A 144,179-nucleotide genomic window follows, 5' to 3' on the forward strand; every position below is an offset into this window, starting at 1 on the left:
AATCATTTGCTTTATATTTAGTGGAAAATGTGAAAAAAATGAATTTTGTTTTTTGAAAACGTTAAATCATAGTTCTTTAATTTATTACAGACAGAATATGGATCTTCATGCAAATCACCAATGCTTGAAATTTGCTTGAAGATTTGATAGCAGAAAAATAAGATTTTTTTTGCCTTCAAATCAGTGACTACACGGAGAAGTCCATACAGTTTTCCAGACAGAGGTTTATAGCCTTCTCCCCAACGCTGAGAGGGGGTGACTAGCAGGTCCCAGGGAAAATTAGAATTCAAATTCCCCTGCTCAATTTTTTTTAACCAGTAGACCACTGTAATATGCCACACTACAATAAGGCAGTGTAGCAAATGTTTTTGACAAAAATTCAACATGACATGACCATCATAGATGTTATGTGTGCATTTACAGAATGATTTATTTTCATTATTTTCCTCAAATGCTTTTCGTTGCTGTTTTAGCCACCGTGTTTTTCCTTACTGAAACGGTTGATTGGTATCAACCATTTTCAAATATTACACAATATTTAAAGTTTGAACTTTATTCTGGTGCTCATAAATTCTGTAATTCTATTGTGAATTGTACAATTTTCCCATATCAATCTGCCACTATATGTAATTTAAATATTTGTTCAAATAGACATTTAGAATAGCTACAGTTATTTATGTTAAATATTAACATTTTATCAATCCACTGGAATTTTTGAAAAGTTATGCTGAACAATTCTTGTACATAAACAAACTATTATGATTTTTTTTAAAAAAAATCAAAATCTGAAAAAATCTGAAGACTTATTATTGGAGGATTACACAGCAACGGCAATAAAAAATGACCCATATTGGGAATGATGCGAATCATGAAATGGATAGAATAGGATTTCCTCACAAGTACAGTTTCATTTGGGGATATATACAGTATAATCTCCTACTGGAGCTTCTGGAGCTTTTATTTCAAATATTTTAGGTCTATCCAATTTTACATGCATTATAAGCAATAAGAATTCAGATTGGGGTTGAAATAAAACAAGGTATCCTGTAGAACAATTTTCAGCTGTATGGACTTCAATTCCCAGAACTGTCCAGCTAGCAAGGGAACTGTTTTAGTTTGATCTACAATAGATCCATGGCCTGTTAGGAACCAGGTTACACAGTTGGAAGTGAGTGGCGAGCAAGTGAGCAAAACCAAAACCATCCTTCCCCTCCCCACAATCTGTGGAAAATTTGTCTTCCATTAAACCACTCCCTTGTGCCAAAAGGGTTGGGGACCACTGATATGATGTTTGCTCAAAGTGTTCTCCCTACTGAAAAGGAAAGCAAATTGTATTTTCCTTTTCAAGAATTGTTGTTAGTTGCAAAGTTGTGTCTGACCTATTGTGACACCATGGCCTTCCTGTTCTCTACCATCCTCTGGAGTCCATTTAAGCTCACGCCTACTGCTTCGGTGACTCCATCCAGCCACCTCATTCTCTGCCATCCCTTTCTTCTTTTGCCCTCAATCTTTCCCAGCATTAGGCTCTTCTCCAATGAATCCTTCCTTTTCATTAGGTGGCCAAAGTATTTGAGTTTCATCTTCAGGATTTGGCCTTCTAAAGAGCAGTCAGGGTTGATCTCCTCTAGGACTGTCTGGTTTGATCGCCTAGCAGTCCAAGGGACTTGCAGGAGTCTTCTCCAGCACCATAGTTCAAAGGCCTCAATTCTTTGGCGTGCAGCCTTTCTTATGGTCCAACTTTCACAGCCATACATTGCAACTGGGAAAACCATAGCCTTGACTATATGCACTTTCGTTGGCAGGGTGATGTCTCTGGTTTTTAGTACGCTGTCTAGATTTGCCATAGCTTTCCTCCCCAGGAGCAAGCGTCTTTTAATTTCTTGGCTGCAGTCCCCATCTGTGGTGATCTTGGAGCCCAGGAAAATAAAATCTGTCACTATCTCCATTTCTTCCCCATTTATTTGCTAAGATGCCATGATCTTAGTTAGAATTGCAGGGATGTTTGTATTTCATATTGATGCCCTTAAATTTTGTGACTTCATTGTGAGTTGTACAGTCTTCCCATATGAAGGCTGGCTGGGAAGTTCTGGGAGTTGACGTCCACTGCTCTTATAATTGCAAGGTTGAGAAGCACTGCTATAAACTATCAAATATATTTTAATTTTCTACTTATAAATTGAGGAATTATTTAAGTGGCTAAATTTAAGATCTCAAATACTAATTCATACAATACATTGTACAGCATATAGATGAAGTATCATGGAATAGATAAAATATTGTAAGCACTAATAACCACTACTGAACACTATGGTCTAAATCTACTTGAACTTAACCAAGGGTGACAAAGTCCAATTTAAAGCAGTAGCAAATATTATTGGCACAGCTAATTTGTAGGTATGGCTGACTTTATCTAGATAGTGATTACAAGGTGTAGCCACTGTACTTATTTTAATGGAATTTAGTTTCAAATATTCATAGGAACATGAATATAGAAACAATTGCATTCAGTAATTTTAAATATTCTAGTTAAATTTTGTTGAAATGCCCTAGAGAAATTAGGTCATAAATTGGAGTACAATGCTACATAATGTGAAAAATAACTTATCTCCCACTTGTGTCTTTTTTGTGTATTATAAACTGTTTTGTCATGCACTTGTCATTTCAAGAGCAGCATATTGATAAATGCATGTTTTTAAAATAGAAGGCTACTATTCATTTCACTATCTAATTTTCTTTTCATGTGGAATGTTTCACCTATGTCTCTATAGGTATTCTACCCACACACATCAAGGATCTCTGATCTACAATATTTAGTTTTGAACTGGGATTCTAAATTTTCTTCTGATGTATTAAAACTAATTTGCAATGGCAAATGATGGGAATCTATTTTGCCCCATTAATGGCAGTCAAACCGCGAAACTGTGTTCTACATAGAAATGTCCACAAGGTATAGTTTTTAAAAAATCAAGATGGTGGACATGACAATACAATCAAAGCTCCACTTTTTTTTATTTTTCCATATAAACAGGGGGAGTTTCCTTGCAGCTGCCAACTTGACTTTTAACCATAGTCTGTCTACACCCCAGATCTGCTTTGAGTCCAAAACATTTACCAAAATCATTTTCTTTTTGGGTATTTATAAAAAGGAGTCATCATCAAATTGTTTGGGGAAAAAAGGTGAAATGCCATTTTATATGGAGCTTAAAAACATTCTGTCCATTATATTATGTTGAGGTAAAGGTCTGACTCCTGCCTTGCAGCATCAATTGAAGTAACATGCCATGTATTCATTTCTATTTTTCTGTAAATATTATTTGTGTGGGTGAGATTATGTGAATGCATATGTGTGTTACTAATATAATTACACAATCTTGTCTAAAATTGTGAATAAAACACTTTGCTTAGTCATTATAATTTAGCAGACACTACATTAAGATTTACAACTTGAGATCTATGAATAATTACGACTGTAGGTGACCAATATTTGAAAAAGTCCCTCAGGATAGGCTGATACTACTTTCTATTAATTCTGTCCATGTATGGATAGGATCACAGAGAATCCTTAATCTCCTTCCTGTACAGTTTGAAATCTTATATTAGACCGAGATTTGTATGTTTATGAGAGGTATTCATCTTATTCTATGCTAAATAAAGAACAAGTGAACTGTGATTTAACTTTACTGACAAATTAGCAAGGCTCTCGTGGGATGGCAAGCTATAATGTGGCTTGTTTTTGGCTGGTGAGCCCACTAACAGATATTACTCTAGTCTATACTATAGTATTTCAGTTTGTTAAAAGGGACTGAAACAAGCTGGAATAAGTTTTGCAGGAAAAGTAATCATAGCTTGTTGGCTAATTCTTGGTTTGTTTCCTTTCCCTCCTTTATAACCTGCTTCTTCCTTGCATAAACATAGTTTGATAGAGGATTATAAAGGACAAAGGTATGAATAAAATGCCATGTCTAGCATCTTGTCTACTTTGATATTGCCTTCCTTCTCCCCTTCTGGACTCTGAATCCCTCAAGTTAAACAGTTTCCATGTTCTATAGTATCACATCTTTTCCTCCCTTCGCTAAACTGTGTGTGGGTGTGGCCAGTATAATAATTAATTAATAATAATTTATTAGATTTCTAGACCGCCCCCTCTCCCCGGAGGGACTCGGGGCGGTGTACAGGAATAAATTTAAAAAACCATATAAACAATCATATAGATAGCTAAAAATCAGATTAAACAACCCCTGTACGAATTTATAAAAGTTAAAAACAGACCATAAAACCAATCATAAAATTTAGAAATAAAACTGAGGTGGGAAAGATGGAATTAGGCCAAGCCGGCTAGCTGGTACAGGTGGGTTTTAAGTTTCTGACGGAAGGAGCGGAGATCCGTAGTCATTCTAATGTCGGGGGGAAGGTCATTCCAGAGAGTCGGGCCCATCACAGAGAAGGCCCTTCCCCTAGGCGTCGCCCGCTGGCACAGCCTAATGGATGGCACCTGGAGGAGTCCCTCTCTGTGTGAGCGAATCGGCTGAAGGGATGTATGGGACAGGATACGATCCCGCAAATAACTAGGTCCTGTGCCATGGAGCGCCTTAAAGATGATGGTCAACACCTTGAAACGCACCCAAAGAGCCACAGGCAGCCAGTGTAGCCCGCGCAGGAGAGGTATTACGTGGGAGTAGCTAAAGACTCCCAAGACTGCCCGCGCGGCCGCATTCTGAACCAGCTGCAGCCTTCGGGTGCATCTCAAGGGGAGCCCCATGTAGAGAGCGTTGCAGTAGTCTAGCCGGGACGTCACAAGCGCATGAGTGACTGTGCGAAGGGCGCTCCGGTCCAATAGGGGACGCAATTGGTGCACCAGGTGGACCTGGTGGAACACCCGCCTGGCCACGGCTGTCACATGGTCATCCATGGACAGCCGGGTATCCAGAAGGACACCCAAATTGCGTACCCGATCCACGGGGGCCAGACGTTGGCCCCCCAATGGCCAGTGATGGGGTAAGGTGGTTGAACCGGGGCGCCGGTAGCCACAGCCACTCAGTCTTGGACGGGTTGAGCTTGAGTCTGTTACTTCCCATCCAGATCCGTACGGCTTCCAGACACCGGGACATCACTTCGATAGCATCGTTGGGGTGGTTTGGGGTAGAGATGTACAGCTGGGTGTCATCCACGTACAGATGGCAATCTACCCCGAACCCACGAATGATCTCGGCTAGCGGCTTCATATATGCATTGAACAGGAGAGGAGAGAGGACCGACCCTTGTGGCACCCCACAGGAGAGCTGCCTCGAGGTCGACCTCTGCCCCCCTGCCAATACAAATTGCACTCAGCCAGAGAGGTAGGAGGAGAACCACCGCAAAATGGTGCCCCTCACCCCCAACCCCTCCAATCGATGCAATAGGATACCATGGTCGATGGTATCAAAAGCCGCCGAGAGGTCTAATAGGACCAGGATGGAGGAGCAACCCCCATCTCTGGCCCTCCAGAGATCATCCACCAACGCGACCAATGCCGTCTCCGTGCTGTGGCCGGGCCGAAAACCGGACTGGCGCGGGTCCAGATAGACAGTTTCCTCCAGGTGGTGCAGAAACTGTTGTGCCACCACACTCTTTACAACCTTTGCCAGAAAGCAAAGGTTGGAGACGGGACGGTAGTTGGCTAACAGAGCTGGGTCCAGGGAAGGCTTCTTGAGGAGGGGCCTCACCACCGCCTCTTTCAGGGCGGCCGGCAGGGACCCTTCACTCAAGGAAGCATTGACTAACTCCTGGAGCCAGCCTCGTGTGACCTCCCAGGATGCCAGTACAAGCCAGGAGGGACACGGGTCCAATAAACATGTGGTGGCTCTCAGTCGCCTATGCAGCCTGTCCATATCATCGGAAGTAACAGAGTCAAACTCCTCCCAGAATGGGACCTCATGACCCGCCTCCGACGTCCCTTCCAGACCACTAGTAGGGACCAACTCGCTTCGAATCTGAGCGATTTTGTCCTGCAGATACTCCCCAAATTCCTCTGCTCTGCCCTGCAGAGGAGCTTCCCGTGGCCTCTGTTGGAGGAGGGAGCGGGTCACCCCAAACAGGGCGGGCAGGGCGGTTATCTGCGGATGCAATAAGAGTGGCACTCTTAATGCCACAAGGTAAGTCCGTAAATGGGCTCTCACCTGAGTTCGGTCAGATTCAGAGCGTGATGATCTCCATCTGCTCTCTAGGCATCTCTTGTGGCGCTTCATCACCCTCAGCTCCTCAGTAAACCAAGGGGCCTGGGTGGTTCGCTGCCGCAAGAGGCCGCAAAGGCGCCACCCGGTCCAAGGCCCCAGCGGCCGCACTATTCCATGCAGCCACTAGGTCCTCCGACCGGGTGTGGGTCAGGGCTACAGGAAATGGCCCGAGCTCCATCTGGAACCTGTCAGGTTCCATCAGGCACCTGGGGCGGAACCATCTTGGGCAATCTGGTTCCGCCTCCCCACGGTGGGGAGTAGCGGCTGGAAAGTCGAGCCAGAGCAGTGAGTGATCAGACCATGACAGGGGGGTGATAGCTAAATCCCCTACTCCCAGATCACTCCTCCATTGGCCAGAGACAAAAATAAGATCCAGTGTGTGTCCTCCCTCATGTGTGGGGCCCTGAATTATTTGGGTCAGGTCCATGGCTGTCATGGAAGCCATGAACTCCCGAGCTACTTCGGATGCCTCCCCTACCAATGGCAAGTTGAAGTCACCCATGACCAACAGTCTGGGCGTTTCAACTGCCATCTCGGCGATCACCCCAAGGAGCTCGGGCAGGGCTGCTGATGCATAGCGAGGAGCCAGGTATACAATTAGCAAGCCCAACTGCTGTATGTGACACATCCGGCTCGCGGCCTGTGGGAGTGGCCAGTACGTGACGCATGACAGCCCTGTTCTATAGTGTATAGGACAGTTCAGTTCCCTGTTATTTCCTGAATCATACAGAAGTCTTCATCTGCTTTTGCTTGGAGCAGCCAAGTCAAAGGGAATTTTGCTCCATTCCCAGAAAGGAGCAGTGCTGTACATAGTCAGGTGGGAAAAATAATTTGGTTTAATGGAAGTAAAGCAAATACTTAGTCATATCCATTATTGAGAAACACAAAATAACAGAGTAACAGAGGTGGAAGGAAACTTGGAGATCATCTAGTCCAATCCTCTGCTCAAGCTGGAAACCCTATACCATTTCAGACAAATGATTGTCCAATCTTTTCTTTAAAACCTCCATTGATGGAGCACCCATAACCTCTTAAGGCAGTGGTTCTCAACCTGTGGGCCGGGACCCCTTTGGGGGTCGAACGACTCTTTCACAGGGGTCACCTAAGACCATCGGAAAACACATATTTTTGATGGTCTTAGGAACTGAGACACCAATTTTATGGTTGGGGGTCACCACAACATGAGGAACTGTATTAAAGGGTTGCGGCATTGGGAAGGTTGAGAACCACTGTCTTAAGGCAAAGTATTTCACCGACTAATTGTTCTAACTGACAGGACATTTCTCTTTAGTTCTAGCTTGGTTAGTGCAAGAATTGTTATCTACTACCTGTAAAAACAAAGAGAAATAAATACTAAGGTATAACATTGGTATTCATATATTTATTTATTTATTATTTATTATTTATTTATTTATTTATTTATTTATTTATTTTTTATTTATTTTTTATTTATTTATTTATTTATTTATTTATTTATTTATTTATTTATTTATTTATTTATTTATTTATTTATTTATTTATTTATTTATTTATTTATTATTTATTTATTTATTTATTTATTTATTTATTTATTGGACTTGTTAGCCGCTCCCTCTCCACGAAGGGACTCGGGGCGGCGTACAATAAATACATCACATGTTACACGTTAGACATTACACAGAGGAGGTATAAAGTCACAACAACAATTGTTACAATACATAAAACAACAATAATAATAAGGTTAAAAAGCATTAAAATACCCTAGAAATTTAAAATTTAACGTTTAAAATTGCCAGGAGGATTAGAAATAGAACTATAGTTGAGCCAGGCCGGCTAGTTGGAACAGGTGGGTCTTGAGTTTTTTACGGAAGGAGCGGAGGTCGGTAGTAATCCTAATGTCGGGGGGGAGGTCAATCCAGAGGGCTGGGCCCATCACAGAGAAGGCCCTGCTCCTGGGTGCCGCCCTCTGGCACTGCTTAGTGGACGGCACCCGGAGGAGTCCCTCTCTGTGAGAGCGAATTGGTCGTAGGGATGTATGGGGCAGGATGCGATCCCGCAAGTAACTAGGTCCTGTGCCATGGAGCGCTTTAAAGATGGTGATCAACACCTTGAAACGCACCCGGTAGTCCACAGGGAGCCAGTGCAGCTCGCGCAGGAGAGGTGTTATATGGGAGTATCTCGTACTCCCCGTAATTATCCGCGCGGCCGCATTCTGGACCAACTGTAGTCTTCGGGTGCAACTCAGGGGAAGCCCCATGTAGAGAGCATTGCAGTAGTCCAGACGGGACATCACCAGTGCATGAGTGACTGTGCGAAGGGCATCCCGGTCCAGTAGGGGGCGCAATTGGCGCACCAGGCGAACCTGGTGGAACGCCCCCCTCGCCACGGCTGCCACATGGTCATCCATAGACAGCCGGGCATCTAGGAGGACGCCCAAATTGCGCGCCCGCTCCATGGGGGCCAGTTGCTCGCCCCCAATGGCCAGCGATGGAACCCACTGGTTGAACCGGGGGACCGGTAGCCACAGCCACTCCGTCTTGGAGGGGTTGAGCTTAAGTCTGTTGCCACCCAAGATATGTCTTTTTTTAAAAAGAGAGACTAGCAAGGAAACGAACATATTTCTCTATACTTGTAGTTTTGTTTGATCTGCCCGTACACGGTTCTTAGTATTTTACTATTAAACACACCATATATGTGCATCTCTTTAAAAAGGTTTGCAGCAGATTTCACACATTGTGGTAAGAGAGGAGGTTTTAAAATTATGGCTTTTTGAAAAAGCCATGGAGGTCTAGCTTGCACACAACATTAATCTGTAAGCCACAATTGTACCCACACAATGGCTGGGTTTATATTGTGCTAAGCTGAAACCAGACAAATGATATGATGCCTTAGCATAATGTTAAACTTGGCAAGTGTTTACCTACCACAGCCGTACATGAATTTTTCCTCTTACTGTTTAGAAAAGCAGGAAAAAAATTGTCGCTGAAGAAGGGGGAAATCTTCCAACAATAACTACGTTGTTAAAATGTCACCACCTCTCCGGTGCATCCTAAGAACCGTAGAATGAATTTGGCTCATTTATTTCTAATTTCACAACTCCAACTTCTGTCCCCCCTGTAGCTCCTCTAAATGACTCAGAGATTTCTCCCACGCTGCTAACAACCATTCTGAGGAATGCAGGAAATACAACATCTTTTGTAAATGCAATATATAGCACACAAATAGATTAGCAATCTGACGTACACACAGGGGTTGGCTTTATCAGATGAGACATTATGACCGACACATCCTGTCCCTTCAGGATACACAATTCTCTCATCATTAATTAGCAGGGAGGAGCATTCTTCGAAGTTTATATAAACTATTGAGTGGTTATAATAACAAATACAAGGACTCAAACTTTTTCAGAAACCTCATGATGTCAGTGAGAAAATAAATGTATGCCAACAAAAAGTAAGAACCCACTTGTTCCAATGTGGTAACGCAGAATTCTCAAACAAGAAGCACCATATAAAGAAATTGCTTTCATTATATTTTACACTTCCTTTCCACCCAGTGCTCCACCCCACAGTTCATGAATAGGTAGCATGAAATACACTGTCATCATATGAACAAGCATTTTCAATGTTTATTTAAGGAAATGTCACATATCATTTTAACCTGACATGCCTTGTTCTTTTTGTACTGCCTACAAATTAGACTAAATTTAATACAACTTATATTAGGAAGGGGATGTGGTGGCTCAGTGGCTAAGACGCTGAGCTTGTCGATCAGAAGATCAGCAGTTTGGCAGTTCGAATCCTTAGAGCTGCGTAACGGAGTGAGCTCCCGTTACTTCTCCCAGCTTCTGCCAACCTAGCAGTTCGAAAACATGTAAAAATGCAAGTAGAAAAATAGGAACCACCTTTGGTGGGAAGGTAACAGCGTTCAATGTGCGTTTGGCATTTAGTCATGCCGGCCACATGACCATGAAGCCATCTTCGGACAGTGCTGGGTCTTCGGCTTTAAAATGGAGATGAGCATCGTCCCCTAGATTCGGAAACGACTAGCACATATGTGCAAGGGGAACCTTTACCTTTATATTAGGAAGGCTTGGAGAAGCACCTAGGCAAACTCCGCTGGTCCTTTAAAATTAACCAGTCTAATTCCCGTTTAAGATCAAATAATTAAAACCTACTTTTTGTTCTAGGGTCCCACTGAGTTATTTGTCCCGATTCTGCCTTTTTTCTTTTAGAATGTCACTCTAGTCACTAGTGTATTATTTTAAAAACCATCTCCGTTCTCAGTCTTGAAAAAACTGCATGGCTCTGGTAAGCATGACTGGAGTTTTGTACGCGTCTTATGCTAAAGAATTGAAAGCTGATAAAAATGTAGTAAAATGCAGTAAAAATGACCTGGCAACATACAATGATCAAGAAACTAAGGTGAATTTGGAAATATGTTGGGAATGATAAAGCTTGACTTCATAAAGCATTTTACAAAGTGATAAATAAGATTTTAAAAAATCTCAATAGAAATAAGAAGAAATGAGCCAAGAGCCCCAATAGAAATAAGCAAAAAATACCAGAAAGAAATTTATATAATAAAGACTACATAGGCATAATACTCTATGGAGATGACCATGCAGAAGCTGTTCAGAAACATTACAAAACGAAAATGTACAGACACATGCACTTAGCCCTAGAAAGTGGGAAAATATTAGAGACTTTAACTATTAGCCCAAGGAAGCAAGAAAGTATTAGAAAGAGACTCAGACTATTTCCTGGCATATAAGAAAACTAGATCTAAGACAGGGGTCTGCAACACTCAAAGAGCCATTTGGACCCATTTCCCACAGAAAACAAAACACCGGGAGCCAATAATTTAACATCTAGTGTGACTGGGTGGGCACTCGCTCCCACCCAGTCACATGACACTCCCCCCCAGCCACACCCACCCAGTCGGTCATTAGGGCAAAGAAACAGCTGTTAAATTATTTGCCACACCTAGCTGTGCCTCACCTCTCCCATCCCAGCCACCTCTTGCCACACCTGGCCTTGAGTGTTTTGTTCACCTTTTTCTTTCTGACTCTCTGTCTCTGTTTCTCTCTGTATGTGTGTCTCTAACTGTGTCTCTGTGTGTCTCTGTGTTTTTCTCTCCGAAAATGGAGATCTGGTGCCTGTTTTCACTGGCAGACTGCTTGGGCCACCACCGACGTCCCCGACACGAGTGACATCAAGCTGGCCACTCCCACCCTGGCTACATCCACCCCTGCCCCCAACGTCAAACACAACCCTGATGTGGCCCTGAATTAAATCTAGTTTGACACACCTGATTTACAAGATAGTTTTTATGCCAGATACTATAAAATTCTATTGAATAGAATTTTATAGTATAGTAAACACAGAATAATATCAATGTATGTTCTCTACAGTTTCAAAATGAAGGGACAGACATAAGAATCTCAAGTATAATAAGGGAGGCCCCTAATAGTATGAACTGTCTGAAGGGGAACAAGTTACCTCCCTGGAGCTTCCTAATAAATGAGCTTCAAAGCCTATTATTAAGAATGTCTTGAAGCAGAGATAAAATAGCCATCTACTAAGAGGTGCCTTGATTTGGATTATTTCTCTGAACCAGGGATGTCCAAAGTTGGGAACTTTTAAGACTTGTGGACTTCAGCTCCCAGAATTCTTCAGCTGGCTGGCGAATTCTGGGAGTCGAAGTCCACAAGTCTTAAAGTTCCCAAGTTTGGACACCCCTGCTCTGAACAATTCATTGGCCAAAATTGTTCCTTCAATTCTAGAGTTGTATGAATGCTTTGTACACATAACTGATGTAAGAGGATGATATCACTAGTTCTAGGAAAGGAGGAAGCAGTGATTCAGGGTTCTTTTTGTTCTCTTTTCTTTTTTGCAGTTAGGAATGTTTTTCTTCTCCTTCTAGCTCCAGACAGGATGTAATCACAGTGTAATGAGAAATCTACGTATGAGTTCATACCTTAGAGATTTTAAAACTCAAATAAAGGGACATTTCCTATTTATTAATTCATTTATTATATTTATTTCCTGCCTTACTCTGAGCTCAAAGGGGCACAAGAGGCCCTTCCTTCTTTGTCTTCTCAAGAACTGTGAAATAACTAAGGCTACTAAAACTTGGTCAGAGGAAAATTATGTAATTCAGCATAGATATAAAACAATACATAAGTCAATGAGTTACTTCTGGGAGTGTTTGAGTGAAGCAAGTCATACATGCCGGAGTAGTCACAAATCAATGAGTTAGTTATAAAAAGGCAAGTCTCCACTTATTGTTTATGACATTTAACAATGTTTTCCTGGTAACTAGGGTAGAGGTGGAGAGAAAAAAAGTTATTGGAAAAGTTACTTTATTGCAGTGATGGCGAACCTATGGCACGCGTGCCACAAGTGGCACGCGGAGCCATTTGTCAGGGCACGTGAGACGCTTCCGGTTTGCTCGGAGGGTGGTTTTAAGCGCTCCGAAGGCTTCAGGGAAGCCTCCGGACGGTCCCTGAAGCTTCCGGAGGGCCTCCGGGAGGGGGCGGGGGAGGCTCTTTTCGCCCTCCCCAGGCTCCTATAAAGCCTCTGGAGCCTGGGGAGGGCGAAAAAAGCATGTAAAAATGGGGGGGTCGCGCGTTGTGCGCACATGCGCACTGGGGGGGTCATGTGTTGCATTATGGGTGCAGCATGCCTGCACACGCCCCCCCTGCGCTCCCCCCCCTTGTGGCATGCGAGCCAAAAAAGGTTCGCCATCGCTGCTTTATTGGGTCTCCAATGATCAACAAATAAAATATAGAGTTGCTCTGGTGTATGCTGTAGTTAAGAAGGGCCTATCCTTGAGTCCCAAATTCTGTAAGAGGGGTACCAGAAATTGCATTGAAATATAAAGTCTCTATTCCCCCCCCCCAACTTTTCAGTCTAGGCAGTCTAGGATTTTTCTGGTGGTCTCCCACTCAGATACTTAAAAAAAAAATCTAGCCTGGCTTTTTTGAGTTAGATAACATTGACTAGGTTCTGTCAACAGCTGAGGGGGGAGGGGGGACATTTGTTATACAGTATATGCCCAGGACGGCGAATCTATGGTACTCATGCCGCAGGTGGAGCTGAGAACGGAGCCATGCATGCTCTGGCCAGCTGACTTTAGCCTTTTTTTGAGGCAATTTTTTTGCCCTCCCCAGGCTCCAGAGGCTTTATAGGAGCCTGGGGAGAGTGAAAACAGCCTCCCTGGCCCCCACAGGCCCTCTAGAGGCTTCAGGAGCTTCCCTGAAGCCTCCAAAGTGCAAAAACTCGGCCCTATGGGCAGTCCTCTTTGGACAGCGCTGGGTCTTCGGCTTTGAAACGGAGATGAGCACCGCCCCCTAGAGTCAGGAACGACTAGCACATACTGTATATCCATGGGGAACCTTTACCTTTACATGCTCATACATGTTTAAGTCACTCTGTCTGGATGAATAGTTACTCCTACCAATTCAAACAGTAGATTACTTCTCTTCCAAATACTCTAAATCACAACATACAACTTGCCTTAGGTGCCAGTGCCAGAGAATAAGACCACATAGCACACCCACATACCCACAAAAACCACCAAACTTTTCTCTCCCCCTTCGGAGGAGTGGGTCTTTGGCACCATTTATACATCCCACACTCTTCCTCTCTTAAAAGAGCCCTTGATGGAGCCACGGAAGAAGCGAACAGACGGAGCATCTCTGAAGGGGGAAGTCCTTTCACACCATCCTGTGGAAGTTGTGTTTTGTTCCCCCTTATCTCTTGTGCCTCTCTCTCTCTCTCTCTCTTATTTTGGCCTTCACCCGAAAACTAGCAGGAAGTGGGCAAGAGGCCAGAAAAACCTCGTTCGGTTGCACGTAGCCTCTTAAAACACCGGAACGGAAGAGTTTTATTTTGTGGCGAGGCGAGGGAGTAAAGAGGAGGGGCTTAATCTTCGGCGTGCGGGGGAGGAGGAGGGCCGGCCGGAGCAGCACGCCGGTTCCGAAGGACCCTCGGGGCGCCGCAAGTGTGAGCCAGGTGGGCGGAGCTGCTCCAGGACTTGAGCGCTTCTGCCCGGCGCCCGCCGTCTCTGTTGCAGTCGCGGCTCCTCTTTGGAACAATGGGTGATGCGAGGCGACTTCTGGGCTGCCTGCCTCTGCTGAGCCTCCTCGGCTTGAGTAAGTTGCGGCGTTCTTTCATTCGGGCCGGGAGGGAGGTGGGGGGTAGGTGGGCAGAGACCTCTGGGCGACTCCAGAATGGGAACCTCGTCCTTCTCCATCCAATCGTACCCAAACTCGAGGGTCTCTCCTCTTCCGAAGCGGCGTTTCCGAATTAATTGTAACACGCTCCCTTTCCTTTTGGAGCGGGCTGGAACAGGTGCCGTGGAGCCCGGTAGAAGTTTGGCGGTCCTGGATTCCGCCCTCGGGTGTGAAGCGTGGTTGAACGCCCGTCTACCTTTCGGAGGACAGTGCGCGTTCTAGGTGGACATCAATGGGACGGAGCTTTTTTTTTTGGGGGGGGGAACCCTTCGGCCTGACTCTCTTGATATTATTATTTCCATATTATTTGCCGCGCTTCCAAAGAAAAGGGCTCTACATTGTTGAACACAATAGTCCCACGGAGGCGGCAGGAACCGGAGTCGCAGTGAAAGAGAGCCTCACCTAGCGCTGTGTTGGATTCCAGTAAGGCACTCAAGCTGCGGAAAACGAGCATGAAACTTGTGGTGACTTTATGCTGATGGCACAGAACTTGTGAGGAGTTGATGCTGAGCTGATGCTGATCACACAGAACTTAGGTTTAGTCCACAGGGTGGTTGTGAAAATAAGTTATAAATGCTGCTTTTAGGCTTTTACTATATTATTGTACACAGCCCAGAGTCCCTCTGAGAGGGAGTTAGGAGATTATTATCAAATTATTGATAATAATTACTTATTAGCAATAGCAATAATACTTAGACTTATATACAGGTTCATCCTGCTTTACAGCCCTCTCTAAGCAGTTTACAGAGTCTGCATATTGACACCCCCCCCCCCAACAATCTGGGTCCTCATTTTATCTCCCTCGGAAGGATGAAAAACCTTGAGCCTGGTGAGATTTGAACTGCAAACTTCAGGTAGCTGGGAGTCAGCAGAAGTAGCTTGCAGTACTGCCTTTTAACCCCTGCGCCACCACGGCTCTTAAGCAGTAATAATAAGTAAATAAATAAGCGTAAGGGAAAGGCCTGCAAGTCCCCTTAAACATTTAGGAAGCATATATGTAAATAAATATCACATAGGACTAATATGGGTAGTCTTTGAGTTACGACCACAATTAAGCCCAAAATTTATGTTAGTAAGTGAGACATTTGTTAAGTCAATTTTGACCCATTTTACGACCTTTCAGTTGTTAAGTGAATCATTGCAGTTGTTAGTAACATGGTTGTTAAGTGAATCTGGCTTCCCCATTGTGTCCGAAGGTCACAAAAGCTGATCACATGCCCTCAGGGTACTGCAACCGTCATACATATGAATCAGTTGCCAAGCTTATCAATTTTGATCATGTGACCATAGGGATGCTGTAACAGCCATGTAAAAAAAGGTCATAAGTCACTTTTTTCAGTGTTGTTGTAACTTTGAACGGTCACTAAATGGACTGTTATAAGTTGAGGACTACCTGTATTTCTCTTTTCAGTTCACTTTAGCTATAAATCTTTTGGTGTATGGTTTCAAGTCAACGTTGACTTCTGGAGAGTGAACTAGGCCCTGCAGTTTTTGTGTCAAGAATTCAGAAGTGATTTGCCATTGCCATTTTCTTAGGGCTGAGAAAGAATGACTGGCCCGAGATCATCCAGCTGGCTTTGTGCCTAAGGCAGGGCCAGAACTCATTCTCCCCCAGTTTCTCACTTGGTGCCACTACCCCAAATTATATCTGTATAAAACAGACTTAGAATATTTTATTTCAGTAATTCTTATAACCCTGTTGTTAAATTAATATTATCCTCCTGATATTATTGATCTATGTGAGTTGTTTCACATATTATGCTTGGATTTAATTTCTTTAATAATGATTTATTATATGAACTAATAAATGTTTGCATACAGTGACAGCCATTCTGTATAAATGCAATGCAGAGTTCATATAACATCATAAACCACACTAGGACTGATTGGGCTGGCTGAACCCAGACACAGTGTGATTTTTGATAAGTAAGGTTGTTTGAATTCAGTGCACTAATAAATAGATAAAGGATTGTAATCTTGCTGCATTTACTAAATAGAGTACTGCAGTTTAAAACTGAGATGAGATGTTATCTAAAGATTTCAGGCTGAAGCTGAATCTGCTCTTATTTCCAGTTGATAGAAGTCATTTTCTTTAGTCTAATTTATATTTATAGTTTATATATTAAATCCATACCAGAATCTATAGAATAAAACAGGGATAGTGAACTTTTTCGGCACTCGTGCGGCAATGTTACATGCGTGCATGCACGCTCATCGGGGCCACGCTCTGGAAAAGCTGATCTTCCAGGTTCTAGCATGCATGCGGGCCCGACGGTCAGCTGGCCAGGGTGCATGTGCAGGTTGGCGTTCGGCAATGTTGTATGCGCGAAGGGATCATGCTCCAGAAAAACCGAATTTCCGGGCTCTAGCGCACCTGCATGCCCAACAATCAGCTGGCCGGCACGCTGCATGTGTGAAGGACAGCTGATTGTCGTGCACGCATGTGGACCAGAAACCCAGAAGACAAACAGGCAAGGCTGCACGTGCCAGGTGACATGGCTTTGTGTGCCACTTTGTGCATATGTGCCATAGGTTTGCCATCACGGGAATAGAACATGTTTTTTTCACCAGAGCTGGTTACATGATTTTGGAGACTTTGATGGTGCCCCATTTATTAGCAAAAGAGCCAGTAGAGACAAAATACATTCACATTCAATGAATGAGAACTGTGGATATATGAACTCTGTTCAATACTTGGATAAGTGAAAACTCCTTACAGCCATTTTTTGTCACAATATTTTCACCCTAACATTCCAGAGTGTAAAAATCAGTCTGTTGTTTCATCTGAGCTTGTTATTAAGCTGGACGGCATACAAAAACATTTACCTGTGAGAAGTTCCAACTTGTTCCTAACTAAGGGAGACACTGCAGAATGTAATAGCGCTCGAGGGACGAAACCAGATACGTAGACATTAACCTTTTGCAAGAATTGTGCCTGCAAAGTGGCCTGTATTCTGGGCTCTCTTCTGAAAGAATGAATTTTCAGAGCGTGGAACATTCTCTCTGCATTTTTATTTAATCTGTCCTTTATTCTGCTGGTGAAAGTGACTGGGGCTTAAACAAAGGCAGTGGGTTCTAAAAGGCACTTGGCTAGAGTGACGGGGTTATGCCAACGTTGTCGAAACACATAATGAATGGAATTTAGAACGTGAAACAGCTCATTGGTGGTAGCTGTAGCAAAAGAAATGCTTGTAGTCATGATTGAATGACTTAAATTACCGATTATGTTGAATTTAAACTTTTTGAATGTTGAATAGGGAAAAATGCTTAAAGAATGGCTTAGGCCTTAGCATTAAGCTATGTTTGCTTACACCATGGTTTGTGGGATATCTACAAGTGGATCAGTACTCTGAACCAAAGCTTAAGTACTTGTTATGGTTTGCTACAATTGCTGTAGTTTGGGAGATGGAGAGGTACTACAGTTTTGGTCCAGGAACATTAGTACAATCACTCTGTTGCTGAAGTTTAAAGGTGGGGTGAGGGTCTTGCAGAGTATTTGAAACATCCATTTTTGTCTCTTAAATTCCATTCAGTCAGAAAAAAAAATCTGGTATAGAAATGGTTGGATTTCTTAAAGGATGAGAATCCTACTTCATATCTCTGTAAGATTTAAGGAACGGATTTTGCTACTTAGATGCTCTGCTTCAAAAGCTAAGCACAATGGACTGAATATTTATTTGCAATTATTCTGAATGGTCTCAGAACTGCAAAAGAGAGGTTGCTGTAATTACCTTGAGGGATATGTTTTGAAGTTTTATCCATTAGTTTCAGTCCCTGCTATGAGTTTTCTCCTGTTCCAACAGCAAAAAAAAAAAGGGGGGGGTTACAGAATTTATTTTCCTCTAATAGCCCTACCTGGTATGAGTCAGCAATTATATCCAAAACGTGTGCAGGCTAACTTAGAAGAGTGGGTGGTACTGCATAAATTCTCTTCTCTCTGAAATAATGCCAAAGCATTAAACATATAAAAATGGTATGTGAAAAACAAGACTATTAAATCGTTTGAAGAGAAAACCTTTGCTAATAGTGTCAAGAAAGATGCAGTAGTTTCTGGAAAGGAGAATGCATATTCATGACTTAAATTACTGATTAAATTTCAACTTTGTAAAAGCTGAATAGGCAAAGATAGCCAAATTAGAGGCTCTAATAGCTAAATACAGAGATGTATTAACTATTTTTAAATACATGTTATGTCAAGGGGTTTCCCACTTCCTAATTCCAACTTCTTGAAGTTTGAACATATCAGGCAGAACATATTAGAACAGCGGTTCTCAACCTGTGGGTCGCGATCCCTTTTGAGGTCGAATGACCGTTTCACAGAGGTCGCTGAGACCAGCGCAACTCTAAACTTTAGACTCCATCTTGGGTTCCTTCAAATCCCCCACGGATTGGCTCTGGAGTCATCACTGGCCGTGCAGCGCGTCGCCGCAGCTCCACGCCGTAAAAAACATAGGTGCGCACGCACACCCCGGCAGGGTAAGCAAGTTTGTGAATGCAGCTGCAGCCAACTTAGTTAAGGAGGCTGTGGGAATAAAGCCACTGTGTGTCTCTGTGTATGTGTGTGTATGGTTGTATAGCAGCCGAGATTGTCCAGTCTCTAGGATGTGGTTCTTTTCAGACCCAAAATTTAGGAGCAGACAAGATGTTGGCTGCCTCTATAAAAAAGATGTGAAGACTCTAGTCTAGAAAAAGTGTAAAGAAGAGCAACCAAGAGGATTAGGGGACTGGAAGCTCAAACATATGAAGAACAGTTGCAGGAACTGGGTATGTATGGTTGAATGAAAAGAAGGACTTATGGGTGATATGATAGCAGTCTTCCAATATCTGAGGGGCTGCCCCAAAGAAGAGGGGAGTAGAAGTAAAGTAAACTCTTAACACTTAGGCAAGAAAAACCAAAGCAACACCATGCCTCAAGACTTTAACTTTAACTTTTAACTTTTATTTAATTTATAAACCGCGCCCTCTCCCAGAAGTGACTCGGGGCGGTGTACAGTCATATTAAAAACACAATAAATATACATAAATATAAATATAGATATAGATATAGATGTGGCTGGAGGAGGTAACATATAATTTACTGTACAATAATAGTTAAAGTTCAAATTTAAAAAAAATAAATTTAAATTTTTTAAAATGCATTAAAAACTACCCCTAAAAGACTATCCCAGAATAAAATGTTTGCCAGGAGGTATAAAATGGGACTATAAATGGGCCAGGCCAGCTAATTGGAACAGGTGGGTCTTGAGTTTCTGTCGGAAGGAGCGGAGGTCGGTAGTAGTTCTGATATCGGGGGGGAGGTCATTCCAGAGGGTTGGGCCCATCACAGAGAAGGCTCTACTCCTGGGCGCCGCCCGTTGGCATTGCTTAGTGGACGGCACCCGGAGGAGTCCCTCCCTGTGGGAGCGAATTGGTCGCAGGGATGTATGAGGTAGGATGCGAACCCGCAGGTAACTAGGTCCTGTGCCATGGAGTGCTTTGAAGATGGTAGTCAACACCTTGAAACGCACCCAAAAAACCACAGGCAGCCAGTGCAGCTCGCGCAGGAGAGTTGTTATATGGGAGTACCTGGTACTCCCCATGATAGACAAACTTTTATTTATTTGTAATTAGAAATAAATATTTCACAATATATAATTGCATATTGTTTTTGTGATTAATCACTATGCTTTAATTATGTTCAATTTATAACAATAAAAATACATCCTGCGTATCAGATATTTACATTACAATTCCTAACAGTAGAAAAAGTACAATTATAGAGTAGCAACGAAAATAATTTTATGGTTGAGGGTCACCACAACATGAGGAACTGTATTAAAGGGTCACGGCATTAGGAAGGTTGAGAACCACTGTATTAGAACATTTGCATGACACATAAAACTTGGTTAATTTTTTTGTGCCTCAGTTTAATTCTCAACGATATCATAGTTAATAATGAATTAAGAGTACCGTCTTTTTGTATCTTCTTATAGTATGGTAGGGTAATATAAAAATGAGGAAAAAGAAAAGAAATCCCAAAATTAAGCCAGTTGTTTAAGCAGTGAACTCAGCAGTTTAAAATCAGCTTGAAGGTGATAGATTGAATGCAGACCTTGTATTAACTATGGCTGATGTTAGATATACATTGTCTCCAAGGATAAAAGAAATGGTTGCTTCTATCAGCTTTGAAAATACGAAGACTGTTTGTCTCTTGACTATCTCCTGCCATCAATAGCATACTTGCAGAGACCTTGCATTGACCAAGAGCAGACAGGAAGGAGCATTTAAATCTCTTCATCAGAAACAAATAGCATATAGACTATATCAACAGTATTTGAGCCCAAAGACACCCAACATGCAACTCAAGTCACTCAACCAGCCACTATAGGAAAATCCGAAGTCCAACAGAATTTCTCATTCAGGGTGCTCTCAGTAAACTTTCTTGTCTTCTGTTTTCTCCTTTTGTTTGAAATTTTTCCTTCTTCTATTAATTGGGACGAAAATAAATGTGTTATCAGCTAGAGAGCTTGTATTTGTCATAAGTTTGACATCAGAATTTAAAACAAAAACAAAGTAACAGAGTATTTTATCTCCAAGACATTCGATTATAGATTTTGTTGTTAATCTGCTTTATTAGAATAACAAAACTTTGCCAGCATTGAAAGATTGCTAAACTCACATAGATCATAAGTTTCAGGCTATCTCAGAAATCATTAACAAACACAATAGGGTTTTAAGACATTATAATTGCTAATTATTGAGATACTTGTGATCTGTTTCATATTTAAGTTGCACCTGCATAACCACCCTTTCTCTCCCCCCCTCCCTATTTGTTTTCCAATCCATTAGTTTAATTACTCTATGCTACAGCTCATAAAACCTTATGCTTTTTAATAAAATGTGTTGGAAGGTGCTACTAAACTCTTCTTAAGTTTCCCAAGCCACCCTGTGGATCAGGATACTGCAAGGACTTTGGTTCCTGGTGATCTAAAGCTGGGTGTTGCTTTTTGCTTTGTCTTTTCATAGTGGCTTATCTGCCCCTTTTTGTTTGATAGGTTCTCTGCTGATTCGGCAAGGGGACCTGAAGTTGAATATATATATATTGCCTCTACTTTCAAATTCCTGAAATGATTCATGTAGAATTCCAACTTCTGCTAGATTAACAAAATGTTTAAGAACACTGAATATAATTCAGATTGGAGACACTGAAGTCAATGGATATGTTTGTGGGTCTACATCATATTTTCAGAAAGATTTGGCTAAGCCATGAATTCTGCCAAAAGACTATGGCATTTCTCATTCAGGGCAGTTATTTTCATCTACTCATTCCAGGTGGTTTTTTTTTTTTTTTTGAGGAAGCTTTGTGCAGACTTGCCACTATTTCCATGGTTACAATATTGAAAGGCATATGAGACACAAACTGCATGCCAATCAGAATTGTCTGTGAAGCTTTATACCCGAAGAGAAGTTTGAAAGTTTCAGCAGTTCTTAAACAGAGACTCTTAGTGAGTCTTTTAATAAGCTTATTTTGTTCTTTATATCGATGCCAATTAAGTTTTAGTCATGTGTTTAAATTGGGTCTTTTCCTTGTGGGGGGAATTAATAATAATAATACTATTAAAGAAATCACAGATTCTTCATCAAAGCAACATCCACTGTTGCAATAATGAATTGAATGCAAAAGCAGATATCGTATTTTTTGGAGTATAAGATGCACCTTTTTTCCTCAAAAAAGAGGCTGAAAATCTGGGTGTGCCTTATACATTGAATACAGCATTTTTTGCCTCCTGAATCCATGCCCCCTTTACCAAAATGGCCAGGCATAGCCTTATGAAGGCTTTCAGAGAACTCCTGGGGGCTGGAAAGGGGAGAAATGAGCAAAAAAGGGCCCTTTTTGCGCCCTGCCAGCCCCCAGCAGCACTCTAAGCTTCCATAAGGCTATGCATGCAATTTGTTTTACAAAAAACAGGCCATTTTTGCTCCCCCCCCCCCCCGGAGCACTCTGCAAGCCCCCCAAAGGCTATTCATGCCTTTTATTTGAAAAAAAACGGGTCTGTTTTCACGAAAAACGGGCTGTTTTAGGGAGGTTTGCAGAGTGCAAAACTTTTTTTCCCCTTTTGGAAAGCTCTTTAACTGATTGTTGAGAATTACATTGATCAAGTGCTGTGCCAGCAGAAACAAAGTCTTAGGTGTTGCAGATTGTTAGTGATCTCCTTTTCCAGCACATAGGTAAATACACCTGGAAACATCTACCTACCTAACTACTCTCTCTCTCTCTCTCCCTACCTACCTACTGTATTTCTCTCTCTCTCTCTCTCTCTCTCCTTCTATCTACCTACCCCCTCTCTCTCCCTACTGTATTTCTTTCTTTCTTTCTTTCTTTCTTTCTTTCTTTCTTTCTTTCTTTCTTTCTTTTTCTCTCTATATATCCCTCTACCTACTACCTACCTACCTACTCTCTCTCTCTCCCTACCTATCTACTGTATTTCTCTCTCTCTTTCTATTTCTCTCTCTCTATCCCTCTACCTACCTACCCACCTACACTTTCTCTCTCTCTCCCTCCCTCCCTACCTACTGTATTTCTTTCTCTCTCTCTCTCTCTCTCTCTCTCTCTCTCTCTCTCTCTCTTTCTCTCTCTCTCTCTCTCTCTCTCTCTCTCTCCTTTATCTACCTACCTACTTTTTTAAAAATTTCCCTCTTCAAAACCTGGGTGCATCTTATACTCCGAAAAATATGGTAATTACCTTATTTAGTGTTTTCCATAGGCAATTGGTCTGAAGAGACACCTGTGATTCTGCTGAGAGGGAGGGAGAGGGGGGGAGGGAGAGAGGGAGGGAGAGAGTTGTGGAATTAGGAATCGGGAGACCAGTGAACTAGTTGACTTTGGCCCAAACATTCATGACACTCGGCCAATTTGTCTATTTATTTAAACCCCACATTTAATATTTTTACGAATAGCTCAAGGTGACAAACATATCCGACACACTTTTTCCTCCTATTTTCCATACAACAAGTCTTTGAGATGAGTTGGGCTGAGAAAGAGTGACTTGCCCAAAAAGCCAGTTAGTTTTCATGGGACTTGAACTCATGGTCTCATGCTTTCTAGCTTGGTTCCTGTATGAAGAAATACAAAAAAACATTTGTCTATCAACAAACTTTGGACTTGGTAAATTACAGTGAATACGTCTTCATCCTGCAATAGATGGTTTCAGACTGATCATATGAATAAATAATGCATGTTATGGGCATGAATCCAGGGTAAAAGGAGGTTATAAGTAGTTTTAAGTTTAGTTTAAATGAACTCCCACTCTAATTATCCTGCAGAAGGGGCACAGAGAGGCAGGCAGAGAATGGAAAATAGAGAGGAAATAGTAGGGCCAACACAGAGAGGAAATTGTTCAGATCTGCACTATTGGCCATGGTCCCATCCTCTGCCATTATGCAGACCCAACAGCTGTACCCTGCGGAAATTTGACCCTTAATTGTGAGAAGGTCATCCTTCCTAGAAAGCATAAGTCGTATTGTAGCTTTGCCTTAATTCTTTGCTTACTTAAGAACAATGTTCTTGCCCATATTTCTGTTCTTGGCATTCACAAAGTTTTGTTTCTAATAATGCAGCAAGAGCCATTCCAGATTTGGCCCTTGTTTCAGCACTCTTCCTGGCTTACCAGTACAGAAGCCTCCTTTGTAAACAGAATAAATACAGATAATATGTTCAAAATACTCTTGGGTTTGGCGAGTACCATCAGAATGTGCTCATTTAGAAAACATTCATTTTTAGTGCCCACGGTTAATGAATGATTCCAGTGGTAGCGTTGAGTGGCATTTTACTTTCGTGGCCCCAGAGTGTCATCTGATCATCTGTGACATTGTGGCAAATAAATTTGTCCTTAATTATTGTGGCAGTCAGATCAATTTAGAAGAAGAAATCCAATTTGAAAGAAAAACAATACCGTGCTCTATTTGTGGAAGGAATGGAACAAGGATTCTTCATTGATCAGTTCGCTTGCTCCTCTTCACGGTTGCGGATATAAATAGGGATGCGGAGAACAGTGGAAGCAGACTTAGGAAATAGATGCTTCCTGATTTGGGTGACACCAGATAAGTCTTCAAAACACTCTTCCCTTCCCCATCCTTGCAAATTAATAATAAAGCAATCTTTAGCAAACTAGTCCATTAGATATTTTTATGGTCCTTTGGCTCTTTTATTCATTAGATTTATATCCTGCTTTCCTTCAGAGCTCACAGTTACACACACAGTACTTTTCTCTCACAAAAACATCCCTGTGATTACTCAGCTGAGAAAATGAGCTTCTATGGCTGAGGGTGGACAAGAACCTTGACCTTCTTACATGGAAAACTCCCATTTCCCCATAGTTCTTAATCTTTTTATCCTTTATTCTAAGCATAGTTTCTATTGAATGCTGTAGAGTTTACTTCTGGGGTAAACATAAATGGAATGTTGTTGTTAATAAGCAATGTTTGCTGACATACAAATAAAAAAAAACCCTCATGTTATATCAACGTTGTGCAGAAATAAAGCAGGTTTACTTGCATTTCCTATGTTATGATCATAACAAAGAACAAACTCCATAGGAATTTTTGTTTTATCTACAAAAAACACTTGGGGGGAAAAGGCTGCTTTATTTTCTTTATTTATTTTTGGAACCCGCAATAAATAGAGTGTTACCAGAATACCACTCAGGCCTGTTCTATTTAGTCTATGTTAGAGATGGAAGCTTGTGGCTCTTGAGGCATTACTGAATTGCAATTCTCAATCCCTCATCACCAGTAGTGGCAGAATGTTGAGACAAGTAGTTCAACAACTACTGGTCCTCAGCCCTGCTCTGTATTTCTATAGAGGACTCAATACTGATCATTGGATTAAAAGCAAAGAAATATACAAGGACTTTCAAAAAATCACCATTAAGTGTCAATTCTTCAAGGTAGTCCAGATCAGGAAACCAAAATTATGAATGCTAACACTACTTTCATTATAAGGTTACAGCAGTGGTGGGATTCATTTTTTTTTACTACCAGTTTTGTGGGTGTGGCTTAGTGGGCATGGCAGGGAAAGGATACTGTAAAATCGCCATTCCCACCCCACTCCAGGGGAAAGTTACTGCAAAATCCCCATTCCCTCCCCATCAGCTGGGACTTGAGAGGCAGAGAATAGATGGGGGAGGGACCAGACAGAGGTGGTATTTACCAGTTTTCAGAACTACTCAAAATTTCCGTTACCGGTCTCCAGAACTGGTCAGAACCTGCTGAATACCACCTCTGGGATACAGTAACAGAATCTTGCAAGCCCTAATTCATATCTCCCTTCCCTGTCTTTATGTTCAAGAGAGCTGTCCAGAGTTGGTTATAAAAAGGATGGCTATATAAATTTTAAATAAATAAATAAAAGCATGATTGCTTAAACACTTGCTGGTTTGTAATAAGCTGGTTTTAGAGCCATTCAAAAGGACTAGGTAATCATGTTTGATGGTAAAAATGTTTGCTCTTTTGATTGAATTATATTCCATCAGGCTGATTGTTGGCTCCTAGTGACAAGATAGATAGACGTCACTTAAGATCACCTGCCCTGAACTTGCCCCTGCTGGTCTTCCAGTGATGCATCCAATGCTAACATTATTGAGTCCATCCACTTTGCTACTGATCACATTTTTTCTCTTTCTTTCCACCTTTCCCAGCATAGATTTCTCAAGAGAGATAGGTATTCATCTTGTTCATATGGAAGGTGGAAAATGAAGCATTTCCTATCTTGTCTTACCTAGTATTTCTACAGATGCTTTTTCTCCTCAACCTGATCCCAAATAGTCAGAAGTTCTACTTCTACTGCATATCTGCCTCTCTATTAGTATTTCCCAGAAAAATCCATAGAATTGGAGATTTTTGTCAAAATGATTAAAATAGCATTATGGCATCACAATACAGACTCTGCCCTTTTTTCAATGTGTATACAACCTATCAACACAAATGCAAAAAAGGCAAAAATTGTATCACAATTTTATTCTGTTTTCATTGTTTGCCAGCTTTGAGCATATGATGAATGCCATTTGTTCTTATTTGTCAGTTTCCTTTATAAAAAAAATCTTTAGGGCTTCTATATTTCATGGATAGTACTCATTTTAAAAACATGCAGTCACAACTCAAAACATGGACATATCTTTGAGTATTTAGACTTGATTCCTGTCTGATGACAAGCATTTGTTTGGTCTTCAAAGGGACTTTAATCACAGGAGATCAAAAATATAACCTTCAATTTAAAAGACATGAATTGAAGACTCTGACTTCCACCTGAATAAAGAGTTGTTTGTGTGAGATTTCAATGTTATAATCATGTAACAGCTATGGTATCAATATAAATCACAGTTGGGCTTTTAAGTTCTAGAATGAGTTATATTTTATAGTGTAAGTCTCAACGTTTATGCTGTTCCAAAAACTTAAAATAAAAAAACTTTTTCTCTCAATGAATCATGTTTTATAGCAATTTTTTCACAAATTTAGTTGTTCCACTTCTGCTGTTACTTTTCATTTGTATCTATTGTTTATTTTATTAATGTTTACTTATTTTTACTCTACTGTTTTATCCAAATGAGATATAGAGAATAGGAGAATAGAAAAACAACATGCAGCGCAAAGAAATAAACTCAAAGGTCATTTTTATTATTTTTATTGGAACAGATTTATATTGTCAATGGGAAAACTATTGTTATCTTCTCTCTGGAGACTTGATCTTTCCAGAGAATAAAGCATCCTGCCAAAAATGTTAATTTTCCCTGTGTAAGCTCAAGTTCTTTATTACAGTTCTGAAGAAACTGAGAGAGACTTTGGCTTTTTATAGTTATTTACATTAGAATACTTGACACTTCCACTACAGTATTACAACTGTCAAGTTTACATTTTTTGCAAAATAAGCCATTGAGTTTTCATAAGAAATTCATTTCTACACCAGGGTGCACTAGACATTGTACCATCTGGATAAAGTTTCCTCACAGAACTCCGTCATCTCATTACTTACCCAAAATGACACTCACAAATATATAGAAATTGTGATGAGACACATTATGCCTCGATTTTTTGAGTGATTGTTTCCCTAGAAGTCTTGCTGGGCTTTAAATAAACTTTAAAGGATTTGGGGAACTTTGGAGTTCTCTGGAGAACCCCTTGTTAAATAAGTCTATGGAATTTTTTCACACACTAGTCTTTATACCTTTTCCCTAAAAAAAATGGAAGAATTTCATATGAAGCAATTTGGGCAACCAATTTAAAAAACTTCATTTTATATACTGTCATGCTTCTAAACTTGTGAAATGATGAACTATTTGACTGTTTTAAGTTACAGGCCAGGCAAATAAAAAAATACAACTGGAATATGCCTGAAAATGTTGCTCTGTGAAATATTTCCTTTATTCAACATTACAGCCAGCTATTCATTCTTTCCTTTCCTTTCCTTTCTGCCCTGCCCTGCCCTGCTCTCCCCTGTCTATACTTCTTCCTTATGCCTGAATGGGTGCATTTGACTATGTGTCAAATACAGCTGTAATTTATGAGAAGTGTAAGTCTTGGCTACAGTGATTCACAAGAAATATAATTTTACAGCAAAACATTGTAATTATAGTTTTAATTTATTTTATGTTTATATGTGAATTTTCTTGAAATAACAATGCTATGTAAATGTACAGTTGACAAAGAGAAGCCCTTATAGATTCACAGGTTAAAGGACCTTGACAAAACATTTTAGGTCACTCCTAGGGCCTAAATAGTGGCAAGGGGGGCTCCAGAAATGACATGTATGAACATGTAATTTCTGTTTAGGGAAAAGGTTTTTATTGATTCACAAATCAATAGTTTTGAATAGTTATCCAGCCAAAACATCTTCATAGAGTAGTGAAGCCCTCTTCAAAGTTTTACCCAGCCCTGAATCCTAGCCTCTTCATAAATGATAAAAGAAATGTTGTACATATTTTAATTGCCATTGTACATATTTTAATTGCCATTTCCATTAAGCACGTTTGAGAATTTACAAGGCACTTGTAGAAAATAGACATTTTGGGGATAGAAATTATGCCAAAATGAGTGAGAAAGAGGGCAGCCCTCAAACTTCAATTGATTTAAAAGGATAACTTTAGATATTGTAGTTTAGATGACTTTCACATGTTCCTTATTTGGCAAATGTGTTGTCTCATATCCTAAAGGCATCATTTTAAATAACTTCAAGAAGTATAGAAAGGATCTTCGTTCATGCATTTATTTTCATAATATAATGATGCTGATTTCTAATTTATGCATTAACAGTAGCAGCAGTCTTAGACTGAAACTGGAGTTCAAAACTTTTTGCATGGCACATTGGATTACTTGGGGCCCGTTTCCATTTAGCTCAATTTATCCCACAAAGTGCTATCCCAATGATATTGTTCAAAAGGAAACTGGACTTTCTTGGGGTTTTTCCCTTGTAACCATTTCACTTCTCATCCAAGAAGTTTCTTCAGTTCTAGCTGAATAGTAGGGAATGAAAAGATTTATATTCTTTGCAATCATATGGTTGTTAGCACTCTGAAGGTCAGTGGTTAGCTCTCTGAGAGTAGTTGAGGCCATTTAGAAGTTTATATGTATCCTCAGAGTCACCTGAATCAGAGTGCAAATGGGTGTGGAAACTTCTTGGTACTTCTGAAAGGACTGTGTTGTAGTTAGGCGATGATAGGTGGTATCCTTTCCCTCCCCCTCTGATGGAGAGGGTTGTTCAATTTTAATATCGATAGCCTGTTTGAACCCTCTTTCAAAGTAGCAGCCCTATCTGTTGAGTGTGGAGTTTGCTGTCTTCAAGAGTGACCTTTGTGTTTCAGATGCAGATAGACTACTGAATCTTGTCCTGATGGGTTTGTTCTGCTATGTTGTTCCATGTATTTGTGAAGGGATTGTTTTGTTTCCCTAGCATAGAGATCTACACATGTCTCACTGCATTACACCGCAAATATCAAATTGTTCTGTTTAGGCCTGGGTGTTTTATACTTGGGATGGACAAGCTTCTGCCTTAATGTATTCTTGGGTTTAAAGCATGGGTCCTCAAACTACAGCCCACGGGCCACATGCGGCCTGCCAAAGCCATTAATCCGGCCCACGCAGGATGAGGCTGCCCCACCGACATCGCCCCGCCTACCCTTTCGCTGAGTGCAGGACTTACCTTTGCGAGCCCCAGGGACTGGAACTGAAAGATAAGGCCAACAATTTTGGCCTGCAGAGATGTTCTGGAGGTGGAGGAGGTGAAAAATGGGGCATACAGATGCCCCAGGAGGCGAAAAACATCCGTTTTGCATTTCTCCTGTCTCCAGAAGATAGACACAGAGAGAGACAGAGGGAGAGAGAGAGAGACAGAGGGAGAGACAGAAAGAGAGAGAGAGACAGAAAGAGAGAGAGAGAGAAAGAAGAGAGAGAGAGAGATTTCTCAAGCTCCTTGGGGCTGAGAAGAATTGCTGCAAAACTGAGTTTCCTGAAGTGGACCATTAGCCTCCTAAACAACTGAAAAAATGATCTAGTAAAAAGAAAAGTCAACCAAAAGAGCAATATGCAAACAAAAGCAAATAAAACACCCCCAAGGGCAAAACAAATTAAAATTTAATTTGTGTGCATTGTTTAATGGACTGTTAAATTGGCCACGGCCACCTAGTTGCATGACCTAGCCATTCTTACCTAGGCACACGATCACATAGCCACACCCACCCACCCACCTGATCCAGCCCCCAACAGTCTGAGAGACCATGAATTGGGCCCCTGTTTAAAAAGATTGAGGAACCCTGGTTTAAAGTGTATACGTTGGTTGTATTGGTTGAAAATCCTCCTGAGCTTTTCAGATCGTCCTGCAACGTCCACACAACGTTGTCCATGAATGACAACATTGCTTCATTTGTTGTTCTCTTCTTTGTCTGTTGTGGAGGAGTTCCTGCTGAAACGTTTTCTGGATTTGATGAAGGTTCAGTTGGGATAGCCACAGGTTCTGAGGGATTTTTTGATATATTTTAGTTCTTTTTCTTTTCCCTCTTTGCTGGGAAGGTGCAGGATTCTGATCACTCCCATTTTATGCTCCAGTGGGTGGTTAGAGTCAAAATGTAAATCTTTGTGGGGGGGGTGGAGGGGTGTTTCTGAATACTTCAATGTTGAAGTTTAATGCTTAATCTGTACTGCACAGTCCAGGAACATCAGACTGTTTTCTTTACAATCTTCCCGTGTGAACCTAATCTATCTATCGACAGAGTTGATGGGTTTGGTGAAGACCTTCACTTCCTGTGTTTTAATCTTGACCCAAATATCATCCACATATCTACACCACTGAGTGAGTGGACTTCCTGCGAAGGAGTTTAGGGCTTTGATTTCTACTTCTTCCATGTAGAGCAGTGGGTTTCAACCTTCCTAATGCCGTGACCATTTAATATTATTCCTCATGTTGTGGTGACCCGCAACCATAAAATTATTTTATGTTTTCCGTATTTTTTCAAAAGTATGTGTTTTCCGATGGTCTTAGTTGATCCCTGTGAAAGGGTCGTTCTACCCCCAAAGGGGTCCCGACCCACAGGTTGAGAACAGCTGATGTAGAGATTGAACACAGTGGAGTAAACCCCGTGGCAGAGACGTGTTTTTGTCTGTAGAAACTTTTATTGTATTTAAAATACATTGACTTGTGGTCAGGCAGAGGTCCAGCATGGAACATATGTGGTCTGAAATGATGTTACTTCTTACAACTTCAGTTGTAGAAATATAGGTGAATAATAAAGTGACATTGTCAGCGAAGAAATGACTGCTACAGGACAACACAGTTACAGCTGAAACAGAAATTGTAGTCCTTTATTAAAGTAATACTAATACCCTTTAGGGCAAGGGTGTCAAACACGCGTCATCACAGTGGCGTCACATGACGTATCTCAACTCCCCCCCTTTGCTAAATGGTGTGGGAGTGGCCAGGGCGTGATGTTTGACAGCCCTCCTCTCATATTACTTTATGGTGAAAACTAATACATACGCTATAAGAAACATCAATATTATTTCAACTATGTACTATCAAGAATTGACCTGTAATTTGCAAATGAATGGTAAGCTGTGTCTCTTAAATGTTGCATGTACAATAGTAGCAATGCAAAACTTTCACTGTGTAGTAAAATAATACCATTCTGCGACTACTCTCATTTGTAGTAGCAAACAAGCATTTGGACTTTAGGCGATATCCATCTTTACCAGTCACAGAGAACTTGCATTTTCTGTTTAGACTACCATACAGATGCCATAACCTTGACATGCCTGGGAATGTGACACACAATTGTGTAGTTCCAGTAACTGTTATCTATAAACAGTCTGGGGGCTATGAAAAGGTTTCTGTTTTCTATAATAGATGGTGGCCTTTCATACTCAGAAATGCTCGCTCATGCATTAGGTTTCCTGATTTTAATGAGGTCATTCTTGGTTGTTGGACATTTGTTTGTTTTTTAAATATAAACTAGTTTTGTAATGTGCATGCCTTGCATGGTAATTACAGGGACACAACTTTAAAAATCTTAAATGGCTGTTTTTGAACAGCTGTCCTTATGATGCTGCATGTAAGAAAGAGGTTTCTGCCAATGTAGAGATCTGAAAGGTTAACAAAATATTGGTAAGCAGTTATGATTGTCACAAGGAGGGCTACTGGGAAAAGGGATAAATTGTTGTGTCTACTTGAATTTACTCCCACATATTTTCATCCCAGCAGTAAAGGATGTAACGTTTTTCTTCACTGTTTATCTTTGACCAGAATTCTCCATCATTTTTCATTCATTAAATATCTACAAGAGAAGATTTTAGTATATTTAATTTTATCCCTATGAGCTCTAGAGTGATAGCAAATTATATAAACAATTATATATTGTTGGGTTTATCGCTAATGTGTAGTTGTTTTTGAACTTAAAAACCAAACAAAAACAGTAGGAAATAATCAGTCTACTTAAAAGATACGGGAAAATCCAGGACTGTAGATAGACTGGGAAATTAGGGGAAAAAAACATACTAGAAGAAGGCGGCAGTATCAAAAACATGGCTATCATTTCCAAGAAAATTGCATGGCTATGACCATGTAGGTTGCCATAGTTCAGTTCAACTCAAAGGTGACTTTATTTCATTAAATTTTTTTTTTACTGCAGAGACAGTTCTTATTCTAAGATTCCCTTCTTCAAATTTACATTTGAATGGTCTGAACTTGTAAATGTTTCCGCTCCCTTGGGCAGGATTTAATTCTGTTGGTACCTATGCAATAGAAGCTGAGATCTTGACTAGGCTCACAAAACATACTAAAGGTACAGAGTGGCTTGTTTGGGTATTAGTGTCAGACATAAAGGTAATCAGCTGCTACATAAATTAACCATGTATAAGCAAACCTTGGCCTTATGTATAGATGGGGAATTCTTTCTACAAAGCCTGGTCCACATTATGTGGACATCATTATGTGCCCAATGAAATATACACGTATTTTTTGGACTATAAGACACCCCCCCCCCCAAAGAGAGTGAAAATCTGGGTGCGTCTTATACCCTGAATACAACATTTTTGGCCTCCTGAAACCCCACCCCCCTTCACAAAAATGGATGTGCAGAGTGTTTGGGAGGCCTGCAAAGTGCTCCTGGTGGCTGGGGAGGGCAAAAAGGAGGGGGAAATGGGCCATTTTTGCTCCTCCCTCCCCGACTCCAGGAGCACTCTACAAGCTTCCCAAAGCCTATGCATGCCCTGTTTTTTGAAAAAAATGGGCCCGTTTTCATGAAAAATGGGTCATTTTTGCGATGTGGGGGTCTTAGTTAACTTTATAGGCTGTCTGTGTCCCAGGCTTGGTTGAATCTTGCTGGGTGATGCAATGAAAGGCAATTCCTATTGTGGCTGAATGGCTTTGCCTTGAAGGATAATCCCATCATCCTGGACCTGGAGGTCTTTTGTTCTGTAGATAGGCTGGCCCAGTCTTTTGTAGATAAACTGGCACCAAAATATCTGCTGGGACAGGGATCTGGGGTTGAGTTTCTGTCTCCAAGAGCATGTTTCTAACTGTCTTCAATAGCGTGATAAAAGTATCATGAATGAGTGTAACTAATATTAAGACAAGAAGTGCATCATTGCCTTGATTTTTTAATGATAATATTTCTGTTCTTCTTAATAGACTTACTTGAAAATTGCTGTGAAGCATATAATATTGGCCTTGAAGGAGCTAAAGTGTTTTCTGGTTCCCGAAATGAACAATTTGGATATTTAGTTCAACAGATTGCAAACCAAGAAGGCAAATGGTAAGCATGACTGTATTTTCTGCACCATAAAGGGGAAAATGAAAGGATCAACTTTGTTATTTATTTTATTTCTTAAGAAAATGATAATTTGGTTTCTTTTTTTATTTTTCTCCTTGTTTTTCAAAAAGCTGTAGATAAAATTAGTATAAATACATTTACATCTTACTATTCCTTTTTGGAGTAACCAATCTTATGCAAAATACTGAAAAGAAGTAAGTAATCCAAAGAAATTAAGGCAGTAGGTTAAAAATAAGGAAATAAGCCCTACCTCTAGTTTACAAGGCTACTCCGCAACATCTTCCTAGTTTTATACCTTTACAAGACATTCTTGCTTTTATCACATCCATTTAAAGATACATATATTCTTTTTTCTTTAAAATTCTCACGTTCCTATATCTGAGGATCCACCTATGGCTTTTTTCAGTCTTTCTCTTCTTGACCGTTTACTTTTCCTTCTGTCTTTGATTTGTGATTCAGTTCTCATTCATTCTTTCTCTCCAAATCCTCTCCAAATGAATTTTCCATACTGGTCATTCTCCTTTGTATTGAACCCACACAGGTAATCCTCAATTTATAACCACAATTGAGACCAGATTTTCTGTTGCTAAGCAAGACAATTGTGAGTTTTGCCCCATGTTATGACCTTTCTTGCCACAGTTGTTAAGTGAATCACTGTGGTTGCTAAGTTAGTAACATGGTTGTTAAGTGAATCCGGTTTCCCCATTGAATTTGCTTGTCAGAAGGTCACAAAAGATGATCACATGATCTTGGGACATTGAAACCATCATAAATACATGCCAATTCTTAAGTGTCCAATTTTTGATCACGTGACCATGGGGATGCTCCGATGGTCATAAGTGTGAAAAATGGTCATAAGTCACTTTTTTCAATTCCATTGTAACTTTGAATGAATGGATGTAAGTTGACCACTACTTGTATTTGCTGGGAGACAATAGAAAAATGGTAAAGTTGCAGCTGTATATAGCATAAGTCTCTAAATGTTGAAGTGTGGAATGTGGTTCCTTGATGGAGTTGCTTAGTTTGTTAAGTATGCCTAAGATACTTAAGAAAAGATACTTAACAAAAGGTGACTTTAAGTGAAGTTTGGGAAGGGCAATGTGGCTTTATGCCAGGCATATGTGCCAATCAGATTTGTCCTTTTCAACAGGTCATATGTAAGAAATAAAGATTAGTGTATCTGTTGATTTGCAGGAAACATGACTGATAGGTATGAATTATAGAATTTGTGTGCTAATGTAGAGTTGAAAAAGGATTGCTGAACAGTATATGGGGAAAATAAAAATATGCATGAGAATAAATAGAATATTTAGTGAATAATTGAACATTGAGCAGGGAATAAGATAATTATATGTGATGTACCTGTCGTGGTACATCAAGGTTATGTTGACAGTACCCTTGATGGTTTAATATATTCATCCACAAAAGTATTAGGAAAACATGGTAAAAAACTACAACAAGCAGATCAGTTTTGTTTATCTTGGTAGGTTGTTCACTAAAGATAGGAAAATGGATGGAGAAACTGATAAGAAGGTTGTGGACAGTCTTCAGTCTTTAGCAAGAAGTAAAAATGTTAGGAAAAATGGGACAATGGAAAAAATCTTATGTTTCTGTCCAATATCATATGTGGAAATAAGAGCTGAGTATGATAGAAGAAACAATAAAAACCTGAATGTAGTAGAAAGAAGAAAAATGTGGATTGAATTAAAATGTGACCGGTTAAATATAAAAGATGTATGTTCACATGGTTTGGACATATTGAGAGAACACTAAAGAATTGACTGGCTTCAAAACAATCTGTTCCACTGTGAGGAGGGTGGGTAGGCTGGGAAGAGAAAAGATTGCTATGCATAAATACATTGGAAATTCAACCCAAGTGGGGACAAATCTGGGAAAAGAGCTTCAAAGTACTTAAGTAGGAATTAAGTCATTAGCAATGAGATAAGACATTTCCATGGCAGTTTCCAAGGTTCTGTATTTATGCCAGCAAAACATGAAATATACCTTGTTTCCCCGAAAATAAGGCAGGGTCTTATTTTCTTTTGATCCCTGAAATAAGCGCGTAGTCGGTTGGGAGACCGGGGTTTTTGGTCATTCCCGGTCGTTTGTACCAACCCCTGCATACTAGGTGGTCAGGATCTACAGACCCAAGGCCTGAGACTGCTGTTATGCAATGCGAGGTCCGTTGTCAATAAGGCCCCCCTCATCCACGATCTAATTTTGGAGGGGGAGCCGGACCTCGCAGGAATAACCGAGACCTGGTTGGGCCACGAGGGAGGTTTACCCCTCGTGGAAATGTGCCCGCCAGGTTATCGAGCATTTCACCAGCCTCGGGCCCAGGGAAGGGGCGGTGGGGTAGCAGTGATTATCCGGGAAGACTTGGAGCCGAGAGAGTTCACTGTGCCACAGACATCCGGGTGTGAGTCCCTCGTCGTGAGATGGGGCCCAGGGAGGCAGTTGGGCCTGCTGATAGTATACCTGGCTCCTCGCTATACACCAGCGGCCCTGCCTGAACTCCTCGAGCTGATCTCATCGGTGGCGGTTGAGACCCCCAAACTTTTAGTGATGGGGGATTTTAATCTGCCATCGATGGGAGAAGCGTCTGAGGGGGTTCGGGAGTTCATGGCTTCCATGACAGCCATGGACCTGACCCAGTTAATTCAGGGCCCTACTCACGAGGGAGGCCACACGTTGGACCTTGTCTTTGTCTCTGGCCAGTGGACGAGTGATCTGGGAATAGGGGATCCAATTATTACTCCCCTGTCATGGTCAGATCACTCACTTCTCCGGCTTGACTTCCCCGGTGCTACACCCCGCTGCGGGGAGGCGGAACCGGAAGGTATTAGATGGTTCCGCCCCAAGCGCCTGATGGAACCAGATAGGTTCCAGACGGAGCTTGGGCCACCTCCTGTGGACCTGACCCGCCCCCGAGTGGAGGACCTGGTAGACGCATGGAATAGTGCGACTACCGGGGCCCTAGACCGGGTGGCGCCTTTGCGGCCTCTCCTGCGGCGACGAACCACCCTGGCCCCTTGGTTCACCGAGGAGCTAAGGGTGATGAAACGCCACAAGAGACGCCTAGAGAGTCTTTGGAGATCCTCCCGCTCCGAATTTGACCGAGCACAGGCACGAGCCTATTTGAGGACGTACCTTGTGGCATTAAGAGCGGCCAAACATCAATATTGTGCCGCTCTTATTGCGTCCGCAGATAACCGCCCTGCCGCCCTGTTTCGGGTGACTCGCTCTCTCTTGTTTGAGAGACCGCGGGAAGCCCCTTTACAGGGCAGAGCAGAGGAGTTTGGGAAATATCTACAGGACAAATCCGGAAGGGATGGGCCCCTTTCAGTAGTCCAGCTGAGACGCCCGCGGCAAGTCTTGAGGGACCGCTTTGGGAGGAGTTTGACTCGGTTGCCATCGAGGATTTAGACAGGTTGCGTGGACGTCTGCGACCTACCACATGTTTATTGGACCCGTGTCCCTCCTGGCTTGTACTGGCATCCTGGGAGGTTACACGCGACTGGCTCCTGGGCCTAGTGAACGCTTCATTGGGCGAGGGGCTTCTACCGACCGCCTTGAAAGAGGCGGTGGTGAGGCCCCTGCTCAAGAAGCCTTCCCTGGACCCAATGGACCTAGTCAATTATCGTCCAGTCTCCAACCTTCCTTTTTTAGCGAAGGTTGTAGAGAGTGTGGTAGCACAACAGTTCCCACGTCACCTGGAGGAGAATGATTATCTAGACCCGCGCCAGTCCGGCTTCCGACCCGGGCACAGCACGGAGACGGCCTTGGTCGCATTGGTTGATGATCTCTGGAGGGCCAGAGATAGGGGCTGTTCCTCTATCCTGGTCCTATTAGATCTCTCGGCGGCGTTCGATACCATCGACCATGGTATCCTGTTGCACCGGCTAGAGGGGCTGGGAGTCAGGGGCACCGTTCTACGGTGGTTTGGCTCCTACCTCTCTGACCGGATGCAACGTGTGTTGGCAGGGGAGCAGAGATCGACCTGGAGGCCACTCACATGTGGGGTGCCTCAGGGGTCGGTGCTCTCGCCTCTCCTGTTCAACACTTACATGAAACCGCTGGGCGAGATCATCCGTGGTTTTGGGGTGGGATATCATCTGTATGCTGATGATACTCAGCTATACATTTCCACCCCGAACCACCCCAATGAGACCGTCGAAATGATGTCCCGGTGTTTGGAGGCCGTACGGGTCTGGATGGATGACAACCAACTAAAACTCAACCCTTCCAAGACGGAGTGGCTGTGGCTTCCGGCCTCCCGGTTCAACCAGTTGCTTCCATCTCTGGCCATTGGGGGCGTGCAACTGGCCCCCATGGAACAGGTGCGCAATTTGGGCATCCTCCTAGATGCCCGGCTGTCCATGGATGACCATGTAACAGCCGTGGCAAGGGGGGCGTTCCATCAGGTTCGCCTGATGCGCCAATTGCGCCCCTTATTGGACCGGGATGCCCTACGCACAGTCACCCATGCGCTAGTGACGTCTCGCCTGGACTACTGCAATGCTCTCTACATGGAGCTTCCCTTGAGATGCACTCGGAGACTGCAGTTGGTCCAGAACGCGGCCGCGCGGGTGATTATGGGGAGGACTAGATACTCCCCTGTAACACCTCTCCTGCGCGAGCTGCACTGGCTTCCTGTAGTCTTCCGAGTGCGTTTCAAGGTTTTGATTATGATCTTTAAAGCGCTTCATGGCACAGGACCTAGTTACATGCAGGATCGCATCCTGCCCCATACATCCCTACGACCAATCCGCTCACACAGAGAGGGACTTCTTCGGGTGCCGTCCGCCAAACAGTGTCGGGGGGCGACACCCAGGAGCAGAGCCTTCTCTGTGATGGGCCCAGCCCTATGGAATGACCTCCCCCGTGACATCAGGACTACTTCCGATCTCCGCTCCTTCCGTGTACAGTTGAAGACCCACCTCTTTCAATTATCTGGCCTGGCTCAACCGTAAATTTTTCTTACTCCTCCTGACAGTTCTTTTAAATTTTTAAATTTTAAATTGTGTTTTTACAATTGGGGTATTTTAATGGTGACTTTTAATTGTCCAATGTGATGTAATTTGTTACCTCCTCCGTGCATGTATGTCCTGTATATATGTATGTTTATGTGTTTGTATACATGTTTTATGTTTTATATACTCCATTGTACGCCGCCCCGAGTCCTGTCTGGAAAGGGAGCGGCTAATAAATTTAAATTTATTATTATTATTATTATTATTATAAGCGCTTGGCCTTATTTTCGGGGAGGTCTTATTATTTTTGAAGTGCAGGAGGTTGTCCCTTCATGGCTGCTGCTGTCACTCGTCAGCTGAATGCTTTTCAATCAAAGCACCGCTCAGCTGCAAAAGTAAACGGTGGTAGGTAAGAAGTGGGGTGTGAGGTGTGTCGCTGGGCCTGCCGCTCTTTTTGCGGTGGCCATTAGTATGACAAAAGGAGCCTGGTGGTTAGGGTTGTAGGAGCAGCCCTTAGGCAAGGGCATGTGGGGCATGTTCTCTCCTTCCTTTCCAACCCCCCTTTCAGCCTCGCCTCCTCACCTCGTGTTGTTTGCACAGCAAGCAAGCAGAGGAAATGGCGAGGACCAGCTGTGCATGCATTTAAACGTTTTCAGGGAGGGCTTATTTTAAGCATGCACTCAAAAGCCTGATTGGCCTTATTATCCAGGGAGGTCTTATTTTCAGGAAAACAGAGTACTTTTCTAAAATCCATGTATCTTTGGTTATGTAGGACTCGATAGGCACTGCTAGGCATTTACTTAGTGCTGCACCCATGTTGTATTCTTGAAGAAGAGGTCATAGGCTGACTTACACAACTCATTTTGTATTTAGATTTGTTTCCTCCCACAGTCTGTGTTATGTTTAAACAGCTCTTGATATCACAGAATTTCAACCCATGGCAAGAATATTCATGAGGAGGACATTCAGAAGGCTGACTAATTGTTCCCCACAATAGTTTAGTCATAGTATTGCGTAAAGGAGAGAAACAATTCACAAACCTGCAAAAATGTTGATGTATAAAGTAAGAATGTCTGAAGGCTAAATCATACGATGACTGGCTAAGAAAAACTAGACACTAGAACACTAAACTAGACACTAGAACACTAAAGTAGACACTAGAACACTAAACTATGTTTAACCTAATGAACAGATAGCTCAGGGGAGACGTGATAATCATCTTCCAATGCTTGAAAGGCTGTCACAGAAGAGAGGGGGTCAATTTATTCTCCACCTGATGGCAGGACAAGAAACATTGGGGGGAAGTTCATCAGAGGGAGATCCAACCTGGGAACAAGGAATACTTTTGACAGTGAAAATGATTAATCAATGAAATGGTTTGCCTACCCAAGTTGTGGGTGCTCCATTGCTGGACATTTTCAAGAAAAATTTGGAGAACCATTGGTCTGGGATGGTATAAGAACTCCTGCTTGGACAGATTAGAAGACAACCCCCCCCCCCCAATGTCCCTTTCAGCACTATGATTCTATGTATGTGCATGTCTTTGTCTATATCTCAAATGTTAATAAAAGAGGGCGGGGAAAAGATGAGTAATACACATTTAACAAGGATTAAAAAGCCAAAAAAAAGGGATGGGGAAGAGATATTGGGTTTCTAACTTCCCCCCAGAAAGTCTGGGCAGTGAGCAGATATAAAGACATCAAGCAAACTATAGAAATCCATTAAAAAGAAATAGGGCTAAGTCCTTAAAAAATCACAATATCAACACATCAAAAAACCTAATCCCCCGTAGCAGAATTTCATGATCATCCAAGTCCCAATACTTTGGGAAAGAGACATATCTTCACGGCCTTCTGGAAAATCAGTAGTGATGGTTGTCCTTATGTTGGATAGAAGCTGTTCCACAAGAGAGAAACCATGATGGCGAAGTTACGCTTTCTAGGAACAAGTTACAAATGGGGAGTAGCTCATCCTACCAGTAAATACATTTCTTTGGCAAATGCATGTGACAACCTCTCCCAGTACCTCCTCTGTAATATTGGAAATGCCTCAGAATTTGCTCTTAAAATGCATCAATGATAAATGTTTTTTTTAAAAGAGAAGTTTGATAGAATTTGATATCTACTTCTAGCACATTACATACTAATTGTAATTTACTCCAAAATAGACTTTATAGAAATGTTCTTCTTGCAGGAGTGTCCACAGGGAGAATATCTCTGTATGTATTGGAGACAAATAAAAAATAGCTGGAGCTTCTATTGCATCATTGAACTTCTCAAGTTATTTGAACATCAGTTACCCCTGCCCTACATACTGCCTTTCCGACTCTTCTAATATACTGTATTTTTTGCACTATAAGACACACCTGACCATAAGATGCACCTAGGTTTAGAGGAGGAAAACAAGAAAAAATAATATTCAGAGTACTGTGAATATGGAACACTGTCTCACTGTGAATATGGAGCGCTGAATATGGAGCAGCAATGTGGTGAGGGCAGGAGGCGGAGCCTGAGAGGACCACAGATAGGTGTCCTCTCATGTGCCGGCTCTGCTTATTGACTCCTACACTGCGGAAAAGAGACAGAAGAGGCGGGCAGTGGCAAAGACAGAAGAGGTGGTGTTCAGTACTGTAAAAGGACCCCGCCGCCGCAGACTGGCTGCTATTCACCAAAGGAGTGGCACCTATATTTGCTCCAAAAGACACACAGACATTTATACCCACTTTGGGGGTGGGGGAGTGATATTATGGAGCAAAAAATATGGTACTTGTCATCAGTACTCAAAGTGGCTATTAGTGACAAATGATAGAGATGAAAGCTACCTGTTTGAAGAGTACAGTGTAAGGAAAGGCTTCTGGTAGACCCAGACATGTCATTTTAAAAGGTTAGTATCACATTAACAAAAGAGTTCTTTCCAGTTTTTCGTTTAAATTGAATCTTCTGTCAAATATGTCAGAACATTTAATAAGAGTTTGTCAATTTTTCAGGTTGCTTGTTTCTTCACCCTGGAGTGAAAATAGAATGGGAGATATCTATAAATGTGCTGTTCGTGACCAAGGATCCAAATGTTCCAAGATGAACCTACAGAGTAAGTTGTGTTATTAATTTGTTGTGATTGGCATTCGTTGGTGGCCACTTTGTAAAATAACAACCATTTACTTCCAGTGTCCAAGTCTTGCTTTCTAATGAGTGACCCATAATCTGAGAAGCCCATTGTACTGCACCAAACAACAGTCAGCAACAGACAAGTTCTGATAAATTTGAGAATAAAACCATTGTGCATTGGATTGGGAAAAAACTGCATTTCCTTCCTCCCCACAATCCATGCACAACCTTAGAGAGATCAAAAGCTGGAGGTATTTTGTTTGGCTTCTCCTTTAGCAAAGGAGACTGTATCCAGAGACTGACTAAATAACAGTAAGCTGTGGTGTACCAAATATATTTAAGATGCCATAACCGGCAAGGGAATTCTGGGAGTTGAAGTCCACACACCTTGAAGTTGCCAAGATTGAGAAATACTACACTACTTTTGCTCCACAGTTTTAACTCATAGACCAGGGGTCTGAAACTCAAGGCCCCCGGGCCGGGTCCAGCTCAGGGGGTGCTTAAAACTGGCCCACGGGCCAGCCTGGAAATAGCAAAAGAGCAAACCACGATGCCTCTTGAAGCCAAATTGGGGAACAAGGGGGTACCGCCCCACGCCCTGTTTTGTGCCTGACTGCCTCCTGCAGCACTCTGCCGGCCAAAATGTCCATCCCATCTCTCTCCCTCTCCCCACCCAGCCCGCGGAAGAGAACTACAGTGCTGATCCGGCCCTCAAAGAAATCCAGTTTGAAACCCTTGTTCATAGACCAAGTTTCATGTTATGCTTTTTAATGTATTGCTCAGATTTTCTTTCATTTATTCTTTTTAGCTGTTACAAGCATACCAAATGTTAATGAGATAAAGAAGGACATGAATCTAGGGTTAACTCTAGTAAGAAATCCAAGAACTGGAGGCTTTTTGGTAAGTATAAAGATGTGAGCGCTAACAAATATAGGTTCTCTCCATCAGTGACAAATTGCAGTAGTTTTTGTTTCTCTCTGTGCAGATATTGAGCAGATAACATTCCTGAGCAGTAAATCTATTTTCTAAATGGGATACATGACTGCAAATATCAATCTGTTTGATATTATGCAGGTAGTCCTCAATGTACAACCACAATTGAGCCCCAAATTTATGTTGTTAAGTGAAAAATTTGTTAAGTAAGTTTTGCCCCATTTTAGAACTTTTCTTGCCATGCTTCTTAAGTGAATCACTGCAGTTGTTAAATTAGTAACACGATTGTTAAGAGAATCTGGTTTCCACATTGCCTTTGCTTGTCAGAAGGTCATAAAAGGGGATGAACAGTCACTAAATGAACTGTTGTAAGTGGAGGATTACCTGTATTTAAAGTTGCTTTATGTGTATCATGTATAGTAGAGAATCTTTCTTTGGGTCTTCTTTGGAATTGACAATTTCACCTGTAATCCTAGATTTCACCCACAAAGCCTAGAAACTACCTCCAGCCAAACATATCTTTTTTTGTTTTTTTGAAATTTTTAAAATTGTTTTAATTAAACAAAAACACACAAAAAAAGAATCATTCTTCATTACATCTTGTAGAAAGCATGTCGATTGATTACAAATAGATTTCGTGCGTTACTACCACAATCATTATTTATACTTCCTTCATATTGAATTGTACATTTTAAATCAAAAATCTTTATGTATTTTACCATCAATGTACCATCATCCTCATTTGACTAAAATTATTTAAATGTGCTTTTATCTGGAATCATTTGTATTTAAAGACACAACCACCTACTGGCATTCATTAGCTATTTCAAGAAACCTCCAATAATTACCCTTTTATAACATATTCCTTTTTCCCCCCCAACTCACTATTTAAGGCTTATATCTGATTGCTTTTACCAATGCCAACACATGTAGAAATCGTTAAACATTATCCATTAACATTTCCTTGTTGTTATTGTAGTTATCTAAAACTTTTTTACTATTTATATCACATCTCCTCTCATCCGACCCAAGAAAGATTACATCTTTATAATAAAATATAAACAAAAATTTGTTAGTAGAGTTTATAAGTACCCAAGGAAGATTACATCTTTATAGCAAAGCCTAAACAAAAATGTATTAATAAAATTGATAAATCTTTTTCCCAGGTCCCGATTTGTAGTTTATATCCAAATTGCTTTTACTAGTTGAAATTATTATTTCATTATTATTATCATAATGAATTATTTGTTAACGAATAAACATTTAAAGAAACATTCTAAAAGCATCTACAAAATCCTACTTGTTAATCACCAAAAATTAACTAAGTTTTTAATTATCAACATTCATTATCAGCCTGTATCTTTCCAGTAACAAAACAATCTTATCTCTTTTGCCAGTTGTTGTGTCAATTCTCTTATTAACTTCTTTATAAGGTTTTTAAAAACTTCTCTCCGCACTTTTTTGCTTAAAAGATCTCTCATATAGATCTCGTTGCCCTTGAGCTGGTGTTGAAATTAACATGTCTTTGATTATCAGACGTATTTCTAAAGCTGTTTCTCTTCTTAATTCCATCATCAAATCCATATCTTGACAAGAGGGATAGAGCTCCAGATAATCAAGTTCACTTTTCCATATTCCCTTCTTTCCACTTTCACTCATGAATGCTCCATTAGTAAGTTCATCTGTTATCTTATCTTTATCTTCTATATCTTCATTCTCTCCTTTAATTTTTGGGGCTCCAACCCCTTCATCTTTTGCTGTGCAAGACAATAGTCTATCCAGCTTCTTATCAAATCTCTCAAATCCTTCCAATATATTTTGAATTCCATCCAAAAAATCTTGAAAACTTAGGCTTCCCTCATCTGCATATTGATACATATTTCCAAGAAGAGAAGAAAAAGTCTAAAATCCACTGCCATTCTCACCTTCAATGTCTCTTTTATGTATAAAAGTACTTTTATTTTGAATTTACTTAAGCACAAGTTTCTTTTATTTTTTTTTCAAAAAGGAAGGGTTCTATCTTTTTCTTTTCTTTTCCTTCCCTTGCCCAAAATATTTCACAAAGACACCTGCAAAGGAACAGTCCGTGCCCTTGAGTCTTTATCAATCTCCACAAGTAAGCTGCAAACCCTCCAGTTACAACATCAGTAGAATCAAAGGAAATAGAACAAAGGATACATTGTTTCAAAAAAGGGGAAAAAAACCAAGTTCTGGCTTCCGAATGGCAGATTCAACTTTCTCTTATTCGTTTCAGGCTTAAGGAAAACAAAAGTCTCTAAATGTCTTTCATAAAATTTAATAAGCAGTAGAAGGAAGGATTATTAAAATAAAAAAAGATTTTATTTCAGCCAAAAATAAGGTAGCAAAGAATAGGAGGAAAAAATAATCAATTCATTCACTTAAGAGGAGAAAACGGAAGCATTACCGCCAGCTTGGAGGGCTTCCCTTGGGTCAGTCAGGGACTTTGCGATGTCCCTGAGACCAGCAAGGATTTGTCTCCCTCTTCACCATCTCTATGGGACAGTTTAGGTCCATATGGACTGTGCAGCGGGAAAAGTATCAACGGCGGTCACGGACAATCGAGACCGCATATTGTCTTGTCGCGGCGTTGGCTCCTCCTCTCCCAGCCAAACATATCTTGATATTTCACTTAAATGATCAATTTTTATTTCGGTCATCAACCAGCATATTTCTAGGGTATGTTACCAATGTGATTCTTTTCTGGGCTGTGGACAAAATAACAAACACAGTTTATCAGTGCATTTTAAAAGAATGGGCTGAATGTTAAGGCAGTAGCCATCCAGAGTTGGATAGGAAAACAATGAACAAACTAAATGCAAGGTTTGCATTTCATTTAACTTGCACATCACATTATTTTTGGGGTGGTCTTATTATTTTTGAGGTGCAGGAGGCGGCGAGCGTGGTCACCTCATGTCTGCTGCTGTATTGCAATATTTTTGGGGAGCGCTTATTTTCAGAGGAGGGCTTATTTTAGTGCATGCGCTCAAAAACCTGATTGGGCTTATTATCCAGGGAGGTCTTATTTTTAGGGAAACGATATGTATGTATGTATGTATTGATGGATAGACAGACAGAGAACATGCGTTCAAAGATATATAGATAGATATAGATATATAGATATATGCCTTTGAAGTTCCTGTATTGTAAAATTAGATATATTATTAAATATTATATCATTCAGAATTGCTCTAAGAAATCTGAAACTGAGCAAGATGGCTTTTTAACAGGAATTTTCACATTAGAAAGCTTCTGTACTGCTATATTTAAAGGCAAGTGCATTAGATAAGGAGACAATATAACAAATGCCTTTTACAAAATCTTGTCCTATTGTAATTCTCATTTTGCTGTCACAATACCAGTTGAAAAAAATATCATTTTGGATAGGACTCAATAGTCCAAAATCTGATACAGGTGTTGAGGTTTTTTCCTCTAAACTTTTAATTTCTTATTATCTAATGAATTTCGTGAGTGGAAGGAAATTTGAACATGCAAATTCTTGATCCCCATCCAAGATCTTAACCACTACACTATACTCTCTCTGATAACAAATACTGTATTTTCGGACTATAAGACACACCCGAGTATAAGACGCACCATGATTTTAAAGAGGTAAATTAAAAAAAATGTTTTTGCACTCTGCAGGCTTCCCAAACTGTCTGCATGCCTCGTTTTTTGCTTTGGGAGGCTTGTAGAGTGCTCCTGGGGTCTTGAGGGTGGGACATAAATGAACAAAAAATGGGCCATTTTTGCCAAAAAATCCCCAGGCATGCAGAGCTTTGGGAGGCTTGTAGAGTGCTGCTGGGGGCTGGGGAGGCCCATAAACGAGCAAAAAATGGGGTTTTTTGCTTGTTTTTTGCCCTCCCTCCCCAGCCCCCAGGAGCACTTTGCAATCTTCCAAACCCTCTGCACGTCCATTTTTCCAAAGGGGCCGTGGTTTTGGTAGGCAAAAACTGCTGTATTCAGTATATAAGACACACCCAGATTTTCACCCTCTTTTTTGACGGGAAAAAGGTGCATCTTATACTCCGAAAAATACAGTAAGTAATTTATGCATTACACATTTTTAATGGAATTTACTGATAATTGTCAACTCATGATCAACCATTCCAAATTATGATGGCGCCTGCCCCCAATGGTATCTCTAACCAGCTTCTAAGGCCCAACTTTCCCCTGTCCACATGTTGGGTGGTCAACAACCAGCCATTTGCAGCAACTCAGTCACATGACTGCATTTTATTATTATTTTTTGGCTGAAAACTGGCATTTACTTCTGGTATTTGTGGCAAAAATAGCCATTAGCAAAAAACGAGTTCACTTTATGACTGCCTGTTTGCTTAATGACCAGCACAAAAGTGATGCAAAAGCAAATGTGGTCACATGGAGACCCATTTTACATTTGTCATGACTACTGGCCATAGTAGCAGGCTCCATTATAATCATAAGCCAGGGACTGTACTGTAGTTGGAGTTATTTCTTTAAAATATTTTTAAATCTAATCCGAGAATTAATGTGCATATGTGTTTAATGCCAGTGCATGAGTTCTGATGAAGCAAACTTAAGTAGAGGTCACTTTTGCAGTCCCAGCAACATTTTTTGTGCTTACTGATAATGAGATTTGGACTTATCGTTTGGAGAAACCTTTTAGAGTACATTATTTACATAGTCTTGAAAAATGCAATTCAGTAGGTTTAGTTTATATATTGCAGACACACAAAATTAAGTCCCTTATGACTTCCTTGCATTGTGGATAATGTTTCCTATACTATAGAGCAGTGTTTCTCAACCTTGGCAACTTTAAGTCATGTAGACTTCGACTTCCAGAATCCCCCAACCATAGCTGGCTGGGGAATTCTTGGAGTTGAAATCCACAGGACTTAAACTCACCAAGGTTGAGAAACACTGCTATAGAGACTATTCCAACATAGTGCAGCATTTATGGGAACTACTAAAAGCAGATGCATTGGAAAAGTATGCACACGGCAATATAGATATTTCCAGGAGTTCAACAACTTCATTGGAGTTCAGCCAGATGTTTGCTATCCTTAGCCTCTGATGTAATTCAGTTTTTAGTCCTGTTAAAAGTGCTCAGGGTTCCCCAATCACCCAGACCTTCCTGATCCAATTCATCTGTACACATCATGATGGCGAACCTATGGCACTCTCTGCAGGCACGCAAGCCGTTGCTCCAGCTCAGCTCCACCATGCATGCACATATGCCTCCTGCCGGCCAGCTGATTTTCGTGTCTCTGCCATGGATGTATGGGGATGGGGCGCATGTGAAAGACGTGCATGCATACACAGGGGTGGGGGTCATGCGGGCATATGCGGGCGGGTGGGGGGATCGCGCAAATGCATGGGGGTAGCACTGGGGTGTCACACGTGCATGTGTTGGGGTGGAGCATGTGGGGGTGTTGCAGATGCATTGCATTATGGGGACAGGTGCGCACACATGCTTTTGGCACACAACAACAAAAAAGTTAGCCATCACTGATATAGGTGATTAATGTGTGTTGTCCTTAATAAATAAATAATTTTAATAATAATTTAAAAACTGCCTTGAGTTCAGCTTTTTTCTGTGAATTGGTCACTGTCTTTCTTTTTTTGTTTGTTTTTGAAGAGAAGGAAAACTGAACGTTGCAGGTTTAAACTAAGAAGGCTGCACAAACAGTTCAAAGCCACAAGCAGGCCAAGCAAAGAGCTGGTATATTCCCCATTGTATGCCTGATCACTTTCTTGTAATCCTTTCCACTTCAATTTCTCTGCTCTGCCAAGTAGAGGAGGGGGAGAAAAAGAAAGAGTCAGGCACAGGAGAATGCAAGGGGGAGAAAAAAGAAAAAAAATATTTAGACAATCTCTCCAGTTCACCACCCATTTCCCGTTCACCTTGCAGAGTGGAGAAATTGAGAGAAAGGGATTACAAGAGAATAAGCAAACATACAATGGGGAATACCTATCAAAGGAAATGGGCTACTGCCAGCAGTCCTGAGGGTGCTAGGCAAATAGATGGTGTTTTTAAGGACATTCATGTGGGCAATACAAGCTCATAATGAGAGAAAGACAGTCCAGTGCACTGTCAGGCAAAAGACCTGGCTCATGTGTACCGTATTTTTCGGAGTATAAAACACACCTTTTTCCCTCAAAAAAGAGGCTGAAAATCTGGGTGCATTTTATACACTGAATACAGCATTTTTTGTGTCTTGAAACCTGCCCCCTCACCAAAATGGCCGTGCCTAGCTTGTAGGAAGCTTTCAGAGAGCTCCTTGGGGCTGGGGAAGGCAGAAATGAGCAGAAAATGGGCTGTTTTTTGCTCAATTTTGGCCCTCCAGCCCCCAGGAGCACTCTATAAGCTTCTTAATGCCCCTTTTTTGTCAAAAAAACGAGCCCGTTTTCGCAAAAAAAGGGCCGTTTGGGGAGGTTTGCAGAGTGCAAGAACTTTTTTTTTAATTTATCTATTCAAAACCTTGGTGCATCTTATACTCCGATGTGTCTTATACTCTGAAAAATATGGTAATTTGCTTGGTTTGGTCTAGTTTGAACCTCACTTGTTAAGGCTTTATGCTCGTCCCTTTGCATTGTTCCAACAAAGCAGATTTTCTGCTCTATTGTCAGATGCTATATTTTTGGTTTTGCTTTAGAATATTATTTCTTTTTTTCTTTTTTTGTTTTTAAGGCATGTGGTCCTTTGTGGGCTCAACAGTGTGGAAGCCAATACTATGCAACGGGAATCTGTTCTGAATTCGGTCCCAGTTTTCAGTTCCTGAGAAGTTTTTCACCTGCAGTGCAAAGTAAGGCAATAAGTATCAACACATTTATTATTATAAGAGATGTTTAAAAAAGGAGACACAATAAATGCATAGAACATAGGATTGCCAGATTTGGACTGCAAAAATCCAGGTCAGGAGCAAAATGCTACCGTTATTGGCTGGTTTGCTAGAATCGGTAGCAAAAAATGCTAAGGTTTGCCGGAATCAGTAGTAAAAAAAAAAAGCTTTGAAAAGTAAAAAAAAAAGGTTCCGTGACACTCAGCTGATCTGCGCGATCGTCAGAACCTTCCCCCCCCCCCCCTTTTAAAGCATTTCTTTTAGTACTGGTTCCGGCAAATAGATAGTGAAAAAAATGCTTGAAAAGATGGGAGGAAAGGTTCTGATGATCACACGACACAGCTGATTGTCATGGAACCTTTTTTCTCCACTTTTAAAGCATTTTTTTTACTACCTATTCGCTGGAACCGGTAGTGAAAAAATGCTTTAAAAAATGAAAGAAATTGGTTTTGACGATCACGCACATCGGCTGTGAGACGTGCAATCGTCAGACCCCTTTTATTTCACTTTTTAAAACATTTTTCCCTACCTATTGGCCCGAAACAGCAGGAAAAAAATGCTTTAAAAAGTGGGGAAAAGATGGCCACGCCCACCTGGTCACATGACCCCACCACCACCAAGCCACGCCCACAGTGGCAAAAAAAATATTTATTTATTTATTTATTTTATTTATTATTCATATTTATAGACCGCCCCCTCTCCCGAAAGGGAAAAATTTAGATTTCACCACTGATCCAGGTGACTACTAGGTGGCAGAAGCATTTAGAGCTATTTGAATCTCATTGTTGCCATTTAACGATCACCAAGATTTCTGCAACCCATATTTGGCAGCTTAATATAGGGTAGGTGGTGCAGCCTTTAAGTATGATGAATATTTCATGTACCCTTTGGACTAGAAATGTTAGTCTTCTAGATCTGCATGAGAGAGCTATTTAGTAATTATTTTTGCTAGAATTTTTTATATGTTTAGACCATTGTGATTGGTGGCTAATTGCTGTGAATATAGAAATGTTTAATAGTACATTTGGCCCTTTGCCCATATTATTTGGGGAATTTAAAAAGCTTTTATATTTTAAATTTAGGTGAGCAATTATACTGGACCACTTTAAGTGGTAACTAACAAAATAATATGGAAGAAAGCAAGGTTTCAGATTACATTTTAGTATTTAGTATTTACATATTGAATGATTGTAGAAAACATCCATATAAATGTAATTATCTTTCTCTTCCTAATCTTTTTTTTGACATCTTCTCTCTCTAGCTTGTTGAGAGGTCAAATAGCTTCCGGAGGGGAGTGATGACAGGAATAGGACTGAAGAAGTGTTAGGATATAGTGATAAGATAAGATATAGTTAAGATATAGTAGCCAAATAATAGTACGTATATAAAGTACAATATATGTAAAGTGATATTCTGATATAAACAATCAAGTACAAATAAGTATGGAATAGTATACACAAATGATTAAAGAACAAAGGGACCACGAATATAAGCTGCAAATGTATAGGGGGGAAATACTAATTGTAATTATATAGCACGGAAAGAGTTAAATCTCTGTGCTTTCCACTTCACAATACCCTGTAATCCTGAAAAGAATACAGATAGTCTTCATTTAGAGGCTGCCTTATTTAGTGACCATTTGCAGTTAGGATGGTGATTCTGGCAAGTCCTCGCATTTCTTACCTCTGCAGGTTTATAAAACAAAGGAAAGCTGAAGGAAGATCACTAGCATAGTCGCAGTTTCACATAGAACCTACTTTGCCCAATGACCAAGTTGCTGCTCCCAATTGTGGTCACTAAACAAGAACCACTTGTATCTTTTTCTCTCTCTTAAAAATGGGGATAGTGGTTTCTTCTTACTTGAATAAGGCAGCTTTCCTTTCAATATATTAAAGATATTCTTCCTGTGCTATTGACACTACTTCGTTGTTAGGAGGAATGGAATTTAAATGCAATTTTCAGGAGGCAGCTACACTTTCTTAATTTTTTTAAGAAGACATTTTGCTTCCCATCCAAAGAAGCTTCTTCAGCTCTGACTGGATGGTGGGAAATGGAAGGATTTATATTATATTTATATTCTTTGCAGACAGCTGATCATTTGCATCCTTTTAGAGAGTCATTGAGGCCACTTGGAGTTTTATCTGTGTCCTGGGGGCGGGGGTCACCTAAGTAGTGCAAATGTGTATGGAGCCTTCTTGGCTGCAGGAAGTTTTTTGCCCTGTGTCCCTTCACTGTTGAAACAGGAGCAGGGTGTTGGGGATGCGTCTGTGCTGTCTGCATCTCAAACTGAAGTGCAAATGGCTCCTGTAGTCTGCAATTTTTCTGGAAATTCGTTCATATTCCTGCATCATTCAAAAGGTGTTCATCCCAAAGTGCATAGCTAAATATCTATGGAGATTCTCAGTCATCCAGGTCATGGTTGTCCCAAAGGTGCTTTTTCTGGAATATCTTATTTTTCTTTGAAGACGTTTTGCTTCTCTTTTGCACTACGCCGATAACCCTGAGGACACAGATAAAACCTCCAAATGGCCTCAGTGGCTCTCTAAAAGAATACAAAGGACCAGCTGTCTGTAAGGAATATAAATCCTTCTATTCCCCACCATACAGTCAGAGCTAAAGAAGCTTCTTGGATAAGAAGCAAAAAGACTTCAAAGAAAAACAAAAAAAAAATGCCTCCTGAAAAAGCACCTTTGGGATAACCATGACTTGGATGGCTGGAGAATCTCCATAGACAAATTTTAATGCAAGTAGCAAAAATCACTTCCATGCAGTTTTAATTGAACTCTGGAAAGGTTTAACATCAAGTGACACAGGTTTCCAAGGAGAGAATTTTTAGAATGATTTCTGCCCTTTTCTTTCCAGACTGTTCTTCAGCTGTTGATGTGGTGGTCATATGTGATGAGTCAAACAGTATTTATCCATGGGATGCTGTGAAAGAATTTTTGAAAAAATTTGTACAAGGTTTAGATATAGGGCCAACAAAAACACAGGTAAGCAAATGAAAACAATATACGGTAAATGCAGGTGTAGATTTTGGCTCCTTGGCCAATACTTATTTTCCTTAGCTCTGAAGACTTTTTTTTCATGCAGTTTTAGCATGAGAAGCAGCCCAAAAACAAAATAGCAAAATGTAAGAATTAAAGCTGAAGTGGTTAGAAAGCAGTATTGCAGACAAACTCTGTCCACCACCAGGAGTTCGATCCTGAAGGGGCTCAAGGTTGATTCAGCTTTCCATCCTTCTGAGGTCAGTAAAATGAAGACCCAGATTATTGGGGGCAATATGCTTACATTTGTAACTGCTCAGTGAACGCTATAAAGCACCATGGGGTGATATATAAATCTAAGTGCTATTGCTATCATCAAATTACTACTAGGTCTTCAACTTCTCCCAAGATAAATAGAGGGGACCTCATAATATTAGTACTATTTTTTCCTTTTTATATTTTTATGTATTTTTGTCCCAGCTGAGACAAATGCATATTTGTTGTTTTTGATGCCATCTTAGAAAATTAGAGACAAGTGAATTAACACATCTTTATTACTGCTGTGATGCATTATTTCATTGGTAATGGTATCAGATTGACCTGCAAATCATTGACAGTGCTTGATAAAATAACTCTGAAGAGAAGAAATAGGCCAATATTATTATTGCTATAAAGAGCCAAAGAATTGAGGCCTTTGAACTATGGTGCTGGAGAAGACTCCTGAGAGTCCCTTGGACTGCAAGGCGATCAAACTGGTCAGTCCTAGAGGAGACCCTCTGGTTCATAGCACCCACTAAGTTATACTATGGTTGATCTTGTTTGGCTTAAGAAATTGTATGAACCCAACCAATTATGGCTATTCAGGGTAGTATGATTAAATGGTAAGTTAGCATGATTTATGTTGATAAAAAACATTTGCAAGAAATATCTAAGTTTGTGGCCGTGGTGTTACCACGTTTTCTTGGAATCAATATTCAAAAAACTTTTAAACCCAGTTTTGTATAGAACTTATCTTCTTGGTTGTAAAAGCAAATATTCCCTTCTCAGTCATTGGTTTGTGTATATTGGCAGCCTCTGTACTAATAAAACACACTTGCTGCATGAAATGTAACACTGAACTTTGGATGGTGCAATCCATCTACAATGTCCTTTGATATCATATTCCAGATGTTGCCAGATCAGAGCAGAAAATGGATTGTATGGAAAATCTTCTAAAACTGTTTCTACCGAAATACTTTTTATTCTAAAAGTTCCAATTACCTGGTTTATTCCTGAATTCCACAGTCAGAAACTGTTCTTGGAAGCAGGAGTTGGCCTGCAGTGTATGGAAAAGATTAAATATGAACGTTTTATATCCATAGATTACAGCAATGTAAGAAGGTTTCAGTTTATGCACAAATTGAAAAATACACCGACATTTTGTACAATGCAGAGAACCCAATTAATGAAGCTAGTTTATTATGCTCTTCTTTTTATTTCTTTTAACAATTATTTCAGGTAGGCTTAATTCAGTATGGCAATTACCCACGAGTTGTTTTCAACCTGAGTACCTACACTGACAAAAAAGCTGTTGAACAAGCAATGTCAGAAACCTTTCAAGGTGGAGGATACGAAACTAATACATTTGGAGCCATTGAATATGCAAGGTAAACCTTAAAGTACTGGCCAGCTGTGGTAAATGGGTATTCTTTTTAATACTAAAGAAATCGGAGGGCTGTTAATGCCAATAGATCAGGGGTGAAATGCTACCGGTTCAGACCAGTGGGCCGAAATATAAATAAATGCTACCGGTTCGCCTGAACTGGTAGTTAAAAATGCTACCGGTTCAGGCAAACCAGTATTTCCAACGATCAGCTGTGATATGTGATTTATATTAGCTAGAATCGTCGGATTTCCTGCTTTCTAGTTAATCTAAATCACGTGGCATAATCGATTGACCCCCCCTTGCTGTTCTACTTACCTTTGTAGAGTTAGGCGGCTTCAAATGTTCCTTTTTTAGTGCTGCGTGGGCGCGCTTCAGGTGCACATGTGTACACAAAGCACACGCTCAGTAGCAGACTCACTGAACCGGTAGCAGACTTCAGAGGATTTCACCACTGCAACATATCTATATATGGGAGCATGTTTAAAATATGGGGACTAATCATTTGGTATGAAAAAGCCTCTTTTAAAATCAACAATGATGGGCGGCTTTGGATAGGACTTTTGGGGGTTTTTATTTGCTTGGATGGACTGGGATCTGTGCATTTTTAGGCATATTAAGCCAGTCCAACAGCTTAGGCATCTCCTGACTTTGATTTTCTTCTGATAGTAATGAGAATAAACATGCTTGAGAATAAACAAGCATCTTTGTAATTGGATTGTTTGCTGTTGAATTTCAACAGCCTGATCCAAGGGACTTGAGAAGATCCAAAATGAATTCCTGTGGCCCCACGTGGTCCATTGATCGCTTATCCCAGATTAAAATGACATTGGAATAATTATTTTTGTACCAAAACAGTTACTGTCCCCCCAACTTTATTTTGTTGCTAGGGAAAACTGGTAATGAGATCGTGTATAAAAAGCAAGATTCGTGTCATGTGAATTTCACCTGTGGTTTATTGCAGGCAACATGCTTTCACAAAAGAAGCAGGTGGGCGACCAACAGCCTCAAAAGTCATGGTGGTTGTCACAGATGGTGAATCGCATGACGGCTCAAAGTTGTCAGAAATAATAGGAAAATGCAATGCGGATAATATCACAAGATTTGGCATAGCTGTAAGTAAAATTTTCATTCTTGCCACTCTAGTTTCTCTTAGCCTTGCATAATTTTTTTAAAAAAAATGTTTTAAAATGTTTCTTGCACATTCAAATCAAAAGACTCTAGTTGTGTTTTGACACGTATGAAGCAACAATAATAATAAATCAAATTATAAATCAATCTTCCCCCAAGACATTTGCTAATAAACCTTTCTAAGAATCAAGACCCAGAAAAATAAAAATGTCTTTAATTATCTTCTGTCTTCTAAGACCTTGACTAAAGATCTACTCACCTCTTGATAAAACCAGAGCCATGTCCTCAAACAAGTCAGTTCTTCTTTTGGTAAATATGGCCACCCCACCCAGAACCAGACCTGCATCTTAGTCATGCATTTGAGAGTTTTGTTGCATCATTTCTCCTTTGCATAAATAGCAATAGCTAATATCACTTAGACTTATACACCGCTTCATAGCCCTCTGTAAGCAGTTTGCAGAGTTAGCATCTTGCCCCCAACAATCTGGGTCCTCATTTTACCCACTTCAGAAGGATAGAAGGGTGAGTCAATCTTGATCCTGATGAGATTTGATCTGCCAAATTGCTGACAGCGAATGATCAGCAGAAGTAGAATTTTGAAATCAAAGGCAAAAAAGGGGCTTCAGAAAGCACAAAGCTACTTACAGAAATAGCTACCTCTTTTCTCAGGATTGCATGGTTGCCTCCAAAAGTGTAGCATGATTTGGTTGAAGGAATTGTACCTCTCATTTAAAAATTTTCTTCATCCATTTTTTATTCTCGTTACTGTGTGCTTAGTGAAGGGAAAAAATAACTTTATTTATTTGTTTGTTTGTTTATTACTAAATTTAGATTGCCACCTATTCGCCCATGGTGACTCAAGGCGGCTTTTATTTAAAAGAAAACAAAGAACTATTTCATTGATCTCTCATTGCCAACAATTTTAAAACACCGAATTGGTTAAAGGAATAAAAGAAATCACATAACAAATGCACAATATTTCAGATTCCTTGTGTAGTGCCTTTTTGCATTTCTTATTGCATGTTTTTTTTTTCATTCTTATATATTCCTAGGTATTAGGATATTTAATTAGAAATGACAAGGATACTAAAAAACTTATCGAAGAAATCAAAGGAATTGCCAGCCAGCCTACATCAAATTTTTTTTTTAACGTGTCCTCTGAGCAAGCACTTTTAGAAAAAGCAGGAACACTGGGGGAACGGATTTTCAGCTTAGAAGGTAACAAATATACCATTTTTAAACTACATTTGAAATTGCAAAATGTGTGATGACCAGATTCTGTGTATTTGTACGATGAGTTGTTAAGTTATTAAAGGCAAATGCTATGTATAGGAAAAAGGATAGACAATTTATAGTAAACAGGAAGAGCAAAAATAGGATTAAGGATTTTTTTAAAAAATCAGCAAGCATTTAAATGTTCCTAAAAATATTTATCAATATCAGAAAAATGTCCCAACTCTTATAGACCTGTGGTCTATCGGGTGCGTTTCAAGGTTTTGATAACAATCTTTAAAGCGCTCCATGGCTCAGGACCTAGTTACTTGCGGGATCGTATTCTGCCCCATACATCCCTGCGACCAATCCGCTCGCACAGAGAGGGCCTCCTCCAGGTGCCGTCCACCAGACAGTGTCGAGGGGCGGCGCCTAGGAGTAGAGCCTTCTCTGTGGCGGGCCCAGCCCTGTGGAATGACCTCCCCCCGGATATTAGGAATACCTCTGACCTCTGCTCCTTTCGTGTAAAGCTCAAGACCCACCTTTTTCAAGTTGCTGGCCTGGCTCAACTTTGATCCAACTATATCGCTCCTGACGGGTTTTTTATTTGGGGTATTTTAATTGCATTCAATTTATTTAGGGGTTTTTAAACATTGTGTTTTTACTTGTTTTTATCTATCAGTTCACCTCCTCCTTGTATATGTCGTATATATGTCTTGGTATATGTTTTGTTATATGTATGTCGATATATTTATTTCCTATGTTTTGTTGTACGCCGCCCCGAGTCCTTCGGGAGAGGGTGCGGCTAAGAAATAAATATTTATTATTATTATTATTATTATTTTTCAAAGTAATATCACAGCTTTTCTGTTGCATTGCATATTGTCATATTTACCTGAAATAACAAGGTCTGCTAATTCCTCCTCATCAGAGGTGGGTTCCTACCGGTTCAGCCGAGTAGGTAGTAACTTGTTTTTTGCTTCTGCGCATGCGCAGAAGCATTTTTTAGTACTGTGCATGCGCCCATAGCCTGCATCAAGCACACATGCAGCACGTCCCTGAGCAAACAGGCAGTAGCACCATCCCTGCTCCCCACCCCAGTCAAACTGCTTATAAGCCCCCTGAAACTCCTACACATTGCCCAATCAATTAGGATTTGCAGCTCTCTCTTAAAATTATTTTGGGGGTAGTTCTCTGCCTACAGATGTAATACATTTGTATATCTGGGTGCATACGAGCAGGCCCAAAATTGTATTTTAACAAAGAATATCAATGGCAAAAATAGTGAATTAAACCAACTGGTTAAAATGAATTACCTTTCAAATAAAATATCTCAGTCCTAAATGCAGTTGATCCCTAACTCATTTTCATATTCAGGCTACACCCTTTCTCTTTTGCACATACATAAATACACACATGCAAACCCTGTGAGGCTAAAACTGAAGCAAAGAACAGATGGAATAGATACTCAAGCCAGAAACAAATAGCAAACAATCCATTAAGATCAGAAATGTTGGGGGATAAAGAAGCCTAGATTGCTAGATTTGGCAGTAGATGGACAAGTGTATATCTGGGATGCTTTAATCTTGATTCCTGCTTTGAGCAGAATGTGGGGCTCATTAGCATAAATGCCGCCCTTCCAACTCTTTTACTATGACTGGATACTTAGATATTTAAAATATTGACAGTATGGATGAAAAAATTCATCTAAGTCTGCAGTCTTTATCGTATCTCAATTAAAACTCTATTTTTATGACCCTGTAGTCCCTATTTGAGGTAGAGTCAGAGTGATTGGGTAGAACTGAGCGTTTACTGGCCAGATGCCCTTCCTGATGCCTATGGAGAATTTGAACCAGATTTTTTTTCTTTGCGTCCTAGGAGAAAAACATCTCCTAGGCTGCTACCTAAGAATGACCTCTCAACCTTCCGAGTGGAAGGCAAGCAACTTCACTACTAAACCATTGTGTCATTTTTTTATTGGATCTCAATTGTTTCTTGAAAACTGTGGCTTATTTCTATGTAATATCCTTGTTTGTTGTTTAGAACAGTGGTGTTAAGTATATGAATTATATATATATTTCCTTCTCACTAGGTACTGATCAAGGTGATTTAATCCAGATGGAAATGTCACAAGTGGGTTTCAGTGCTGCTTATTCACATCAAAAGGTAACAGCGATACCATAACAAAATGTATTGGAATGCGACCAAAACTGAACACCAAAATTGTCTTGGGAATGCCAATTTAAATTGGAACATTTTCACCCCCTCCAAAACTTGGATTAGGACAGGATCAGCTTGTTTGTTTGTTTGACTCAGTTTTATATTCCATTCCAGAAAAGACTCTGAATGGCTTTTAATCTGCTTATAATAATAAGATTAAAACAAAACAAAAAAATAAATAAAGAACAGCAAACCTCCAAGACCTTTTTCTCTTTGTTCAGGAAATTTAATGTTGTGGCACTACCACCACTCCAGAATCTTATTCAAAACAGTTATGAGACTGGCTACTAATTATCTAGAACCATGATGGTGAACCTATGGCAGCATGCCAGAGGTGGCAGGAGAGCCCTCTCTGTGGGCACGCAGGCCGTTGTCCCAGCTCAGCCAGCTTGCCATTGGTTTTCCGAGGCGTGCAGGCACACTGGCCAGCTGGTTGTCAGGTTTCTAGTGCTTTGGTGCGCACGCACATCTTACGGTTTGCCATCACTGATCTAGAAGATTAGAAGCTACTAATGACTTGGTATTATCACTGCTTTCCTTAGACAGACCAAAGATATGATTAAGACATAATAGTCTTCCCCTTATGACATCAATAACAGATTAATGTGGAATGGGTTCCCAGAGATGGTAATATGTACATGGTATTTACAGGGCATGTACAAATAATACGATTTAGTAATATACCTGTAAAAATAGTCAGGTAAGCCATGTAATTCAGTCTTCCCATGTTGTATTCTCGGAGCGTCCACCAGCAGGTGGCGCTAGAGGAGGCCTGTCCACGCGCGCCCAGGATTGGTCGTTTTAAACAGGTTCCAGGGCGGCACGAGCATCAAGCCCCTATTGGCTACCGGCTTGACAGCTGGAGAATATAAATAGCTGTCAACCGGCTTTCAGTTCAGTTCAGTTACTAAGTTGAATAAATCAGTTACTGTTACTGGTTGTCTGTCAGTTATTACTGATACCTAATACTGGCGACGAGGACGGGCGGATCCAACCCAGCAAAACAAGTTACAATGACAACTTCATCGATGTTCGCCCCATTTCGTGTGGAGGCAGAAACCTGGGAGGCGTTTGTGGAAAGGTTTGAATGTTTCCTCCTGGCACACGACTTAACAAGCCTTTCCCTGGAGAGGAAAAGAGGCATATTTTTAAACTACTGTGGACCAGAGATGTTCGCAACTGCAAGAGCTCTCTCAGCTCCCACCCCTGTACACACGGTGCCTTGGGAAACATTAATGGCAAAATTAAAAACACATTATGAACCGGCACCTTCACGTTTTGCAAGACGACAAGATTTTCGCCACTGCATTCAAGGAGAGGGGCAATCCATAAGCCACTACGTGGCTGCGCTCCGTGCGGCTGCTATTCCTTGTGAATTTGCTGATTTGGACGAAGCCCTGTTGGAACAATTTATTTATGGTCTGAAAGACGTGAAATTACATCGCCGAATTCTATCCCGGTCAGACCTCACTTTGAAAATTGCCGTTGATGAGGCTCGCGCAGCGGAGATGGCCGAACAGTCAACCCCTGACCGTAGACGGTTGCCACAGCCGTTGCCAACGGGACAACAGTTTCCATCGCCTGAAGTAAATCATCAACAACTAGCCTCCTCTATACAATCAGAAATTGACTTAGCAATAGATCGTCTGCAATCATTAAATTTTAGAGACAGTCGCGCCTGCATGAGCTGCGGCGGCAAGCACGCACGCTCAACCTGCCGATTTAGGGCAGCTATTTGCCGGAAATGCGGAAAAAAGGGACACTTAGCAGCAATATGCCGCTCATCCGCTCCTGACAACCGGCCACAAAATCAAAATGCTGCCTACCGTTTTTCTGCACCTGCCCCACCAAATCGCCGCCTAAATTCTCTATCTCTGGGAGACATCCAAGAATACAACCCTGAATGGGTTGTCGACTCAGCATCCGCATCTGCAGGAGGTCGCGGTAAGATGCACCTGACTATCTTCCTCGAAGGCCGGCCTTGCTCCATGGAGCTAGATACAGGCTCAGCTCGCTCAATTATTTCTTGGCAAACATTATCATCTATTCTACCCCACTACAAAGTAAAGCAACTCAGCCCTGCAAACTGCCGTCTGAAAGACTACCAGGGAAACTCCATCAAGCTCCTAGGCTGCGCTAAGCTACTAGTTACTTATGGCTCCTTCACAGGCCACCTACCATTATTAGTGGTACAGGATCCCCTGGCCTCTTTATTGGGGCTCGATTGGTTCAGTGCTCTGGGGTTGTCAATAACTGGCATCCATGCAACGCAATACTCTTCCTTACCTACTAACAATTTCACCACACTAATTGCGGAATTCAAAGATGTTTTTTCACCATCATTAGGCTGCTACAAGGGCTCCCCAATATCTTTAAACCTCGACCCTTCAATAGCTCCCATCAGGCTTAAGGCCAGACGTCTACCATTCGCCTTAAAGGCGAAAGTAGATGCGGAAATTGACAAACTCCTGGAACAAGGAGTTCTACAACCAGTTGATTTTTCCCCTTGGGAAACTCCAATTGTTGTTCCCCTAAAATCTGACGGTTCTGTAAGAATATGCGCAGATTTTAAAACAACAATTAATAAAGCCCTCCAAGCACATCCCCACCCAGTACCGGTAGTCCAGCACGTACTACACACATTAGGACGAGGTAAGATATTCGCAAAATTGGATCTAGCCCAGGCCTATCAACAGCTACCTGTTGATGAAGCCACAGCACTGGCACAGACAATAGTCACCCACCGCGGGGCTTTTAAATGTCGTAGGCTGCAATTCGGCGTCAGTGTGGCCCCAGGAATATTCCAGGGATTGATGGAGCGGTTGCTCCATGGCATTCCTGGGGTCACACCCTATTTCGATGATGTGCTCATCGCAGCCAAAGACGCCCCCACGTTAATAAAATCCCTACGTGCGGTCCTCCAAAAATTCCGGGCTGCAGGCCTCCATCTTAAGGCATCAAAGTGTAAATTGGGAGTCCCTGCCGTAGAATTCCTGGGATTCCTAATAAATAAAGATGGAATCCACCCATCACCAAAAAAGGTGGAGGCAATCCTTTCCGCACCAACCCCAACCAATAAGGTTGAGTTGCAGGCTTTCTTAGGCCTCCTCAATTTTTATTCGTCGTTCATTCCACACAAAGCGTCGTTAGCAGAGCCCCTCCACCGACTTTTAGACACTTCAGCACCATGGCTCTGGACCAGCCGCGAGGCGCAGGCGCTCGCGGCTGTCAAAAAGGCTTTGACAGCTCCACCAGTGCTAGCGCAATACGACGAGAAGTGGCCCCTGCAGCTAGCTTGCGACGCCTCTCCATTTGGAGTGGGCGCAGTGCTGAGCCATGTATATCCTGACGGCTCAGAGGCCCCCATAGCGTTCTACTCCCGCACCTTGTCCAAGCCTGAGCGTAATTATAGCCAGCTGGACAAGGAGGCGCTGGCCGCCGTTGCGGGAGTAAAACGTTTCCACCATTACCTGTATGGGCGGCCATTTACCCTCCTAACGGACCACAAACCACTTCTAGGCATTTTAGCTGGCGACCGCCCCACTCCAGAAATTTTATCTCCCCGCATGTCCCGTTGGGCGGAATTCTTATCAGCCTATAACTACACGCTGATCCATAAGCCAGGCATAACAATGGGCAATGCAGATGCTTTGAGCCGTTGCCCTTTACCTATTCCGGTATTGGACCCAGCTCCTACAGAAACAATCTGCCTTTTAGATGAATTGCAACTTCCACTGTCTGCATCAGACATAGCAATACATTCCAAAGCAGACCCCATCATCTCAAAAATAATTCATTTCGTCCGCAGTGGATGGCCTAATTCTGATATAGACCAGCCACTACTGCCATTCTATCGCCGCCGAACGGAACTGTCATCTCTCCAAGGCTGCCTCCTCTGGGGACACAGAATAGTAATCCCAAGCAAATTGCGCCAGGCACTGCTATCTCGTCTCCATGAGGGCCACCCTGGCATTGTCCGTATGAAATGCCTGGGGCGCAGTTACATATGGTGGCCCTCCATGGATGCGGACATTGCAGCGTGGGTACAGGAATGCCCCCAATGCCAGCAGGTCCGCCCCGCACCACCAGCAGCCCCATCCAGAGAATGGGAACAACCCAGATCGCCGTGGAGCAGACTCCACGTGGATTTTTTAGGACCAATAGAGGGAACCACCTTCTTCTTGGTAATTGACGCGTGGTCAAAATGGGTAGAACTGTTCCCTATGCATTCCACTACGTCTGCAGCCACTATAAAAATCTTAGACAACTTATTCACAACACATGGGTTACCTGACATCATAGTGTCGGATAACGGGCCCCAATTTACTTCACAAGAATTTCAGACATTTCTCCAACGCCAAGGCATTCGCCACGCTCCCGTGGCTCCCTTCCACCCGGCGGCTAATGGAATGGCAGAACGCGCGGTGCGCACGGCCAAGGAATCACTGGCACGCATGGCTCATTTGCCAATGCAGCAACGAGTAGCCACATTCTTAAGATGCCAGCATACCACCCCTTGCCCAATAACTGGCAAAGCCCCTTCCGAGTTGTTAATGGGAAGGAAACTACGTACGACGTTAGACAGATTACATCCCTTTTACGCTACCCCTTCCTACCCATCCTCTCCCCCCCCTAGGGTTTTCATGGTAGGGGAAAGAGTGTTCGCTAAAAACTTTGCAGGGGATCCTAAATGGGTGCCTGGTGTTGTATCGGAGCTAACGGGGCCCTGTTCCTATAGGGTCCTCCTTGGAGATGGAAGAGTGTGGAGGAGGCACATAGATCAACTGAGGCGAAGAGACACCGGTGCAGCGTCAAACAACTCAAATGTTCCAAATGTTATTCCAAGCTCACAAAGACCTGTTGACGCCGCCCATCAGCCCAGATCTGAGCGAACAACTAGCTCCGGCGGCCAAATCAATGATCCGATACCGGCAAGCTATCTACCTGGTGAGCTGGGAGGAGTTCCACGGTTTGGCCCTTCATGGACACTTCATCGAAGCGATCCTTCCTCTACGGCGGCAGTCACTCCACAGCTAAGAAGATCGCAGCGCGTGCGCAGTAGGCCAACAAGGTTCCAGGATTACGCATGCGCGGACAAGGGGGAAGGAGTGTTGTATTCTCGGAGCGTCCACCAGCAGGTGGCGCTAGAGGAGGCCTGTCCACGCGCGCCCAGGATTGGTCGTTTTAAACAGGTTCCAGGGCGGCACGAGCATCAAGCCCCTATTGGCTACCGGCTTGACAGCTGGAGAATATAAATAGCTGTCAACCGGCTTTCAGTTCAGTTCAGTTACTAAGTTGAATAAATCAGTTACTGTTACTGGTTGTCTGTCAGTTATTACTGATACCTAATATCCCATATGATTTATCCTTTTCAATGTTGAATAGGATTAAATGTCCAAGGTGGTATGCGAAAAATGTGTTTAGTGTCTGACACCTACGCACACACCACCCCCATTTCAAGAACATCAGTTATGACAGTGGAAAGTATTGCTACTTAGAATAAATAATGGAGTAAACTACACCGGATACATTAGAAGACTCTGACTTAAAGAGGAGTGAAGCACGACTCACAATATTTTAACTGCATCACTAGAAGCTCTTAAATGAAGCACATTTAATTATTTGCCTTGATTTGGTTTTCTCGTTAAGGAAGTGCTGATGTTGGGTGCTGTTGGGGCCTATGAATGGACTGGAACAGTGGTCCAGGAGAGAGGAGAAAAAGACATTATATATCCCAATACAACATTTCAAAATGTATTGCAAAAAAGTCGGAACTCCTACTTAGGTGAGAGCACTAATTCAAAAAGCCTCAGTAGAATATTTGTCTAATGTAGCTGATCATTTACAAGTCCTATGTGGTTCTTTTAAAAGAAAACAAATTAATGACTGAATTCAGTTAAAAATCACTGTCTTAGACAAGATTTCCCCATCCCTATTTCCCAGGGAATTCTCGGAGTTATAATCCAGAAATATCTGGGCATTGGCACCAGTTTTAGAAGGTAGGCCTAAAACAGGGGTGTTAAACTCGATTTCATTGAGGGCCGCATCAGGGTTGTGTTTGACCTTGAGGGGCCAGGGTGGGCGTGGCCAGCTTGATGTCACTCCTGTCGGGTGCCTTTGGTGGCCTGAGTGCTCTGCCAGGGAAAATGGGCTCCCAAGCTCTGTTTTTAGCTGCATCGGACTCCTGCAACCCTCTGCCAGTGAAAATAGAGCTTGAGAGGGCCGCATGCAATCCTCCCGAGCTCCGTTTTCACCAGCAGAGGGTTGCAGGAGGCTGTGGTAGCTGAAAACAGAGCTCGGGAGCCCGTTTCCGCTAGCAGAAACACTGCAGGTTGGACCTTCACTGTTTCCAGGGTGGCCCCGTGGGCCAGATCTAAGTACCCCGCAGGCCATATCTGGCCCCCGGACCTTGAGTTTGACCCCCTTGTCTAGAAAGATTAGGCTGGGGAAACTTCCCTAAGGGTTCAGTACTGAAACTTCTAAGGAGCATTTAAGCATTAGGTAATTAAATAAAGTGTTTAAATAAATTTACAAATTTAAACTAATCAGTGCAGATTTAACCTCTTGATTTATCCCATTTGCAAATATTTCTAAGCCCTTATAACTATAATTTGGACTTTCAGGTTATTCTCTCGCTGTTCTTTCCATGGAAAACTCAGTTTATTATGTTGCTGGTGCTCCCCGTTCCAATTATACTGGCAGAGTTGTGGTTTATCAGGTTGATAACTATGGCAAGATAATCATCATTGACTCTCAAAAAGGAGAGCAGGCAAGTGCTGCATTTTAATGCTAAGTTTGTGCAATGGTGTGTTTATTCCCTTTGTACTGTAAAAAAAAATCTGCTTTTAAAGTAGACTTTATAACAAATAAACTCTTGTTTGTTTTTTTGTAATGATAGTTTTACACGTTTTCGATATTGTGTGTTGTTCACACACATTTCTTACAAAGTATGGCTTCCATGTCCCGTTTGATAGCAATGACTGTGTCATTTCAGATTGGCTCTTATTTTGGCAGTGTGGTGTGCTCTGTTGATATCAATGGAGACTCCATAACGGATGTCCTGTTGGTTGGTGCACCCATGTTTATGAATAATTTTAAAAAAGAAGAAGGAAGAGTCTACATGTTCAGGGTCACAAAGGTAAAATGTATAAGATATCATTATAACAATTGCAATATTTGAAACTTTGAATTGAAACTGAAAATTTGAAGCTATATTGTTCTTTTGAAAGGTTACAATTAAAATCCTGACTTTTTAAAACCCCTCTTCTCTCCGTCCCATCAGTGGCGTAGCGTGGGGGGTGCAGGGGGGGCCAGCCGCACCGGGCGCAACATCTGGGGGGGCGCCCTGACTCGCCCTGCGCCGCCCTTTGCCGGACTGTGGCGGTCTCTTTCCTCCCGAGGAGGAGCTCGAAGGGCAGCGGGAAAAGGCTCGACTGAAGGGAAGCAGGTGCCGCGGGGGTGGGAGGTGCACCGGGGGCTTCGGGAAGGTGCCGGCTTCCCGGGGCGCTCCAGGCGGAGCCGAAGGAGAGCGGCGCTGCGCTGCACTCCGTCTGCCCGCCGCTGCAACGCCACCGCGTCCTCCCGCTCCGCCTGGAGCGCCCCGGGAAGCCGGCGCCTTCCCGAAGCCCCCGGTGCGCCTCCCACCCCCGCGGCACCTGCTTCCCTTCAGTCGAGCCTTTTCCCGCTGCCCTTCGAGCTCCTCCTCGGGAGGAAGGCAGGAGGCCAGCATGGAGAGCCTCACTTGACTGATGCCGACCCAGGGGCAGCTGCAGTCGGGCCGCCCTCGCTTTAGGGGGCGCAAATTACTTGCCTTGCCCCGGGTGCTGACAACCCACGCTACGCCACTGCGTCCCATCATCCTTGCCAAGGCCTCGTATATCTGAACAAGGAAAAGGCAGGCACATGTTACAGCCAGCCAAGCAAGGGAAGGAATGAAGGGATGGCAGCAGCAAACAAACTGGCCTAGCCTAACAGTGGCAAAGTGTTATTGAGAATTGACCCGTCATGCTTAAATTTCCCTCACCTTTCAGCACAGACTAGTATTCTGCAGTAATATATTTACCTAATCAACATTTATGTTTTGTTCTGGGTGTTTTTTATGATGCAGTTTTTTTGTATTTTTAAAAAGCAATTTTATGCATTTTTTAAATTTGAGATTGTGTCTATTTGCATTATAATTATCTTTGTGTTTTGTTTGTTTTTCTGTTACTATTTTAAAAGCAGAATCATTTAAAAACACACAAAGGATTCTATAAAACGGCTAACTTCCATACCACTAGATTTTCCCCCAGTTTTTTTTTCCAAATGGTCCCTATATTTATTTATTTTTAAATTCTGTATCAGTTATCAGAATCTTGTTAATAAATTGATAGAATACTAACATAAATTTCTTTGCGTTTCACTTCCATTCCTTTTGATCTTTTATCAAAGGGAATTTTGGAAAAACAAGGAGTCCTAGAAGGTCCTGAAGGATTGGAAAATGCTCAGTACGGATCTGCTATTGCTGCTGTTTCTGATATAGATTTGGATGGTTTTAATGATGTGATAGTTGGAGCACCATTAGAAAATGAGAATACTGGTGCTATATACGTTTACAATGGTAAACAAAAGACATTGCACACTAAGTATTCCCAGGTAAGAAGTATGATGTTCTATTGTGCAGAAAATTTTTGATTTAGGATATATAATTTTTGTTCTTTACCTAAACATTTTTTTCTAGATTTGCAGAAATTTTATTTTGTTAATCTATTTATGTTGGCAGGTAAGTAGTTACTATTTCAGCTGGTTTCATTTTTATCATTGCATTGTGTTCACTGACGAATTGCCAATCATGAAATTTCTCATATGGATGGTCTTATAGTGTAAGATCAATTGAAAGGCAATGATTTAATTTATATTCTGCTTAAAAACCTGACTGGTGTTTTTTTTTAATTTATGTACTTTTGTATACCTATATAATCACACCTGATATTGTTGCTTTGATTGTGACGTTGCTAATTATCTGTTCGGTGTGTCAACATTCCTGTTTTGCTTTTAACCTTTCAGAAAATTTCTGGATCGAACCCTGCATTTGCTCAGCAACTCCAGTATTTTGGAAGATCAATAGATGGCCATATTGATTTAAATGATGATGGAATTACTGATGTATCTGTGGGTACCAATGGAAATGTAATTCAACTCTGGTGAGTAGAAGATTTTTAAGGAAATAGCATCGTAAAGGAAGAACCTCCCCTCTTGAGTTAGCTTTCCTCCAGATTGTGTACTCTGATTGGCATACTGCATATAAAATGAATTTATCCATAGATACAGCTAGACTCTGACTTAGCTTTGGTCATCATGATTGTCACATATGACAACTTATGTTGTGCCAGTATAATCTACAATCATGGTTTGTGTACATAGTGGTTAGAATGCAGTACTGCAGGCTAATTCTGCTGACTGCCAGCTGCCAGCAGTTTGGCAGTTAGATTCTCACTGTCTCAAGATTGACTCAGCCTTCCATCCTTCCGAGGTCGGTAAAATGAGGACCCAAATTGTTGGGGGCAAAATGCTGACTCTGTAAAATGCTTAGAGAGGGCTGTAAAAGCACTGTGAAGCAGACTATAAGTCTAAGTGCTATTGCCATTGCAGAGATCGTCCCTGAGGCCACTCACTTGTGGGGTGCCACAGGGGTCGGTCCTCTCGCCTCTCCTGTTCAACGCATATGTGAAGCCGCTGGGTGAGATCATCCGTGGTTTTGGGGTTGAGTACCATCTTTACGCTGATGATACTCAGCTGTATATTTCAACCCCAAACCACCCCAACGAGGCTGTCGAAGTGATGTCCCGGTGTTTGGAAGCCGTCGGGGTCTGGATGGGGGACAACAGACTTAAACTCAACCCCTCCAAGACCGAGTGGCTGTGGTTACCGGCGCCTCGGTTCAGCCAGCTGACTCCATCGCTGGCCATAGGGGGCGAACAATTGTCCCCTGTGGAGCGGGCGCGCAATTTGGGCGTCCTCCTTGATGCCCGGCTGTCAATGGAGGACCATGTGGCAGCCGTGGCAAGGGGGGCGTTCCACCAGGTTCGCCTGGTGCGCCAATTGCGCCCCCTACTGGACCGGAGTGCCCTGCGCACGGTCACTCATGCGCTGGTGACGTCTCGCCTGGACTACTGCAATGCTCTCTACATGGGGCTTCCCTTGGGACGCGTCCGGAGACTGCAGCTAGTTCAGAACGCAGCCGCGCGGGTTATTATGGGAAGTACACGTTACTCCCACGTAACACCTCTCCTGCGCGAGCTGCACTGGCTACCTGTGGCCTTTCGGGTGCGTTTCAAGGTATTGATCACCATCTTTAAAGCGCTCCATGGCAGTGGACCTAGTTACCTGCAGGATCGCATCCTACCACACACGTCCCTGCGACCTATCCGCTCACACAGAGAGGGGCTCCTCCTGGTGCCGTCTGCTAGTCAATGCCAGCGGGCGACACCTAGGAGTAGATCCTTCTCTGTGATGGGCCCAACCCTCTGGAATGACCTCCCCCCTGACATTCGAACTACCACCGACCTCCGTTCCTTCCGGCAAAAGTTAAAGACTCACCTATTTCAATCAGCTGGCCTGGCACTTTCTTAGTTCTACCTCCCGGGGATTTATTCATTTTAATTGGGTTTGGGGTTTTAAAAAGTTTTTAATACACTATATACTATATTTAATATTTATTATTCTATGTACAGTCTTGCAACCTCCTCCACCTACGTATTTAATTATTTAACTGTTTTGTATGTATTTTATAACGTATTTTGGTGACTGTACACCGCCCCGAGTCCCTTTCGGGAGAGGGGGCGGTCTATAAATATGAATAATAAAATAAATAAAAAAATAAATAGTGGTGTAGGGTTCCCTCTGGAGGATATTGATTTATATCTATGATTTTAAAAAAATTACCTCAGAAGATTTTGTCCACCACGATGGTCAGTTGTTATCTTTCAAATATGTATTTCATTCCGGTTCAATTGGCATTTAGAAAAAGATCCAGAAAAGATTTATTAGCATAGTTAAAAGGTAATCAATAGCATTTTGAACATTCAACCATAAATCTCTTATTTCCTGCTTTTACTTCTCATAACAAGATTCAGTCATCAGTCCTTAATGTTACAGATCTGAATTTTTTATCCAACAGCTGGACTGGCCACTTTGAATGGGACAATACAGCATCTGGGCTTGAGCAAATGTAAAGCAAGGAAATATGTCTTCAAGTCAGTGATAGCAATTTAATCATATGTTGTTCTTAAAACCAGGCTTAAACCATTAAAAGAAAAACATTGGTGTTTTGAATAATGTACCGTATTTTTCGGAGTATTAGATGCACCTTTTTCTGTCAAAAAAGAGGCTGAAAATCTGGGTGTGTCTTATACACTGAATACATCATTTTTTACCTCCCAAAACCTCTTCACCAAAATGGCCGTGCATAGCCTTTAGGAGGCTTTTGGAGTGCTCCTGGGGGCAGGGGAGGACAGAAATGAGTGAAAAATGGGCCATTTTTTGCTCAATTTTGCCCCCCACCAGCCCCCAGGAACACTCTATAAGCCTCCTAAAGGTTATGCATGCCGTTTTTTTTTGACAAAAAAATGGGCCTGTTGTTGCAAAAAATGGGCCCGCTTTTTGCTCATTTTAGGGGGCTCGCCCCCCCGGGAGCACTCTACAAGCCTTCTAAAGACTATGCATGCCCTTTTTTGAAAAGAAACGGGCCCATTTTCACAAAAAAACGGGCCGTTTTTGGGAGATCTGTGGAGTGTATCTTATACTCCGGTGCGTCTTATACTCCGAAAAATACGGTAGTATAAGGAGCAAAAAGGAGTTAAGGCAATGTCTAATTTACTCAAGACTAATTTGATAGATTTAACACAGCCAGTTTGGCATCGTGGTTAAAGCATCAAGATAGAAACCAGGAAACTATACATTTAAATCCAGCCTTGGACATGAAACGACCTGAGTGGCCTTGGGTCAATCACTTTTTCTCAGACCTAGGAAGGAGGCAATGGCAAACCACTTCTGCAGGGACTTGTCTGTGCAGTCTCTGAGAATTTGACATGATTGAATGGAAGAAAATAACATTAACATACCTTCTCAAGAAAATTTAGAAATAATTGCGGTTGTGTTTCAGTTTCAGAGGCAAAAAAAAATCAGAGGAGATAGGAATATACTCATAAACCTTTCTATATGCCACATCTTTATAAACTAAACACATATTCTCCTGGGATCATGTGGCAACTGTAGAGGACCAACATCAGTGGCGAGTTTCAAATTGAGGCGTACCACCTGCAACCCACCACTGACCAACATGCTACACCAGGAGCAAATATGATTGTCAGGGCCCCAAGGCATCTTTTGGCTTCTCAGTTTGAAGTGCTGCATGTCCCTGATACATATGGACAGGAAGTAGATATTTACAGTTGGCGAAATATTTAGTTTTTGTTGTTCTCCAATATGCATTAGCGCATGTATGAAAGCCTTTTAATTTTTGCCATTCTTTTAAAATGTTTCCATCTATTCAAGATACTTTTAAAATAATTGGTTTGTTTGTAATGTACATAATTAATCAGGAATTTTGCAAGCCAATACTCAGGGAAGTTTATCCCTTAATAATAGGATTGCAGATTTTTTTGTTTAAAATAAATTCTGTAAATTCTAGATATAAAGCCAAAACACTTTTGGCTTTATATCTACCTGTTTATAACTGAGATTACAGAAAAAGCTGTCTGCCTCTCTTTTAGGTCACAGAGTATAGCCAATGTGACTGTACACGTTTTATCTACTCCTACGAAGATCAGTCTGCTGAACAAGAACACAGAAATAGATTTAAAAATATGTTTTAGTGCAACTTTTAGACCTATCCATACAAGTGATAAAGTGGGTGAGTATTTCCCTTACTTAATTTCCTTTAATTAGAGACATTTGCAATTGTCAGCTAAGTAATATTCTATCTCTGTCATACACACAAACTAATCGGGATACAATGCAAAATTCTTAATAAATGTATAACTTTTATTTTAATATAAATGGCTTTATTGCTGCAAAGTCTACCAAAAATATAATAATCATACTGTTTAACTGCTGCTATAATAATTATATTATTTTAATTGCTATTATTTCTGAATATACTGTGTATTGAGAAGTAATGGCAATTAAAATAATAGCTTTTGGATATAAGACCTACAAATAGAAATAGAACGACTATGGCAAAGGCAAGCAAGGGTAGTACCATAATAATAGGTGCCTTGGGTGCAGTCCCAAAACAACTGGAGCACCACTTGAACACCATAGGCATTGACAAGTTTGCCATCAGTCAATTGCTGAAGGCAGCTTTACTTGGAACTGCTTCCATCCTGCGACAATATCTGTAACACCATCAAACATCCAGATTTGCCTATCCCAGGGCCTTGGTAAGGACTGGATAGGTAGACAACAACAATAATAATAGTAACAATAACAATAATAATAATCAACTGTTCAGCAGTGACATCAAAATGACCTTTGGGCTTGAAAAATGTGCTATATTATCCATGCGGCGAGGAAAAATGGAAAAAACAGAAGGAATAGAACTGGGAAATGGAAATATAGTGAAAGCATTAGCAAAGAATGTTGGTTACAAGTACCTAGGCATACTGGAAGCAGATAACATCTTGAATGGAAAAGTCAAAGAGTCAATGCAAAAGGAATACATCAGGAGGGTTCGCAAAATATTAAAATCAAAGCTGAATGCTGGAAACCTATTTAAAGCTATTAATACATGGGCTGTTCCACTGATACGCTACTCAGCTGGAATAATCAACTGGATTCTGGCTGGACTGGAAAACTTGGACCAGAAAACACACAAACTTTTGAATATGTACCACACTTTACATCCACGAAGTGACATCAACAGGTTGTACCTGCCAAGAAAAATAGGGGGCAGGGGGCTATTGCAAATCCATCAAACTGTAGAAGAAGAAAAACAAAGTTTGAATGATTAGGTGAACCAAAGTACAGAAAAATTGCTGCGGGTTGTGAAAACGGAGAACAGTATAAAAACAACAGAAACAAAGGCAGAATATAAGGAAAAACAGCTGGATGACAGATTAAATAGATGGAAAACCAAAGCTTTGCACGGACAGCACTTGAAAAACATTGAAGGAGAATGTGATGACAACTTGACATGGACATGGCTTAAGATGGGAACTATCAAGAAAGAAATGGAAGGTTTAATACTGGCTGCTCTAGAACAAGCACTACAAACGGATGCCATGAAAGCGAAGATACAAAAATCCACTGACAACCCAAACTGTCGACTTTGCAATAACAAAGTGGAAACTGTTTCACATTTAATATGTGAATGCAGCAAAATCACACAAACTGATTACAGAGCTAGACATGACCGAGTTGCTAAATTAATCCACTGGTCATTATGTAAAAAATATGATTTACCGGTATCCAGAAAGTCATGGGAACATAAAGTGGAAAAAGTTATTGAAAATGAGAACATGAAGATCTTGTGGGACTTTCGAATACAAACGGGTCATCATTTGGAGCACAACACGCCAGATATCACGGTTGTAGAGGGTGAAGTGTACTGTTTATTGATATCGTTGTTCCTGGAGATGCCAGAGTCGAAGAAAAAGAACTAGAAAAAATAATGAAATATTGCGACCTGGCCATCGAAACTACCTGGCTATGGAGGAAGCATGTAACAGTGATACCCATTGTCATCGGGGCACTATGTCCAAGAATTTTACAAGATACATCAACAAATTACAGCTTCCTGCAATAAAACCAGTGGAGCTGCAAAAAACTGCGCTACTCGGAACATCTTATATTTTAAGAAGGTACTAGGACACTGGCAGCAAACTGTATCAACCATTAGCACCAGTCAATGGTATTTGTAATGCATTTTTGAATGTTCAGTTGGCTGAGTTTCTTGTTTAATGAATAAAGTAAATGATGATGATAATAATAATGTCATTATGGAATGATAAATATTTCCTCATTATTTTATCTTCTTGTTTTCAAACTAGACTGCACTTGAAAATAAATTTGAAACATTTCAAGTGTTTCACAGTATTTCTCCTATAACAGTTTCATTATTTTGTCACTATGTTAGTTTGTGGCAATATTCCCAAAGCAATGCCATCCTACTATGCACTGGTTCTATGGCATATAGGATTTGCACTGTATTAGATACATTTAGTGCAACCTGAATAGTCTAGGTTAAAGAGTTTTTTAAAAAATAAAATACCATGTTCATTCTTGTTGCTTTCATGACTGAGAATCCCTCTTTTTTTAAGTTCATGGGGTGTTTTATTGATTCATTGTTTGCCTAGAAATATATCTGAAAGTGTGTAGAGGGTTTAAAAATAAGTTGCTTTGCACCTTGAGCCTGTACCTTGACACTTATATCATTGTTTTCCCCTTTAGATATTAGGTACAATATAACATTGGATGCAGATCTCTTATCTTCACGCATTACCTCTAGAGGATTATTTAAAGAAAACAACGAGAGGTCTCTGCTGAGTAGCATCGTAGTCCACTCTCTGAAGATGTGTGTGAATCACATTTTTAACGTGCAGGTAAAAATTACCCCAGAATTATCCAAGCAAAGTATCAGAACTAGACAGCTGCTTTGGGATTCTTGTCCTTAGTATTAATAATAAAATCAGAGATAAACGGAACAAGAATACATTAACATCAAGAATAAACTCAGCTATCCATGAAATGCTCATCAGAGTAAATGTGCTTTCTTTCACCTGGTGCTTAAAATTTAAGGTGTTGAGAAGCATTTGTTTATTTATTTAGTTTGTCACTCATGGACAAGATAACAGGAATAAGAATAAACATGAATGAGAACACAGGACCTGGGTAAAAATAAATGGAGACAAGGGTGAAATTCAGCAGGTTCGGACAGCCCAGGTTCATATGAGAGCAAATATTGCTTTGAGCCTCCCTCCCTTGCACTGAGCTAACCTCCTAGGGGAGCAATTTCATCTGACTGGCTAGCTTGGCAGTTTTCCTTCCCAAAGTATTGGATATCAATTGAATAAATGCAAGCCAAGAAAGAGTTGCATCTTTAAAAAGAACTTTATTTGCAAACCTGTCCTATTGAAATGTCCAGGAGTGCCTTGTCAAGCAATATTTGAATGTTATCAGCCATTAGTTACATACATTTAAATTAAGAAAGATCAAGCAAGCAAATCAAAGGTTTGTGTGGATATTTATGCTTTGTGTGCGTATTTATATTTATAGGCCCCTTCCGATGCTATCGACTCCCTTAACTTACGCATTGATATTGGGCTCAAGAACCCCAACTCAAGTCCTGTTCTTGATAAAGCATCTCCTACACGTCTTGTTTACAGCGTAAGTAAATTAATATGCTTTCTTTTTAGGTGTTTTTAATAAAGTTGCTACATGGACAGGATGAATATTTCCATGGTTTCAGAAAACGAAGTGTGGCTGTAATATTACAGTGTTACTGGTTTGACGATATTGTCTGCCTGAGTATCAGCTCCATAATTAGAGCAAACAAAAATCAAATGTGTTGATAGTGGGAGTACTAATATTGTTGATTATTCAGATGATTTATATTCCACCTTTTATCCAGACGTTATCCATGCATCTTCCTCTAAGCCAGTGTTTCTCAAACTTGGCGACTTTAAGTCCTGTGGACTTCAACTCCCAGAATCCCCCAGCCAGCATAGCTGGCTGGGGAATTCTGGGAGTTGAAGTCCACAGGACTTAAAGTCGCCAAGTTTGAGAAACACTGCTCTAAGCCTTGTAGCAAATATTTGCCTCCAAAAAGGGGTGAAAACTACAAACTTGAGATTCTTCCAGACCCACATAAAAATGCTGAGCCAAAAAGTATACATAGCTACCAATTCCAAGTTGCTATGGTTTTCCCAGTTGCAATGTATGACTGTGAAAGTTGGACTCTAAGAAAGGCTGAGTGCCAAAGAATTGAGGCCTTTGAACTATGATGCTGGAGAAGATTCCTGTGAGTCCCTTGGACTGCAAGGCGATCAAACTGGTCAGTCCTAGAGATCAACCCTGACTGCTCTTTAGAAGGCCAGATCCTGAAGATGAAACTCAAATACTTTGCCCACCTAATGAGAAGGAAGGACTCACTGGAGAAGAGCCTAATGCTGGGAAAGACTGAGGGCAAAAGAAGAAGGGGACAACAGAGAATGAGGTGGATGGATGGAATCACTGAAGCAGCTTAAATGGACTCCAGGGGATGGTAGAGGACAGGAAGGCCTAGAGGGCCATGGGGTCACGATGGGTGGGACACAACTTTGCAACTAACAGTAACATCAAATATCCCTATAACTAGCCTCTAAATTTAGTAAGGGGCATAGAGAAACTAGTTACTGAAGACACTATTTGCATTTATCAATAATTTAATTTAATTTAATTTCCAGACCAAACTAAAGCCCCATGTTATACAACATCTTTTCCCAAGTGGGGCATAATAATACTACACGCAGTCCTCAGCTTATGATCCCAATTGGGACCAGAACCTAAGCAGTTGTTAAATGAGTCTCACCTGATTTATGATCTTGTTTCTTACAGTCAATAAGTGATCTTAGAAGTGTTAAACAAAAATGGAAAAAAAAAAACTTTTCCTTTAATTAATTGATGTCAGAACATTTTGAAGAGGCAAAATGTGGTATTTAATGAAGGAAATAGTGTGAGACTTTAAAACGCAACACATAAAATAAAAAAATGCGGGAAGAATATTTGTAACATAATATTAATCCAAAGAATACTTGAATGAAGAGAGAAGGTTTTAAGAGGCTCCTGAAACATGAGTGGTGCATGTTCTGTAGAGTGGATAAAGAATTTTAAAAGCATCCTCTTGCATTACTGTGTCTGCAAGTTAGTCAACAAAATCTATTTATCTAGGTCTGAATCTGTTTTCTCTGTTGTGCATCATGTCATACAATATAATACAATAGCAGAGTTGGAAGGGACCTTGGAGGTCTTCTAGTCCAACCCCCTCCCTAGGCAGGAAACCCTATACCGTTTCAGACAAATGGCTGTCCAACATCTTCTTAAAGACTTCCAGTATTGGGGCATTCACAACTTCTGGAGGCAAGCTGTCCCACTGATTAATTGTTCTAACTGTTAGGAAATTTCTCCACAGGTCTAAGATGCTTCTCTCCTTGATTAGTTTCCAGCCATTTCTTCTTGTTCTACTCTCAGGTGACTTGGAGAATATTTGACTCCCTCTTCTTTGTGGCAACCCCTGAGATATTGGAACACTGCTATCATGTCTCCTCTAGTCCTTCTTTTCATTAAACTAGACATATCCAGTTCCTGCAGCCGTTCTTCATGTTTTAGTCTCCAGTCCCCTAATCATCTTTGTTGCTCTTCTCTATACTCTTTCTAGAGTCTCCACATCTTTTCTACATCGTGGCGACAAAAACTTAATGCAGTATTCCAAGTGTGGCCTTATCAAGACATTATAAAGTGGTATTAACACTTCACGTGATCTTGATTCTATCCCTCTGTTTATGTAGCCTAGAACTGTGTTGGCTTTTTTGGCAGCTGCTGCACACTGCTGGCTCATATTTAAATGGTTGTCCGCTAGGACTCCAAGATCCCTCTCACAGTTACTACTATTGAGCAAGGTACCATCTATACTGTACCTGTGCATTTCGTTTTTCTTGCCTAAATGTAGAACCTTACTCTTTTCATCATTGCATTTGTTGCTCCAGTTTCATATCTTCATCATTGTTCTTTTTTCTGTACCTAGATATTCTGTAAATAGAAGTAAGCAGATTCCTTTCCCATATTTATATATCTCACAGAATTTTACTATTCTTTGTGCAGAAGTTAAATTTTGGAGATGGATTAGTTATTTGCCTAATGCAGATTTTTATCCAGAAATATACCATACTTGTTCCAGTCATAAAAACCCAAATCAACAGTTTAAATCTGTAATAAGAGAGATGTAGATACTGTATCTTCTTTACTTTGAACAAAGAAGATGAAAAGCTTTTGTTTGCTTTTATATTTTTCTAGATACCATTTGCCAAAGATTGCGGTGAAGATGAAGTTTGCAAGACAGATCTCATTCTGGAAGTTGAACAGAAAAATATTGGGTAAGAAATGCTTTATTGCTATCGATTAATTCTGTTCCATAATAGAAAATGACCTGTCTGGTGTGAAAATAAATGAAGTAGATGTTTAGAAAGGATTAAGTTTTAAAAGAAGTCTGTAAAAGTAAAGGTTCCCCTCGCACATATGTGCTAGTCATTCCTGAATCTAGGGGGCGGTGCTCATCTCCGTTTCAAAGCCGAAAAGCCAGCGCTGTCCAAAAACCTCACCATGGTCATGTGGCCAGAATGACTAAACGCCGAAGGCACACAGAACGCTGTTACCTTCCCACCAAGGTGGCCCCTATTTTTCTACTTGCATTTTTTACATGCTTTCGAACTGCTAGGTTGACAGAAGCTGGGACAAGGTAATGGGAGCTCACTAGGGATTCAAATTGCTGAACTGCCGATCTTTCTGATCCACAAGCTCAGCATCTTAGCCTCTGAGGCACCGCATCCCCTGAAGTCTGAGATAACTATAATTCGTAGTGTTTTCTAGATGAGAATAAGTCTCCATTTCTGGAGGCATCAATGAACATCTTTGTCATCTGTGGATGTTAAAACAAATGGATACATGGAACAAACCCACTTTACAACATGGTAGCTTTTTAAAATTAAGCTGAAATTTAAAATACACTTTAACAAGTAAAATAGGATGAAGGAAATAATGAGCAGCAGGGAAGGTGTCTGCAGAAATGGAACATCTGGGGAACCCAAGACTCCTTTTCATTTTTTTTCCCTTCTCCAGGAACAACAAACCATATTTTCTTGTCACCAGTAAAAATAAAAGACTGACATTTGGTGTGAAGTTGAAAAACTTGAATGAAAATGCATACAACACCAGAATTCAAGTGGCTTTTTCTGAAAACTTGTTTTTTGCTTCATCTTTTTCAGCGGTATGTATAATCTCTAATCTTACTGCTGTGCTTGGTGTGAAAAACACCAATTATTTTGTTAAAGAATAGTATCTTCTTTTAGACTTGTGCTGGCGTACTGTGTATAAATAGGGAACAAATTCCACATTCAGTAGCAGTGATGATGTTGCCTAGTTGAGAAATGAAATGTTTACAAGCAAATAACCAATCTCAGGGAGCACCAAGGATTTCATAATTGTATTTTTCTTCTTATAAGTTAGTGAATTAGAAAAATGTTCATTTGAGCTATTCCTGGATGTTAGTCTGGATTTAAAATATGTTTATCCTTTTTTTGCGTTGGCAACAAAGTTTGCATGCCCCAATCAAGATCATCATTCATACTCTACACTTTCTAAAAGAGGAAGACTGCTTAGTATGTCTATAGAGGAAAAAAATGCAATCCTATCAAATTTAAGCCTTGGTATGTTTATTCTGAAATAAGCACTATTGAATTAGCTATTTTTGTCCATAGAATTGAGAGCTGTGATTCAGTACTAAGATGAAGTCAAAAGTAAATCTGCTAACCCTACATTCAGGAAATAGGAAAGTAAACTGACTCATGTAGTTTCGGAAGATGGGCATGCTTGATATATGACTATGTTAACTTCCTACTTTGAATTTGGAATGTTGTTATTGAATCCCTCAAAATATCAGATGAAAGTTTCATTGCACAGTGATCATGAATTTCATTCTAATAAAATATCTGCTTTTTATTGTTAGGTGGATGAAACTGAAGTTTCATGTCAGATGGCAGTTGTCCGTCATCTTGTTGTCTGCCAAATCAGCTATCCTGTTTTTAAAGCAAGGCAAGAGGTATCTAAGTTAGACATGCTACAGGTTCAACATCAGATCAAAATGTTTTAAATATGCAAAATAAAAACAAAAAGCAAAAGCATTATGTTCAGCAATGCAAAATATGTAGGATAAAATTTTTTGTCATCCATATTCTTACCATGTTATAGTTTTAATTGGTCCATTAAAGTAGCATTTGGAGATGTGGATTGGATGCATTGGTCTGCTGGAAGACGAGCATTCATTTGCAAAGACATGGCCTTTCAGAAGATTGATATTTTCCGGTAGACTGGAGGGAGGGGCGACTCATGGGATATTCTCACAGCCTGATTGGTCCAAAGACTGAGGGAAATCCTTTTAACATCCTCCTTTCCCTGTTGGCTCCCAGTTCCTCTCAGTCTTTTGGTCCAAGCACTGTGTTTTTTGGTTCCCAAAGTGAGTGAATAAAATATTTAAATTCTAAATTCCAACCTTTCTGAGCTGCTTCTTACAGGGACAGAGGTCCTCCGTCCCGCAGCAAGTCGGGGGAAGGCTAATTGGCTTCTCGTCTTTTTCCCCGAGTAAGTTAGGAGCTTGAACCGATTCCTGGCACAGCGGGGGTGTCGGGCTCCGTTTCTGCAACTCCACGGGAAGGGCTGTCAGCGGGAGACGACAATCGGGCAGCGGACGATTCAATTAACTTCAGAAGCAGCGCCTGGGCGAACCAGCCGCAGCAAGCCATTTCAAGCCGTGGCTAAAGAAAAAAAGGTCTGTTGAGCGCACGGAAACCTCCGGTGGCCATTTTGGAAGCATGTGAGTGGAGATGGCCATTTTAAAAGCGTGCACGTGGAGGCAGCCATTTTTCTGGCTCTCTTTCCTGGACTTGCATTGCGGCCAGATTCGGGCAGCAAGTTCTGACCCGGGCAGCCCGCTAGTATTCCTGCAAGGCCCTTACACCAGCTGGTGAACCTGGGCGATAACTCCTGAGACACGTGAGTGGCACCGAAGGTGGAAAGCAGGTAAACCACTTCACAGGCCCTGGGGAGGGCTCAGCTGGTGGCCGAATAAGGAGAGATAGTTGGGCCCAGAATGAGGGCAGCACCTACAAGGCCCTCAGTAGCCCAACACCCTTCCAGGACAACCCAGAAAGATGAAAGCCGGCGTCAGAGGGTCCTGGAGAAGAGGATCGCTAGCCCAGCAAGCCCAGACTAATAGGGTCTCTTCTCCGGGCAGATCCAGATCGCCCCTAAGGCATGAATCTAATCAATCGGCCTCTACCCCCAGGGGTTTTAGCCCTTTCTCCCCCTCTATTTCCCCCGCAGGGGTACGCAGACAAAACAGCCTAGAGATTTCTCCTTCCCCTCCTATCTTGCCTCAACAGCCCGGGGAGATGGTCAGGGATCCTTTGGAGGGTTCATCCCGGGAATTCCTTCCCCACTATGCTTTAGCTCCGCAGGGTTCTGCTCCAGCCCAATCGGAGGATGAATTTGAGGATCTCGAATTGCTCCCTGAGAGCATTAAGAGACTGATCTCAGCCATTTATAAAGGTGTGGTTTCTGCGGTTTCCTTGAGGGAGCGTCAGTCACCTGGAACATCTAGCTCTCAGGTTTCCCACAAGGCCAGGGGTCCCTCAGCCCATGGATTCCATTGTAGGCCTACCTCTCCCTCTGTTGTAGTGAGGGTTCTGTGTTAGGGGACGACCCCCAGCAGGACATGAGTTTTTCAGAGGACGAAGAGACTGTCCTCCCGGACCCTCCGGCCTTCCCCAATCTCTTTGCTCCCCCAATGTTTAAACCATTGTTACATAAGGCCAGGAAGACCATTAAGGTCGGGACAGGAGATCCTGCCATTCCTCCACCTAGAGACCCTAACTTGGTTATGTTTTCCAATACAGCGACCAATAAGGAGGAGGTCCCGGCTCCTCCCCTCTTTTTGGAGGTGGTCAAAGATCAGTGGGCTCGACCTTCCACCTTTCCCAACCCGGGCAGTAATGACCTCCGCTTTTACAACATGGAGCAGGCCTTCTCTCAGGCCCTTCAACTGCCCATTGTAGACACTCCAAAAGCCACCTTTGCCAACGCTTCTTCAGTTGTATCAGGGGACGCGGCTGATAAGTTGAAACCGGAGGACAAGTGGGCGGAGCTTACGCTGCATAAGAACTTCAATGCCTCTGCGTGGGCAGTTAAGTCTGCTGCAGCTGCTTCTTATTTCAATTGATCAGCAGTCATGTGGCTCCGTCAGTTGCAGGATTGCATCCCTGGTCATGACGAGCGCCTCCATCAGGACATCAATAAAATTATTGCTGCCACCCAGTTTTCGGCAGATGCAACCCTGGATGCAGTCAAGTACTCGTCCTGGGCTCTGGCTACCTCGGTGACTTCCAGGTGGTTGCTCTGGTTACGTAACTGGCAAATGGACAATAAGTCCAAGTGGAGCCTGGCGGCTGCCCCTTTTACTGCCCCCAACCTATTCTCGTAGAGAATAAGAAAAAGGTTCTACCCACCAACTCCAAGAAGACGGACAACCTTCTGCCCTCTTACTGTAGACAGTCCTTCAGAGCACCGGAGCAGGAGTATAATCAGCAGAGATACACCCCCTATAATCTGATAGGCAGTTCCAGAGGCCCTACTATCAGGACAGGGGCAAGTATCAAAGCCAGTCCAGGCGGCCCTTTCATTTGGGGGGGGGCGCTCCTTCCACAAAGGGAAATGACTCCAATCCAGAGTTTCCAATAGGACGCCACCTGGAACTCTTTGCGGATCAGTGGGATCACGTCACCTCAGATGCCTGGGTGAGGGCCACAGTCAGGAACAGACTCCGGCTGGAGTTCCTCTCCAGACCCCTGACCTTCTTCAGAACCTTTCCACCATCCGGGATCCGGAGCGCCATCGGCTGATGTCTCTAGCCATACAGCATCTGTTAGATATCAGGGCAGTAGAACTGATCCCGGAGATGGAACATGGGTTGGGTCACTACTCCAACCTGTTTATCGTTCCAAAGAACTCGGGGAGGCTGGAGAGCCATACTGGACCTCAAACGCCTCAATCGGTACCTGGTATACAGATGTTTCAAAATGTCATCCCTCAAGTCCATTCTGCAGGGCATCCGGTGGGGGGACTACCTAGTGTCAGTGGATCTGACAGAAGGCTACCTCCACATCCCCATCCTTCTCGCCCATCGCAGTTTCCTCCATTTTTCCCACAACGGGCTCCACTTTCAGTACAGGGCTCTTCCCTTCGATTAGCTTTGGCCCACATTCATGAAGGTCCTGGCGGCACTGGCGGCTCACCTCCGATCAGTTCCAGTGAGACGTCAATGCTACCTAGACAATGTGCTTGTGCAAGCACAATCCCAGTCCCAAGCTGTTCACGACCTTGAACTCACTATTCGGACTCTACAAACCCTGGGGTTTTCGGTCAACTTCTACAAGAGCCATCTCTTGCCCTCCACAAGGATTCTCCACCTGGGGACGATGATAGACTCCTTAGAGGGCAGGGTCCAACTATCCTCAGAGCGGCTAGTCAGTCTGCAGGCCCTGGCAAGGCAGGTGTGCGCAAGACTGTCCTTTTCCGTCCTGACCTTGTCCCGTCTACTGGGCAAGATGGTGTCATGCATAGGAATCGTCCCTTGGGCACGGCTTCATTCCCGAACACTGTAGTGGGCCCTCATCCCCTTTCAGCGACAGCGCATGAGCAACTCTCCGCAACTCATCCATCTGCCGGCAGACGTGCATCTTTCACTGCAATGGTGGCTGTCCCCAGCTCTGCAACGCGGCTCGGAGATTTGGGAGCCAGAGCGGGTGACCATCACTACTGACGCGAGCCTCTTCGATTGGGGAGTGCTCATAGACTCCAGGATAGCTCAGGGTTGCTGGACCCGGTCGGACCTTCGCCACGCTATAAACTGGCTGGAGCTGAAGGCCACCTGACTGGCATTGTAGCTGTTCAAGGGTTCGATACAGGGCCGGCACGTCCTGCTGATGACGGATAATGTGGCTGCAATGTGGCTCACATAAACCATCAAGGGGGAACTCATTCCAGAGCCCTGTGGCTGGAGGCGCTGAAGCTCGGTTCCTGGGTGGAAAGGCACCTGGCATCAGTGGTGTTGGAGCACCTCTTGGGCGTGGTCAATCACCAGGCCAATTGGTTGAGCCTCTCAACTGTGGACCATGGGGAGTGGCAGATTCTACCCAAACTCTTCCAGAAGATCTGCCTGAGGTTCGGTGACCCGTTGGTGGACCTGTTCGCAACCCCAACTAACACTCAGCTCCCAAGGTTGTTCTCTCGGTTCCCATCCCGGGCCGCAGAAGAGACAGATGCCCTCTGGAGCAGATGGCCTCCCGGTCTCTTGTACACCTTTTCCCCATTCCCTCTGATTCTGGGGACCCTGAGGAAATTTGTAGTAGAAAGAGCAGGCATCATCCTGATAGCGCCCCATTGGCCCAGAAGGCCTTGGTTTGCGGACCTCTCCAGCTCTCCATCTGCCCCCCATGGAGGATTCCCCAGGAGGAGCTCTCCCTGCGCCAGGGGTTCTTAGTCCATCCGGAGCCCCAGTGGCTCCACCTGACCGCCTGGCACTTGAGCAGAGCCTCCTGAGGAGCACTAACCTGTCTTCCAGAGTCATAGCAAACATTGAGGCTTCCAGACGCCCCTCCACCACACGGATTTATAATTCCACGTGGGCAGCATTTGTCAAATGGTGCAGCCCACTTTGAATCTCTCCCACCAAGGCTTCGGTGGCCCATGTTCTGGAATTCCTCCACAGGAGTTTGGACAGGGATCTCTCCCATAACAGCCTGCGGCATCAGGTAGCTGCCCTAGCTTTGGTTCTTCCATGGGAGGGCCATTCGTCCCTCACTCACCATCCCTTGATCAAGAGGTTTTTGAGGGGAGCTGCTAATTTACGGCCCCCTCCAGTCCATAGGTTTCCAACATGGGACCTTCCCCTAGTTCTTAGGGCCTTGATGGAGCTCGCTTTGAACCTTTGTGCTCTGTCCACCTTAGGTTCTTGTCCCTCAAAGTGGTGTTCCTGGTTGCCATATCTTCGGCCAGGCGCATTTCTGAGCTGGGTGCTCTGTCCTCTAAGGACGACCTCTTGTCAGTTCCACCAGGATAGGGTGGTTCTACAATTAGACCCCACATTTCTCCTGAAGGTCAATTCGCCCTTCCACCAGGCGCAGGAGGTTATCCTTCCCAATTTGTGTCTGGATCCATCCCATGAGAGGGAGCGCCTATGGCACTGACTGGACGTGCGTCGTGCCTTACGCATCTAAGGCGCACGTCTAAGGTTCGTAGATCTGAGTCCCTGTTCATTTCCTTTCAACCGGGCTCTGTAGGGGCCAGGCTTTCCTCTGCCACCATTGGCAGGTGGTTTCGACAGGCCATTTCATTGGCCTACGAAGCCTTGGGTCGTCACAACCCACTCCACTAGGAGTGCGGCTACTGCAGCGGTGTGGGCCTCGAGGGCCCCATTTGAAGACATTTGTCAGGCAGCCGCTTGGCCTTCCCTGACACCGTTTATCCGCCACTACTGGCTGGATGCCTTCGCATCGGCCGAGGCCTCCTTTGGGCGTAGGGTTCTACAGCAGGTAGCAACCGCCCCTCCCCCCAGATCCTAGTGGGTTTCCATCCCAGGGACTGGAGCTTGGGTACGTCCCATGAGTCACCCCTCCCTCGAGTCTACCGGAAAAAGAACGTTAGTTCTGAATGTTTCTTTTCGGTAGACGAGAGGGAGGGGCGACATCCTGCCCCATTATAGGTTAAAGTTAGTCAATCGGGGTGAGGTGCGGGGGGGTGGATTTGCCCTTGCTTCGTCTGTTTCTGTTTTGGCAGTGTTTATGGCCATGCAACTTCGAGGAACTGGGAGCCAACAGGGAAATGAGGATGTTAATAGGATTTACCTCAGTCTTTGGACCAATCAGGCTGTGAGAATATCCCACGAGTCGCCCCTCCCTCTCATCTACCGAAAAGAAACATTCAGGTAAGGACCAACATTCTTTCCCATGTGAAAAGCATCAACAACAGGAAGGCCTAGGCAGGTGTCCAGCCTCTCACAGCTCAAGTAAAACTGGTCATAGTTGGCCGTGTCCCGCAATAGGACTGTGAGGGAAAGGATCTTACTCTTGACTACATCATCATCAGCTTTATCATTCATTGGTCATATAGCTAGATTTCTGCGAAGGCAAGGAAGGCATCACTTCAGCAGCAAAATGATTTTAGGCTGCCTTTTCAGTGGGTTAAGGAGAGGGCCAACATAATAGGGATATATGTATCTCTTTGAAATGGTTTTCAGGGGTACTTTTATGCTGCTGTAAGCAGAACATGAGGATGAATCCTTAGCAATCAGAGGTTCATCTAGGCATAATGTTAATATAGAATAGAGGTGTATTATATTTGCAGTTCAGTTCTGAATTGGTGCTTTGGAGTATCCAGAGTAGCTGTGTAATCCTGGGAAAACATGCAGTTGCTTTAATTAGTTCCAAACATGTCATATTCATGTCCCTAGCAGTTAAGAGCCTGAGCTTGTTGACCAGTAAGTCAGCAGTTCAAGGCCAAGTACCACAAGATGAGTTGAGCTCCCATTCTTGCCCCAGTTCATGCCAAACTAGCAGTTTGCAAGCGAGCTGGAAATGCGAGTAGATAAACAGGTGCTACTTCAATGGGAAGGTACAGTAACAGCATTCCTTGTTTCTTGGGGTACAGTAATGCTGGGCATATGACTACGGAAGTGTCTTTGGACAATAATGGCTCCCTTGGCTAGGAAATGAAGATTAGGTTGTCCAGTTTAGAGTTGGACATGACTGGCGAGGAAAGCTTTGCCTTTTTTATGCTTATCAAATATTTGTTTAAAATAAAATTGGAAGTTCTATGCAGTAACACCCTTTTATGGAATATCTGATCTTATTCTTTAAAGAAAATTGGATTACTAGTCATAATGGCTTTCCCAATTTTAATGCTATTTTTCAACTTTGTTTTCTTCATAGGTATCCTTTGATATTAATTTTGACTTCAGTTTGAAAAGTCTTCAGAATGTGGCAGTATTACATTTTCAAGCCTTGAGGTACACTGTAAATTTCCTGCTACACTTCAAAACAACACTTGCAGCCAAATTCATACTTCCTTAGTCTGAAGTGCTGTGTTCTTCAAGATATCCGTTTTCACAAACAAGTCATTAATCAAATAATAACAACTTCATAATAATGTTAATATAATCCTGAAGTTTTCAAAAAGGTAATTAGTTGCTAGGCCATCTTTAAAAGCTCATGAAAGTGTTCAGGCCAGAAGTTTTGCTTATTCCAAAAAGAATGTTCTTTATGATAACTTGCTATCTGAAGATACACAGTAGAACATATCCACCAGAGCTGGAGGAAAACAAAGCTGCTTATTGTCAATTCCTTAGATTGGAAGACTAGTATAAAAACTATGCAGATACATTGTACCCACTCTATCTCACATGTACAGATAAAATTTTAATTTGTGATTTCCTTCCTGGTGACTGAACTGTTCTTAGTCAAATTTCCTTTGAGCTTCCTGACAGAATTAGAGATCAGAACTTTGTAAATGTTTTCAAATACATTTTATTTTTTTTACTGAACAGTGCAAGTCATGAAGAAGATTATACAAACAATCAGGTGAACCTAACACTTCCACTTCGTTATGATGCAGAACTTCACTTAATGAGGTAATTCTAAATTGGCCTTGTGCTAATTCTGTTGGCATTAATAGGTAAAGGTTCCCCTCGCACACATGTGCTAGTTGTTCCCGACTCTAGGGGGCGGTCCTCATCTCCGTTTCAAACCCGAAGAGCCAGCGCTGTCTTAAGATGTCTCCGTGGTCATGTGGCCGGCATGACTAAATGTCGAATGCGCACAGAACGCTGTTACCTTCCCACCAAAGGTGGTTCCTATTTTTCTACTTGCATTTTTACATGCTTTCAAACTGTTAGGTTGGCAGAAGCTGGGACAAGTAAGCGGAGCTCACTTGGTTACGCGGCACTAGGGATTCGAACTGCCGACCTTTCTGATCGACAAGCTAAGCATCTTAGTTACTGAGACATGGCATCCTTGGTGTTAATAGACCCTAGCTAATCTGTGAGATATTATGTTCTGTGCTGACTGGAGAATGCTGGGACGTGAAGTCCAGACAGCTTAAAGTTGCCATGGTTGAGATACATTGTAACGAGAGATTTTAGTGTAGTGGTTAAGGCATCAGGATAGAAACCAGATCACAAGTTCTAATCCCACCTTAGGTTAAAAGCCAGCTAGGTTACCTTGGGGCAGTCGCTTTCTTTCATCCCTAAGAAGAAGGCAATAGCCAACCACTTCCAAAAATCCTGCCAAGAAAACTGGAAGGATTTGTCCAGGTAGTCCCCAAGATCAGGAACAATTGAAAGGGGGGGAAAATAGATTCTAACCCTACGTGAATTTAGGAGGCACAACATTGTGACTCATTGTCCATTGCAAAAAATACCCTGTATGTGTAAAGATACATATGTTTTTCTAGGATTCAAAAGATCCAGGAAAAACAGGAATAGGGATGCAGAGAAGTGGGAGAAAAATTTCAGATAAGCTGCCAGAGCAGACAGAATCTGTCAGTTGTTGACATTCTCACAGAGACACAGATCGTTGCAAACCTTCTTTGTAAATGTTGAGACATTCACAATAACAGATGCATAGCTATTGCTATAACACTACTTTTTAAAATCAAACAAAAATACATCTGGATTAAAACAATACTCTTCCAGATGTATTTCCTAAATTAGAGTTCCTTAATATTTTAAGGAAAACTGCATCCTAAATATCTGCTCTGATTTATTTCTCTCCAGGTTTACCAGTATGGACTTCTACGAAGTGTATTCTAATCATAGTGTTTACACCGTAGTGAATAAGTTTGATGAGATTGGACCTGTATTTAATTTTTCAGTTAAGGTCAGTGAACATTTTCAAGTATCTTTTAAATATGTAAAGACAATCATCTGTTCACAAGTGATGGTAAACTAAAACACGCCCTGCTTTGAGTCTAGCGTGGTGATGAAACTTACCTCTGGTGGTTTAGAGATAAAAATCATATGAAATTAGCTACCACAGGAAGCTTTGGTTCTCCAAAACCTGTTTGCTTCTAGATAGGGTGCCCCACAATCTAAACAACTCAAAGAGTGCTCTATTTCATGATTGTAAATGTGCCAGCCTGTCTTCCTTTCTGGCATTAATTAAGAGAAAATGATACTTACAATGTAGGCTATTTACTATTGGAATTAAGCCCAGTATTAATCCCTCTCTTGCTTTCCAGATCACAAGAGGAAGTAATCCAATCAATACGGCAACTTTAAAAATTCATATCCCTAATCAAACTAAGGAGAATAACCCTTTGATGTATGTGACGGCAATGCACACCAGTCAGGTGAAACAATGGTCTATTTTAAATATAAGACAATAACGAAGATGATACAAAGCTAAATGTCTATGGAGGTCATAATTGTCCCAAAGGTGCTTTTTCAAGAGGCAACTGGACTTTCTTGTTTTCTTTGAAGATGTTTCGCTTCTTACAATACAATACAATACAATAGTAGAATTGGAAGGGACCTTGGAGGTCTTCTAGTCCAACCCCCTGCCTAGGCAGGAAACCCTATACCGTTTCAGACAGATGGCTATCCAACATCTTCTTAAAGACTTCCAGTGTTGGAGCATTCACAACTTCTGGAGGCAAGCTGTTCCACTGATTAATTGTTCTAATTGTCAGGAAATTTCTCCTCAGTTCTAAGTTGCTTCTCTCCTTGATTAGTTTCCACCCATTGCTTCTTGTTCTACCCTCAGGTGCCTTGGAAAATAGTTTTTGACTCCCTCTTCTTTGTGGCAACCCCTGAGATATTGGAACACTTCTATCATGTCTCCCCTAGTCCTTCTTTTCATTAAACTAGACATACCCAGTTCCTGCAACCGTTCTTCATATGTTTTAGTCTCCAGTCCCCTAATCATCTTTGTTGCTCTTCTCTGCACTCTTTCTAGAGTCTCCACATCTTTTTTACTTTGTGCAAAACATGAGTTAAATAGTTCTGCTTTCTCCCTGTTGCTTGTCACCTTCTTGCCACTTTCTCCTAGCAATGGACCAATTGTTTCCTTAACTTTTTTCTTGTTTTTAACATGTTGGAAGAAGCTTTTTTGTTAATTTTTACTTTTGTGGCAAGCCTTTCTTCATTGTGAGCCTTAGCTTTCCTCACTTCATCTTTACAGGCTCGGATTATTTGCTGATATTCTGCCTTAGTTATGTCCCCCTCCTTCCACTTTTTATACTTACCTTTTTTGTCTTTCAGTTTGTCAGATAGTTCTTTATGCAGTTCTTATCCAAGAACCTTCTTTAGCTCTGACTGGATGGTGAGGAATGGAAGGATTTATATCCCTCACAGACAGCTGGTCATTTGTATTCTTTTAGACAGTGGTTGAAGCCAGCTGTCTTCAAGGAATATAAATCCTTCCATTGCCCACCATTCAGTCAGAGCTGAAGAAACTTCTTGGATGAGAAACAAAATGTCTTCAAAGAAAAACAAGAAAATCCAGTTGCCTCCTGAAAGGGCACTTGGGATACAAAGCTATCCTGTTTCCCTGAAAATAAGACCTCCCTGGATAATAAGCCCAATCAGGCTTTTGAGCGCATGCGCTAAAATAAACCCTCCCCAAAAATATTGCAACACAGCAGCAGCCATGAAGTGACCACGCTCGCCGCCCCCTGCACCTCAAAAATAATAAGACCTCCCGAAAATAAGGCCAAGGACTTATTTTGGGGAGGGGGGGGTCAAAAGAAAATAAGACCCTATCTTATTTTTGTGGAAACAAGGTAACTAATACAGAAACTTCACTGATAATGATGAGCCTGTGATTTAAGCCTGTGAAGAGCGGATGTATAGACCTGATTAATATTGCAATTTTATATATATTCAGTACGACATAAAATGCATAAGATTGCATTGCGTGATAGGTCTTGTAATGAATTGTTCCTTCTCTCCTGCTTTTGTGAGCATCTACAGATGTTCTTGGATCAATATTAGTATAGATGACAAAAGTAGTTGTAGGATCCAATCTGGGTCAGTCAATGGGAAAAGAGATTTAGCTTTTGGATGTAATTATTCTGGTCCGAAAGCTCAGAGGACTAAACCTCTGGTCCTAGTGACCAGCCCACGTTAAATCCTGCAGCATTATCCTGGATACATATATTCACCATCATTCATGACAAAAGTAGTTTTTGAATCCTATGGTGGGCAATTCAATTCTTCTTCAAATAAATTTCAGAATAAATTTACTAATCTTTTATCTTCAGATCCTGGATTCTAATTTGGTGCTTAACTAGACAATGTTGACTTTATATCTAAAATTGCATTGATTTGCAGTTGTGCACTTGCTGTAATCTGAAGCCAAATGTAAAAGTATAGTTGTAGAGCCAAAAACATTTAAAAACAGCAATAAGGGAATAAAGATGCAGAATAGCCCCTCATTTTAAAGAACAAATTCAGAATCTATAGGAATTTTTGGCTATAATAAACCCTAGTCCTGTTTCTTGAAATTGTAGAAATCTTCTCTGTTCTGGAGTGCTTGTTCTTCTCATCTTTTTTCAGAGTACCAAAATATAATATAGCCCCGGTGTTTGTCTAATTCATTCTATATTTGTTATATACTAAGGCTACTCTACTGAGCAATGGCAGTGGACATTAAAGTACCAACTTCGTATTTCATGTGCATTTTATATTATTACATTCTCTCTATAGGGCAGTGACATCAACTGTCATGGACTCCTCAATCCACATAAAATTGGATCACAAAGCTATGCTGCATCATTTCGGAAAGAAAGTTTCAAAGATTTGAAAGAATTGGTGAGTTAAATGCATAGCTCCAATATCAAGATCTAGGTTCTTATGAATTGCTCCGGAATAGCAATCACAATTGACAATGTAGAAGTTCCTCTCTTGTTATGATTCCCAGATAATTCTTCTGTCCCCTGTATGAGCAGCCTGTAATGGGCCTTGCTACAATTGTCCAATGTCCACCTCAATAAGAAAGTCGATTACCTGAATTTCAAGGTCTTGGGATTTAAGCCAAAAAATCTGATGGTAGCAGTGTAAATATATCTACACACATAAGAAAAAGAAGGATCTAAATCAGCGATGGCGAACCTTTTTTGGCTCGCGTGCCATAAGTGGGGGGAGTGCAGGGGGGTTGTGTGCGAGCGTGCCGCACCCATAATGCAATGCGCAACCCCCCCAGTGCGCATGCGCGCACTACAGGCGCGACCCCCATTTTTACATACTTTTTTGCCCTCCCCAGGCTCCAGAGGCTTTATAGGAGCCTGGGGAGGGCGAAAACAGCCTCCCCCGTCCCCCCCAGACGCCCTCCGGAGGTGTCAGCGAAGCCTCCGGACAGCCCCTGAAGCCTTCGGAGCGCTCAGAACGACCCTACGAGCTAACTGGAAGTCACTTCCAGTTTGCTCGTAGGATCATTTTAAGCGCTCCGAAGGCTTCAGGGACCGTCCAGAAGCTTCCCTGACGCCTTCGGAGCGCTCAAAACAACAGGGCAGCACCTCGCGTGCCCTGACAAATGGCTCCGCGTGCCACCTGTGGCACGTGTGCCATAGGTTCGCCATCACTGATCTAAATGGAAGCTGAGGTTGGGTGAAGAGAAATGTGAAGTACATTATTTTTATATTATCGTATTTTAAAATAATAAATGACAATTTTTGATGTTTTCTTATCTGAAAGAACTGCAAGAACGTTAGATGTAATACAATCACATGCATATTAAAAGATATATCCTTGAAACCTGAAAATTACGTTAATATTTCGACTAGAATCTGGAATGGGACATTTGCAACTGTAAGTAATATATGAGTTTTATTCTGTTACCAGCCTCTGGATATTTAAGAAATTGGAAAAAAAAACCACCACTCTTTCCTTTTAGTTTACAAAATATAGGAAAAGCGCATTATAAGTTATTGAAATAAAATGCAAGACATAAGGTTCAACTTTATAAGGAAAACGCAGACTGCAACTTCGCTGTATTTTTTGTTTTGTTTTCCTAAGTAATTATGAACCTTACAAAACGAAAGTACAAAAAAAAGGCAAATAATTTTTCTTCCTACTTCTTATTTACTATAATTTCTGTAGTAAATTTTTTATAAAGGGAAAAAACAATCCTATTGATACCAAATTCTTAAAAAAATGAACATGTCTATGTGGGAGTGACTTCAGAGGTGATTAGATGAGAGGATTTGAACTGCCAGGCTTATCTGTGGCAGTTGCAATCGTATTTGATTACTTGTAGATAAAAGTAGAAAAGCGTCCGTGTGTTACATTTACAGTTAGATTTATTTGGCTTGTGCAGTCCTTCCAAAGAAATACTTAAGTACTCCTGGGAGTGCCTATGGATCACTTCATTAAGAATGATTAAAGTGGCCATGCTGTTCTCTGGCACATTGGCTGCTTCAGAATCATCTCCTAGCCACCTTTGCACGGAGGTGCGTGATGTCACACCCCTTAAAAGAACTGCCTCTGCAGGTGCTCATATTCAAAAATAGCTAAGGGGCAGTTTCAGCGCAGCTGCATCTGTTTGGAAAAAGGGACAGCAGCTTTAGTTGTTCAAAAGTAATTTCCCAACAAACTCTCAAACATTCCAAAGGACACCTTTCAAAAGATTTGCACAATAGACTTTATGAGTGGTTAGAGATAAGAGGTAGAAATTAGATGACGAAAGATTATTGCTATGTATGAATTAAATATAAAGATAGTTAATAATTATAAATATGCTAATATAATTAACAGAATAAGCCAATATTATGAGAAATATAGTTAAAATTATTTTGTTACAGTAGTAGTAGTAGTAGTGGTACATAGTAGTAGTACTAGTACTACTAGTAGTATATGTGTTAATATTTCTTTTTGTTCTTTCTTTGCTTTTTTGGAAATGATATTCCCTGACAATACATTGTATTCAAAATGTTTATGAATAAAAAGGAAAAAAAAACCAAAAGATGTGAACAATCCTAATACTGAAGAAGTAAGGGACTTAGTCACACATAAAGCAGGATGGGAGTATAGCCTTGGTTTCCTGGTTTTTATTACAAACTAAAGATCACTTTATGGGAGGGAATCTACCTAACAGACACTCTACAATGTTAACAATTTAGAGATAAGGATTCTGGCCCAGTTCCTAAGTAGATATTTATTTAAATGTAATAAAATAATTGCAATCCATTTCAAGCTGGCCTAATAATGAAACGTTGTGCCTTCAAGCTCGATCTTTGTCCAGTTGCTGAATTTCTTTCTTTCATAGCTTTTAAAAGTTTTGAAACCTGCTCCATATTATATAAGGCCATCCTAAGCGCACTCTATTTCCCTTTCTACTATATATATCACAGTTAGGCAAAGAAAAAAGTTAACAGTTTTTCCTTACTGAGACACAATTTTGGGGTTGGTGGTTATGAAACAAGAAGGATGGGGATTTAAAATGCAACCGTATGCATACCTGTCCAAACATCAGACCTGTTGAAATTAATGGGGTTGCAGTTTTAAATACATGAAGAATATGATTAAGAACATAAATGGGCTTCCTATTGATTTAGTCCTGTGCATATTTATTCAGCAGGAATTTAATTGAGAGGATGCTGAAAATTTCATCTTAGCAACAATCTTTCATTAAAACTATGAAAGATATTTGTGAGCAAGAAGATATTCTAAATGACAAACTGTTTTAAATGCACTTAAAACCTGTCCATCCTTAGCAACTTGGAGAAATCTGGGAGTCAACGTCCACAAGCCTTAAAGTTGTTAAGGTTGAACACCCTTGCCTTAAATACTTTATATATTTGATGAAATGTCATTTTTTTAATGTAAGATGTGAAGTACTGTATATAAAAATGTATTTTTCTGTTGCAGGCAGCCTTTCAGAAAATAGTATTATCTGCAAGCGCCGAAATTGACACCCAGGATTCCGAGTTGTTTATAACAGGAGAAAGCACTTTATCTGTGAGTGTGGCTTTATGTTTCTAAGGTTATTCTGCTAAATTTCTTTTTGAAGTTTTAATGCTAAAAGGCTGCAGCAAAGAATCATCCGGTTAGACAACTTCATCCCAGCCTACCCTTAGGTGAAGCTAATTTGTGCTGGAACATGGAGGGTTTCATTGAATTGCTTTTCTGTGTTGTATGAATCTGTCCTTTTAACCCTAATGCTTTGCAGCCATGGTTTTGAAACTGCTCAAATTATTTTCTTTCTCTTTATAGTAATTTTATTAAAAGTTACAGTTAAAAAGATAAAACCTAATGCAAACTAAAAGAATAAAAAAGGAAACTCTTAAAAAAGTACTCAAAGAAAACAGAAAGAAAATTAGAAAATAAAAAAATAAGAATATAGTAAAGGAAACAATATTTTAAAAATAGCAATAGCATTTAGACTTATATACCGCTTCACAGTGCTTTACAGACCCTTCTAAGCCGTTTACAGAGTCAACATATTGGCCCCCAGCAATCTGGGTCCTCATTTTACCGACCTTGGAAGGATGGAAGGCTGAGTCAACTTTGAGCCTGCTGAGATTCAAACTAAAAACAATAGGCAATGATATAGAAGCATAAGCAGCAATAAGAAAATTAATTAAAAATACTCAATTGAGCATTAATGTTGAATACATATTACGTTAAAGCACCAGGAAGAATAAAATAATATTTGCTTAATCACAGAAAAATTCTAAAATAGGAGATTACTACACCTCACACTCATACCACACCTGCTTTGGGAACAGATCTGGCAAGGGAGAAATAGGGAATTATAGGGGAAAAGGGGTGGGGGAGCCATTTTCAACTTCCTGTTTATAATTTAAAAGTCATTGTATGGAAGAGCAGAAGAACAAAACTGAAAAAAATAATCTTGTTTTAAAACCAAAACTGTTTCACTGTTCCGAGTACCTTTGCTGACAAACAGAATTCACTTTATTTAATTAAATTTACTCCTGTATCTTGTTTGCTTGGAATCTGAGCCTGTATCTTTCCATAAAATACATTAACTGGTGCCCTCCTGTGGAGATTAGTGATGTTACATATGGCAGATCATATAAAGTATACAATATGGTAGGTTTTTGCTACAGTGTATTTCCTTCATATTTCTCTATTAAGATTATTATTAATTGTTGCAGATAATGGACAGGAGGTCCTCTTTCACACAACACTGGAATGGATCCAGTGAGAAATAGCTAGTTTAATTGGTACATTCATATAGATTTCCTAATGGTAGATATTCACAAGACACTCATGGGAAATATCTAGTTGGTTTTACTTTCGACTTGGCATTGTAGTTATTTTAATGGTCTGCTCCACAGTCAGACCTTTTTGGACTTTGCTTTAAGGCTTAGTCTTTCCATTAAACTATCTACAGTTTTCTTACTTGTTTTGGGGGACAGGATTCTTTTCAAGAGAATAAAACAGGATTAAAAATTCCACCAATACAAGAAAACTGTTGTTCCAAGGATTCCTATCACCAATAGGATTTGTACTCAGACCCAGTTTCTCTGGGGACAGTAATTTAAAGCAGGGATTTCTGGGAGTTGAAGTCCATAAGTCTTAAAATCCCTGATTTAAAGCAGTCTTTAAATTAAGAGCAGAAATTATTCTGATTTGTTTAATGCGGATGCATTTGGTGCCTCCTTTCAAAGCTCTTCTTGAAGTTTCCTCAAGGAGGGAAAAAAATACTTCTTGTATATAGTGGCCTCACTCACTTCAATGTTAAAATGTTATAAATTTGATGGAAGCATATTGATATATAGTAGATAGATGCACTACTGATGGAACTGTTCTCCACCTGACTAGGAAAAAAAGTGCACTGAGACAGGGGGCCTTGATTTCATCCTGGTAAGGAACTGGGCCATGGAGGTTAGCAGAGATCCCAGGATTTCTCTGAACAAAAAAAGCTGCCTCATACTTGCTAGAACCAACAAAAGACTCAAGGAAGGCTTCAGATATGGCACTCTTGATGCACCCAATTCCTGATATCAGTTGTCAACTCTGAAGCGAACCTGGCTGAAGCCATCTTGTCCTGCCTCATAGTTGCCACGAACTCTGAGAAGGGGAAAGGAGGGGGAATAGAAAGACTGGCTAAATAGTCAAAGCAAAAAAGTTTCCTTGTGGGAACCAAGGTCATCCTAACAGGTGGCAGTTGAAGGAGGAGAGGAGTGACCAAGCAACCTGCCAACTACTTTCATTGAACAATGTGACCGGTGACATCTGGGGAAGAGAAATATTTGCTCTTTTAATTAGGGGGAAACCATGGGAACTTTTAGAGTTGGTTTTCACTAGCCGTGCCAATTTGATGTATCCAATAAACATATCCTTTGAGGAATCTACCTGCCTCGGAGTTCTGCTTTTAGCGGATGCATTACTTGGAACGCTGACATCAGGACTTTCAGCCATGCTTCCTCAGCTGACAGACTGCTCATCTGGGAGCCCAATTGTACCCATCGCCAAATTTCACTCTCACTTGTTGCTGCTGCATTCAGTGATCCGTTTTCAGCTTTGTGTTCTTGTGTATCAGCAGTAGCAGCAATGCTTGAGAGGAAAAAAGAAACATAATTGCTGGCTTAAATAGCTTGGTTTATGATCCACTTTGTGACAAAGATGGCATTGGCTATGTTTATACTGGAGCTTCTTGCTTTGTCATTGATTCCTATTTTCAGCTGAAATGAATATCTGTGAACTTCTTCTAGGGCCTTTCTTCCTTTGTGGTGAATTGTTTCTTGTTCTCTACCATTTGCTGTCCTGTTGAAAGTTGTGACCTTTTGTTTATTTTATTTTTTTTAGTTTTCCTTATGCCTGTTTTCCCTGTTATTCTGGAAGTCTTTTGATGAGTTGGGGCGTTATAAATGCTTTTTGTCTTTGCCTTTTGCAGTTGGTAGCTTACTGGCAGATCTGAGTTATTTCTTCCAAACTTTCTTCTTTGACTTTACACTTGTCCGTTAGGTTGTATTTCTCTTTCTAAAATGGTCTTTTCAAAATAGACCATTATAGTTGCAGAGGACTGCAGCACCTAGTGTGATCCCATGAAAAGAGTTCTGCAAAAGCAAGTCATAGGAATACATACTACCCTAGAGGGCATTTCTGAAGCCAATGTTGTTTTTAAACATGTATTTATAATCAGCTTCATTTATAGCACTAGCACTTAGACTTACCGCTATACCGCTTCACAGTGCTTTCCAGCCCTTTCTTAGCTATTTACAGGGTCAGCATATTGCCCCCAACAATCTGGGTCCTCATTTTACCCATTGCAGAAAGATGGAAGGCTGATTCAATCTTGAGCCCGGTGAGATTTGAACTGCCAAATTGCAGGGAGCCGGCAGCCAGCAGAAGTAGTCTGCAGTACTGCATTCTAACCACTGCACCACCGTGGCTCGTTCATGGAAAATTTTAGGTTTTAGAGAAGGAAGGAAATGAAAGAGGAGGACAAAGTCTATGTTCACCATGCCATGCTTACTTGCTTAGTTCAGATATTTTGTCTTTTGGGAAAAACGACTATCTGAAAAATTGAACTGAAAGAGAGGGAATCCTGCAGAGTTCTGTTCAATCTGTCTTCTCTGTGTTTCTACAAATAAGGACAGACATGTATTGATTCACAAATGTAACTCTAAGCACTTAACAGTAGGAATGTTTACATGATCTGTATTTGCCTAAATCCCGCTCACATTTGGAGGATGTGGGTGAGCATGACTGTTAAGAGTAGAATCTAAATTATCAACATCTTTTATGGTATTTTTGCAACATTTTCCCAAGAAATTGCTAAGAAATCTTTAAAAATTAGAGTAATTATTTGATAGATGCTCCAGAATACATAGAGACTCATCCAAAGGCACCTCTTCAAACAGTTACAACAGCTGTGTCTTTTTCCAGGTTCCTACTGGTGCTGCAGAAGTTTCTCTGGCTGTGCAAGTGAAAGCATAAGCCCTTCATCTAATTAAAAACATGTATTTAGAAGTAAACGTGGTATTCATCTCAATAGCTCTTGGCTACTTACAAAAATGTAATATTAATTTCTCCAAATAGGATGTTTTTCTTTCATTTTAACTTAGGTAATGAGCTTGCAAATGTGCTATTTCTTTGTGGGTTTTTTTTAGAATGAGATTTTAACATATTTTTTAAATGGGATATTGCACGGTCAACTTATTACCACTCTGAAATTCCTAACTCTAGAATGAAAATGTAGCTGAACACTGAAACAAGAAATGAGTGTATTTGCTCATTCCTATGCAGTTTAATATGATCACAGTAATTAATGTGCAATTAGCTAATATTTAAAGAATACGTGCAATCATTTTTTTATGAAAAGGACCACTTTCATCTTTGAATAACTGTTTTGTTTTGTTTTTAGATTCCAATTACAATAATCAAATCTGATGAGAAAGCAGAAATACCCATTGGAATTATAATAGCAAGTGTCCTTATCGGTCTTCTCTTGCTAGTAATTCTTATTGCTGTTTTATGGAAAGTAAGTAAAGGTTTAGAAATGTAAAAGTTAATTAAATGAAAGATTACTTCCTATATTGTTGAAAGTATTACTTAAAGATATGGGAACCTCTGTCCTCTGATTAAATTTATATTTACTGAGAAAGAAAGTGAGACTAGTATAGATCTATTTCAAGCTATCTAGCTCTCATCAGATAGATCTATATTAGTCTCCCTTTCTTCCTTTGTCGATATATTTAAATTTAACACAAAATAGTTTGTCATGAAAGTAACTGACTGTGAAGGCTCCTGGAATGGGGCTGAAAGTCGAAAGTGGAAGCAGTATGCTCCATAATTGGGTAGACCAGGTTGCCCTGATAAAAAAAACACTGAGTCCTCTGGGGCTATCTGTAGGGGCTAACATTCTCACATCTTACAGTTATTAATGTTGGTACACAATTTGATAGCGCTTTTGAATGTAAGTGTAAGGATAAGGATAAGAAAATGAAAGAATTCCCTTTCCAAATGCTGCCTTTAAGGAAAAACATCTGATAAAGGGAGGTTCTGCAATGAGAGTGATACACACACACACACACACACACACACACACCACACAAACACTTTCTATCACAGGCCCATGTGGCCTATCACACCAAGTAATATTATTTTGTCCAACTTCACTAACAATCATGTAAAAATTTTGAATAAAGCGCCTATTGAAATAAATATTTTGAGTTTTCAAAAATAACTTTTAATAATGTCAGAGTCTGTAGAGATTCTCAGTCACCCAGGTCATGGTTGTCCCAAAGGTGCTTTTTCAGGAGGCAACTGGATTTTCTTGTTTTTGTTTGAAGACTTTTTGCTTGTCATCCAAGATGTTTTGCTTGTCAACCTGCGGCCGCGCGGTTGTCATGGGGGTACCTAGGTGCTCCCATGTTACACCCCTTTTAGGCGGCCTGCACTGGTTGCCGGTTGTTTTCCGGGTACGATTCAAGGTATTAATTATGACCTTTAAAGCACTCCATGGCTTAGGCCCAGGGTACTTGCGATACCACCTACTGCCACCAGTAGCCTCCTACCGTCCAGTGCGATCCCACAGAGTTGGCCTCCTCAGGGTGCCAAGCAGTGTCGGCTGGTGACCCCCAGGGGGAGAGCCTTCTCTGTGGGAGCGCCTTCCCTCTGGAATGAACTGCCCCCGGAGCTTCGCATAATCCCTGACCTCCGGTCCTTCCGACGCGCCCTAAAAAGTTGGCTTTTCCAGCAAACCGGCCTGGCCTGTTAATTTTTAACTTATTTTAAATGTATTGTTTTTTTTTTATTCGGTTTGTTTTTTTGGAAATGGATTTAATCTTTTTTAACTTTTGGGATGTGTGTTTTTTAATGTTGTACGCCGTCCTGTGTCCTTTTGGAGAAGGGCGGCATATAAATCCAAATAAACCAAACCAAGCTTTTTCAGCTCTGTTAGGATAGTGGGGAATGGAAGGATTTATACACCTTGTAGACAGCTGGTCATTTGTATTCTTAGCGGTTTGCTAAGGTCACCTGGAGGTTTATATGTGTCATCAGAGTCATCTGAGTGGTGAAAATTGGTGTGGAGCCTTCTTGGAACTGTTGAAAGGATTGTGTTGTCACTTGCATCCCCCATGTACTGTTAGATCTGAAGAAGCTTCTTGGATGACAAGCAAAACGTCTTAAAAGAAAAAACAAGAAAGTCCTGAAAAAGCATCTTTGGGACAGTGATGTCAGAGAATGTTTGAATTTGAGATACAAATCTCTTAAGCAATTCTGATATATATTGAGGTGCCCAATTAATGAAGGCATGTTCTTCCATTTTGTAGTTCATGCTCAGAAGTAAGTCAATTTGAATTTAAACACCCCCCCCCCCAAATGCTTTGAAGGTCTGCTGATTTTCATCTATTAAATGCACGTACTGTACTATAATATCTAATGCTCATTTCAGATATATTTAGGTTTTATGTCTTATCTGAATTTAATTTACTGCAATTGCTCCACTGGATGGACTACATCAAATTATGTTTGTATATACTGCTTATTTGATGTAGCCCATCTAGTGGAGCACTTGCAGTAAATGCAGTAAATTACATTCAGTTCTAGAACTGTGTTTTCATACTTATTTAGGGAAATAAGATAAGATCAGCAAACATGGGGTAGGTTTATCTGCTTATACATTGTGAGACCCTAGACTGTTGCTTCATGACTTTCACAATTTGAAGATGCGTGGACTTCAAGTCCCAGAATTCCGCACCCAACACTGTCAGGGGACTTCTGGGAATTGAAATCCACAGATCTTAAAATTGCCGAAGTTAAGAAACATTGCCCTAGACTTTTAACAGATCTTAATTTAGCAGCCCTCAGAAGTTGACCGTCTACCACAGGGGTGCCAAACTCAAGGCCCAGGGGCCAGATAGGGCCTGCAGGGCTGCTCTGGAAACAGTGAAAGACTGTCCACACATGCTCTTCCTGAGCTCCATTTTCACTGGCAGAGGGTTGCAGGAGGCCATCGCAGCCGAAAACGGAGCTCGCGAGGTCTGCATGCAGCTCTCCTCAGCTCCATCCACACCAGCCCCCTGAGGTCAAACACAATCCTGATGCGGCCCTCAATGAAATAGAGTTTGACACCCCTGGTCTACCGTTAAGATTTGTCTAATTCAGATTAAAGGACAGACAACCTATTATTAAAAATCACCGTTGAAGAATAATAGAAACAGTGTGGATCCTATCCTTGATGCTACATTCTAGCATTAAATACAAATATAAATCTTCTCAAAAAATTTCTTGCAGCTTGGTTTCTTCAAGAGAAAATACAAGAAAATGGGAACAGATTTGGAAGACGTGGATGAGATTACGGGACTTAATAAAGACAGAGAATAAACATAGCAGAAACATTCCCGAATGTACGAATCTTGAGCCACAAACAGTGCTTGCAATCACACTGTTTAATTTCTACGAGTGCCTTATTCAAAGGTTTTATGCTTTTTATAAGTGAAAATATTATACATATAACTGCTGGTCAGTTTGGGCTTTTGTTTACAGTTGTATAAAGATTTTGTTTTTATATTTTGTAGTTAATAACGGATCCTCTGAATTGGCAGGGCCAGAACTAATGCTGAAATCTACCAGGAATACTGCTTTCTATCCTTGATAGGATAAGGGTACATATGGAATAGTTTGTCTTTATTTACCAGTATAACAGGACCTGTTATTTTCATCCTGCAGTCAAAAACGATCCTTGAATTACTCAAAGGTTTACAGACATTGAGCAGTGCTAGCTCCTCACAGTCGGTATTTGGATTCAGCTAATCCATTAAACCAGGGCTCTCAAACTTGAGACCCAAATGCGTCATGTGCTAGTCAGACCCACCCTTGATACGTCATGTGTCGATGTAACAACATGAGTTTGACACCCCTGCATCAAACCATAAATTGGTTTGTTTACTCTGTGACTAAATGTAACGTGAACAGAAACCATTGTAGCCTAGCACAGGATTGTTCAACAGTATACAACCATTTGTAGCTTATTGTGGCACCAAAGAAACGATAGCACTTATTAGTTTAGGCACTGTCTAAAAAAGCTGGAGATGTGATTGCAAAGATTACTAACTGCGTTAGAGCAAAATATTGTATGACAAGATAAGAGCATGGCGTGCCCTAGTATTGGTTGCGTACTCAAGCTGTAACAATAAACTGTAAATTAAGAGTAGACCTTCTAAAATCATGTTGAACAGTGGTTCTCAACCTGTGGGTCGGGACCCCTTTGGGGGTCGAACAACCCTTTCACAGGGGTCGCCTAAATCCATTGGAAAACAGGTATTTTCGATGGTCTTAGGAACCAAGACACCAATTTTATGGTTGGGGGTCACCACAACATGAGGAACTGTATTAAAGGGTCGCGACATTGGGAAGGTTGAGAACCACTGATGTAGAAACATTCATGAATCATTCTTTCTGACTGATTTTTATTATACTGGCTACCTTTATTAATTATTGAATACTGATTTGATTTTAAATGCTATATTGATATAAGGATATCCACATGCAATACTAATCAAATGCCACTTTGAAATTTTTAATTTTGTTTTATACAACATGTAAACCTCTGATGCCTTTTTAAGCTCTTTTTTCTAGCTTTCAAATAGCTCTTGAAATAAGTAAATAAACAATAAAAGGAAACTCAGTTTCTTTTCAGGGTTTTAAGGAGCAGTCAGGTTTCTGAAGCAGCAAATGCTATAATCTAGATGCCAGCTTCCAGAATCCTGTGTATACCCACCAAAAAAAACAGTTTATTTCTCCATCACAAAACTGCTAAAAGATTTTATTCGATTTAAGAGAGTAGAATGGCTGGCCTTATTCACAATTCTTGGTACAAAGCAGTATTTGTAAAAGACTAAGGTACTAATTTCTGAACATTCATTAATTTGGATTTTAATCCAGGAGACATGGATTAACCATTCCATAACAAACACTGGACGACTTCCTCCTCAGCAACTACAATTGAGATTGGCAACTTGTTTGTTAAGCAGTGGTTACCAAGTTAAAAATTATACGAGCATGACTGTACTTAAGATTTTACATAGGACTGAACGCACTGACTGACTGTAATACCAAACGTGATTTAGAGAGAGAAAGAGAGAGATGCTGCAGTCACAAATGTGATGTGTGGTGCAAAGTTACTTTTCCAACAAGGTCATAACTGCAAACAGTAGCTGCTTGAGAAAGTTGCTAAGCAAGGACTACTAGTAATTTTCTAGATCTTTTCAGAATTTTTTTAAAAAAAAATGTTAATTTTTTTAAAAAAAATAACTCAGTGTTAATTTATTCCTTTTCACCAATTGTTCTTTCCATTACACTTTTTAAGATGGCAAATCTGTGTAGGTTTTTTTTAATGTATTTTTTATAAGATTCCAAAGAGCATTACTTTAATGGGATTTGAAGCATATTAAGCTGCCAAATAGCTAGATTTTTAAAAAATTAGATGTTGCAGAAGCAAGAGACAAGTACTTGTGAGAACAGGAGTAAATCGTATGCTTAATTTCCTGCATATCTGCAGTGTTATGCAAATTCTTTCACTCTTGTTTACAGTGTTGTTTATCCATTAAGTTTGTTCTTGATTATATTACATGTACTTAAAATTTTCAACCCCATCCTTCAGAACCTGTTACATTATACTTTAAGGGGAACATTTTAATTTTGGAATCGGGATGTTCTGATGGGTAATTAGGTTATTCTGCTTAGCTGCAGCCATTTATGCCACTGTTTCTGCATTCTTCACTAATATCAGAAGCATATATGCTCCTATCACTTATACGCTTACACAGCAGTTAACTTTTATTGACTAGAGTAAGGCATAACTTCTGAATGACTCAAGTCCATAACACTGGAAGATACATACTTTTACCTGTAATATATTATCTCTGTTGAAAATAACTAATAAATTATTGTCTTTATTTTTGTTTAACACTGGCTGAAATACCAGGAAGCTCTTTTTAAATTTCAGTTTATGTTTGCATGGGGAAGAAAATCCAGCCTAACATAATTAACTATAAGTCTGATTCATCATGTCTCTATACATCCCAACAGCATTAACACAGTTGTTCCTGATGAATTTTAATTACCATTCTGCTTGGGTCAAGCGTTTTCACTGCTATTGGATGTGATGTAGAAAATATTGCTTTCTGTAAGATGAATGGATATTCACATCAGGCGCAAAAATGGTGCACATTTTTACTTCTAGAATCAGGTTTCATAGAACAAGGCACACAAAACTGTAAGCAGCTTTTGTGAACCTAAGTGCTGTGGTTAATTTAAAGTTCAAGCACATTGGTTCAATAAACGTTTGTGCTCTTTTATAATATTGTAGAATGTATGTAACAATTTTGTACTTTTCTGTATTTTTTTTATTTTTGTTAAAAAAAAATAGCAATTCAGTAAACAGGTGTATTGTACAGACAAAGCCTTTATATATATTTTGCACTTTTGTACCAAAACATATGAATATACTGAAGCTTGTGTTTAAAGAAAGATGAAACCTGTTGAATAAATTTTGAAATCACCCCACTGTAGACTCATTGCTGAATTATATTCTCTGGAAAGCTATCTAATACAGAAAGAAGTATATTGCTAGATCATCTACCTATCTGTACTTTGTTTCTCTCTGTTTTATTGGGCATGCATTTTAGGAGATAAAGGTCAGGGAACTTGAGGGCATCTATTACATTTTCTTCCCTTCAAATTATTTGGTTCAAAAATTTGAACTATATTTGTATGGAAACAAGCAGTATTTGCAAAAATACAGCTTCATAGGTTTGTTGTTGCTGGTCTTTTTTTATTCTCCTAATGCAAAGTTCCCTGCTAAGAAAGCCAAATTGGTATAGTGCAGGGCTGTCAAACTCCCGGCCCGTGGGCCGGATGCGTCACGCGCTGGCCACGGCCACGCCCGGTTTAGCAAAGAGTAAAGTCCCGATACATCACGTGATGCTGCCATGATGACATGAGTTTGACATCCCTGGTGTAGTGGTTAAGGCATTAAGTTGGGAACTGGGAGACTCTGAGTTCTAGTTCTGCCTTAGCACAAACCCATCAGGGTGACCTTGGGCCAGTCACTCTCTCTCACCCCTAGGAAGGAGACAATAGCAACATCACTTCTGATATCTTCTGAAACTGCAGACACCTACAAAGGCAGTCACCAAGAGTCAACATGGATCCAACGGTGCCAAAAGAGCAACAAAGTTTACATTAGTGTAGAATATACACTGCACATTCTCTTGCCTAGCTTTGGTTTGTGAGAGCACATGGATATACAAATCTTTGACTTATAATCACAACGGGGAATCTAAATTGCCATTGCTAAGCAGTGTAGCTGTTAAGTAAGTTGTGCCCAATTTTATTACCTTTTTTGCCATGGTTGTTTAGTAAATCACTGCGGTTAAATGAATCATGCAGTTTTTTTATGAATCCAGATTTCCCCACTGACTTTGCTTGTTGGTAGCTGGCTGGGAAGATCACAAATGGAGATCACATGACCCCGGGAGACAGCAACTGTCATAAATACTTACTGGTTGCCAAGTGCCAGGATTTTGGTCACATGGCAATCATGTGACAGTTGACTCTGCAAACCAATTTTTCCCAGTGCCGCTGTAACCTTGAACAGTTGATAAATGAATGGCTCTAAGGCAAATGATTGTAAATTTTGAATTGTTTCCCATGACACTTTGCATGCCTAAATACTTTAGGAAAATTTTTATTTCCATATTTTTAATAGAATTAGTGAGAACTCTCTGGGCGTCACCTCAATGTTATGATGACTGGAAAAATCACCTAAATTTATGATAGAGAGCAAAAGTAAGATAGGGAAAGTTACATTTTTTGTGTGTGTTACTGTGGTTCTCACAATGCTTCAGCTACTCCACAGAATTTGGAGATACACAAAACATCAATTTGATCGGAAAGAATAAACAGACAATGATTACAAAGAAGACCGTGAAAGCAATAATATTCCTAAATAAATGATTTCATTATCTCATTACATTTCAAATTTGGAGAATTATAATTTGTACTAGCTCGATTTTGGAATACACTTCTATATTTAAATGTTCTGTTTTTAAGGATTAAGGCTTATTAACACAGAGAAAGAAATCTAAACATTGTATATTTTAAACAGTTGGCCATGTTGCAAATATTTCCTGCATCTCTAAAAACGATCAACCCAAAACAGAATTGAATTTCCCAGTTCAGTTTAACACCCTGAAGCAGCTTTCCTTTTGCCTTCTCTTTTTGGCACATTAATATTTTATTTTTCTCCCTTGATCCAAAAGCACTCCTTATTTCCTTTCCAAGAAGAATCCTCTTCATACACCTCCTGTAAGAAAAGAACATCATGGGTAAGAGAATTGTGTTACAAAGCTAACTTTTTTATCTGAGGTGGCGCAGTGGTTAGAGTGCAGTACTGCAGGCTACTTCTGCTGACTGCCGGCTGCCTGCAATTTGGCAGTTCAAATCTCATCAGGCTCAAGGTTGACCCAGATTTCCATCCTTCCGAGATGGGAAAATGAAGACCCAGATTGTTGGGGTGATATGTTGACCCTGTAAACAGCTTAGAGAGCGCTGTGAAGCGGTATATAAGTCTAAGTGCTATTGCTGTCTGCTACACTGAATGCAGCAGCTACATTTTTTTCCCTAGTTTACTGTCAGGGCTGAATTAAAATATTAAAAAATATATAGATACAATTCAGGAACAAGTAGATATTTTCCAAAAGACCCTTGACATTTTAACATACTAGATCAGGGGTGTCAAAGTCAAGGCCCGCAGTCCGAAAATATAAGGAGCCAGCCTACATCACTTTGGCCCGGTCTACCCAGTGCGAAGAGGAAACATCAGGCCAGAGTGTCTTTGGCCCAGTCTACCCAGTGTGAAGAGGAAATGTGCCAAAAGTTTGGGGAGTGGTGCCAAGCTGGTCATGCCCACCCAGTTGGCCACCTCCACCCAGTTGACCACCCCCACCCATCTCCCCGAGGTCAACCACAGCCCTGATGCGGCCCTCAATGAAATTGAGTTGGACACCCCTGTACTAGATGCATATACGTTCTCTGTGCATAAAGCCCCCTGTTGTAGAAATAGCTTTAGGACCAGTCTGATGAGATAGGAATAGAAAAGGGAATAGGAATAGTAATAGAATAGAATAGAATTCTTTATTGGCCAAGTGTGATTGGACACACAAAGAATTGGTCTTCGGTGCATAACTTCTGGTTAATTTAAAGTTCAAGCACGTTAGTTCAATAAATAATAGTTTGTGCTCTTTTATAATATTGTGGAATATTACAAGAGTTCTTATAATATTATATTGTAAGAATGCTATTTTAAATATCCGGTCGATTTTAAACCTCCACTTAGGAAACTGAAATTTTCCAATCTCAGAAAACAGTAGAGGAAGAAGAATCATCTACCATAGTGGGAGCCTGCCCTCAACTCTGCAGGGGGAAGCCATACCATGGCCCATGCCTCGGGGTGAGATGGGAGGCAAACAAATTTCATAATAAATAAATAGGTTCTGGGAAGCTGCCCTGTGGACAGTGTGATGTTCAGCATTGTACTCTTTCTCAAAACAAAAGTCCTTTTAACGCACATACCTTTTTCCATATGGGGACAGTAGCTTTTAAAGTATTGATGCAATATTGCAAGGCATTGAGAGACTCCGCTCGGTGAGGGGAAGAGATGGCTACGATCACGCTGGCTTCACTAATGGGAACCAAGCTAAAGAGAATGTGAAAAGTAACATTAGCTGTGGCTTTTAGCCACATTAGCGTAATCTTTCAAGGACAAAATAAAGGTCTTGTTGTCAACTACTACAAGGGCCTAGGTAAACAAGAGGGGCCATGTTCTAGGAAGATCAAATTAGAGAGGCGGAATGTCTCATGATTATGTGTTCCGAGGTAAGACTCAGCAGGAAAACAAATTAAGTAAAACTGCAGAAGAGACCATTCTGCAACAACAGACTGATGCAATCATTTAGATGCAGTGCTTCTCAAATAGTGGGGCGGGCCCCCCAGGGGGGGCGCGAGGCTCCGTAAAGGGGGGCTCAGCTCAAATTATTTTGTATATTTTTGTTTTGCAGGTTAAAGTTTTTTTTAATATTGTGTTCCTTTAAATCCTGTGCTCCTTTAAATCTTTTCTGCTACAGTTAATAAAGCTATTCTTTGTTGTAAATTGATCCACATTTCTTTCTTTTTTATTCTCTTATACATTAATAAGGATACAGTGTTATGCAGAGGTGTACTTATAACAATTTTATAGACAAATGATACTATTTACAGTCGCACATGGGGCGCTAAATGTTTTCTTCTTCCTAGGGGGGCATGACAGAAAATAATTGAGAAGCACTGGATCAGGGAGAGAAAAGCAGAGCTTCTTTTACTGAGAGTTTCAAGGCAGAAATAATCCACTACCCCCAAATAACATTTTAGGGATACTCCAGAGGTCCTGTCAGTCATTATTCCATCCTCTATACAGGTAGTCCTCGACTTACGACCACAACTGATCCCAAAATGTTTGTTGCTAAGTCAGACCTTTGTCAGGCTGATAAAACGGTTGTGCTCCGTTTTATGAACTTTCTTTGTGAAATGAATCACTGCAGTTGATAAGTTAATAACCCGGTTGTTAAGTGAATCTGGCTTCCCCATTGTTTGTCTTAGTTTGTCAAAAGGCTGCAAAAGGTGATCACGTGACTCCGGACACAACAATGGTCATCAGTATGAACCAGCTTCCAAGCATCTGAATTTTGATCCCACGATCACGGGGATGCTACAAAAGTTGTAACTGTGGGAAATGGCCATAAGTCACTTTTTTTCAGTGCTGCTGTAACTGAGCGGTTGCTAAATGAACTGTCATAAGTTGGGGACTACCTGCAACGTACAAAGGAATGAAAATGGCAAAAAACTATACACGGATATTACAGGAATCAAATTGCACAAATTATATTAGACATATAATCAATAGATGTATAATTGAAATTTAAAAAGAGACATGTAGCCGTCGTCTCTTTGAAAGCTTCATTATCTTTACTCATCTCTGCATCTGAGCAAAATTAAATGCAATATTTAAATGTCTTGGTTCTGAAAAACAGATAGGGAACCTTCAGATTTTGGACTCTGACTCTCATATGTTGTAAACAGTGCGAGCAATTTCCAATTGTAGTTCAAACATCTGGAAAGCAAAACAGCTGCTTTTCTTTTGTACAAAAGATAAATAAGCTAAGTGTTCACATAAGCTTTCTACATGAAACACATGTCACAACTGCGTTTCCACTATTTAGTGCCAGTCAGGCTGAAATCTAATACTTTCTAAAATAGTTATCACAATGTTTGTTATCGGTTGTCCTAACTTAGTAACCACAATTGGAACCGACTCCGTCGCAAGTGCTACAGTTGCTAAGCAAGATATCACGATTGCACTAGACCAGGGGTGTCAAACTCACATATTCACGGCGGCGTTACATGACATATCGGGACTTTTTTCCCCTTCGCTAAACCGGGTCTGGCCGTAGCCAGCATGTGACGCATCCGGCTCACGGGCCGGGAGTTTGACAGCCCTGCACTAGACTTACAACCTCACTTCTGCTGCAGTTGTTAAGCAAATCACTGTGGCCATTAAGCAAAACATCAAATGACTGTGACTTGGGATTTTTACTGCTCCCTTTTCAATTCTGCTTGTCCCACGCTAGTTGCGAAGCACACAAATAGGAATCAAGCAACTGCAAGACGCTGCAACACTTGAAAATGTGGGGACTGGTTGGAAAGTTACATTTTCAATACATTTGTAATTTTAAACAGTTACTAAATGAGGCAGTCAGTAAGCAAGGTGTAAGTGTAGGCAGTACACTCTCCCTTAAGTTCTCAGAGCAGTATAGATATTACCTTATGGCATGCTTTCTGGGAATTCTGGCTGTCACAGCCATGATCAGTTGGTGGTTGAGGAATGCTGTTTTAAGTTAGGGTTAGGTCCATTGATATATTTTCTATAAATGTTATTACAGGTAATCCTTGACTTTTTCTGACCTAGGCTTCCCCAGCAGCACAAAGCCGAGTCCTCATCCCGATAAACCCCTTTTATTTAATTTACAGTGAATTCCTCTCCAGCAAAGTCTTTCCTCTCCCACAGTCTTTCAAGGCAGTTCACAATTACCGACCTTTATCAGTCTTGGAGAGTGGCCAGGCCGATATCTTTCAGACGCAGCAATATTTGGCAAGAATGCAGGAATGAACTAATTGTCTCCTGCAAACACCCCTCCTCTTTCATTCCCTATGGGAGGGGCCATTCACTGTCCACCTGTGGCTTTACTCCCAAGTCGACCCTTATTCCTTAGCTGTTTCCTTCGTCTGGCAACTTTGCGCATGCGCACACTGGGAACAGCAAGCATTCAGAAAACAGGCTGGTCAGGAAAATAGAACTCTAAGTGAAGGAAATGAGCAGCAAATGATCCAAAGAGGTGATGTATACATAAATATTTAACACTCCAGGAGAAAAAAACATCCCTCTTAGCTAAAAAAATGTTTGCATCATCTGAGAAACAATCTAATTTTTTGATCAAGTGGATGCCCTTCAAAAGGCAGAAGAGATGTCATCTAAAAAGTGGGCAGCTCTATTCTAAAACAATTCTCAAACTTAGCTTACAATTCATTCGTACACTGTACATTCATTCCAGTTGGACTATTTTCCATTTCAATGTTTTTCTCCCTTGAACCACAACATAAGGAAGTCTAAATCTGATGACAAGCTGCACCATTGCCAACGTTCAGAACAAACAAGGATCAGAGTTCAGAAAACTATACCAAACCTTCAAATTTAACCCTCATTTAATTGGAATGAGATATGAAATGTGAACATAATGTCTGTCTGAGAGCTGCCGTAAGAGTAAGACAAAAATTAGTTTGCTATGAGGCGACTTTCTCCCTATGGCCTCATCCAAAAAGGAAGCTCGGATGCTTGCCCACAAATCTGCCTCTATCAAATTCACAATCTTAAATAAATAAAGCAGGAAGAGTATATGCTTTGAGTGTATTTACCCAAGTCGATGATGTATTGCTATATGCTTCACGGAAGGCCATTTCAATCTGATATCTTTACATATCTTCTTCGCTTCAGCTTCTGCCATTGTTGTGTAGGCTTCGTATTCTAACTGTACAACTTTTTTCCCTTCAAAGTTATTCCTTGTAGTGCCTGAAACAAAAGGACAACCCTTAAAAGACATTCTGGGCTGGTGAGAAGTTTAGCTTGACAGAAGGCTAAATTTAAGAGCTTTAACAAAAAGAAATTAACAATTTATCTTTATGCTAAGCATGGTTTTGCCCATGGTCTGAATAAGCCCCAATAAGCTGGTTTCTGCATACCATTTTGCTATGGGCTACAGACCTGTAATTAATTCACACATCTCTCAACCACAAATTAAGGTTTGGCCACAAATTGTCTTAACAGACACACATTCTCCAATAATGCCAATTATTAATAGGGGCCAAGCTCAACAATAGCATGCTTACTCTATGTATACAAAAAGGTTTCCTACAACTGCTTATCTAATCTTCAGTTTCCAAGTTTCCATATTAAAAACTTGGGTTTTTTTAATTTTAAAATATGTGGGTTCACCTCTGATTAAGAGCTTCATGTGTCAGACCTACCTACAAAGAAAGATACAGCTCCACAGCAGGGAGAAATGACCAGGGCTGCTACTTCATCTAATGAGAGCTTCTCAAACTTCAATTGAATCACGTCCTTGGGTTCATCCTCAATTCCATTCATGATTTCTCTAGAAGTGAATAGCGATACAATGATTAATTTGCAAGTTTAATCTTCCCTGGCTATGGAGCTTAAATTACATCACAGGTTACAAGCCATATTACTGCCTTATTTATTTATTCGTTCATTCATTTTTAACTTACTTTTATTATTTTAAGGCAGGACTAGAACTCTCCTGGTTTCCAGCCTGATGCCATAGCCACTATTTTAATTAACTTAAATTAATTAATTCATAGTCTTCAAATAAATATTATAGCCTCTTAACAAATGGATTACCGTATTTTTCAGAGTATAAGACACACCTCTTTCCTCAAAAAAGAGGCGGAAATTCAGTCGTCTGCACTGAATACAGCATTTTTGGCCTCCCGAAATCCTGCCCCCTTCACCAAAATGGCCGTGCATAGTCTTTAGGAGGTTTATAGAGTGCTCCTGGGGACTGGGGAAGGCAGAAATGAACAAAAAACGGGCTACCCATCCTTCAGGAGCACTCTACAAGCCTCCTAATGGCTATTCATGCCCTTTTGGGGGGGGGGGGAAACGAGCCCGTTTTAGCAAAAAACGAGCTATTTTTGGGAGGTCTGCAGAATGCAAAAACTTTTCAAAATATTGGTGCGTCTTATACTCCAAAAAATACGGTATATTAATTCTTTCCAGTCTGAGTTCAGATCAGGATTCTAATAAAGGAGAATATTTGTAGCTCAGGGTTGGAATGAGGGATCCCTGGTGCTCTCTTGAATTTGCTTTTTTTCTTGCAAACATTTTATTAGATAAAACCATCAGTGCTAGTCACTGGGGTGGCATAAGATCCAAAACACTATTTCCAAGTTATTTTTTAAATGTGCACTGTCTTATTGTCCAATCTGGAGCCCTTCAGTTGTGTTTTCCTTCCCATCCTCTCTATATAATACAGCCAATGATCATGTCTGGGAATTCTGGGAGTTATAGCCATGATCAGTTGGGAGTTGAGGTTTACGTAATTCCCCATGAATATATTTTCAATAAATGTCATTACAATGTTGTTGGTTCATTTATGCAGCACGTCAGAACTGATGTCCAAAAGTTACATCAAAACGTGCAGGAGAAGACATAGCTACCTGAAGCTTGGCGACGAAACTCAAAGCGCTCTAGAGAAATATCACCTTCTCCTTGTCCATCATCCTTGTCCTTCCCATCATCAAGTTTCCAGATTTGATATTTTAACGAGACACCAACACATACCTGTGAGTATCTTTCTAGACCTAACCTCCACTAAGAGGTGGGATGATGGCAACTTCGTCCCCTGTATGGAGGATGAACTGCTGATCCCCAAGGGGTACGTACTCCTGACAAATGGCAAAGATAACTTGATCTTCTATATCAGCAAGACTGAAAAAAAAAAGATTAATCAGATTGATTTGCTTCTGCAACAGATCCCTGGCTTTTTTGGATTGGATTCTGCTGAATGTATTTTGAGAACCTCACAAAATGCACATGAGTGGGGTCTCCATCCTCAAAATGGCTACGGAGTCAATTAAAACCAGTCACAAAGATCTGATTTTAAAAAAGGCTTATGACTTGCTATCTCTTCTAGCTTCTTCTTTCGCAGATTGTTCCAGACAATCCCAGCAAAAGTTTCCTCTTTCTTTGACCAGAATTCTATCTGAAAGAGACAGGACTTTCTTTCCCTGATTTTATTTTGTGAGAAAGCTTATGGAATACATTTAGAGTCCAGACAAAAGGACTGCTGGGGGATTGGCAATATTCCAAAGTCCATTATCTATCTATCTATCTATCTATCTATCTATCTATCTATCTATCTATCTATCTATCTATCTATCATCTATCTATCTATCTATCTATCTATCTATCTATCATCTATCTATCTATCTATCTATCTATCTATCTATCTATCTATCTACCTACCTACCTACCTACCTACCTACCTATCATCTATCTATCTATCTATCTATCTATCTATCTATCTATCTATCTATCTATCTATCTATCATCTATCTATCTATCTATCTATCTATCATCATCTATCTATCATCTATCTATCATCTATCTATCTATCTATCTATCTATCTATCTATCTATCTATCTATCTATCTATCTATCTATCATCTATCTATCATCTATCTATCTATCTATCTATCTATCTATCATCTATCTATCTATCATCTATCTATCTATCTATCATCTATCTATCTATCTATCTATCTATCATCAATCATTGAAACTGATTCTATGTAGAAAGTCAGTTGAATAAGACACCGGAGGGGGGGTGATGTCACTGGCCACTCAGGGGTTATGTGCTTTTCCAAAGCTTTATCCATGTTACCAGTTGTGCTATTTCTTGGACCAGGAAGCTCTTTGGACAGTGACTCATGCCATGCTCACCTCAGACCTCTTTAAGCTTCAATTGGCCAAGAATGCAGTTGCACAAGGAGAGATGTTTGCCCATGTTTTCCATCTTTCCTTTGTCTGCCAGTTTGCTTCTTATGCCTTCCAGGTTCTGTTATCATCTACGGAACCCTACATGGCCCAGAAGCTGGCCAGCACACTTTGGGTCCCTTCAACTAGACATTTTCATCTTTTCAGATTGTGAACCAGAAGTGTGGTTTTTATGTTGCAACACTCACCCTCAGGAATGAGGTTCCAACCCTGATACTGACTGTTCTTTTGAGGTCTTGGGCTAGCTTGGCTGGAGCTGCTTATGGGCCATGTGTGTGTGTGTATTCTTGTTAAATTAGTCCTTTTTACTTGATGGCAGGGTGGGGAAGGTATGGCCCAAAGATGACTTGGTATGCTGAGCTTCTTGGTCATCATAGAAGATGACAATGGAGTGTTGTGACATTAAAGTTGCAAGTCTGTATGCAAGAATTGCAAGAGAGTGCAATTACAAAAAATTGACAGCCTGTCATCTTTGGAAGCCATATTAACACCGGAAGCTTCCACGCTGCCACATTCTTGTGCTTGGGAAATTAGGAGCGGGGATTTAATGTAGTTAGACATAATAGCATTCTTCTTTTCGGTCAAGGTCATGGTATTTCTGCACCTGGAGGAGGAGTGGTTGAAGTGATGTCTCGAGATGGGATGGATTGTGGTTGGACCATGTGATGGACTGATGGGTGCAGGGGATGGGTTTGGGCTTTTGACTTACTGAGGGGAAACCCAGAACTCTGATTCGGGTTTTCCTAGTTGTGCCATTGTAACTACTCTAATAAAAGGGAACTTTGAGAAAATGCCTGTCTCAGAGTTTTTAATTGGAGTTGGGTTCTTCTTTAACGCTAACACAGCTCTATACTGTAAGAGCACGAGGAAAGAATCAATTACCGATACACGTCACCTTACCTTGAATGTCTCTTGACAATTTCCCTCCACAGCTGCAGCGAGGTTATTTGTTGGGGTACCGAAATGGTCTCTGTACGCAGCCCTGCTAATTCAGCACTTCTGGCAAAATACAGCACTGTGACCTGTTTTCAAGAAGGTAAAAACATTGAATGTTTAGCCCACCTCTGATTTAAGCCCATAAGGCCAGGATGGCGAACCTATGGCACGTATGCCACAGATGGCATGTGGAGCCATTTATCAGGACACACGAGGTGACTTCCAGTTTGCTCGTAGGGTCGTTTTTTTGCCCTCCAGAGCCTTCAGGGAAGCCTCCGGAAGGCCCCTGAAGGCTCCAGAGGGCTAAAACCGTCCCTACGAGCAGACTGGAAGTCCATTCCTGAACTTCTGGTTTGCCCATTTGTTTTTTTGTACTCCGGAGGCTTCAGGGAAGCTCCTGAAGCCTCCGGGGCTGGGGGCGTGGGGAGGCTGGTTTCGCCCACCTGAGGCTCCTACAAAGCCCCAATTACATTTTTAAAAAAGTGAATGACCTCAAGAAAGAGTCTTCTTCTTGGGCCATATCTGTCATCGGACATTGGCGATCATGTTGGCAATCCTATTTTTGTCAACAGCCACATGAAAGAGTGCTGCTGAGTTTTATCCAAACCAGTTCCTTAGATTTTGATGTTATTCTTCTGCCTGGACCTCATTTGCCTTCAATTTTTTCCTGGAGGATTAAGTGAAATATGCCACATCACATGTCCAAAATATTCTAACTTTCGCTTTTTAATGGATATAATAATTTCCCTTTTTTCCCTTCCCAAAAGAGTGCAAACACCAAAAAATGGAAGCAAATTTTTCAAAACTTTTTGGCTGCAGAGGTGATTGTAATGGGCTGTGAGAATGACTTTGGGAGAAGGACCTACTATCTAAATAGCAGTTAGACAAGAATGGGAACGGAGAAAGCAACTCTGAACGGTTCTCCCCTAGTTCTCTAGAAAGTAAAGACAAGAGAAGGGAGAAGTATTTTCAGACCTGCAAGATTCTATTAATGTCATCTTACAAAAGTTTATGTTAATATTCATGGTTTTTGTGGTCTAATGCACTGACAGTTAAAGGAAGGAATGTTTAAAGCTCTGTTCCGTATGTGGCCTCATCTCAGCCTCCTAGAAGGTGCAAAGCATTTCAAAATTCAATTTGCAATTATTCTGTTTCCATACAACTTAAGGCAGGGAGGTCAAAAAAGCCAAATTGGCAATCATAATCATTTACCTTCTCATGATGGATACCTCTGATTTAATGTATCATTGATAACCCACAGCTGGCCGGGGGGGGGGGGGAGGGGGGGAAATCTTCCAAACACTCCAGCTCCAGTTTCCATGAGTCCCAACTAATCAAACACAAAGGAGCTACACCTGAACTCTTTGCTATTACAACCCTAGCAAGAACTAAAATTACTCCAGGAAAAAAAATGTAGTTCAACCTGGATGAAGGTTGTCAAGCAAGTTTTAAACACTCTCTAGAGATTAGAAATCTAAATGTTCCAACTGGTTTATTCATCAAAGCCTCCAGGTTTCACAGAACTATCAAATGACAGGCAGGTAACTTCAGAAAAATTTATAACCTTAAATGCAAATCTAACAAAATAAATCCATGGGTGGTTCAGCATTTCAAAATACAGGCAGACATTGCAGTCGGTGGCCTCCAAAGTGGGGATATACAAGAAATATTAAAAGCTCTTGTTATTTGTCTAATTTCCTCCCCTCCAGAAGTGAAACTAATTCAAGAAGCTATTCAATCCACAGAATATTCTCTATAGGTCATTAAAAAAAAGCACAACAAAGAATGTTCTTTCTGCGCCAGCTCAAAAAGCTCAAACTGCCCAAGAGCTGCTGATACAGTTCTAGAGGAATTATTGAGTCTATCATCTACACCTCCATAACTGTCTGGCTTGGCTCTGCAACCATACAAGACCAACACAGACTTCAATGGATAATTAGAACTGCAGGAAAAAAAAACAATTGCTACCTTCCATTGAGGATCTGCATACTGCACAAATCAAAAAGAGGGCTGTGAAAATATCTACAGACCCCACACATCTGGACATAAATTGTTTCAACTTCTACCCTCAAAACGACACTATAAGGCACTGCACATCAGAACAACTAGACACAAGGACAGGTTTTTTTTTCTGAATGCCATCACTGCTTAACAATAAATCCCCACAACACTGTCAAATTATCTACTAAGACTGTATTATTATTATTATTATTATTATTATTATTATTATTATTATTATTATTATTATTATTATTATCATCATCATCATCATCATCATCATCATCATCATCATCATCCTTCCTATTACTTATCTCCTCCTACTTATGACTATAACCATGTTGCTTGTATCTTTCCAATTTCTATTGTTTTTGTTTCCTAGTACGATTTGATAGCTTATTACTAACCTTGACTATCACTAAGTGTTGTATCTTTTTTATTCTTGATGAATATATTTTATTCTCCTTATGTACACTGAGAGCAATATGCACCAAAGACAAATTCCTTGTGTGTCCAATCACACTTGGCCAATAAAGAATGTTATTCTATTCTATTCTATTCATCTATAAAAGGGCATGTTCAGCATTTTTACTAAGAAGGCTCATGATCAATAACGTTTTGATATCACTGCATATTGGACCGCAGCGCCCATCATCCTGAAGTGGCCGAGGCTAATGGGAGTCGAGGTGACTGCGAAATAGACTGCTGAGCTTCACAGGCTCGATCCAAAGTCATTTCTCGGGAAAAAGCCGGGACACGCGTTGCGCACACAGCCGTTTTTGATCGCGCGCAGGGTGCCCGGCCCTCAATGGGAACCCAGTTCTGTCTCTTTTTCCCAACAGGGGATGCGGCTTGGGGACAAACTGGGGTTCCGGGTGGGAGCTTCTGCAGGTCTGCTGCGCCTTTTCGGGGTGCCTATAGAGCAGGAAAAAAAGAGTCCCGCGCAGATTTTTCACTCCGGCTAAAGAGCGCCGGGCCGAGCCGATTGCAAAGTTGGCGTACCTCGCAGCTCATCGATGCGCCGACCCGGGGAGGCCCCGAAACAGATCGTCCCTTCTCCTCTAGCGACTATTTTGCGATTGCGACAGGCCCAGGAGCAGTTGCGGCTCCAGAAGGCACGCCACTCCGCGCCGCCGCTCGCTTTCTAACCCAATCGCTTCGCGCACCCCCCCCCCCAAAACAGCTCCACCTTCCGTGGGTTGGCTCTCCAGGGTGGGTGGGTTCGCGACTTCAAATGAAAGTTGGTTCTACTTTGAAAATAAGTCAGTCGGGTACCTTTAGAACATTTAGATATTAGGAATTAATTAATTAGGAATTAATTAATTAGAAATCAATTAAATATTAGTCAATAGACAATTTTATTAACAATTATTATTTTTTGGCAACTTTGCAAAACGTAGAAACCTTTAAAATGCATCTTCGCACGCCCGTATTCAATACACGCCTTGTATTGAACTCAAAACTTCTGAACAGTCTTCCCCCTCTTGTAATTGCCCTGTAGAATAATCGGTTCCCGTAAAATGGATCGATTGATTCACAAGCACAAAGCGATTCATAGAAGCTGCATTGGTCCAGGCCTGCGAAGTTACAGCAATCCATGCGACTACAATTCCCAGAATCCTTTGCGTACGCAGGCCACCCCTCCCCCCAATGTTTGCAAGGAAGCCTGGGCATTGTAGTTCCGGCGCACCTAGAGGGCGCTAGCAGCGGAACGCTGTTTTAGTTTCGCTGGGTGCCTGCGTACCCATCGCCTCCAACAGTCACCCCAAATTGATGGGAAAGCTGTGCCAGGCATGCCTAGGGATTCACCCGGAGAGGGATTAATTAAATGCAGAAAGGAGGGGGGCGGGGAACGGTAGCTGCATTCGTTATTTCTCTCTGCAGAGAAATCGCAAGACTTTAAACAGCTAGTATGTCATCCCGTTACATGGAAGGAAAGAAGCTCAGACCCAATTCAGAGTCGCAAGGAAGGTGGAGTTTCCTCCCAAAATTGATCAAATACAGGGGCCTTTGGAAACCGCATTGCTCCTGATTCTCCTAGTAGTTCCTCTGAATTTTTCTACGCACCTTAAATCAGTGTGTAGAAAAATTCTGGGAGTTGAAGTCCACACCGGTTAAAGTGACCAAGGTTGAGAAACACTGGTTTAAGTTAAAGACTGAAGGGAAAGGGAACACACATGAAAGTCTGCCAGCTAGCTAAATGCATTTGGTTTCCTTCCTTCCTCCCTGGTAAAAGAAGTTAGAAAAGTCACATCTGGTGTCAGCGCCAAAACTAGGCAAGGATCTAGTCAACAGGGCCCAGAGAATCCAAAGTTATAGCTAGATGGTGAAATTTTTTTAAAAAAATGTTTTTGATGAAGACAATGGCACACCTCTTCTGTACTGTTGCCAAAAAGGAAACGTGTCTGGATATTGCCATATATTCTCCAGGAGAGCAGTTCAACTCAAGGCGATTTTTATCTTCAGTACTAAGAAAAGTTTTTTTAAAAAATCTTGCACATCATCTTTTTTAGGTTTGCAACTTTTCTGCAACAAAGAACTACAAATCTTCAACTTGTGTTGGGAGAAATATCCATCTGGTTCCGTTCCAAGTGGGGAGAAAGACACTGGAAACATGGAGGCTGCTTGGAAAGAGGATTTATTGATGAACAGGACCACATGGGTTTGAGGTCCTGGTGCAGCTGAACACATGGAGTGGAGAGTCAGGGTTATTTATACCCTCTCTTTGGCCTTGCCCTTGAGCTTCCTGTTCCTGTGGCAAGAGTGTGCATTCTATTGGTTGCTGTAGTCACACTTCCATGTGGCTATGTGGAGTCATGTTTGTCTGAATCAAGTTTGGTTGAACCTTGGGCTGATGCAATGAACCCTCAGGAAATTTTGCAATGTAGTGAGCCCTGCTGCTAGATAATCCTATAATGTCCTGGAGGGTCACATCTTAATCCCATCACCTTGGAGCTGGAGGTCTTTTGTTGTGTAGATAGGCTGGCCCAGTCTTTCTTAATGTGCACCAAAATATCTGCTGAGGGCAGGGAGCTGGGGTTCTGTTTCCTTTAAGATTTTTATTTCTCTTTTAGGGGAAATATTTTATCCTTTCCTAAAATATTTCATTCTTCTAGAAGAGAGATGGGTGATAACTTTCTTCACTTGGTAAAGAGAATAAATCTACTCAGTGCAAAACTTGTATCAAAACATATACAACATATGTTACATGATTTATAAACATGTACACCAAAGCACTTTATGAAAAATTGAATATTTTGCCATTTATTTCACAAAAGCATTAGGAAGGAGAACTGCATGTATAACCACTTATTAGCATAGTAGTGAATAGCAATGTTACAATGCAAATTGACATTTTACTCTGACATCAGAGCAAAATATATGCTTAAAGTGAGGAAGATGAATGTATATTTTCTTATGAATATGCTTTTCCAGTCAGTTTTTTTCATATGCCTTGGTTTTACTTTCAGGAAAGTGGAGACTGTGAGAATAGGTTTACATGTTTCAAAATAAATTCAATTAAATACAGTGGAAACTTTTTTTCTGAATATGCCAAGTTCCTGCTCTTTGGTTGAGAAATCAAATGGAAACTTAGAGGTTGTTAGGTGTTTTTTCTTTTAGCAAATCTTCTCCTCATCCCAAGTCTTAGCCCTCAAATATATTGGATTGCTTGCACAATTATTCTAGAAGATTTTGGGGTATTTATTTATTTATAAAACATATCTGGCTCCAAAGTGACTCTCTGCTGTGAAATATATATATCATGATTAAAGATATTAAAAAGGACAAGGCACAAGAGAAGATAAATATTGGTCACAGTAAGGGAGCCATCTCAAAACCTCACTGGTCCCCTGTGATTTACCAAGCCTAATGACCTAGCTAAGTCTGGAGAGATTTCAGAAACATCAGGGATAGAGTTAAACTCATGCCTGTAAGGAAAAGATTCCATAAGGCAGGCGTCACAGTGAAGAAAGGTTCCTGGAGCCCGACTAGTTCCTTAACAGATGGGACCCAGAGCACGCCTTCTCTGCCAAATCTGATGGGGCAGGCAATTGGGGAAAGTCAACCCCCACCCCCACCCCATACAGTGGAAACTCCAGTCATGACCGTAATGCATTCCAGGACTTCAGTTGGCACCCGATTTGGTTGTGACTGGAAGCATGCACGGACAAAAAAAAATAAGATGCGGAAGGGGAAATAGCTGCGGCAGAGAAAATCACTGTGGTTGTGATTGATCACCACCTGAGGATGTGTTTGTGAACAGAGTGAAACATTTAGCAGATTTTTTTGGTCGGCATCCGATTTGGTCATGATCAGAAGCATTCGTGACCCGAGGTTCCACCGTACCATGAAATGCTTTAAAGATTAAAACCAACACTTTGAATTGGACCCAGAAACAAACTGGCAAGCAATGCAGCTCGTGGCGCAAAGTGTAATGCGTATCAGTCTAGAGGCGCACGTAACTGCCAGTACCGCTGCATTTGGCACCAAGTGAAGCTTCTGGATACTATTGAAGGGCAGCTTCATATGGAGAGCATTACAGTAATCCACTTGAGAGGTGAGTAGGGTATGTGACAATGAGCAGATCCACCTGATCCAGGAACAGGTACAACTGGCACACAACACTAGACTGTGCAATATTGACATTGCTTAAAATAAAATTTAGACTGGTAAGCCCATCTTTCAAACAACGCCTGCATGTTCTTTCATAAGCACCCTTTGGGCTGCTGAAATGAAGACTAGTTTGACTAATGAATACTGCTTGGAATTTACAATAAAGTCCAGGAGAAGACTATATTGTGAAAGTTCTAGTACTGGGGGCAGGGTGGGTTCCAGCAGGCATTACTGCCAGTTTTCTCATGGGTGCGCTGTGCGTGCATGCACAATGCAATAAAAATTGTTCTGTGCATGCGCAGAAGCAAAAAACAAGATGGCGGTGCCTATGGCGCAGCCCAAAGAACTGGTTTAGGGGTGTAGCAGACCTGGGTTACTGCCGGTTCCAGTGACCCACGCCGCCAAACTACTACTGGTTCGGCCAGACCAGTCCGAACCGCTAGGAACCCATCTCTGACAGGGGGAAAAAAATCCTAAATTGAGAACAGGATCAAATGTACATTCTTTAATTCTACATGTTGATCTTGTTGATCTTGTACATCTTGTTGGTTCTCTGTTGAATCTAAAAATTCAAGACAAAGCAAAGAAATTAGTTCCACTAACCAAGTCTGTTACCCCTATTGTAGCACACAAATTACTGCAACGTAGAGAGAGTATGGATTTTAAAACCCCACTAATAACCATAGGCCTTATTTCCTGATGGTTCTGTCCTCACTCTTTTCACAGCTATTTCAGATATGTTGGTGCAAAAGAATGGCAAAATAAATAGAATGTGGTAAAAAAAAAGATGACACACGTAAATGGATAGAACTTCAACCACACTGTCATGGTTACCATCTTGCCTTTTTCCTTCTTCTACCATACCCTATGGGGCACCCCTGAAAGGATGCATCCAGGACGGCATTTGGGTGATGGAAGTATATGGCTTGACTGATCGATTACTGGTCTGTGATGTCTGAAAGTTATTGAGATTTTTAAAAAATCTCCATAATTTTAATTTATCAGTAACGCTAAAAGCACATATCACACTTCCATCTCAGTTTTGTTCACCTTTCTTATTTACCCATAAGCGATGTAGTTTGTGATATATTTCATTACTCTGAATCTTGAAAGTGAGACTACAGGAGCCTGAAGTTGAAAGCATGACAAATATGTGTAATGTGTGTATGGATGGGATAGGGACAATAAGTGCATTTTATTGACCAGTCTGGATCATTAAAATTGCTTTTGTTGCAGCTAGACTATAGTCCTGTCTGCTCCTGTTTATATGTCTGCCCCTTGCCCTGCTTTTGCCAATTCCCATCACTTTCACAATGCAGGTATTGTTGGGCTATTCATCCACTAGGACATTTACTGAAATATTGATTTCTTACTAAAGCTCCGGCGTGATACACATTTTATGCACTGTCCAGATTTTGATTTGTTCATCTACAGATCTACAGTAAAGTGATGAAACGATCAAGTACTTGAAATTGTTTAGTGGGAATGGTGGGGGGGGGGGGGAATGCTGCCTCTTTAAAAGCCTGGATTAACTGGAGCTGACACTCTTTGCCGGAAGACAAAGATTTTTATTCTTTTCTTCAAAAGGCTATCAGACTTTCTTGATATCCATTTGGGGTCTGGGGAAGGTCCCTGAAAAATGTTGTATGCACCAAACATAAGCCATGAAAGAGTCCCCTTCTGAAATCACACCCTTTTATCCTGCAAAGCTTATTTGTGTTGTTTTAACCTCCAGGTCAGAGGTTTTTAACCTGGGGACATGGATTCACTTGTGATTCACAACCATGCAACAAATAATCTCCTTGCATTGACAGAAAATAAATAAATAAAATAAAATGTCCCAATAGACAAAATGTCCTAGATCACCAAATTTTGAAAGAGTTTGGCATTCTCACAAGACTTCAGGCAGAAGCATTGTCTGGTGGCAACTTTTCCTTTAAAACAAGTCCCGTTGATTTTTGTTTAAAGTTGAATACTACTGAGGGATGGGATGCCCTCAAACACAATATCATCAGTCTCTAGCTTATGAGTAATCCTCTAAATCTATTAATAATAACACAGTGATATGTACCAAGGAAACATTTTAGAATCACTGTTCTAGGATAGAGATATGCAAGGTCCCCACCCCCACCCCCTTCTTTGAGTGATATGTTGGAGGCCCAACCTACAGACCAACCTTTGCTAGGATGGGACAAAGAAATGGATGGAGCCAAAGCAAACATTTGATTTAGTAATTAATTTTTAATTTAAAATAAATGCTATGGATGTGAGTACTCTTCAAACATTTCATTATTTGTGCCTCCTCTGTCAAATCAGAAATAAAGAGTTTAGAAGAAAGATCTTTGAAGTTTGTTAGGATAATTACAATTATGGAGCTTTCCTTTACTGTATTGCCAGACAGTTCATAAATCACAAAACCCCATATATAATGCTTAAATATTGTAGTATTATCATATTGTTCCCAAGCAGCATATGACAATACTAGTTATCTTCAATTATGTGTTGTTTTAAGGTCCAATGCCAATCACGAGTGGAACTACCACAATCCTTTACCACTTTTCTTGCTGCCTGAGTCCTGTAAGAGTTGTAATAGCAATACTACTTAGACTTATATACCGCTTCACAGTGCTTTACTGCTTTACAGCCCTCTCTAAGCGGTTTACAGAGTCAACATATTGCCCCCCAACAATCTGGGTCCTCATTTTACCGATGTCAGAAGGATGGAAGGCCAGTTATAATTTAAAATATATGGAAGGCATCAGGTTAGGAAAACAATCCTTCATAATTATGTGATTGAAAATCAAAAAGTCAATTTGAAGTGTACTCTAAATATTAAGTACAATTGTTAGCTCAAAATCTTGTCTGGTTATTTTTGCACAGCAATTTAAGAACATTCAGGGGCCCCAAGTCTACCCGCCTTTTGTAAAGTGCTAATTTATTGTTTTTTAAATTGCTCCTATCATTGGTTATTTTAGATTTATTTTCTGGACCTAGAGCTGTGAGTTGAGTGGACAGCCATACATAGTTTACATGGATTATATTTGCACCAAGGATTCAGAGTAACTGTAACAAGGAGAAGAAAGGGATCAAAATTATTAAGGTGAATTTCAGCGGAAATTTGGATCTACAGTTAAATACAGAATGGTTAGTGTTGGGCCTGAGAACAGAGCATGGAAAAGGAAGATTTGTTAAAAGACCAGAACCTAAAAACAAAGCATCATTGCAATCTCATTAGTTAAATGGCTAATGTGATTCCAGTTTTCCAATTACTCAGTAATTATCTATATACAATTCTAAACCCAACTACCTGTGAAAAAGACGAGTATGACGTCCATTTCCATATTGTTGCCATGAAATCATCAGTAGGAATCTGACTTAAAGAATATTTTTTGAAGAGAATAATATTTTTCTTTTAGCTCATGTTGCTCACTTAAACAACAATCCCATGTATATTTACGTGTAAGTAAGCCCTTTTGAGGCCCAAGTAAACATCCAAAAGACTTCACTGCAAGGTTATAATTGAGAAAACATTTTGGCAAAAGCAAGATTGGGTTTAGTGACACAAAACAGTTCTTGAAAACATTCACTCGGCTTCACTCACTTCAGGATGATTTCTCAAAATGGTCATGGCCGTTTAAACCCGTGTGATCGCTGCCCAACTCCCTTAGGCTAGATTAAGTTTTGAGAGGCCCTGGGATTAGAATTCTACTGTTTTATGCATTTGATCTCTTGTACTGAGACTTTCAGAGGTTAATTTTATAGCAGTCAAGCATAATCCCCCATTTGTTAAAAACATGGATGGTTAACTGCTGTTGCAAATTGAACAATGCTCAAGACATAATGTGCCGATCAGGTAAATAACTGCTTCCCCTTACAACTATGCACAACCCTTTCATTGAATTATTATGGAGTCTGCAAATGTTAAATGCCTGACATAAAATCCATCGCTTTCATAGGAATTATAGTTGGTGGGCATGGATTAGCCTTCCTGCAAGAGTTGCTAACCGACCAAGTCTTAAAAAAGAAAAGGAAAAAAAGGAAAACAACCCATTCCTTTAAAAGTAGCTTCATTCTCGCAAATCAGCAATTCAAGTTTTTTTCAAGGCTACAGAAGAGCATAACGAAAGCATCTCCATTTGCCAATGATTGAGCGTCCATGTGCTGCTAAAAGAAGAACCAACCGTACGCGCAGAGAATCAGAAAAAGTAAGAAGTAGCATTTATACTGAAAAACAAATGTCTAGTTTTCAGTTTCAACATAAGATGTTTGAATTTGATCACATGAAGATTTTGTCTAACTTTTAAGCTTAACTGTCTTTCCCTGAAAAAGAGAGATCTTATAAATGGGATCCTTTCAGTATAGTAAACTGATTACATGGCTAAAAATATTACACTATGTCCTTTCTAAATCATAATTTGTTAAACAAGTCACAATATCTGCGCTCACACAATACTATTACAATAATACAATACAATGCAATAATACAATACAATACAATAATATAATAGCAGAGCTTGCCTCCAGAAGTTGTGAATGCCCCAACACTGGAAGTCTTTAAGAAGATGTTGGATAGCCATTTGTCTGAAATGGTATAGGGTTTCCTGCCTAGGCATGGGGTTGGACTAGAAGACCTCCAAGGTCCCTTCCAACTCTGCTATTATATTGTATTATTATATTGTATTGTATTGTATTGTATTGTATTGTATTATAATTCAAAAACACTGGCTCATACTTTAGTATTGTGTGAGCGCAGATATTGTGACTTGTTTAACAAATTATGATTTATAAAGGACATAGTGTAATGTTTTTAGCCATGTAATCAGTTTACTATACTGAAAGGATCCACATTTATAAAATCTCTCTTTTTCAGGGAAAGACAGTTAAACTTAAAAGTTAGACAAAATCTTCATGTCAATCAACCTAGCTGATGTTCAGGATATTATGTTCTTCAGCATTCTTCTTCTGACTAGCTGTTTTAAAAAGGTGGATGAGGGAGTATGGAATGGGGGAAAAGAATAAAATTTTAAAGTTAGGCAAGCAATTGTCTCTAGGAGGAATGTTGCTAATTGGACTGAAGCTTAGTAGATGAAGTGCTTGGAAGGGCCAACAGTTCAGTAAGGGGAAAGAGTACTTTTCAAACAATATTTTAAAATGGTGGGGTTTGTGATGGGTTGGGAAAAAACGAAGTTCTATACTTGAAAAGTTTTTTTGGGGGGTGGCCCATAAAGGGACAGGCAAATCTGGCCATAATATAAACAATTTTGTATGATAAATTCAATATCACTTTTATTTAATAGGGTGATCTGCATGCTTCCTGTAAAATGTGTGCAGATATATTCAAAGATCATGAATTGATTGGAAGGAGGGAAGCATAACCCCAAATTATTGCCTTTTAAATGTTAAGACAATGTTACATTCATATTGTATGCAGATGCCTTCTAAACTACAATAGAATTTAAAGAAAAACAATAAACTGCTTTGAAATGTTTTCCATTGAAAAGGACAATTCTTTATTTATTTATGTATTTCTCTCTCTCTCTCTCTCTCTCTCTCTCTCTCTCTCTCTCTCTCTCTCTCTCTCTCCCTCCCTCCCTCCCTCCCTCCCTCCCTCCCCTCTCCTCCTCCTCTTCTCCTCCTCCTCCTCCTCCTCCTCCTCTCCCTCTCTCTGCTTCTCTCTCTCTCTCTCTCTCTCTCTCTCTCTCTCTCTCTCTCTCTCTCTCTCTCTCTCTCTCTCTCTCTCTCTCCAATTTATGGTCTTATTTTGTGTTAATGTTCTTTTTACAAGCAGTAATGGATATATTGTTGGGAGCTGTAAATAAATAGTACATTTTGCATAGAGCACTTGATAATGCATTATGAATTGAAATACCGTATGTACTTGCAAACCTCAAAAGGTCACATTGGACAATGAAGATGTTGTATATTAATGTAATTATATTAATATATAGTTAGATTATTAACATTATTGTGATGAATATAATAACAAATATGTGGATTGTGACTGTTCAAATAACTGTACCCAGATCACACACGGTTTGATGGAAATGGAAAGTAATATAAATAAAACAAAGAAAACATGAAAAAAGGGTCACATTCGCATCATGAACTTTGGGAGGTTTACAGTATTTCACTCAAATTTTTGGATTTTTTAGAAGTATACAAATATGCATTATTTAGTTTTTTACAGAGGATTTTTAATGGGTGATATTCTATAACACTTATTTATAATTAGCAGAAATCAAAGAGATAGGCTTGTTCCATCATTGGCTTTAAATGTTGTACCTGCTTACATTTTATCTGGCATGCTGAGGTTGAAAAACAGGACTTCTGCGGAGGATAAATAGACCTGACTACTTTTGTCATTTCACAGGTGTAATTGCTTCTCTTTTTATGGTTAACATTATTCTTCTTTTGAAAACTCAACTAAACTGTTTCTCAATTTCATCAGACAAAACGCAAGACAGATCTGAATCAAGAGTGAGAATTCATCCATTCAGTACATTTCATCAACCCCAGAGTCTGATTTCATCCCATACTCTGCTGGGTGATAAAATAGAGCAGGTTTTCATCTGTTTTAAAAAGTAAAGAAAGTTATTTTCCCAGAAATATCAGCAGCTGAAGCAATAGCAAGTTAAAAAAAAAAGAAGGATAAATAAAAATACAGACCAAGGTGCTGTGACCTCAGTGTTTTCATGTGAAAAAGAGACATCTCTAGTCATTTGACCTGTATTTTTAACATTGTTTTGGCATGCTTTGATATTACCATTGCTTAACAGATGGTGCAATAATTACTTTCTGAAGAACTGATCTAGTATAATAACCACATCTGGAACTAATGTGTAATTCCCTAAACCAATAGATCATTCAGATTTAAATAGGCATTTGGTCTAGAAGATGCCCCAAAATACAAATAATCTAAAGCTTTATGACTACTTTGAATTTCATCTTGCATGCTACTAGCATTAAGATGGTGGCAATGTTGCAACACCTTGATGTTTCCTCTCCCTTGTCACAATGCATACAATGGAAGAGCAATAAAAGAGGAGGTAACTGGGTTTGACTTGTTGTCCTTTTTTGGACTGCAAATAAATAGCCAGGGCAAATACAGATGAGCAACTGGATCAGAACAGTTGGCTAGTGGTGGGAATTACCAAGGACATTTTCCCCAAGAATAGAGTCTTTATGTTTGGTAGCAGTGTGCTCAGTGGGGGGATTCAACCGGTGTAATGACCGGTTCACTGAGTGGTCACTTTGCTCACACATGCACCAAACGATCGCTCTGTTTGCGCATAGTGCGTTGGAAAACAACTCAAAATCTTATCTTCTACTGCAGCCCTGGTGAGTAAAACAGCTGAGGCACGGCAATCTGCTCCGTTGTGCCAATCAGCTGGGCTTCAAACAAAAGAAATATAGGTTAGTATAGCACAGGGCGGGCAACCGAGCTGACGTGATCATCAGAGCAAACCGATTTGCTCTCAGCTGATCATCAGAGCTACCAGTTCACCCGAACCGGTACCAACCGGCTGAATCCCACCCTTGAATGTGTTGCTGTGTAGCCAAGTGAAACTAAGGGATCGGATTGATGATTAAAAGAACACTTTTAATTTTAACATTCATTTTGTAAATATAGTAACCTAGCATCACTAGGGATTTGTTGGAAACACGTGTCAAACCCACCATAGCTATTTTATACAAAAAATGTGGCAAATCCTTCATACTACTTATTCCTTTCCCTTTTAGTAATAAATTGACTAAGGGCCACTCAGTTTATGGACTGTGATTTTAGTAGAGTTAGATGATGAACAATTGGCAGACTGGATTTTTTCATAGATTTCATCTGTTATTTATTATTTTACTCTAGAATTTTTTTCCTTGCATTTTTGTTTGTTCTGGTCTCTGGTCTATGACTGTAAAATTCTAATAACCTAGAGGATATTTGGATGATAGGGTATTGTGAATTGCCCAAGATTATGCTGCTTAAGAGGGGCAGCTATATAAATGAAGGAATGAATAAACAAATTATTTACTATCACTATTTACTATGTTTTATGGCATTTAAAAAGTGATTTTTTTAAAATGTTTTTTTTAAGTGAGTGTAAAGCATCCAGAGTCATTCTGGAATCAGATGGCCAGTAAATCTAGATGACAATGATGGTAAATGTGAAAGTAAAAGAAATTTGGCGAGAAAACCCATCAATATATTTTCAAAATACATCTTCATAATTTTAAAAAATACAACACAGCCATATTTCTTTTTCTTTTTTGTTAGATAACTTTAATTTAAATTATGTTGTCAATATATAGGGGTTGTGTATTTTGTAATTCTTAACAAAAATGTTTTGTGGTCTATTTATTTTTGCAGTGAAAATTGTATTTTCGTTTCCTGGATGTAATAGCAGTAATCCCCACTTGAGGGCACCAGTTGACATCCTCTTACCAGATTTAATAGCATCAACTAACTCCTGAACTAAGCACATCTCTCAGCAACCATTTTCCTCCGTCTACCAAGGCACTACCTTGTCACTCATCAGATACTGACTTCCAAATGTTCTCTTGTAAATACAATAATGTACATGACAATTCAGCATAAGTCTGGTAAGACCTACAAGCTTCATTCTCAGTTGATACAAAGTTCACAGAACTTTCCAATTTGGCGGTACAGAAAACAGTCATAAACCAAAGGCAGACGTGAGACTTGTATTGTTTTTCTCTAATAACAAATAAATATACCGATAGCCTCAACGTATGACAATTGAGCCCAAAATGTATGTTGCTAAGCGAAACACAGCTGTTAAGTTAATTTGTCCCTATTTTATAACCTTTCTTGCCACAGTTGCTAAGTGAATCACTGCAATTTTTACATTAATAATATGGTTGCTAAGTGAATTTGGCTTCTGCATTGATTTTGCTTGTGAGAAGGTTATAAAAGAGGATCACAAGGCCCAGCGACAGGGCAACAGTCGTAAATATGAGTCAGTTGCCAAGTATCTGAATTTGATCACATGACTATAGGGATGTAGTTGTAAATGTGAAGTGACTTAGTGACTTAGTGAATAAGTGACTTGCTTCAGTGCTGTTGTAACTTCAAATGGTCACTAAATGAATTGCTGTAAGTCGAGGGCAACCTGTATTCCCTCCCTTTATTCAGAGGGCTATATTTTGCATCCAGCAATGTGCCAATTTGCATATATTCTCAGAATCCTCTCTTTCGTGCATTTCTGTGAAAGAAATAAATCAATGCATCGGGCTGTATACTGAGTTGCAGGTAAAGGTCTAATTTTTTGGATCATCACTATCACATCACAATTAATCCACAGTCCATTCCTAATTGTCCTTGCATTGCAAACAAAATTCCTTGTCACAAAATGGAATACATTCCCATGTCTTGGAGGAAATCTAAGGGAAGTTATTTTGTCTTTAGAAGTAAATATAAAAGAATGTACGACAGATAAAGGAGATTAGTAAGGCAATGGTATACTTTTCTTAATAGGTAGCCATTTGGACTATATATTATTAGCAGTAAACCAGCTGTCTTTGTTGTCCTGAGAAATGATGAGGAAAATATTAATACTAATATATTTCCATAGCTAGTAATAGTCTGAGGAAGCAATAAAGTGAATAAGAAAGTCAATTTAGTGTAGTGGTTAAGGTACTAGGTATTTTTTTGCTACCGGTTCTGTTGGCGTGGCTTGGTGGGCGTGGTGTGGCTTGGTGGGCATGGCAGGGGAAGGTTACTATAAAATCTTCATTCCCACCCCACTCCAGGGGAAGGATACTGCAAAATCCCCATTTCCTCCCAATCAGCTGGGACTCAGGAGGCAGAGAATAGATGGGGGTGGGGCTAGGTTTTGCAGTGCAGTATTTACCAGTTCACCGAACTACTAAAAATTTCTACTACCGGTTCTCTAAAACCGGTCAGAACCTCTGAACCAAACTCATGTTACGAGGGTGTTGTTTGGGGGGAAATAGGAGGAAGAAGGTCTGTTAGATATGTTTATCTCAGCTTCTTCTGCCATTTCATTCAACTTCAATGTAGGTATTGGAAGCCATATTGTCTTTCAGTTCAGACAATAAAGGGCCAACATTATGTCTTTTTTGCTAAGATTATATATGTCTACAGATTAATTAAAAAATTGTACTGCTAATAGAATTATACTTTGCCAAAGTTCTCTGTGTTAAGAAGAATTCATTTGAACATTTTGTGGTCAGTAATGGTTTAACAAGCTAGGTGGAGATGTTCTTCCCATACAATATGCCTACTGACTCTTCCCAGCAGGAAATACAAATCTCTTTTTTAAGCAAGAACTTTTTCTGGAGGAGAGTTCTTTTAATTGGCTCCAGCTTCTGTCTTATTCTCTGGGTTCAACTCCCAACCCAATGCCAACCCTTCTTGGCACGCCACCTCCTGGTTTCCAGTCAATGAATGCCTACAACTCAGCTCTAATGGTGGTTAATGAAGAATGAAAGGCCATAATAGTTGCAAGAATGCTCAATGTTTGCAAGGCACAGGAAGAGTGGAGATTAATCCTTTCTTTTCACATCGTTCACATGAACAGAAAGATAATTGGAATGTGTAATATTAGTTTTTCCAGTTGCAATGTATGGCTGTGAAGGTTGGACCTAAGGAAGACTGAGAGCCTTTGCACTATGGTGCTGGAGAAGACTCCTGTGGGTCCCTTGGACTGCAAGGAGATCAAACCAGTCAGTCCTAAAGGAGATCAACCCTGACTGCTCTTTAGAAGGCCAGATCCTGAAGATGAAAATACTTTGGCCACCTAATGAGAAGGAAGGACTCACTGGAGAAGAGCCTAATGCTGGGAAAGATTGAGGGCAAAAGAAGAGGACGACAGAGAATGAGGTGGCTAGGTGGAGTCACCAAAGCAGTAGATGTGAGCTTAAATGGACTCCAGAGGATGGAAGAGGACAGGAAGGCCTGGAGGAATATTGTCCATGGGGTCACGATAGGTCGGACACAACTTCGCAACTAACAACAACAACAACAATATTGGTTTTAAGCCATTTTTTGTTGCCTAACTATCTTGTGTATTCTGACATTAGGTGGGAAGACGAGAAAATGTTGACTGTAAAAATATGTCATTTGGGTCAATTGATTTCTTTTACATATTGTATTCTAGTTGTTTTCTATAGTGCCTTTACTCTGAAAGGTGATATAGAAATCTAATTTATGGATATATGTCTTGATACCTAAGAAAACATTCTTGCTCTTTGTTTAAAATCTCTAAAGAAAGAGATTGATCATCCTCAACAGATTGTTTTATATGTGAGTCTGTTTCAATTTTGAACTGAACATATCGAATTGAAGTGTACAGGCAGATTCAGACGGTGAAGTCAGGTCAATCACTGCTCTGGTTTTTAGATTTGTAAATGATCTGAGTTTAGTACGTGATAAATCCTGTTGGATGTATTTTCCATATTTTCTCCAGTGAGTACTGACTCTGAAATCCTCTTTCACATCTTGTGGTGTTGTCAGATTACTTGTGTGGTTTCCCAAATAAACCAACATAAGGTTCATTGTGATAAAAATGTTAAGTAAAACCAAAGGAAATAGTTTAAACTATTGCCATGTCTTAAAAATTGTTTGATGACAGAAGTTATTAAAAATGATGTTAATTCTAAAAGAATCATGAAATAGATATTGGGAGTTGCAGAAAATTCGTCAAAAGTTATAAAGTAAGTTGTTCTTCAATACCCAAGTTAAGAGGTATCAAATACATTTTTTAAAAACACAAAAATGATATGCTGTTGTTTTTTAAAATATCCAGTGTAGACAGTTTTACTCATGAAAGAAGAAGAAATCTTAGTTTGCACTGTTCCCATTGAAAGATAAAGTTACTGCTAACTAAAGTGAAAACCTTAGAAGAAATAGGATGTTCAGTTCTTTCTTTGAAATTCAGACCTTCACCTTAGCAATTGCCTTGGAGGATGGAATTAGGTAAGAACCCAGATGATCTGCTCTATTCATTACTAGTCTGTGGTGAAAGCAACATTTTGCAGAATGTCTAAAAGTAAGTGTAGTATTAAATACAGATCCATACACAATCCATGTACTTCGGCCACATTCCATGATTTTGTCTTTTCTGTGTACAGCGCCAGCTGCTTTCTTGTGCCATTCAATGTATGTGGTTTCTGCCTGTATCTTACACCCTGTATTGGTGTTGGAAACTCTCTGCATAGTGGTCACCTTGGGTCAATGGTGGAATTCAAAAATTTTTACTACCGGTTCTATGGACGTGACTTCGTGGATATGGTGTAGCTTGGTGGGCATAGTAGGGGAAGGATACTGTGAAATCTACATTCTTCTCCACTGCAGGGGAAGGTTACTGCAAAATCCCCATTTCCTCCTGCCACTCGAGAGGAAGAGAATAGATGGGGCGGGGCCAGTCAGAGGTGGTACTTACAGGTTCTCCGAACTACTCAAAATTTCCACTACCGGTTCTCGAAACTGGTCAGAAGTGGCTGAATACCACCTCTGCCTTGGGTCCTGTCTAATGTGGTTGAACCCTGTTCATGTGGACCTTGTGTTTAGTGCCTGTTCTTGTGCTGTTATGATCACTGCCTCAATAATGTGTTTTAGCCCAACCTTTTCTGGCCACTGTTATGATTTTCCCATTGCCTGCCTCTTCAGCTGTCAACGATATATCCCATGCAAGGTCTTATATTGCCACGGCATTTCCTTTGCTTGTACTTCCTCCCATGTCTGCTGCTGCTTCAGGCATTCTCTCAGCAGCTCATCTTTAGCAGCTTCCATGTCCTCCCTTGGCCAGATCACTATACTGGCAGGATTTGTGATGAAAGGCAAGGCATACATGTTGATGGTATTGATGCTATTCTTCCCATTTGGATATTGCTATCTTCCTTACCTCCTCATTGTGGCTCCCATATGACTGTAGGATACCAAGTTACTTGTAACAGGTTGGTATGTCTACTATATGATCCATCAGTCTTAATTACCTTCCCTCTCTTGACTACTATCTGGCCACACTTCTCCAGTCTGAATGACTTTCCAATGTTCTCATTGAAGATCCATGTCAGGCAGTGGTGGGTTCCGGTCAACATCACTACTGGTACGCTGCACATGGGGCTGGGCATCCTAGTTTTGCATGTGCGCTGTGCATGCATGTGCACACCACTGTCCCTGAAACACCCAGCTGCTTGGCAGAGGTCGTGCGGCGCCACACGCTGTGTGCCCATGCGCAATTGGCCAGTCACATTATAAAAAGCTATGGAACGCAGGTGGGTGGGCAGTGGCTGCTGCTCCTGGCTACTACCGGAACAGACGTACCAGGCCGTACCGGCCAGAATCTGCCACTGATGTCAGGTCAATATTTCATTCACTCTTAGCATGTAGTGGAGGTGCCATCCATGTAGTGGAGGTGACAGGTGGTAGTTCTACTCTTGAATCTGTATCCATTTCTATTCCTTGCGGTTATCTGGCTGAGAGGGTTCAAGCCTATGCAAAACAGCAATGGAATAGTGCATCAACTTTGTACATACCGCACATGATGGCCACTTGTGTGGGCTGTCTTGAATTGACTTCTGGTGTTGTCTTCCATAGTCCCATTGAGTTCTTGAGGAATGTTTAGTATCCTTTTGATTTTGTATAATGCAAGGCATTTTTAGATCCATATGTGTAGCATTGAGTTGTAGCCTTTCCTGTAGCCAATCCAAAAAATGTTCATACGGGTCTGTCTAGTTCTTGCATCTTGGCTAACTGCTCTATCTATGAACAAATGACATTTTGAGTTTCTATTGTTGTTCCCAATGCCTTGCTAAACTGCACTCATGTACTGGCCATAAGATGCATGAAGAAACCATGGATGGACAATAAGTAGCTAGTAAGTGAGTGAGTGAGTGAGTGAGTGAGTGAGTGAGTGAGTGAGTTTGTGTGTGTGTGTGTTTGTGCGTGAGAGAGAGAGACAGACAGACAGACAGACAGACAGACAGACAGACAGACACATATATACTTTGTATATATCCTCTTTCATTCTGAACAATATATTTAGAGGCACACCCTATTTATCTATCATATATCATCTATCTATCTATCTATCTATCTATCTATTTATCTATCTATCTATCTATCTATCTATCTATCTATCTATCTATCTTTTTATTTATTTATCTATTATCTAATTTATATGTCAGCCTTTCATTTTGGGATGATCAGCATTTAATATAACACCACACAGAATTTGATTTACATTCTAATTTACTAATTTACTCCTTTAAGTTATTTCTGAAACTATTTTGTAGTAATACAATAATAATTTCATCACAATTTTGGCACTGCTGCCTTCCTGAACTATCATATTTTTCTATGTTTGTGTTTTTAATATTGGCCAATAATTATACTCCTGAATACTGCTGTGCAGTATTTACTGTGGGTGTTATAATGTTGTACTGTGACAGTACTCAAAGGGGCATAGCTCAATTGCAGGACACAGTGTTTTGATGCCAAACACTCCTGTTCAATTCCTGTAATCTCAAGAGAAGATGAAAGGTTTAGAGAAGTTACTAGTTACTAGAATAGCCAATGCATAAGGAGGTGGATGGATGGATGGCCTTTCCTGGTAAAAGTTTCCTACGTTCTTTTTAAAACAAAATTGTTGTGTGAGACAGCAGTAAATTTTGGCTCTCTGGAAAATTTATACCCTTATCAGGAATTGGTTTATTAGGCAGAAGGTTCAAGGACTGAGCAAGATTAATCTCTTTATTGCAGGCAAGAATGAAGGCAGGTATACTCTGTGGTATACAGAGAGTCGGGGCTCAAGGGTTAAGTTATAGGAGGAGGATTTCTTCTTCTTCTCATCTTTCTGAATCAAGGGATTTTGATGTCTTTGGAAGGGAGCTGATCTATGTTGACATATTGCTTTTCTCTAGCATGAAAACTGTCCATTCTTGCACTGCTAGACTAATTTTGATCCATGGGTCAAGAAAATGGGTTTGAAAAGTACATTCACTAATTAGATTACAAACATGAATATAAATATGGAAGGCTGTCCATATTTATATATAAATATGGAAAGCTGTTTAATCTCTTAATTATCCAGTGAGAAATACAATTTTCTTACAGTGTCTCACTCAGGATAGTCAATTGACACCATTCAAGCTAGATAAATCAAAACGCAGTTTCATGTGTTTCTATGTGTATGTGTTACAAGGTAGTAACAAAAATATCAGGTCTACTGCTTCAGCAATGCACAGGATGTCAATATTAATTCTATTTCTATTCTAAATTCTCATAATCTTCACTTTACTTAGTTTCAGGAGATGCATTACTGGAGTGGGTTGTATCCTATTTTAAGAGGACATGGAGATTATGGGATTGAAACCAGAGGTGGGTTCCTACTGGTATGGTACGGTTTGGCCAAATAGTAGTAACTCCGGTGGGCACGTGACTGTACCGGTTCTATCCTCGGTGGCGCCATCTTGATTTTCTGTTCTGCACATGCGCAGAACAATCTTCATTGGAAAAGTGTTATTTTCCCCCTTTTTAATGTTGTGCACATGCACAGACCATTTTTAGTGCAAATGTGCACACGTGCAAAACTTTTCGGGCACCGAACCGGTAGTAATGGCAGCAGGAATCCACCCCTGGTTGAAACCCAGCAATGGAAGGCAGTGGTCTATGGGTAGAAATCTATTGATAAATAATCTATTGATTTAAAAATCTATTGATAAAAATCATGGTCAAGAGAATAACTCTATTCAAAAGAACAAAAAATATCTTTTTCTACAGGTAGGCAATGACTTCCTTTGAACCACTTATAGTTTCTGTTATTTGTGAGCAGCCCAAGGAGTGTTGTTTATTTTTCTATGTCAACCATTACCAGTAAGGAAATGTAAATCTTGCATGCCTATGGCCTGCTTAAGCTGGGCAATATGAAAACTCCTTTCCCCCTAAAATAGATAAGAAACTATATTCTCACTTCTTTCAGTGATGATTAAAAGAAAATGGTTATATGTTTATAAATTTGTTCAACCGGATTTGCAGCTCATTTTGATTGCCTGCTCTTGTACTAGATGTACAAAAGGCATTCATAGAGCTGTTTTTGTTTCTGATTAGTAGTAGTAATAGTAGTCGTAGTAAACAAACAGCAATTATAACAATCAGATTTCCGAGTAGTGCTACAAAGCTGGCATAAGGTACAAGGAAAGGAGCTCCCTGCATTTAGAGATAATTCTCCCCAATGCCAGGCTCAATTTAAGCTGTACTTGATAAGCAACTCATTTTATTTCAACCTGCCAGAGGTTATTAAGTTGGTTGCAGGTTTTTTTTTGAAGACTTTGTTTGTTTTTCAGATGAAATGCTTTTTAACCTTGTAATGGAATGACTTGTATCCCAAATGGGGTTGTTGTGAATAAATGTTCCCAGAATTTCAACACAGCTCACGAGAATGACGTCTTTACTGTTTGTTTTCCTCTTCCCACCTCAAATACCTTGTTTAGAAGCACTTTGTGGAACAGCAATCAATTTGTTAGTCTTTCTGTTAACAGAACAAGCCAGACAAACAAGCACTATATTTCAATGTCCCATTAGATATTTTCTGTTCCTTTCTTTAAAGATACAACTATAGGAAAATCACCCCTGTTTGGTTTGTTCATTTCCCATTTAGTAATACCAAGACGATCAATCCGGTCAGTCCTTGAGGAGATCAACCCTGACTGCTTTTTAGAAGGCCAGATCCTGAAGATAAAATTCAAATACTTTGTCCACCTAATGAGAAGGAAGGACTCATTGGAGAAGAGCCTAATGATCGGAAAGATTGAGGGCAAAAGAAGAAGGGGACGACAGAGAATGAGGTGGCTGGATGGAGTCACCAAAGCAGTTGGTGTGAGCTTAAATGGACTTCAGAGGATGGTAGAGGACAGGAAGGAGGAACATTGTCCATGGAGTCGCTATGGGTCACACACAACTTCGTAACTAATAACAACATCAAAAACAACGATGATGATGAAGCCACTACTTACACATACCTTCTCTTCTTCTATTACTCTCTTCATCTGGTTTGGGCATCCTGTGGTTGAAATTTTGAACATAAAAATGATACGTTAGATATTGTAATATAATCTGGATCTTAAAATATGTTAATATAATGTGGGAATGGCCTTGAGAGACAGGAGGGAAAGCAGCAGACTAGGCCAAAGAGGTAGATGAGCCTGCCAAAGGAACATAACAAACGTCTGAGAAGGACTCTTCCTAGTTTCTTAGACTATAAAGCAGTGGTGAAATTCATTTTTTTTCCACTACCGGTCTGTGGGCGTGGCTTGGTGGGCATGGTGTGGCTTGGTGGGTCTGGCTTGGCGGACGTGGCAGGGGAAGGATACTGCAAAATCTCCATTCCAACCCCACTCTGGGGCCAGCCAGAGGTGGCACTTGCCGATTCTCCGAACTACTCACAATTTCCGCTATCAGTTCTCCGAACTACTCAAAATTTCTGCTACCGGTTCTCCAGAACCTGCTGGATTTCACCCCTGCTATAAAGGTGACAGGGGAGAAATTAGCAGTTGGGTAAAATCTTATCTTCAGAGCCTTAATGGTCAATGTTTTGTCTGAAAAACAACTAGAAACTCAGAAGGTTTTTTTAAAGGTTGGAGATTATCTACTTTCATTATGGCTATGGAAGGAAAGTTTATTTAGTAGCTAACTTTTCCTTAAAATTGGCTTAAATATAAGATGAGAGGCAGATTAAATATATTTAATTCTATATTTTTCAAAAGAAGAAACAGAATAGCTGGAGTTGCAATATGAATCATGTTCATTATTTTTGTTACATGATTTGGATAGCTTGTTTGCAATAAAGAAATAAAACTATTGGGTATATCTGACTACTTGATATTGTGGTTACTACCAAAGTCATTCTTTGTTAAAAAAAAAAAAGAAAGGCAAAGTTGAGTTGACCCCAGTCTTCTTAAACAGATCTAATTTTATAACAAAACAGACTGAAATACTATCAGAGAACATTTCTCGTTTTTGAGAACCACAGATGGTTGGGAAAAGTCTTAATTTCATGCTGTTTGGAATCCTCTAACAATTATATATTCATGATAAAATCAAATTGGCTAAAGAAAAAACAACAATGGAATTTTGGTCCTGGATATTCACCCACTTGCATTCCTCAAAGATCTCAAGAAAATATTATGTTTTCATTAAAAAACCGTATGGGTTTCTTTTTATTAAAAGAGAACATTGAAGAAACATTGAATTTGTTTCTCTGATCAAAATTTCTTATTTTTGTTCAGGCTTACATGGAAAGTACAGGTGACAAGGGAACACCTTAAATGAATCACTGTGCTTATTTCTATTAGTGTAGTTACTCATGTCTTTGGAAGCATGTTAAGTAAATCCAGCTTCCCCCATTGACTTTGTTTGTTGGAATCTATCCAGGAAGGTTCCAAATGGCAGACACATGATGCTCCAACTGTCATAAATTCACACTGGTTTCCAATCATCTGAATTTTGATCTTGAGATCGTGTGGATGCTTCAAGTGTTGTAGGTATGATGACCAGTTGTAAGTCACTTTTCTCAATGGCATTGTAACTTCAAATGGTCACTAAATGTATGGTTGTAAGTTGAAGACAACTGTACAGAGATATTCAAGTACAGAGCCTTGTATACCAATATGTAATATTATCATCACTATATGTGCATGAATGCTGGTTTTCTACGGGAGAGAAATGGCTACAAAGGAATTGACTTTATCCATTTTTTCTGCTTTACTAAACTGGTTAAATTGCACAAACAGAAGGACAATCAAATTTGGTCCCTCCGTTTCAGCCAACCTGACTTTTTCTTTATATGGGTCTTAGTTTTCCTTCATTCCTAATAGCAGCTATGCTTAGACTCACTCTAGATTTCTTTTGTAGCATGCTTGTACTATCAAATCTGACAGGGGTAAACCCACTTCAATGGTGGAATTCAACATTTTTTTACTACTGGTTCTGTGGCATGGCTTGGTGGGCATGGCATGGCTTGGTGGGCGTGGCAGGGGAAGGATACTGCAAAATCTCAATTCCCTCCCAACTCCAGGGGAAGGTTACTGCAAAATCCCCATTCCTTCCTGATCAGCTGGGTCTCGGGAGGCAGGGAATAGATGGGGATGGGGCCAGTCAGAGATGGTATTTACTGGTTCTCCAAATTACTTAAAATTTCTACTACTGGTTCTCCACAACTGGTCAGAACCTGCCGAATACCACCTCTGACCTACTTCCTTGCTCTCAGGTGCAAATTAGGAAGTGCTCTCTCAGAGTAAGCCCTAAACTGGGATAGATGGTTGCTCATATGAGCTTGGTGGACAGCTTTTAAGATGCCCTGACCCAATTTAAAATCCTTGTGATAATATATTCTTTATTCATTGTTCCAGTGCTATACTCAAGTGAAAGTGTCATAGCAACTGCACCAAAAAAGAGGAAATATTTTTAAACTTTTGGTACCTTGATGCTGTCACAGCGATAAGGGTTCAAGGAAGGGGTTTTGACTATCATCTAACCCAAAGAAAGCATCTACTTTAGTACTTCAACATCCTTGCCAAATGGTCATTTAGTATAGGGAAGAAGTGGCCATCACTTCCAAGGCATCCTATTACATTGTTGAACAGCTTTTACTATTCAGTTTCCCCCCTCCCCCAATTGTTCGCTTGAAATCTTAGTTTAAATCTATTTCCTGATGTCTATGGAGATTCTCAGTCATCCAGGTTATGGTTGTCCCAAAGGTGGTTTTTCAAGAGGCAACTGGGTATCATCCAGTGACGTGTGGTGAGGTTTATGGCTGGTGAGGCTGGTGACATCATCAGGAAGGCGGGGAATTCTTAACAAGGCGCCGGCCACGACTCGGTTTTCAGGGTCCTTTCGCAAGCCAGCTGGCAGGGAAGTGGTAGCTGACGGTCGGAAAAGTCCGTCGCACTTTCTGCTTTCGCGAGCAACTTCCCGTAAACCTGCCGTTGCTCAGTGCGAGGAAGGGAGCCGCTCGCGCATGCGCATTCGCCCTGGAACCATGAGCTCCGGCGTCAGAACCCGACAGAAGGCGGGGAATGGGACCACGTGTGCAGGAGGGAGGCTGAGGCTAGAGGAGCCTCCTGCACCTCCCTCTGTCCTGCACACGTGGTCCCATTCCCCGCCTTCCTGAGTCAACATGAAGGGGATCGCGGCTCGCGCAGTCCCATTCCCCGAGGCTCCTCAGTTTATTTATTTATTTATTTATTTATTTATTATTCATATTTATAGACCGCCCCCTCTCCCGAAAGGGACTCGGGGCGGTGTACAGTCCCTAAAATACGTTATAAAATACATACAAAAACAGTTAAATAATTAAATACGTAGGTGGAGGAGGTTGTATTCTGTACATAGAATAATAAATATAATACATTAAAAGCTTATTAAAACCCCAAACCCAATTAAAATGAGTAAATCCCCGGGAGGTAAAACTAAGAAAGTGCCAGGCCAGCTGATTGAAATAGGTGAGTCTTTAACTTTTGCCGGAAGGAACGGAGGTCGGTGGTAGTTCGAATGTCTGGGGGGAGGTCATTCCAGAGGGTTGGGCCCATCACAGAGAAGGATCTACTCCTAGGTGTCGCCCGCTGGCATTGACCAGCAGACGGCACCAGGAGGAGCCCCTCTCTGTGTGAGCGGATAGGTCGCAGGGATGTGTGTGGTAGGATGCGATCCTGCAGGTAACTAGGTCCACTGCCATGGAGCGCTTTAAAGATGGTGATCAATACCTTGAAACGCACCCGAAAGGCCACAGGTAGCCAGTGCAGCTCACGCAGGAGAGGTGTTACGTGGGAGTAACGTGTACTTCCCATAATAACCCGCGCGGCTGCGTTCTGAACTAGCTGCAGTCTCCGGATGCGTCCCAAGGGAAGCCCCATGTAGAGAGCATTGCAGTAGTCCAGGCGAGACGTCACCAGCGCATGAGTGACCGTGCGCAGGGCACTCCGGTCCAGTAGGGGGCGCAATTGGCGCACCAGGCGAACCTGGTGGAACGCCCCCCTTGCCACGGCTGCCACATGGTCCTCCATTGACAGCCGGGCATCAAGGAGGACGCCCAAATTGTGCGCCCGCTCCACAGGGGACAATTGTTCGCCCCCTATGGCCAGCGATGGAGTCAGCTGGCTGAACCGAGGTGCCGGTAACCACAGCCACTCGGTCTTGGAGGGGTTGAGTTTAAGTCTGTTGTCCCCCATCCAGACCCCGACGGCTTCCAAACACCGGGACATCACTTCGACAGCCTCGTTGGGGTGGTTTGGGGTTGAAATATACAGCTGAGTATCATCAGCGTAAAGATGGTACTCAACCCCAAAACCACTGATGATCTCACCCAGTGGCTTCACATATGCGTTGAACAGGAGAGGCGAGAGGACCGACCCCTGTGGCACCCCACAAGTGAGTGGCCTCAGGGACGATTTCTGCCCCCCTCAGTGCCTTTTCCCTTTTCTTTTTTCATGATGAGAGCGGTGAGGCTCTGCCTGCCCTGCCTCCCCTGACCACACATCCCTGGTATCATCAAAGAAAAACAAGAAAGTCCATTTGCCTCTTTAAAAAACACCTTTAGGACACCTACCGTATTTCTTGAAGTTTTCTTGAAATTTTAGTTTAAACCTATTGTTTCTGCATCTTGCTTTCTGGAGCAACACGCATACCCTTTTTTTAGACTGAGCCTTGTAATCATTCCACCATCAGTAGCTCCAATCATAGTCTTTCGATCAGGTAGTCATTAGGTAGCACATGAGGGCAATCCAAAATGACAATAGTAGAATGTGTGTGGGTCTTAGCCAAATTGCTCTCATGAAGGATTACTGAGAAATTTGGTTACACTGCAAAGATATCCTGAGTTATCAACTGCTAAGGTTAAAACACAAAAACTATAAAACA

At 40.9% G+C, this 144,179-nt stretch overlaps 3 protein-coding genes and 1 long non-coding RNA gene across 4 annotated transcripts in view; 3 read left to right on the forward strand and 1 right to left on the reverse strand.

The window, feature by feature from the left end:
* The window catches only part of ITGA1 (integrin subunit alpha 1), a 94,636-nt gene extending 91,763 nt beyond the window's left edge, over positions 1–2,873 (forward strand). Inside the window, exon 30 of the mRNA XM_081940410.1 lies at positions 1–2,873. This exon is cut by the window's left edge and continues 1,346 nt beyond it. The gene's annotated coding sequence lies outside the window, so the exon portion shown is untranslated.
* Positions 2,874–14,154: 11,281 nt separating this feature from the next.
* Positions 14,155–105,078, forward strand: ITGA2 (integrin subunit alpha 2). Its single transcript, XM_081940411.1, has 30 exons — positions 14,155–14,349; positions 33,578–33,701; positions 41,679–41,779; positions 42,605–42,696; positions 49,421–49,535; positions 52,434–52,561; positions 54,053–54,201; positions 55,162–55,312; positions 56,381–56,546; positions 58,633–58,706; positions 64,410–64,545; positions 65,384–65,529; positions 65,755–65,898; positions 67,191–67,394; positions 67,806–67,942; positions 71,513–71,652; positions 74,190–74,341; positions 75,015–75,125; positions 77,790–77,869; positions 78,612–78,759; positions 79,498–79,590; positions 86,531–86,607; positions 87,145–87,228; positions 88,372–88,474; positions 88,836–88,946; positions 91,303–91,407; positions 92,290–92,403; positions 94,462–94,551; positions 98,930–99,046; positions 101,806–105,078. The coding sequence occupies exons 1-30, from the start codon at positions 14,292–14,294 to the stop codon at positions 101,893–101,895; spliced, it is 3,540 nt and encodes a 1,179-aa protein (XP_081796537.1). The 5' UTR covers positions 14,155–14,291; the 3' UTR covers positions 101,896–105,078.
* On the reverse strand, positions 104,931–113,665 carry MOCS2 (molybdenum cofactor synthesis 2). The gene is made up of 5 exons (XM_081940413.1): positions 113,525–113,665; positions 112,189–112,316; positions 111,580–111,733; positions 108,148–108,271; positions 104,931–106,879 (listed from the first exon to the last, which is right to left on the reverse strand). The coding sequence occupies exons 2-5, from the start codon at positions 112,307–112,309 to the stop codon at positions 106,811–106,813; spliced, it is 468 nt and encodes a 155-aa protein (XP_081796539.1). The 5' UTR covers positions 112,310–112,316; positions 113,525–113,665; the 3' UTR covers positions 104,931–106,810.
* Positions 113,666–129,440: 15,775 nt separating this feature from the next.
* LOC309385711 lies at positions 129,441–142,052 on the forward strand. The gene is made up of 3 exons (XR_014174282.1): positions 129,441–129,625; positions 130,650–130,882; positions 138,925–142,052. It is a non-coding gene; the product is annotated as an uncharacterized lncRNA (long non-coding RNA).
* Positions 142,053–144,179: the final 2,127 nt, after the last annotated feature.

This window comes from Natrix helvetica (assembly GCF_964273705.1).
Source record: "Natrix helvetica genome assembly, chromosome: 2".
NCBI lineage: Eukaryota > Metazoa > Chordata > Lepidosauria > Squamata > Natricidae > Natrix > Natrix helvetica.

Bases quoted from the DNA above. Each gene is read 5' to 3' on its own strand.
- ITGA2 (XM_081940411.1), top strand. From the start codon at position 14,292: ATGGGTGATGCGAGGCGACTTCTGGGCTGCCTGCCTCTGCTGAGCCTC. The intron at 55,313-56,380 runs GTAAGTAAAATT...ATATATTCCTAG, and splicing joins TCACAAGATTTGGCATAGCT to GTATTAGGATATTTAATTAG. The intron at 92,404-94,461 runs GTAAGTAATATA...TTTCTGTTGCAG, and splicing joins GGAATGGGACATTTGCAACT to GCAGCCTTTCAGAAAATAGT.
- MOCS2 (XM_081940413.1), bottom strand. From the start codon at position 112,309: ATGAATGGAATTGAGGATGAACCCAAGGACGTGATTCAATTGAAGTTT. The intron at 108,272-111,579 runs GTAAATACACTC...CATTCTCTTTAG, and splicing joins GCAATACATCATCGACTTGG to CTTGGTTCCCATTAGTGAAG. The intron at 106,880-108,147 runs GTATGTGCGTTA...CTTTTCTTACAG, and splicing joins CTGTCCCCATATGGAAAAAG to GAGGTGTATGAAGAGGATTC.